Source organism: Vicia villosa, linkage group LG3 (assembly GCF_029867415.1).
Source record: "Vicia villosa cultivar HV-30 ecotype Madison, WI linkage group LG3, Vvil1.0, whole genome shotgun sequence".
NCBI classification, from domain to species: Eukaryota; Viridiplantae; Streptophyta; class Magnoliopsida; order Fabales; family Fabaceae; genus Vicia; species Vicia villosa.
In genome coordinates, this window is record NC_081182.1 from 57,971,648 (window position 1) to 58,115,826 (window position 144,179).

Here is a 144,179-nt window from a genome sequence, read left to right on the forward strand (position 1 = left end):
GAGGCCAAATTGGAAGCTTATGAGTGGTTGGAGGCAATTCCCAAGAATAAATGTGTAAGCATGCTTTCCCTTTCTTGTCAAAGTGTGATGTGTTAATGAACAATTTGAGTGAGTATTTTAATGAGACCATTTTATTGCAAAGGGACAAGCCAATTATTACAATGCTTGAGTGGATTAGGAATTATTTAATGGGGAGGTTTGCAACCCTTAGAGAAAAAGTAGATGGATACAATGGTCAAATAATGTCTAAACCATTAAAGAGATTAGATAGAGAGATTGAGAAGAGTGCAAGTTGGAAAGCAACATATACTGGTAGGTATTCATTTCAGGTTACCCATGTACTCTTTAGTGACAGATTTGTAGTTGACCTTGAGAAACACACATGTAGTTGTAACTTTTGGGAGCTAGTTGGGATACCATGTAGACATGCAGTGGCAGCCATATATAGGGAGGTGGATGACCCAGTGAGTTATGTAAACAAATGCTATCACAAGAGTACATATGAAGCATGCTAAAATGAAGTCATCACCCCTTTGAATGGCCAGAACAAATGGCCCAAAACATCTCAACCTGATATGTTTCCACCACTGTACAAACGTGGTGTAGGGAGGCCCAAAAAGCTACGTAGGAGAGAAGCTGGTGAGGTTAATCAGAACAAATGACAGAGAACTAATACTAGTCATAGGTGCAAAGTTTGTTTTTAACTAGGTCACAACAAAAGGACTTGCAAAAAAAATAAGCAAATTGTTGCCATGTGTGTGCCAACAGATGTACCAATTGAAGAAGGTCCAGCAAACACTGTGCAAAATGAAGAAGTTTCTACTAATAATGTGACTACTGAAGATGTGCGTACACAGGCCAGTCAAACAGCCCAAGCAAATGTGGGAGCAGAAAAAAAGGTATTCAAATTGACTTAACTTAATCATTTACTTAACTGAATCATTACTCGTCCTGATTTGTTTTCTTGCAGCATAAGTCTAAGGGCAAAGCTTCAAAAAATGCCATGTCTGGAACAGGTGGTACAAAACAACCATCAAACTCTTCACCTGTTGATAAGTACTATGAATGGGATGCTGAAACACTAGAGGCCTTGCTGGATTGGAATGATATATTAGACATTAGGCCTTTGAGTGTGGATGCTTCACCCATTAGGAAAAAAGCTGCTCAACCAACAAAGGATAAAGAACAACTTGCTACAACCAAGGAGTCTGGACCATCTAATGCACCCATGGCCAAGGATGGACCCAGAATTTTCTTTGGCCCAGATCCAAAAAAGCCAAAGACCAAACCATTCAAACAACCTGCAGCTGCATCATCTGTTGGACAGGTTCCTCCTAAGCCACCTACAACATCTTCAACAGAAGTGCAGCCCAAATCATAAAAAAAGTAAAAGTGATTTGGAACTGGCAAAGAGGCAAAGTGATAGACTCAGGAGCCTCAAGACAAAGGCTATTCCAGGGCCAGGGAAAAAACTAGATAACTCATTGGTGATCACTGAGGAGGATGAAGCAACAGAGGATTCAACAAGTGGTGTCCCCAAGATGAAGAAATGGGATGATATCTACAAAGGCTTAACTCAGTGAACAAAGGATGCATGCCTCATGTTGTTTTGTAGTTCTTAGAAATCTTTTTTTGTAATCAACTGCTTGTGCTTGTTTGTTATGGTTATTTACCATCTTTTGAGACCTTTATTTTGCTTAACTCAAGTCAGCTTAATATGCTGCAAATATGTGCTAATTACAATGCCTTATTATGTTATGGAATACATTTGCTTATATATTTTGTGCTGTAATCAAATTAGAGGTTACTAATTATACTAAGTCTTATTATGTTATGCCTTATTATGTTATGGAATACATTTGCTGGTGTAAGCAAATTATATAAGTCAATTTATAGGTCATTGAAGATGAATCACTGGAACCTGTCATGTTAGAGGTTACCCATATCATACACAAATTGTAACATTGCGAACATGATTATAGGTCACTATGGAACCTGTCAAGTTAGAGGTCTTATAGAACATTGCATTCAATTTCACAACATTGCATTCAATTTCAGAAACTTAAAATTGAACATTACACATTACAGAAAACTTAAAATTGAACATTACACATTACACAGGTTTAGGAAAACTTAAACTTGCACATGATCCTTAACATTTACATTTCATTAGCAAATACAAATTAACCATGAACAAAATTGCTAAGCAAATTGTCTTCATCTTTCCATAAAATCCCTCTGACTTCTGTTGGATATGCAATTCAACATTCTTCTTCATTGCTGACTCATATAACTCCTTCAAGGCTTCAACAGATTGCATCTCCCTTGTCTTAGTTGAATCATCTGTCCATTCTTCATTTAAACTCTCCATTATGTTATGCCCTGGTTCCATATCATCATCCCATTCGAAGAGGTTGCACGTTTCATCGCTTTGCCAAAAGGGACATCTCCAAAAAAGTCTTCCTCGATTACGGCCGTTCTTGCAGCGATACGATGTCATACGAACATTGCAGGCACACATTCTCCATCTACGATTGCTCACACTTGTTGAATGTACTGCTGAAACCGAATTGCCTCTATTTGAAGAAGAATATTAGTTGGAACAATGAAGAAGGAAGAAGACGATAAATGGGTGAGAGGGAGAATGAGGCAATGAGAGGGGACAATTAGGGTTTCTTGCGTAATTATAATGGGGCTCCAACGTGTCAAATGAAAACATACAGTTGGCAAGCCACGTCACCCTCCGTTAGTGAAAACTAACGGGAGGGACAATATATCCTGACGTCTAATTTTGTAGGGACCATTTTTCTAAGAAAATTTTTACAGGGACTAAAAGTGGAGGGTCGCGTTTTTGTAAGGACCCTTGGCATAATTAACGCTAAATTTAAAGCAAGTGAAGATTGAGCCAAGGACCCCGGACTCGGTGCTTCTCCATAATAACTTTCATGCTCGGCATGATTTTAGTTCAGTGCATCCTTAAACATTATCAACAAAATGTTAACGAAGAAGATTTTATACAAACTTAATGACTATTGTTGTGATCATATTCTTCCTTTTAGAAATGCTTAATGACATTTTATTTTTTTATTTGGCCACAGTACTGTTGGTCTTCAAATTCCTATTGACTCTTGCATTGACAAGTCGTATAACTATAATATTATTAAGAGATTGTATCAAAGACATTAACTATAATAAATTCAAAATTAATAACTAATGTTTTGAGTTTTATTAAATGAAATTTCGATATTACAACTTCTCAAGAAACACTACTAATCTACTAAACTTGACAGCATATATTATTTGTTTCTAGCAAGGCATGGTTTGATCATTAGTCCCACACGAAAGGAGAGTGTTTGAGTAAGAAAGAAAGCGGGGATTAGATCCACAATTGTGTGAGCCTATTTCTAAAACCATCATGAATGTTTCTTCATCCAAACCACAACTATAAATCTTTTGTTCCGTTGAAAAAACTAAAATATTGCCATTCATGACAGTGAATCCGGTAACATGAGCATCTTTCTCTTCTAACTCCAATGCATTCACTCTAACCTTCAATATCTTTTGCCATGAACATGAGTTGTAATCTTTTAAAATCCAAATGGAAAAAATAGACTTTCTTAATTTCACTAAACAAATAGAACTATTGAAACTTGTCACTTTACCCCAATTAAATATGCCCATGTCACACTCGATGTGAAAACCTTTTATAGCTTCCCTCGGCAATTCAAGAATAGTTGAAGTTCCTTTTTCAAAATTATAAGACACTATGTAAGGCTTATAAAAAGGACTCGATCTCATAAAGTAATCCGAGCAATCTGAGATGAAGTGAACGGCTCCATTGTAAAACACCGGCATGTCAAATTTCATATTCCTACCACCACTTAAAAAGTTGTTTTCCATTGATTTCCACACGCCTTCTTTACCATGATATATAGTAGAAAAGTTATGGTTTTTTCTAAGTGACTCTGGGGTAGGAATGAAAAACCAAGATTTTGTAATTGGATTGCAAATAAACAATTCAATTGGATTTTCTTTAATGGTATGACAAAGAAGCAAACCATTACTAGAAGCTAGAATACAAGCTGAGCTTGATAGGAACGTGAGAACATTGGTAGGAACACCAGAAAATTGTTGCTCCTTAGGTAAATGGTGCAACTCAATCCTTTTCTGATATCTTTGACTTATTTGATCATGTTGGAGGAAGAAACACGCATCACTCATCCCTAACAAATTACAAGATTGTTTTGTTTTAAAAGGAGATTCTTCTGAAAATTTGGAGAATGAAGTGCAAGTTAATTTAAATTTAAAAATGATTTTTGCAGGTAATTAACCAAGAAAATATCTCATAAGCGATGTCTTCTTGAGAGACTGCCATATTTTCTAGGAATGGAAAAATTGAAAGAAGAAAAATAGATAAAAATTAGAAAGAATAGCGGAAGGAGAAGAGCAATCAGAACGACAAATGAATACAAAATGTGTCTGATAATAAGAGTTATGTTAGTTTATATATATAATAACAGTGCCACTGAAAAAACAAATCTTTATCTTTTTTTAACATAAAATCCTTTCGTTGAAAATAATAATGAATATATATATAATATATAAGGTTGTTTTGATTTTTAAAATAAAGATTTTATTTTAAAAATAACTACTTTCCAAATATTTGAATTCATATAATAGGTAATAAGGTTCTTTTGAATTCATATAATAGGAATGTAATTTGTACGTGAAAGTATTTTTCTATATTTATATTCAATTAAGATAAGGTGACAAAGTGACACGTATATGTTTTTATAAGATTAGATTTGAGTTTATATATTTTATTGTTAAAAAGGAATATTTATTGAAATGATTATAAAAAGAAATATAATAAACCATCTGTAAATAGAAAATAGTTAATGGCTAACAAATTACCTTACTAATATATTAAATATCTCTTTCATTATTAACTTCTATTTGGAATATATTAAATATAATTTTTACCAGTTAGATATTATCCAGAAACTATGAAAGTATAATTCATGGTAAAATTCTCTTTCAAAATTTTAATACTTTTGAATCTATATACAAATTAAATTCAAATTCATAATTTCTAGTTAAGTTAGGAGGAGAGATGTAGATGTTTTCATGTTGGCTGCATTTGTGGTTAAACATACCTGGGTGTTTAATGTCTTGACTGATGTCATGACATGATTTATATTGTGTTATGCAGACTGCATATGTGTTAAGCTAATACAGGTTATGTTAGTGAATGTCATGACCGATGTTATGACATCCTTGTCTGACAGCAGGAGCTGTTATGTTTTATTATTGTGTTTCCTGATTTCTCTAAATCTACAATTTAGGAAACCTTTTATTGTATGCTGAATATTTCATCTAGAAGATTTCGCTGACAGCACATTCTATAACAACCAGATGACATGTAAATTAGGTTAACTTGGTTAACCCTATTTTGATTCTTGAAAAGCCTAAGGCCCAAGAGCTGCATATAAGAAGACTACAATCCTAATTTGGAATGCAGAGAGAAAGTTTGTTAATTGTGAAGAACCGTAGTTCTGTAGTTGTGTGTTTAGTCTCTTGTACTCCAAGAAAATGTCTTTTGATGATTGTATTGGAATAGGTTGTTTATGTATTTTGTCACTCTAAGCTTTTAAGCACGAGTGCGTGTCTCTTGATTGAAGCTTTTAAGCAGATCAAGATGTGTTTTTGAAGTGTGTCTTCTCTCTCATTTGTTTTATGTTTGCTTGTAATCACTGTTGTGATTGAGGGGGAGTGAGTGGAGATAATCAGGTATAGGAATAGATTGAAATTACATTGGGTAGGTCTTAAGTGAGGAGTTGTAAATGGGGGAGTTTAACTCCGAATTAATTCTGCTTATATTGGATTCCCTCCCTGGCTTGGTAGCCCCCATAGTAGGTATTGTTGTATACCGAACTGGGTGAACAATTTGTTGTGGTCTTTACTGTTTTTATGCGTTTCTGTTTTAACATTTTGTACTGAATAATTTTGGATGTCATAACATTCAGTACGGCATCGCGTGTGAGTTACTAAAATTTTCACGATCATCAGAGACCGTCTGGTTTGATGCAACCGTTATATATTCCTGAGTGGAGGTGAGATAGCATTTCAATGGATTTTTTCGGGTTTGCCAAGGACGTTGAGTAACTGTGAAGCGATTTGGGTCATTATGGATAGATTGACAAAATCTGCTCATTTATTCCGATGAGGATGGATTAATCGATGGAGACACTTGCGAAGTTGTACATTGGGAAGATTGTAAGTTTTCATGGTATTCCGTCGCGTATTGTTTCAAATAGAGATCCGAGGTTTTCTTCTGGATTTTGAGAAGGTTTGCAGAGTGCTTTGGGACTAGAAGAGAAAGTACTTGAGGGCTGAATGAAGGATTTGCACCTGGAGTTAGTTGCTAGAGGTATATTTTCAAGGACAAAAATCTTGTAAGTAGGTGAGAGTTATAACGACCCAATTTTATCTTCCATATTTAATTATTAGATGTTTTATTTATTTAATTATTACTTATGTGGTAATTAATTAGTTAGTGTGTTTTGTGAGTATTTGAATATGTGTGATATTTGAATAAGTGAATAGGTGTGTTAATACTAGTAATGTGTTAATGGGCCTAGTTAATTAGAATGAGGAGTTGGGTGGGTTAAGCCCAATATAACAAAAATATAGTTAGTAAGGGGTTATGTTAGAAAAACCTAGAATTAGAGAATAGAAAGAAAGAGGCTAGGGAGAAGAGAAGAAAGAAGAGAAATAGAAGAGGGGAGTAGATTCTTGAAGAGGAAGGACTAGAGATTCAAGGTAAGGGTGTGAATCTAAGTCATTATAGGTTTATATAATTGGTAATGGTTGTTGTGTTAGTAAATGCATGATTTAGAATTTGGGAATTTTGCTATTTTATGAGTTGTGTAGTGAAATTGAAAGGATAGTTCATATATGATGTGAAACCTAACTTGTATTTATGATTCTATGAGTGGGTATGAGAATAACATGTGAATTGGTGATTATGTGTTGATTTTGGTGAAACCCTAACTTTGTAGAATTGTGAAGTTGTGTTCTAAACATTTTTTTGATGATGATGGTTGTTAATGGATGTACAATACTGGTTATATGTGGCTTAAATTGTTGTTTGAGAATGTTTTTGGGTGGTGAAAGTATGGTTACGCAGGTCTGTTATCTCTGTTACTTTTCTGCATAATCGCGCATCTGCTAAGCGGCCCCTGATCCGCTAAGCGGAGACGCGAAAATGGTTAGCTTTTGTTTTTAGTTCTGAGAAGCGCGCTTGAGCCCGCTAAGCGAACCTTGTTGTTGAAAACTTTTTGGAAACTTCATATTGATGTATATTTTGATCCGTAACTCCTTTTTAAGTGTCGTTTGAACCTCCGTGAAGCTTTAATCAATGCCTACCTATTGAAAATGATTTTAAAACCTTTGAAAAAACTTTTTGGAAGCTTTGCTTAAAATTGTATGTTTGCCAATTGATGATATCTTTTGTGAAGTTGAATATTGTGTAAGTTGTATACCGTAAATATGTGGTTAAGATATGATGAATTACTATGAATAGTATATTCTCGTTGTTATTGTTGTTATCATTGAAATTCGACATTGAGTTGATGATGTTTAGTTGGTGTTATTTCTGTTGTTTAATTTGTGATTGTGGATGTGCATCATTGAGTCGCATCCATTGCATTGTTTAAGTTGGCCTAAATGGCAATGTTTAAGTTGGCCTAAATGGCAATGTTTAAGTTGGCCCAAACGACAAATGTTTAAGTTGGGAGTTTACTCCAAATGGTACCACATGCATATGCATAGTATTGAGTTGCTTATCGAGTTGCACATTGAGTTGCATTCGAGTCATTGTGATGATGAAATGATTGTTATACTGTGTTGATGATATCGTTGCGAAGTTGAAATTATTTGATATATATGAATGGTTGAAGTGTTATGGATGTGATATATGTGATTGAAACATATATGGTGTAGATGTGAATATATATGAATTAATGATATATGTATATATGTGGATATGTGAATCATGTTTGATTGATGATGATACATGTGGTGAGAGATATGATAACTTGTATATTTGGAATATGATTATGTTTGTATACAATTGTTACTTTGTGAATATTTTTGGAAAGGATATGTACATAGAATCTATAGGTTGGTGAAATATGATTATGTACATTGTTTAATAACCATGTTTGATCACATGGAATTGAAAGAAGCTAAATATGTGGATCTTGATATATTGTATATGAATGCATGTCTATGTGAAGAGTAATGAATTCTTGAAATGTATTCTTGTTGTGTTTTACATTTCCCATATTATGTTTATTTATAATGATTTGAATTCTCAACCTTCTGTTTGAATGTTACCCTTTGTTGGTAACATGCAAGTATTCGAGAATTAAAGGTTTAGTTGATGTTAGTCCAAGTCGGGTTATCGCTCAGATACGTAACTCTCGGGGGGATGAACGCTAGTTATTTAGTTGTTTGGTTTTATTGTTGAATAGCTATGTTGATACATGAAGAGTAATTGCTGATGTTAAAATGGTTTTAAGATGAAAGATGCTTTGTCATCAAAGTTGATTAATGTAGTTCCGCTGCTTAGTGTTAATAAAGTTGATTCATGTGGTTTTAGTTTATCAGAGTATTTGTGTTATGTATCTATGATGGCATGATATGGTTGTTAAGTTGAATTGTAACACTCTAATTGTTTGTCGAAATATAATTTTATAACTCTGATTTCCTTATTAATTATCGGGGTAGATTTGGGGTGTTACATGTGTTATAGAAGGAATTTGATGTCCCTAGGATTTCTGAGTCACACCTCCAATCTCATCCAAAAGTTTACACCTGCATTTTGGTTGGGCCATAAGGTTTGTTGAGGTCGTTAGCCATAATTACCTACTTGAAGACCCGATACGGGAAGATAGAATTTGGCCCTCTTAAGTTGGGTTGAATGGATTTGGACTCAATAGGGGAACACCTAGTGGCTTTGACTACCAAAAGCGACACGCGAGCTAGTCTTCCCAAATCACTAGCAGTTGTCACGAAGTGATTTGACCTTACTTCTGCACTCTTAGCCTCCTTTCAATGATAAATGTCCAACCTATGACTAAGTTTATTGAAAAGGGTCAAATCATGTGTTTCCTCTACGTTCCCTAATGATCTTTCTTTTATCATGTTAACACAAAGTCCTTTAGCTATTTCTACCTCCCCCATACCTAATGCACCTTCTTTCTTCTCCATGTCATCACCTTCTTCATCATGTCAATTTCTAAAATTTTCCTCTTGATCAGAATCGAAGCATGTTAACCCTTCAGAACCATTTGAATCAGTAAGCTCAAGATCATGGATTCTCAAAGGACCTTGGGAGTATTCACGGAGTTTCACAAGAAAATTAAAATCATTCACATGCGCTTCAAGGTCTTCAACAATGGGTTTCAATATCCTTGTTTTAACCAAAATCCTTGCAACATCCATTTTTACACCAAGCCTCATGTTATCATCTGCACATTCTTTAACTTTAGAATAGTAATCTTTAACTGTCTCAAACTCCTTCGTCTTCAATACTTCAAAATATCTTCTTAGAGATTGATGTTTAATGGCATGTATCTTGCCGCTTCCTTGAAACTCATTCTGCAATTTATTCCACACTTATTTAGCAGTCTTAGCTCCTACAATTCTTGGAAAATTGCATCAGTCACCGTTTGTTGAAAGGTGAACCACTCCTTTGAGTTTTTCTGTTTACAATATAAAAAAAACATGTTTACCCAGGGATTAAACCCCTCCCAAATGCAAAATACCCCTCACAAAATAGAAATTTGCAAGGGGACAAATCTCCTAACTCGCAAATTATTTGGGAGGGGCCTGTCACCTTGCTATTTTAATTTGCTTGGGGCTTAGCGCTGACACAATTCGATTCCTATTTTTCCTACTACAGACATCTAGGCGTAAGCGTTGACTAGGTGGCGCAGTGTGTTAGTATTTAGCTAGGGGTTAAGCCCCTAGCAGCGCAATCTACATCTTGAAATTTGTGAGGGGTTTAGCCCCTGGCAAATTGACATTCTTTTTTTTTTTACAGGTTAAACTTTATCTAATAAAACATATATATGTTTCTAAATAAATATACACTAATAAAATAATATACTTTCTCTAAAATATATAATTTCCCTAAATGAAATAATATACTTTCTCTAAAATATATACTTCCCTAACTAAAATAATATACTTTCTAAATAAAACTTTTTCTAAATTATATAATAAAATGATATATTTTTTCTCTAAAATATATACTTTCCCTAAATAATATTTCTCAAAATAATTTTAAAAAATATTACTAAACTGAAATTTTTTACCAAACTAATATTTCTTGCTAAACTAAAATATATTATTAAAACTATCTTTTCCTATTTATAACTTATAGAACACAATAAAAAAACATTTTTTCCTTTTTATAAACCCATAAAAAACATGTCTAACATATTAACTAAACCCATATTTATAACTCTTGAAAAATAATAAACCACAAAAAATTTATATAAAACAACACCAAATATCAATAAATTCAACATTAATAAATTTTAGAATAAATTAAAAAAATAGAGAAGAAAAGTGGTAATTGAAAATAAATATAAAATTTAAGTTAATCATAAAAATTTACCTTAAAAAATAGGGTTAAATATACAAAACACCTCTGTCATATTAGCAGTTTTGATTTTAGTCCCTGTAAACAAAAAATTAGATCCCCCTTGTAATGTTAAGATTTCATATTTTTAACCCATCAGTTGATCAAGTGGCATAAAATCTTCAATTTTACTTACGTGGCATGTCCACGTGGATTATTTTTATTTATATTTATTTTTTAAAATCCATGTGGAATTTTTCTTCTTTTTAAAAAATATTTGAGACCAATTTTTTTAAATATTTTTATTATGCGGGGGTAAACAAATTTTGCTAACATTGTAGGGGTAAAATATAATTTTTTTGTTTTGGATATAAAAATAATTATCTATTTGAAATTTTTAATTAAGTTACATTTTTGGATATAAAATACTGTCCTTGTTTTGAATTTATGTGTTTGCACTGCCTGCTGCCACTTTCTATTCTTGGTTGTCATATTAAGCCCCATAATATTTCATGAAATTATCATTTAAGGGTTCTAATTTCAAAGGGGAGGGGACGACCGAAAAAGAAGGCGGACTAATCGTGGGTGACATTCTCAACATCAATGGTGATAGACAATCAAGATACACTAGTTAAAAGCATAACGCAAATGGGAATGATTTAAAGCATGCAAGTAACACGTAGCAACAACAGTTGGGGTTTAGGGAGAAGCCAATTCCTTCTAGGACTGAAGAGGAATGGACAACCTTCAAAGGTCAAGGAGAATGGAACGAAACTACGGGTCAAACTACCACAATTGCCTCTCCATTTGTGGAGAGCTAGGAGCTTAGGAAAGAGAGCAAGCGCTATTGGTAACCCTATGTTCACAGATGAGGGCACAACGGGTAAACTAAGAGTATCCTTTACCCGAATCTTGGTGGAAATGGATGTGACATAGGTGATGTGTAAAACGATCACCATTAAGGACATTGAGGAAAGGAAAATTCAACAAAATGTGAAGAATGAATGGAGGCCTCAATATTGTGATACATGTTAAAAGGAAGGTCATATGTGCCATAAAGAGAGGAAGCAACCTATCAAAGAATGGAAGCCGAAATAGGTGAACACACAACAACCTGAAGCAGCTAAGAACAAACAAAGAATCATAGACAATGATGGTACTCAAATCCTCAAAATAAATAATGATAGGAATGAAACTCCAGATGATGCATGCAATTGGTCTTCAGTTACCAGGGGTTGAGAGACACAGGAAAACGAATTACGGAAGGAGGACCAAGTAACAGGTAACATGTTCTAATGGATTTGGCTCCTTGGGAGTTTGAGATGACCACTAAAAGAATCCCATACTGAATAAATGATAATTTCGTGGAATATTATGAGGCTTAATAAGACAGGCAAGAATAGAGAGTGGCAGCAGGCTGCGCAAACGTAGAAATTCAAAATAATGACAATATTTTATATCCAAAAATGTAATTTATTAAAAAATTTAAATAGATAATGGTTTCTATATCCAAAACAATAGAACTGTATTTTACCCCTACAATGTAAGTGAATTTTGAGAAATAATAAAATTCAAAAAAAAAATTATATAAATAAAATTTCCACGTGGATTTAAAAAAAAAATTCCAGGTGGACATGCCACGTAAGCAAAAATAAAGATTTCATGCCACTTGGTCAACTGAGGGGCTAAAAACATGGAATCTTAATATTACAAGGGGGAATCCAATTTTTTTTACGGGGGCTAAAATCAAAACTCGTTAACATTACTGGAGTGTTTTTTATATCTAACCCTACAAAATATTAGTGTTTTTGAAGTTGTTGAAGGTTTGAAGAGAAATGTTTCTAGAAGAGAAAGAGATGCTGGAAGAGAAAGGGAAAAAAAGAAGAGAAATAAAAAATGAAGAAGAGAAAGAGAAAGTGTGTACTAGTTACTAGGGGCTACCCCTCACAAATAATAAAGTAGATTTTGCAGGGGGCTACCCCTCACAAATGACAAAATAATAATGACCACAACAGATAAGCGTAATAAGGTCTCTAACTGACTTGACAAAGTAAAAATTTGTTGCCCCTGGAAAATGCTTAATTTTGAAATTCACAATTCCCTCTGTATTATTTGCTAGGGACTGTCCCTGGCAAATGGTTAATTTTGAAATTCAAAAATTCCTTCGTATTATTTGCCAGGGGCTGCTCCTAGCAAAGTAATGTCATATTTTATTTTTTGCGTTGTGAGGGAATTAACCCTGAGCAACGTATTAAATTAGTGATGGGCTTTATCCGTGGAAAATACCCTTGGCGAAACAAGATTTTTCTTGTAGTGTTAGTTTTCTTCTACTTTTTTTTGAGCTGCATTTAGAGCTAACGTATCTGCGGGAGCGAAGAAGCCTTCTTCTACTATATGTCCCAAAAATCTTAAGATAAAAAAATCTCCATTTTAACACGCCAACATTGTTGGAAAGAAATATATGATGATAGAATGGTGTCATTTATAGCTTACAAAAATTATTGGAGTGGATTAATAGTATAAGGGAATTTTTTTGAAGTAGTTAGAAAGATTTTGGAATAAAAGGTAGATAATATAACTACGCTTCATGCTTTATGTATGACCGAACGTAGCTCTGATGCCACTGTTGGTATTTCAATAGTTGATATAAGATAATTTTAGAGAATTATTTAGAAACAAGGCTATGACATTGATTTCTTGTATTATGAATTATAATATAACAATTTTCTATTTATAGGCTTAAGTCACCAGGGCCGTCTTTGAGGGCGTGCAAGGTGGGCTACCATACAGGGTCTTAAAATTTTTACGGTTAAACCGTAACTAAATAAGGCCTCATAAATCTCTGTCATTGTTAAAATCTGGTCAAACAAGGTCTCTAATTGTTTTGCCATGGTTGAATCATAACTAATATACACAGGGCCTCAAAAAACTTGAGACGTCTCTATTTTAATTCTTTATAGATATTTCATGATAGACTGTTATCGTAATAATTTTAAATTTTTCTACCATTTTCAAACATAATATAATTCTAGCTTCTTGTACTATTTTTATACATATTATATTTAAAAATTTGTAGCAATTTTCACAGCTTTAAAATATACCACACATAGGCTATGTAAAGAAAGAATGTAACATGTGTGAATGCAATTATGTAAGCATTATTTATATGTCATTGTTTGAGAATTATTGTATATTAATTGGATGAAAATCGATAGCATAACAACATGAAATATATGGGTAGCAAACAGACATATCTGTCCTGTTTAGTTACGTTCTTCAAAAAACTGCAAAAATAAAAGACGGGACGAACATAGTTAAGGGTATGGGCCTAAAACTTTGACCCGCCCCATAAGAAATAGGGCGGAGCAGAGAATGATCGCGGGCTTTGCAGCTCTTAGGCCTAAAAATGTAAAATTTATGTAAAAGTATGTGCACGCAAAGAAACGGGTCAGATGTATTAGATGTTGCGAGACTAAAATCTTGACTTATCCCACAAAAAAGTGTGGGCAAAACAGACATGTCCAACATATTGGGATCGTTTTACCAACCCTAATCAAATATATCATTAAATTATTCAATGCATTTATTACATTATATAATTCTTTCGTTTTTTTTTTACTTTTAATAGAATCTCCTCTCATGAGATAACCTTATCAGATAAATATTGATCACTAAATAGTGAAGTTTTTAGTAGTTACTCAAATTTATATATATATATATATATATATATATATATATATATATATATATATATATATATATATATGTATATATATATTTTTATTTAAAAATCTTCTGTTATATAACCTATGTCATTATATATAAATTATCTTATAATACAAGTTTAAAATATATATTTTTCAATAAAATGTATTCTAAATGATAAGAGAAGTGAATATTTTTAATCATCAAGTAATATAGTGTGGCAAAGGTAATTTTAAAGCAAGTGAAGATTGATCCAATGGAGCATCTCTGATTAATCTGTTTATTGAGGCAATCAAAGGCCTATTACTTTCATCAGATAATTAAGTCTGCATTGGCAGCTCTTTCATTATTTGTTTTCAGTTGGGACTTCAGGCAATCAGATTCAAGTCTTACTGGAAGAAAATATTGCAGATCACAGCTAAAATAAGTCATGATAGTGACAGTTTTTACTGACCGAATTTTAACTTTGGTCTCTAATTCCTTGGTCACAAATCTCAGTGACGGATATTTTTATATTCATTTAATTCTTTTAATCTTGCTTTGTAAAAATCTAATTTATTTTCATATTCTAAAAGGTGTTTTGTAATTCTTTCAATTTCAAAATCAACTCCTATTATTAAATAATAATCAGGTCTATCATATAATATTTTTATGTGACCTCTTGTTCTTTTAATTAAACTATTAAGTTCTATAATTCGTAATCTTTCATTAACTATACTCATTTTCTAGTTTTAAAATAAATTTTTGTTTTTAAAAATTAAATTAATTTTAATCTTAGTGCTCTGATACCAAAAATGATACCTCATTATTTATTGAAATAATTTTATAATTTATTTTTATTAGATTAATCAACATCAAAATAGTCCTAAATTTCATCATTTTCTATTAAAGCTAAGTCTATTATAAATTCATCATCATAAAAACTTTCAACTAATAAAATATAATTTAGATCACTTTCTAGTGAATAATCTATTTCATTTTCAAAAAGTATAGCTTGTGCACATAATTTCCCATATTCTTTACATATTTTTGTTTTTAAGTCATTTGGTAAAGTAAATTTCCAAATACATCTTAGTTTTTCATAAAAATCTTTCTCTTTATTTTCAATATTATCAAAATAAAATATATCTATTTCTTTTATTTTTATAACTATTTCTTTTTCTTTTTCTTTTATACTAAATTCAACAATACTCATTTTTGTTTATATTTATAATCTATTTTTTAAATATGTTGTTAAGTCCTTTACTTGGTTTGAAAGTTTATCAATATCACTTTCTTCAATTTTTTCAGGTTCATAAAATCTAAGTGGTTTTGGTATTTGATTTTTTCTTAACTCTAAAAACTTTGATTTATTCATAAAAGTTCCTAGCTCAGTTATTTCATTTTTTTTGGATAATAAATTTTTCCTATATCTTCAAAAAGACTTGGAATATCAATTCTATTATTATTTCTAAAGGTAATACTATGGTGAGAATTAGTTAATGCATAATTAACACAATAAGTGATTGAAAATATTTTATCTCGTGGTCTCATTAAATTTCCTCTAAGGAATTTGTGTTCAAGAGTTAAAGTTTGCTCTAATCTTTGAGTAATTAAAGGTATTCCTATATTTGGATGTATTTCAAATTTTAGTTTACCATAAGCTAAATTTCCTTCTACTACTCCAAGTATTTTATCTACTGGGTCTGTAATTCTATCATCTTTTAATATTAGTTCTACTGGAGAATTTACTCCTTCTTGAAAAGTTGCTTTGATTAATACTTGCACTGCTTCTATATGAATATATCCTATTTTATTTCTATGTTCATCTTTCTTTATATTTTTCTTGAGTTCCATGAGTTTCTTTTTATTTAATAATTGTATATAGGTATGTCCTTGAGCATCTGTTATATCAGTTGGTGTTTCATTAATTATTTTACCATAATATATAATATTATCCTTTTGGTTAAATCTTTTCATTATTCCTCCAATTCTATCTTTTCCCTTCATATTAGCATCCTTAGTTAAATCTAAAGTCTTCCTTTTGTATTTTTTGAAATAAAGTTGGATCTATTAAAATACTTCCTTCGTAATTTCCATCTTCTTCAGTAATATGTAAATGTTCTATATCATTTACTATTTCTTTTTCCATTTTTGTTATGCTAGACATGTAAGAAAATTATAACACTTAATAAAAGTAAGTAAATAAAGAAATTATACATGATCATGATTTCTTCTGAAATTTTGGTCCACCGCTGCTTCCGTAAGTTAATGTGAGATAGTAGATTAATAGATATATATGTTGTGTAATTTAATTGAATGATTCTTGAATAAGTAGAAACATGGTTTTATTGATATAAGTTTATGTTACAACAATGCACACAAAAGGTGCCAAGCTAAATCCTAAGAGGATTAGCATATGTTTCCCATCGTAGAAGCACTTATTTATAGCCCTAAACACACATTATAATATTATTTTCTATTTACAACAATGCATAGTACTATTCATCTATAGTACCACGTATTTAAAACACTTAAATACTACATGACAAATGACTTTACTTTTTATCTACTTCATGACTCTATTATTACTTCCCCTTATCCTCATCTTCATGACTCTATTATTGCTTTCCTTTATCCTCATCTTCATGACTCTATTATTGCTTCATCCTTGTCCTCATCCTTAAGACACATAGACTTTTCTAGACACTTAGTCACTTCCATGGCACCTTTTTCTTGAAAGCATCTTTCACATGCATGATTTTCACTCTTTTTTATATTTGAACATAACTCCTTAAGTACACATGGCTTATAATTCATTGTCTCCTTATCAAATGCGTAGAATGGTAGCTCAAAAGATGTCAATAAATGGATATCTCTATCCTTTAGTACCTTTCCACTTGTCTTGCTTAGTAGTAGGAGATTAGGTGCTTTGTACAATACTTTCATACATGAATTCTTTCCAATAGCTTGACATTGAAAGAATATGCTTGAAAGTTAATTGGATAAAATTATATTTAAGTGATCATCATCATACGTTTCTTCTTTTGAGTCATCTCTTAAAGGAAATTGATTATTGCTTACTCCAATGAAGACAAAATGCTTGGCTGGTTGATTCGTTGTAAAATCCGGATAGGCTAAATAAAATTTTAAATAAATATTTCTTTCCCCAGCAATATTCTTTTTAAAATTCTGGACTGATTCTTTAAAATTATATGGGAAAAGATTAATTTTTCCAGATTTTTACTTAAATAAAGGCATTCAATAAGTCCAAATTGGAACATATTAAATGTTAGTAATTGGGATGCTCCTGGTGTAATTATAGCTTTTACTCCAAAAAGCTTTCTATCCACCATATAGAAACAATTAGTATTTTCTTTCTCGGTCCAGTAAGTAAGTCTTTTTAAATTCTCCTTGAATTTTTCTTCAGAGAATTTAACCTGATTTTCATGCTCTTTTCGAGACATAATTGGCAAATTATCCAGGGAAGAAGGGATTCTTCCTAAGATTTTCATGGATGTTCTTTCTGGTGCATTATTCTTTGTTGTTTCTGAAAAAGTTCTTGGGCCAAGATAAATCTCTTTTCTTGATTTTTCTGATTCTCTATGATCATTCATTGCTTTTTCAGCTTCTTCTTTGGTGGCATACCCTTCATAAGTAACTCCTGAGATTTTTGTACAGTGAGGGGCTGCTTTATACCATTCATCATAAATTCCTGGAAATGGTCCGTTAAATACTGCATACCATTTCTTAGGTTCTTTTAATTTAATCTCTTCAAGTGGATTCTTCATTCTAAGTTGAGGTTTTATAATTTCTATTTCCTTATCGATTAATTCCACTTCCTTTCCAATCAGTTCTTGCTCTTTTATTTTGTGAATTCTTAGTGCTTCTTTTAACTCCAATTGTTGTTTCAAAATTTCTTCTGAGATTCGTTCCATTCTCTAGAAAGTATATCTGCAAGTACATTCTTTTCGCCTTTAATGTGAGTAATTGAGTAATTATATTCAGCTAGTTTCATCTGCCATCTTATAAGCCTGCATTGCTTGTAAGTTCCTTTATGATTAATATTTTTGAAATCTGCAACATAAGTAGAATCGGTTCTAACAATAAATTCTTTATCAAGAACATAAATTCGATGTTTTTCTAACATCCGAATTAATGCTAATGTTTCTTTTTCATGAGTTGGATAATTAATTTCACTGTCTGAAAATGTTCCAGACATATATCTGCATAGTAATTCTTTCTTTTGGCCAGGGGGCTTAGCCTTCATAACACCTCCCCAACATTCATTTGATGCGTTAGTTTCAATAATAATTAGATCATCATCTGATGGATGATATAATTCAGGAAGATCTCGACATAAATATTTCAATTTAGTAATAAGTATTTCGTCTTCTTCGGTCCATGACCAAATAGCATCCTTCTTAAGTTTTTGTTGAAGTAATTTTCTTTCAGCTGCAAGATTTTTAATAAAACCTTCATTTGAAATATATGGTAGTAATCCAAGAAATCTTTGTAATTCCTTTTTGTCTTTTAGTTTAGTGGGAAAATTTTGAAGTTTTTCTAATACATGTTTTTGCATTATTATTTTCCCTTTTTCAATTTCTAATCCTAAATAATTGATTTTATTTTGAGCTACTATAGCTTTTTTCTTACTTAATACTACTCCATGTTCTAAACACCTATTAAGTACTAATTCTACTTTTTTAAATTGATCATCTTGATCCTTATTTGAAAAGACTAATATATCATCAATATAAATAAGACAAAAATCTTTGAATTCTTTAAGGATAGAGTCCATCCTGCGTTGGAAAATACCTGGTGATTTTTTCATTCTCATTGGAAGAACATTCCATTCATATTGACCTTGAGGACAACTAAATGCTGTTAAAGCCTTAGATTCTTCTGATAATCTTATTTGATAAAATCCAGATTTACAATCAAAAGTACCAATTCATATTTCTAACTCTTTCAATAATTAAATCCTTTCTTGGAAGAAAATACGCATCTCCTTCCATGGCATCATTTATTTGTTTATAATTAATTACCATCCTTCTCTTTCCTCGTTTAATCTCATTATGATTTTCAACATAAAATGCTGGTGCTGAATGTTTACTCTTTGATGGTCTTATTAATCCTTTTTCACACATTTGCTTAATATCTTCAGCAAATTCATCTCTATCTTGTTTTGTGTATATCATAGGTTTACATTTGATTTCTTTTGTTGGGTCTTTTAGTTTCAATTCAACTAGTTCCATGTTTTTATTATTAATTTTAGGATCTAGTGGGTTTTCACTACACACTTTATCTAATAGTTCTTCAATATGTATTGGGATTTTTCTTCCTGGTTCTAAATTAATTAACGCATAACGCATTTTTATACAAACTAAATCTATAATTTCACTACATTTTAGTCTGGAGAGCTCTGATTGTTTTCTTGAATAAATTGTTTGTGAGGAATGAATAATAGGGATGTCTATAATTTCTTTTAGTTGTTTTCCTTTAATATATGGAGCCTTAATCGATATATACTCTAAGTATTGGCAAAAGGGTACGTATAATCGTAAGAAATTATTTTCTATTATTATATCTAGCCCTGTTTCTTGTTGATATATTGTAGGTACTATGAATAATTTATTTTCAATATTTAAAGTAATTCTTGTAGCTACCCAATTTAGTGGGTGTATTGAGCCATTTGCTATTTGAATCTTTAATGGTTTCTCTAATCTTTTCCATTTACTAAATAATGCTTTAGTTGCTATACAAATACTTACTCCTGTATCTATATAGGCTTCTGTTTCTTTGTTTTCTTTTTCAATTTTAAACTTGATATATGTACTATTCAGATTCTGTTTCTTCTGAAGATAATTCATCCTCTATATATTCATATACACTACAGTCAGAATCACTTAGCTCATCTTCTAATGGTTCTAAATTATATATTTTATATACTTTCTTTATTAATTTTGATTTTTCTTTAACATCTTTTTCTTTCTTTGTTGGACATTCATTGGCATAATGACCTTCTACATTACATATCCAACATACGCATTTCTTTTTTCCTTTTGGACAATATTTTTTAGGTGTTTGTTTCCTCTTTCTAAAATACTTTCTTCTAGTTTTTTTATAGGCCTTTTTTCTTGGATAAGTTTTTCTTAATTTATGTTTTCTTTTATAACTTTTTCTACTTCGTTGATTACAACGATAATTTCCTGGTTGCTCTATCTCTGGTATATCACAACAAAGTGAGGTTCTACCTCTATTTAATTGTTTAGCTCTTGTACTCTTTATACATTGTCGTCTTAATTCATTATATAAGATTTGAATAATTCCTCCTAAGCTATCACCTAATTCAATTGGTTGGGATTTCCATATATCTCTTATTTTTGTACTAAGTGGATATGGTAACTTGGATATGAAGACTCCTCGATATATTTCCCTAGTTTCATTATCTAATTCATAATAGTATTTTTTTATACTCACAAATGAAACTATCTATTTCACACATATTACATATCTGCATATTAATTAGATGAATTTCTGCCTTTTCTCGCAAAAGTTTATTTACTTCTGTTTTATGTTCAAGAGTGTTGTAGCCTATGAATTCTTTATATATTAATTCCATTATTAGTTTAGCAAATTGTTGATTATTATTTTCTATCATTCCTATATATTTATTCCATGTTTCATCATTAATACTTGTTAAGAATTTCAGCACATTTCCTGTTGTTCTATAAGCTATTAAATTCTTGACATCCATTAGGTTTATCTTAGAAAATTTTTCATCGGTTGCTATAAGCATAATCATATCATTAGACCACCTTTGTAGTTTATCCTCTGGATTTCTTACACAGTCTAAGTTTAATAATTTTTTAGATTTAGTTTCTTCATAGTAAGGTTTAAATTCTTCCGCAACTTTTGTCCATTTTCCACTGGCCTTTGCATAACCTTTTTTATTCATAGTTTCATTTTCATAGTCTTCCCAAGAACTATGAGGATTCCAACTCTCTTCACGTTTTCTTTTTTGTTTAGAATTACTTGTTTCTCCTTTTTCCATAAATATTTCGTCTATATCTGATTCAGATCCTAATTCAGATCCTATTTCTGAAGAATTATAATTTAATATTACTTCTTCATTCTCTTCCTTAGTTTCTATTTTTTCTATTTTTTCTACTTGTTTATTTTCTTCTTCTATTATTTTTAGTTGTTCCATCAATTGTCTAATTTCTTCAATATCATTAGATCTTCTTAATGCTTCTATGTATTTAGTTTTTATCCCCTCCATGAAGATGATGGGTTTATTAACATAAATGTAGTTATAGGTTCTTGTTTAACTACTTTTAGTTGGTTTACTTCTTTTGTTCTAACTAATATTTCTTCTAAATCTTTTATTGTTATACTTCTATTACTTTCTTCATGTTTTAACAAGGTTTCTAATTGATAAAGAATTTTTCTAATTTTTTGAATATTTATATCTTCATCAATTTCTTTATCTCTATTAATTTCATCAAGGGTTTCGTGTATATTATTTATTTCATTAAGACCATTTTTTATTTTATTAAAGGTATAATCTGCAATTTTATTGGTATTTTCTATTAATAATATAATATTTTTATTTATTTCATTCATTGTGTTATTTAAATCTTTATACATCACATCAATTTCTTCAGATAATGACATTATTTTAAATTTCCGTGGCTATTTCAACTTTTTCTAGTAGTGTAGTATTTCGGGTCGTATAGGTATCCGGATCCGAATGCTTTTAGTATTTCGGGTCGTATAGGTATCCGGATCCGTATGACTTTACAAATCTCAGTGACGGATATTTTTACAAATCTCAGTGAATAAATTAGATTTTTACTGACCGAATTTTAACTTTGGTCTCTAATTCCTTGGTCGCAAATCTCAGTGACGGATATTTTTATATTCATTTAATTCTTTTAACCTTGCTTTGTAAAAATCTAATTTATTTTCATATTCTAAAAGGTGTTTTGTAATTCTTTCAATTTCAAAATCAACTCCTATTACTAAATAATAATCTAGTCTATCATATAATATTTTTATGTGACCTCTTGTTCTTTTAACTAAACTATTAAGTTCTATAATTCGTAATCTTTCATTAACTATACTCATTTTCTAGTTTTAAAATAAATTTTTGTTTTTTTTAAAATTTAATTAATTTGAATCTTAGTGCTCTGATACCAAAAATGATACCTCATTATTTATTGAAATAACTTTATAATTTATTTTTATTAGCTTAATCATCATCAAAATAGTCCCAAATTTCATCATTTTCTATTAAAGTTAAGTCTATTATAAATTCATCATCATAAAAACTTTTCAACTAACAAAATATAATTTATATCACTTTCTAGTGCATAATCTATTTCATTTTCAAAAAGTATAGCTTTTGCACATAATTTTCCATATTCTTTACATATTTTTGTTTTTAAGTCATTTGGTAAAATAAATTTCCAAATACATCTTAGTTTTTCATAAAAATCTTTCTCTTTATTTTCAATATTATCAAAATAAGTTATATCTATTTCTTTTATTTTTATAACTATTTCTTTTTCTTTTTCTTTTATACTAAATTTAGCAATACTCATTTTGTTTAAATTTATAATCTATTTTTTAAATATGTTGTTAAGTCCTTTACTTGGTTTGAAAGTTTATCAATATCACTTTCTTCAATTTTTTCAGGTTCATAAAATCTAAGTGGTTTTGGTATTTGATTTTTTCTTAACTCTAAAAACTTTGATTTATTCATAAAAGTTCCTAGCTCAGCTATTTCATTTTTCTTTGGATAATAAATTTTTCCTATATCTTCAAAAAGACTTGGAATATCAATTCTATTATTATTTCTAAAGGTAATACTATGGTGAGAATTAGTTAATGCATAATTGACACAATAAGTGATTGGAAATATTTTATCTCCTGATCTCATTAAATTTCCTCTAAGGAATTTGTGTTCAAGAGTTAAAGTTTGCTCTAATCTTTGAGTATTTAAAGGTATTCCAATATTTGGATGTATTTCAAATTTTAGTTTACCATAAGCTAAATTTCCTTCTACTACTCCAAGTATTTTATCTAATGGGTATGTAATTCTATCATCTTTGAATATTAGTTCTACTGGAGAATTTATTCCTTCTTGAAAAGTTGTTTTGATTAATACTTACACCGCTCCTATATGAATATATCCTATTTTATTTCTATGTTCATCTTTCTTTATATTTTTCTTGAGTTCCATGAGTTTCTTTTTATTTAATAATTGTATATAGGTATGTCCTTGGGCATCTGCTATATCAGTTGGTGTTTCATTAATTATTTTACCATAATATATAATATTATCCTTTTGGTTAAATCTTTTCATTATTCCTCCAATTCTATCCTTTCCCTTCATATTTGCATCCTTAGTTAAATCTAAGTCTTCCTTTTGTATTTTTTGAAATAAGGTTGGATCTATTAAAATACTTCCTTCGTAATTTCCATTTTTGTTATTCAAGACGTATAAGTAAATTATAACACTTAATAAAAGTAAGTAAATAAAGAAATTATACCTGATCATGATTTCTTCTGAAATTTTGGTCCACCGCTGCTTCCGTAAGTTTATGTGAGATAGTTGATTAATAGATATATATGTTGTGTAATTTAATTGAATGATTCTTGAATAAGTAGAAACATGGTTTTATTGATATAAGTTTATGTTACAACAATGCACACAAAAGGTGCCATGCTAAATCCTAAAGGATTAGCATATGTTTCTAAAGAGAAACTTACACAAAGGTTGTTTTCTACAACTTGCTTCTTCCCATCGTAGAAGCACTTATTTATAGCCCTAAACACACATTATAATATTATTTTCTATTTACAACAATGCATAGTACTATTCATCTATAGTACCACTTATTTAAAACACTTAAATACTACATGACAAATGACTTTACTTTTTATCTACTTCATGACTCTATTATTACTTCCCCTTATCCTCATCTTCATGACTCTATTATTGCTTTCGTTTATCCTCATCTTCATGACTCTATTATTGCTTCATCCTTGTCCTCATCCTTAAGACACATAGACTTTTCTAGACACTTAGTCACTTCCATGGCATCTTTTTCTTGAAAGCATCTTTCACATGCATGATTTTCACTCTTTTTTATATTTGAACATAACTCCTTAAGTACACATGGCTTATAATTCATTGTCTCCTTATCAAATGCGTAGAATGGTAGCTCAAAAGATGTCAATAAATGGATATCTCTATCCTTTAGTACCTTTCCACTTGTCTTGCTTAGTAGTAGGAGATTAGGTGCTTTGTACAATACTTTCACTACAACACGGAAGGCCTTTAACAGCGCTTATTTTGGGCTTTAAAAGCGCTTTAAAGCGCTGTCAAAGCCAGCGCTGACGTAGGTAACAAAAGCGCTTTTGAAAGCGCTCTGGTAGATCCCCCTATAAGAGCGCTTTTACCAGAAAAGCGCTCTAGTAGACCCCCCTATAAGAGCGCTTTTCTGGAAAAAACGCTCTGATAGCCCTCCCTATAAGAGCGCTTTTCCAAAAGCGCTTTCGTAGGTTGCGTTTTTTTTTTATTTTTTATGTTTTTTTTAATCTTCGGCAGCGCTTTTAGTAATAAAGCACTTTCGTAAGTGGCCCTTTAAGAGCGCTTTTTAAAAGCGCTGTCGTTGCTAAATGAGGTATTTTAAAATGCACCATGTAATTTAAGCCTTCCAGTTCGACCCGTAATATTTTCGACCTGTAATATTTTCGACCTGTAATATTTTCGACCTGTAATATATTTTCAACCTGTAATATTTTCGACCTGTAATATATTTTCGACGATATATTTTCAAACAAAGCAGTAAATCAGTAACATATCCAAAATTATATATGTATATATATATATATATATATATATATATATATATATATATATATATACATCATTACAAACTAAATCAGTAACATCAACAATATTATACTTCAAATCGACACAAATCCTACATGAAATATGCTACATGTAAAAAATCCGACAAGCGCACGGTCTTGGTCCTGCAAAGTATGAACAGAACAACACGGTCAATTAAAGGCTCAAATATCTATACTTCAAATTTTCCAAGAAAACAAATTGTCATTCAGTAACATCAACAATATTATTAGCAACAATTTCATGTGATTTGCAACTCAATCCACCAATGTAATGTGTCATCAATTCATGTTTTACTTCTTTGAAAGGATTAGTAGTTTTGCGGGAAAGAAACTACCGCAAAATGCAAGTGTTTGTAAATTTATGTGGCATGTGAATGGCAGGTATTCTTAGTGATGTTTCCTCTAATACCTTTTACACATTTCAACCAGAGAGATATTTATCTTTTATAAACTATAGACGTGCCTCTGATTTTGAATTAGAAAAGATTGATTAGACAGAACAGAGTCACTAGTTTTTTAATAAATTCAAGCAAAATTATCAAGATCTATGGTTATTACACTTCCAATCTCCTTTTCAAATATTCAAAGATAACTTATTATAATAGAAGGTTTTAATATGAATTCACTTATGTTTGATTGTTTCACTTTTTTTAATAATATGTAAAGATTAGTCGGTCTTAGATTTCCAATTTCCAACAATGCCATATCAATAACATTAGCCATGCTCAAAATACATAGATTGTGTTGGGAGTTTCTAACACCCTGTAGTAAAAAAAATGTGCAATAATTCATGGCCCACTTGGAGTAAATATTAGACTTCATTTAAGATAGTTTTCACTTTTCAACTCAGTACCATACAAGTGCAACTAGAGAAAAGGTGGCTCTTTTGAGGAGTGTATAGTTATTAGTTAGTTAGAAAACATCTTATTAAACAAGTGTAAATTGAGGGACAGAGGGGCAAAACCGGGAAATAATTTATAACTGAATAACTAACCAAGGGAAGGCTGGAAAAGGGTTTATAAAAAATAGTGATATTAGAAAGTATTCAGTTTTGAGAGTTGTCGAATTCGGGAGTTTACTGGTACTCAACCCGAGGATGCCGTATCCACCAAGTACGAGTATGCTGGCCAGAGGTATGAAGTGCATTGATAACATTTCAAGAATCATTCTCTCTTGAGTCTTACTTATCTTCTATTATCTACTTTAGACGCAAGTTATATAATAATACTACCCTAAATTACAGAAGTTGACTATCTGAACCACAAGACCCATAAACTAATATACCCGGTATAAGAATGATACTACTTTAAGGTGCCATGCCACCAGCCCACCACTAATATGACATCCATTCAGCCACACAAGAAAAGCAATGAAAAGTAGCAGGGAAAGTATAATGAAACAAAAATCATAGACAAATTTATATTGACTAGTCGATGGATATTGAGTTTTGAAATGGTAGGTAAACAATACGTAAAAATAAATTCACACTAACCTGAAGTCGGGCAATTGTTTTATGGTCAGGAACTTTCTCACTCTCGCCATCTTCATCCTTTTTACCTTTAGACTCAATCTTTTTAAATTCTTTTTTCTCGAAAATATACCTAAGCATATGATAGGACACAAGATATCAAAAGCCACCAATAATTTGAAACAAACGGAAGTATAATAGATATCAATGAAAAAACGGAAGTATAATTTGAAACTTACAGGCACTACTATTTCAGTCAGACCTAGCATGGGCATATCGCGAATTGTTTGAAAATATAAGATCTAGATGCGTAGGATCTTCTTTACTCAAAAGCACCACCTACTTGGTTCCCTGCGATTGGTGTGTACAACTACAATAGATGTGAAGTCCTTTTTATTTGCATATTCTACAATCTGCAATTGAAAATATAGTCAGTATGCTTTTTACCCAAACAGTGAAGAGATAGTGAGGCACACGCACACACCACCTTTTTTAAATCATAGGTTCCTCTCTTGAAGTAATGTGCATTTGGTATAATCTGAAGCAATTCTGATATAAAAGCAGGAGCCCTCTGCACATCAAGTCATATTTCACCAGAAAAATAGAAAAATGTTAGTATATAAAAGAAAACATGATTTCCCCACTTTACTCCTAAAAGTGTGAAACGGGAAGCCAAACAAATAGGAGAGAAAATGATCTGCCAAAATCGCAATAGAAGTAGATTTGAGTCAAACGTTTTTAATGATCTGCCAATTGCAATTGATTGACCATATAAATGAATCAAATTCATTGTAACAATGAATATCTGCACAGGCCAGAAACAAAACTTGTTAAAATCAGTGAATAAAATTACAAATGAAAGATGACTGGGAGACATACTATCAGCTGCAACATCTCTTTTATACAACACCTAAAAACAAAAACAAATGCTTTTCATGACAAGGATCAATAAACAACTGTGTAGAAATTAAAATAAAATAAAACTTACTAGAATTGATTGTTTTAATGTGTCCGGCTTCACATTAGCGAGAGCCAAAGGTGATTCCAGACACCTAAAATTGGTTTTGACATTTGAGTAATTTCGATTAGAACTGATTTCAACGTGATTTCAACTTAAAATTCCTTCTATGCTTTCAAATGAAAATCAAAGTTACAAAATCAATCCATTCAAAATCATAATTTTTAACAGTATCAATGAAAAAAATAACAGATTTGATTGAAAGCATCAATTTTTAAGCTTTCAAACATCAATCAGTACATAATTAGGAGAAAGAAAATTTCTTTAAAAAAAAGAGCTTTAGCGAGTTCCGTTACCTGAGCCATACCTGCGCTGCTAAATGTAAGATTTGGCGTAGTGTTTCATACATGAATTCTTTCCAATAGCTTGACATTGAAAGAATATGCTTGAAAGTTGATTGGATAAAATTATATTTAAGTGATCATCATCATACATTTCTTCTTTTGAGTCATCTCTTAAAGGAAATTGATTATTGCTTACTCCAATGAAGACAAAGTGCTTGGCTGGTTGATTCGTTGTAAAATCCGGATAGGCTGAATAAAATTTTAAATAAAGATTTCTTTCTCCAGCAATATTCTTTTTAAAATTTTGGACTGATTCTTTAAAATTATATGGGAAAAGATTAATTTCTTCCAGATTTTTACTTAAATAAAGGCATTCAATAAGTCCAAATTGGAACATATTAAATGTTAACCTGATTTTCATGCTCTTTTCGAGACATAATTGGCAAATTATCTAGGGAAGAAGGAATATTCTTCCTAAGATTTTCATGGATGTTCTTTCTGGTGCATTATTCTTTGTTGTTTCTGAAAAAGTTTTTGGGCCAAGATAAATCTCTTTTCTTGATTTTTCTGATTCTCTATGATCATTCATTGCTTTTTCAGCTTCTTCTTTGGTGGCATACCCTTTATAAGTAACTCCTGAGATTTTTGTACAATGAGGGGCTGCTTTATACCATTCATCATAAATTCCTGGAAATGGTCCGTTAAATACTACATACCATTTCTTAGGTTCTTTTAATTTAATCTCTTCAAGTGGATTCTTCATTCTAAGTTGAGATTTTATAATTTCTATTTCCTTATCGATTAATTCCACTCCCTTTCCAATCAGTTCTTGCTCTTTTATTTTGTGAATTCTTAGTGCTTCTTTTAACTCCAATTGTTGTTTCAAAATTTCTTCTGAGATTCGTTCCATTCTCTAGAAAGTATATCTGCAAGTACGTTCTTTTTGCCTTTAATGTGAGTAATTGAGTAATTATATTCGGCTAGTTTCATCTGCCATCTTATAAGCCTGCCTTGCTTGTAAGTTCCTTTATGATTAATATTTTTGAAACCTGCAACATAAGTAGAATCGGTTCTAACAATAGATTCTTTATCAAGAACATAAATTCGATGTTTTTCTAACATCCGAATTAATGCTAATGTTTCTTTTTCATGAGTAGGATAATTAATTTCACTGTCTGAAAAAGTTCCAGACATATATCTGCATAGAAATTCTTTCTTTTGGCCAGGGGGCTTAGCCTTCATAACACCTCCCCAACATTTGTTTGATGCGTCAGTTTCAATAATAATTAGATCATCATCTGATGGATGATATAATTCAGGAAGATCTCGACATAAATATTTCAATTTAGTAATAAGTATTTCGTCTTCTTCGGTCCATGACCAAATAGCATCCTTCTTTAGTTTCTGTTGAAGTAATTTTCTTTCAGCTGCAAGATTTTTAATAAAACCTTCATTTGAAATATATGTTAGTAATCCAAGAAATCTTTATAATTCCTTTTTGTCTTTTAGTTTAGTGGGAAAATTTTGAAGTTTTTCTAATACATGTTTTTGCATTATTATTTTCCCTTTTTCAATTTCTAATCCTAAATAATTGATTTTATTTTGAGCTACTATAGCTTTTTTCTTACTTAATACTACTCCATGTTCTAAACACCTATTAAGTACTAATTCTACTTTTTTAAAGTGATCATCTAGATCCTTATTTGAAAAAACTAATATATCATCAATATAAATAAGACAAAAATCTTTGAACTCTTTAAGGATAGAGTCCATCTTGCGTTGGAAAATACCTGGTGATTGTTTCATTCCCATTGGAAGAACATTCCATTCATATTGACCTTGAGGACAACTAAATGCTGTTAAAGCCTTAGATTCTTCTGATAATCTTATTTGATAAAATCAAGATTTACAATCAAAAGTACTAAACCAATTCATATTTCTAACTCTTTCAATAATTAAATCCTTTCTTGGAAGAAAATACGCATCTCCTTCCATAGCATCATTTATTTGTTTATAATTAATTACCATCCTTCTCTTTCCTCTTTTAATTTCATTATGATTTTCAACATAAAATGCTGGTGCTGAATGTTTACTCTTTGATGGTCTTATTAATCCTTTTTCACACATTTGCTTAATATCTTCAGCAAATTCATCTCTATCTTGTTTTGTGTATATCATAGGTTTACATTTGATTTCTTTTGTTGGATCTTTTAGTTTCAATTCAACTAGTTCCATATTTTTATTATTAATTTTAGGATCTAGTGGGTTTTCACTACACACTTTATCTAATAGTTCTTCAATATGTATTGGGATTTTTCTTCCTGGTTCTAAATTAATTAATGCATAACGCATTTTTCTACAAACTAAATCTATAATTTCACCACGTTTTTGTCTGGAGAGCTCTGATTGTTTTCTTGAATAAATTGTTTGTGAAGAATGAATAATAGGGATATCTATAATTTCTTTTAGCTATTTTCCTTTAAAATATGGAGCCTTAATCGATATATACTCTAAGTATTGGCAAAAGGGTGCATATAATCGTAAGAAATTATTTCCTATTATTATATCTAACCCTGTTTCTTGTTGATATATTGTAGGTACTATGAATAATTTATTTTCAATATTTAAAGTAATTCTTGTAGCTACCCAATTTAGTGGGTGTATTGAGCCATCTTCTATTTGAATCTTTAATGGTTTCTCTAATCTTTTCCATTTACTAAATAATGCTTTGGTTGCTATACAAATACTTGCTCCTGTATCTATATAGGCTTCAGTTTCTTTGTTTTCTTTTTCAATTTTAATTTTGATATATGTACTATTCAGATTCTGTTTCTTCTAAAGATAATTCATCCTCTATATATTCATATACACTACAGTCAGAATCACTTAGCTCATCTTCTAATGGTTCTAAATTATATATTTTATATACTTTCTTTATTAATTTTGATTTTTCTTTAACATCTTTTTCTTTCTTTGTTGGACATTCATTGGCATAATGACCTTCTACATTACATATCCAACATACGCATTTCTTTTTTCCTTTTGGACAATATTTTTTAGGTGTTTGTTTCCTCTTTCTAAAATACTTTCTTCTAGTATTTTTATAGGCCTTTTTTCTCGGATAAGTTTTTCTTAATTTATGTTTTCTTTTATAACTTTTTCTACTTCGTTGATTACAACGATAATTTCCTGGTTGCTCTATCTCTGGTATATCACAACAAAGTGAGGTTCTACATCTATTTAATTGTTTAGCTCTTGTACTCTTTATACATTGCCGTCTTAACTCATTATATAAGATTTGAATAATTCCTCCTAAGCTATCACCTAATTCAATTGGTTGGGATTTCCATATATCTCTTATTTTTGCACTAAGTGAGTATGATAACTTGGATATAAAGACTCCTCTATATATTTCCCTAGTCTCATTATCTAATTCATAATAGTATTTTTTATACTCACAAATGAAACTATCTATTTCACACATATTACATATCTGCATATTAATTAGATGAATTTCTGCCTTTTCTCGCAAAAGTCTATTTACTTCTGTTTTATGTTCAAGAGTATTGTAGCCTATGAATTCTTTATATATTAATTCCATTATTAATTTAGCAAATTGTTGATTATTATTTTCTATCATTCCTATATATTGATTCCATGTTTCATCACTAATACTTGTTAAGAATTTCAACACATTTCCTGTTGTTCTATAAGCTATTAAATTCTTGTTATCCATCGGTTGCTATAAGCATAATCATATCATTAGACCACCTTTGTAGTATATCCTCTGGATTTCTTACACAGTCTAAGTTTAATAATTTTTTAGATTTAGTTTCTTCATAGTAAGGTTTAAATTCTTCCGCAACTTTTGTCCATTTTCCACTGGCCTTTGCATAACCTTTTTTATTCATAGTTTCATTTTCATAGTCTTCCCAAGAACTATGAGGATTCCAACTCTCTTCACGTTTTCTTTTTTGTTTAGAATTACTTGTTTCTCCTTTTTCCATAAATATTTCGTCTATATCTGATTCAGATCCGAATTCAGATCCTATTTCTGAAGAATTATAATTTAATATTACTTCTTCATTCTCTTCCTTAGTTTCTATTTTTTCTATTTTTTCTACTTGTTTATTTTCTTCTTCTATTATTTTTAGTTGTTCCATCAATTGTCTAATTTCTTCAATATCATTAGATCTTCTTAATGCTTCTATGTATTCAGTTTTTATCCCCTCCATGAAGATGATGGGTTTATTAACATAAATGTAGTTATAGGTTCTTGTTTAACTACTTTTAGTTGGTTTACTTCTTTTGTTCTAACTAATATTTCTTCTAAATCTTTTATTGTTATACTTCTATTACTTTCTTCATGTTTTAACAAGGTTTCTAATTGATAAAGAATTTTTCTAATTTTTTGAATATTTATATCTTCATCAATTTCTTTATCTCTATTAATTTCATCAAGGGTTTCATGTATATTATTTATTTCATTAAGACCATTTTTTATTTTATTAAAGGTATAATCTGCAATTTTATTGGTATTTTCTATTAATAATATAATATTTTTATTTATTTCATTCATTGTGTTATTTAAATCCTTATACATCACATCAATTTCTTCAGATAATGACATTATTTTAAATTTTCCGTGGCTATTTCAACTTTTTCTAGTAGTGGATTAGGATCTTTTCGTCAAGATGTGTGCCTTAAGCTACTAAATCAAAATTCAGAATGGAAAGCTATGCAACTCTATAAGTGCTCTGAAGCAGTATGACATAATATCTGTTCTGAATCTCATGGCGACTATGATTCATATATTTCCAGCTGACTATCTTTCTTTGGATTGATGGAATAGGAACAACATTCAGGACTCGGTGCTTCTCGCCAATAACTTTCATGCTCGTCTTGATTTGAGGTCATTGAGTGCATCCGAAAACACTATCAACTGATCACTGTTGAATTGAGTGCATCCTAAAACACTATCAACTTATCACGGTTGAATTGTAGTAACCATGAAGATGAGTAAATGAATTTCATAAACTAAAATGTATAACTATTATTAAGAGAGACTGTATCAAAGATAATAACTATAAAAAATTTAAAATTAATAACTAAAGCCCAGAGTTAGCTTCTCTCTTAGGTGTTTTGGGGAACAGGTACATTCCCTAAGTCGTCACACTCTCCTATACGAACTATTGCTAAAATTAATCGAGAGAGAAATATGGTAAAAGGAAGGTTACCTGGGTTATAGGCAGGAAGACATCAGGCAGAGAAAGCAAAGAGAGCGTCAAAGTCTTGGAGAGGCGGAAAAAAGAGTATGAGAAAAAAGAAAACCCTATGGATAGGCCTAGTGGTTGAGGCTTGGGTCTTGAGAGTATGCTTATCTCAAGATCCTAAAGAGTGAAAAAAAAGAGTGGAGCTCCTAGAGTATGGTGAGAAGCTAAAGTGACTATGGTGAGAAGCTAAAGTGACTAGATGAAGGGGTCATGATGGCAGAGTTTTCCCATAAAATTCGTCATTACGAGGAAAGAGTGGGAAGTTGGATGCGACGAATACTGCACGATTATAGTGATCTGAAAGCTGCCTGGAGGTTACAAAAATTAGTGAAGGGGGCGTTATGCCCTATGATTATGACTGCGTGAGTTAAAGAATCTCTCTTGATTGTTAGAGTATAAAATGGAGTACAAAATCAATATCATCGAATATACAGATCAGCTGCAATTTCGCTTGATTAACTTCAGGGAGGCTAACTAAAAGTGTTTGTTAGAAACAATAATAATTTTATATTCTTCTATTAATTTCATAGACGATATAGTTTTAATTCTTATACCATTTATATACACATTATATTCAAAAATATTTTAGAAATTTGTAGCAATTTCAGTGACTATTAAATATTAAAGAAAGAAAGTAACATGTGTAAATGCAATTATGTAAGGGTTATTAATATGTCATTGTTTGAGAATTATTATTGATGGAGATCGATAGCTTAACTGCATGAAATATATCATTTAATTATTCAATGCATTTATATTACATTATATAACTCATTTGGTTTTTTTTAATACTTTTTATAGACTCTTCTCACATCAGATAACCTTATCAGATACATAATGAACACTAAATATAAATGAAATATTTAGTTGTTACGCAAATTTTAACTCTTGCATTGGCCACAGTAACTATAATAAAATCAAAATTACAACTTCACAAGAAACTCTACTAATCTATTAAGGCAGCATACATTATTTGTTTCTAGCAAGGCATGGTTTGATCATTAGTCCCACACGAACGGAGAGTGTTTGAGTAAGAAAGAAAGCGAGGATTGGATCCACAACTGTGCGAGCCTATTTCTTCAACCATCATGAATGTTTCTTCATCTAAACCACAACTATAAATCTTGTGTTCAGTAGAAAAAATTAAAATATTTCCGTTCATGACAGTAAATCCGGTAACATGAGCATCTTTCTCTTCTAACCCCAATGCATTGACTCTCACCTTCAAAATCTTTTTCCATGAACATGAGTTGTAATCTTTTAAAATCCAAATGGAAAAAACAGATTTTCTTGATTTCACTAAACATATAGAACTATTGGAACTTGTCACTTTACCCCAATTAAATATGCCCATGTCACACTCGATGTGAAAACCTTTTATAGCTTCCCTCGGCAATTCAAGAATAGTTGAAGTTCCTTTTTCAAAATTATAAGACACTATGTAAGGCTTATAAAAAGGACTCGATCTCATAAAGTAATCCGAGCAATCTGAGATGAAGTGAACGGCTCCATTGTAAAACACCGGCATGTCAAATTTCATATTCCTACCACCACTTAAAAAGTTGTTTTCCATTGATTTCCACACGCCTTCTTTTCCATGATATATATTGCATGCATAACTAGTTGGTGACCATTCTTCTGTGTTTTCTAAAAGAAGTATGAAATAGTCATCAGAAGAAGAGCTGTTAGAACAATCTAACATGACATTTACAGTAGAAAAGTTATGGATTTTTCTAAATGACTCAGGAGAAGGAATGAAAAAGCAAGACTTTGTAATTGGATTGCAAATAAACAATTCAATTGGATCTTCATTAATGGTATGACAAAGAAGCAAACCATTACTAGAAGCTAGAATACAAGCTGAGTTTGATAGGAACGTTAAAACATTGTTAGGAACACCAGAAAGTTGTTGCTCTTTAGGTAAATGGTGCAACTCAATCCTTTTTTGATATCTCTGACTTATTTGATCATGTTGGAGGAAGAAACACGCATCACTCATCCCTAACAAATTACAAGATTGCTTTGTTTTGAAAGGAGATTCTTCTGGAAATTTAGAAAATGAACTGCAAGTTAATTTAAATTTAAAAATGATTTTTGCGGGTAACCAAGAAAATATCTCATAAGCAATGTCTTCTTGAGAGACTGCCATATTTTCTAGGAATGAAAAAATTGAAAGATGAAAAATATATGAAGACTACAAAAAATAGCTAAAGAAAAAGAGTAACAAATAAATGCAAGATGTGTGTGATAATAAAAGTTATGTTAGAGTTCATATATATAATAATAATACTGTCACTGCAAAAACAAATCTTTTGTTTTTCAACATAAAATCTTTTGGCTGAAAAATAATAATCAATTCATATAATAGGTAAGGTCGTTAAAATAAGAATTTTGTTTTAAAATTAACTACTTTCCAAATATCAAGAGACGTATCCGTTGGCAAAGATTTTGAATTCATATAATAGGCAAGGTTCCTTTGAATTCATATAATAGGAATGAAATTTGTACGTGAATCTATTTTTTCTATATTTACATTCAATTAAGATTTGTACGTGAATGTATTTTTCTATATTAACATCATTTAAGATTAAGGTGACAAAATGACACGTAGATTAGGTTATATATTTTAGAGATAATAGACGTTTATCCTCTGCTATATAGGTGAGATTCGGGTTACCCCTTGTATTTTTATGCACTACTTGAAAATTCGCTTTTAGTGACCGAATTAGAGACCGAAAATTTTTGGTCACTGTAGTGACCGAATTAGCCACCAAAATTTTATATTCATGAACAAATTTTAAGAGGTCACTAAATCGGTCACTAAAATAAATCAGCCACCGATTTATAGACCAATATTTTGTGGCCGAAATTTCAGTGACTATAGTGACTGAATTAGCCACCAAAATTTAATATTCATGAGCCAATTTTAAGTGGTCACTAAATCGGTCACAAAAAATATTTTGATATTCAATTTAATTTTTATATATAAATTAGAGACCAAAATTTCGGTCACTAATATTTTTTGTTTTCTTTTTCTTTTTTTATCCTCTTTATTAATTTGCTATTTCCTTTTCATTTTTTTTAAAGATTTTAATTCTCTTTGAAATTTAAATTTTTATTAAAGTTTTCATATTTTTATTGCTTTAACATATAATATATTTATAAAAAACTATATGTATATATGTTTAAATATAAAATATAACAATAGTTGTTAAGTGGTGTAGTGGAAAGTTGTTATTAAAATACACGAAGGTCACAAGTTTGATTCCTAGGTATTATAATATTTTATTTTATTTTATGAAAAAGAATGTGACCGATTTTTAAGCTTTTTCGGTCACTAAAAGCAAATTTTCTAGTAGTGACGGTATCCCTAAACGTGTAAAAAACAATGAAAAACAGGGGGATAAATCAAAAAAATAAGTTTACAGGGGTCCTAGGGATAAATCATAGAACTTTTCATATTTTAAGCGGGTAATTAAAAAAAAAAATAGGGGTTAACTCGAATCTCGCCTATATGGCAGGGTTCACTACAACACGGAAGGCCAACGACAGCGCTTATTTTGGGCTTTTAGAGCGCTTTAAAGCGCTGCCAAAGCCAGCGCTGGCGTAGGTAACGAAAGCGCTTTTAAAAGCGGTCTGGTAGCCCCCCCTATAAGAGCGCTTTTTCTAGAAAAACGCTCTGGTAGCTCCCCCTATAAGAGCGCTTTTTCCAGAAAAAGCGCTCTGGTAGACCCCCCTATAAGAGCGTTTTTTCTGGAAAAAGCGCTCTTGTAGCCCCCCTCTATAATAGCGCTTTTCCAAAAGCGCTTTCGTAGGTTGCGTTTATTTTATTTTATTTTCTTTTTTTTAATCTTAGGCAGCGCTTTTAGTAATAAAGCACTTTAGTAGGTGGGCCTTTAAGAGCGTTTTTTAAAAGCGTTGTCGTTGCTAAATGAGGTATTTTAAAGTGCAACCTGTAATTTCAGCCTCCCAGTTCGACCTGTAATATTTTCGACCTCTAATATATTTTCAACCTGTAATATTTTCGACCTGTAATATATTTTCGACGAGATATATTTTCAACCATAGGTAGGACTATATATATACTAATATAATACCATTATAATATCCAAAATTATATATATATACATCATTATAGTTCCAAAATTATATATATACATCATTATAGTAACCATATATCCTAGAGTACTATAATATTATACTTCAAATCGACACAAATCCTACATGAATAGCTGATGAATATAAAATTGACACAAATCCTCTTTGATTTCTTCCAACTTAAGTCTCGTGTAAGAAGCAGCACGGAATTCGTCAAAGTACTACAGAACAAAAACATAATAAGAATGATTTAGTTAAATGTAATAAATTATAAGAAGTTATCTAATTAAGTTATAAATCTATACCGTGATTGGAATCTCTAGTTGATTCATTTGAAGGATTTCTTTCATAAAACTCAAAACATAGTATCCGCAATCTGAACTGTTTCGCTGTATCGAACACTACATAGAAAACAAATAAGATTTTATAGTTGTCTTGTTTTATAAAGTAGCATAAATATTATAAGCAAAATTGTGAAAAATAATGTACCTGCACTTTAATCCAAGTAATGTTGTTTGATTTAGTCCGGGATACCCGTGCGTCTCGTTGACTTCGGAACACTTGTATTGATCTAACAAAAATATAAAAGCATATATTTAGATCAATCTCACAAATAATTAAATATATAAATATACAAGAATATTTAGAACGATCCCACTTACAAATCAATCATTTCCTTCATAGCCGAATAATTGCTCCACTCACCATCTACCCAATTCAGAAAATATACCACTTCTCTTATCGGGTTGATAGCAAGCAACAACCAGTGTGCTCTATAAATTAAAAAATAGGTTATATAAAAATTTTGCTACGCAAAAGAAACAAAGATTAGATGAACCAAGAATGAGAAACTAACCCTACTGGTCGGGTATTATACGCCCAAAGAATCAGACTTTCTGTATTGCCGGAGGACATGAATCTATCGATTAAGCGCTTTCTAACGGAATCTGTTTGACAACGCAGTCCCGCGCAACACTCTGTCATACAACAACCTTAAATAAAAACATAATAAACATTAGATTATTTTCATTGAAATGTGTAAATAAATTGTTCGACTAATTAAATAATATATCGGATGAGTGAATATTACCGGATGTATGAGTGCATATTAGCGACGCCTAGTTGTTCAACAATATGAGATTTAGGGAGTCCAATTGATTGAACATTTGACAGAAAATCAGTACAATACTCAACCGCTTCTTCAACAATGTATCGCTCGGCAATACAACCCTCCGGTCGACTTCTGTTTTTCACGTACCCTTTTAATATTTTCATATAACGTTCAGTAGGGTACATCCATCTCATATAAGCTGGTCCGCACAATTGTGTCTCTTTCACAAGATGAACGACTAGATGAACCATTATGTCAAAAAACGAGGGAGGAAAATACATTTCAAGATCACATAAAGTAACAACTATCTCTTTTTGCAATGTAGGTAAGATCGCGGGATCGATCACCTTACTGCAAATTGACCTGAAGAAAAAACACAGTTTAGTTATTGCGCTTCTTACTTTTTCTGGCAGAATAGAACGTATACCTATTGGTAAAAAATGTTCCATTATAACATGGCAATACATTTCATGCAATAGAATCAGACTATTAAATTGTAGCAATTTTATGCAATACATTTCTTATACCATTTTATACACATTATATTTAAAAATATCTTAGAAATTCGTAGCAATTTCGGTGACTATTAAATATTAAAGAAAGAATGTAACATGTGTAAATACAATTATGTAAGGGTTATTAATATTACATTGTTTGAGAATTATTATTGATGGAGATCGATAGCTTAACTGCATGAAATATATCATTTAATTATTCAATGCATTTATATTACATTATATAACTTATTTGGTTTTTTTTTATACTTTTTATAGACTCTTCTCACATCAGATAACCTTATCAGATACATATTGAACACTAAATAAAATGAAATATTAAGTTGTTACGCAAATTTTAACTTTTTTTTTTTCATAAGCAAGGATTATATATATAGGAGAACTAGGGGTTCTCAAACCCAATTACAATGGTCATCAGATAAGCCTATCAAAAGAGGAAAATTACAAACCAATTATCCTTACGAAAGGAAGCACAAAGGATCTTTATAAAAATCGTAAAAATTGCAATTGGTAGCGGTAATATTCCCGCAAAAAGACCATCTCCACACCGTAAATTTAATGTTCCAAACAATGTTGTTAACGCTCCAACCATCATTCCGGAAACACACATCATTTCTAACTAACCAAAGACACCAAGTAACCGCCAACCAAACCACACCCAATTTACACCTCTTAACTTTCTTGAGTTTAAAGAAGGAGTGTCACTCCATAAAACTCGGTAAACACTCGTCCTTCGCCCTTTCCCATACCAACCCAAGAAGCTATATCATTCCAAATCCTTTCAACTACCCCACAAATAAAAAAAGTATGCCTACACTTTTCTAAGTCAACACTACAAAAGGAACAAAAAATGTTATCTAAAGGAACAGGGATACCTCTAAGCAATAACAAATCCTTTGTAGGAAGCCGATTAAGGAAAAGTCTCCACCCGAACGCTTTGATTTTGAAAGGCACTTCCAATTTCCACAAAATACCAAAAGCTTCATCGCTTTTATTAGAAGGACCGAAAGGGATGTAGCTCTTCATAAGAAAAGAATAACAAGACGCCACCGAAAAGTCCATATCGTCGTTGTAGTACCACTCCACCTCATCCCTCCCCTCACTCCTCCCTTCCGCCCCGCCCACGAAACTTCTCAACTCCCCCACGTCAATCGAAAGGCTATTCCCCGCCAAACCAAAGTCCCCCCCAAGTCCACCCTCCATCCCTCCAACCCCCCATTGCCTCCACGGAAACGTGCTTCAAATTGGAAGCCTCAAAGTGGTCCGGAAAGAGGACTTTCAAGGATGATTCTCCTATCCACTTAGCATGCCAAAAAGGTGTATTAAAACCATTGTTGACGGAGAACCTACTACAATCAACAATTGGATCACCAAAAGAATTATAAGAAAGATTTAAGAGATCTCTCCACCAAAAGGATCCTCGAGAAAGGGCCGCCCCCTTTTCCCCACCCATCATCCTAAGAGACAAATCTCCATAACGAGCTTTCAAGATACTATACCAAAGGGCATCGGTACCTTGAAGAATCTTCCATCTCCATTTGTTAAGAAGGGCCACATTAAACAAAGCTAAATTTTTTACACCCAAACCCCCCTTCTCAAAAGGAAGATTGACATCCCTCCATTTGACCCAATGAATTTTCCTTTTGTTCTCCACTCCCCCCCATAGAAAATTGCTTTGAATGGAAGTAATCTTTTTAACCACTTTCGAAGGCATTTTGTAGAAAGACATAGTGAAAATGGATAAAGAACTAAGCACGGACTTTAGAAGAGTAATTTTACCTCCCAAATTAAGAAAGCGATTGGTCCACCCCTCCAAACGGTTCTTCAACTTCTCTACCAGAGGATTCCAAGAAGATTCCTTTCTAGGATTAAAGCCAATAGGAATACCGAGAAAGAAAAAATTGCTATCTTCCAATTTGCAAGAGAGAACATGAGACGCCGCTTCCAAGAAATGGGCATTAGAATTAATTCCGATAAGTTTGCTCTTTTGAAAATTAATACCAAGACCCGAAACAACTTCAAAAGCACGAAGAACCACCTTAATCGCCCAAATTTGCTTCCAACTACCCTCGCCAACAAGAAGGGTGTCGTCCGCAAATTGGAGAATATCAACCCCACACGATCTCTTAATCTCAAATCTTTGAAAATCTCCAACTTTGATAGATCTTTTGACTAAGCCCGTTAATCCTTCGGCAACCAAAACAAAAAGAAAAGGAGATAGAGGATCTCCTTGTCTCAAACCCCTAGAAACGGTAAACTCCTTTGTCGGGCTACCGTTCACAAGAATCGACATGTTACTATTAAACACCAATAACTCCATCCACTTCAACCACCTTTGACCAAAACCCATCCGTTTCATCATGTAACGTAAAAAGTTCCAACTAACTTTGTCATATGCTTTCTCAAAGTCAACTTTAAAAAGAATACAATTATTACCTTCTTTCCTAGCATAGTCCACCACCTCGTTAGCAACCAAGACTCCATCAAGCAATTGCCTACCAGGAACAAACGCACTTTGGCAATTAGAAATGATCGAAGTCAACACTTTTTTAAGTCTCCCCGCCAAAAGCTTTGTCACTACTTTGTACATGCAACCAAACAAACAAATGGGACGATATTCGGCCAAAGACACCGGATTAGATTTCTTCGGAATCAATGTCAAAAAAGAAGAGGTGATTGCCTTTGAAATGGCGTTTCCTTCGAAGAAATACTCGAAATACCGAACAAAATCTTCCTTAAGAAAGTGCCAACAATTCTTTATAAAGAGAAAAGAATAGCCATCCGGACCCAGACTCTTATCCCCACCACACTCCTGTAACACCCCTTTTTACCCCATAAAATAATAAGCATATAATCAGAGAATAAGCATGCATATAACTCAAAGGGCGTCACATTGACGTTTTCAAAAAAATTGAAAAGCTTTTAAAACCGACAGCATTTATCCACAAAATACAATACACCTGGTCATTTCAAATAACACCTTACATATAATCATAATTCATCCAGAATATGCATTAACAGCGGAAAGTGATACTCATGTGTTTCATATAAATGATACATGTCCCATACCATGATCATAATATTTGGCTTAAGGCCTCTCAACAACAAGTAACTAATTAAACATGTTCGCAAGTTATAACAAAATGCATAAACAAATAGAACATGAGTTCAACGTCTAAGCTACCCAGTGTTACATGACTAGAGCATTGACTCGCTACTTAATTACCAAGCAACTCGGAAGAAACTCCGACTAGATCACACGCCAGCTACTAATCGTCAAACCTGCATGTCGCCAAACGAGGGCAACATTAAAACAGAAGGGTGAGAATACGAACCATTATGAAGAAAGTATAATGAGATACAATGGTTAAATCAACAATTATAGGAATGCATTACACTTGCCTAATCATGAAATTAATACTAATTATAATTCACATATATTAAGCATACACCAAGTATAAGAGTATAATATCTCAATACTATATTCTCAATTATACACATAGCCATAATTATCACATATCCTCGCATTTAACCAATTACGTATTCAAACATCACCCCTTCTCAATTATCAACTAATACAATTATCACTACAACACCAAGTGTACATAATCAATTACCAAACTCATACACATAGCATCACAACATCAATGCACATAATCAATTGTTCACTCGTACACTTATCACAACAACATAATGCACATAATCAATTATCACATTCATGCACACATCATAACAACATAATGCACATAAGCAACTATCACATAACTCTAATGTGACTCAATGAAACATGTGACACTATGCATGTGGTACCAATGTGAAATTCTGAGTTTCACCGGCCTCCGATTCATAACTCGAGAATCTAAGCAACACTTCCGTTCCGGACAAGACCAAAGTCCACCAATTGTAAACATATAGTTTACGGCTTCCGATTCGCTCTAGAATCCAAGCCCGCTTGTGTTTCAAAGCAAATCCACCTGTGTTTCAAGGCACACTATGATATGAATGTATGTACAATGTTACAAATATATGCAATTAAGATCATCTCTACCATCTTAACTTTCCGCATATCACAATAACTCAACCCTATGAATTATCCACCAATTGTACACAACACACACATCATTCACATACAAGAGGCCAATTAATCAATTACGATTCACACAATCAAATTAACACTAGTAACCACACTATCTCATTTTAATTCTCATTTTGCCAATTATACATGAACACACACTTTCAACATCAAGCAATTAATCATTAGAATTAATATTAACCAACTACTCACAGAGAATCAATATTAGCACAACATCATTGGCATGGAAATATATATTTCTCAACATACATATTCAAGACAAAACACAATTACGGACAAATCCTCAAAATACCGTAATTACTGACAAACCGAATAATCAATTCAATTCCAATTATACGCTAATCAATTGAACACATTGAAATTAATTCAACTATTAATTTAATCAACCAATTAATAATCACACTATATTAATTTCAATTCAATTCTATTTCTATTACATTTCCACTTTCTAGTATTCTATTGCTCAAGACCATTTTTATTGAAAAGAATATCGTGCTAGCTTTCTAACGCCTTGAACGGAAACTCAAACGGAGTTACGGTTTAAAATATATGAATTGTTAAAGTTCCAATGAAAAGAAAACACCGACATTATACACTGACAACTCTAAACATGTCAGAATTACTCGAAACAACAAAAGTATGACTCTTAATAATTCAAAACAACTCTAACAACTTTATTGTCAACTCTAACAACTCTATTGACAACTTTAATAACTCTACTGACAACTCTATTAAATTGTTAAAATTTATTTATAAAGAATATTTAAATAAAACACAATTTCGGTCGATTCGTAAAAATCACAATTTCAACAAAATAACATCACCATGTTAATCTACTAATTAAACTTAGCTACCACGTAAATTTTCATCAAATTCCGGATAAGTAATTATACCGCTTAATTCCGCTATTCGATCTAATGGGATTATTTGAATTATATTATACTTTTCTTTTGTTTTCTCGCTACAGTAGAACATGACAGTACTTATTCTTATTGGTGCGCTACAGTAATATAAGTTAATATTATACTTGTTTCTTGCGCTACGGAACAAGAACAGGAGAAAAATATATATATTTCATTTTCTATCTTATTGCTACAATATAATAAACAAAACATAGTATCAATACAAACACTACTTTTCCACCACAAGTATATATATCCGCAACAGTAGATGTAAGACAGCATAAAAAAAACATATAGAACCATGAGAATTTAGGGGTTTCACTCTAAACATGTCAAAACCTAAAAATAAATGAATAACAAAATTCCTAAATCATGTTAATCTACCCATTGACCCAATTATACTAACCCATAATAATAAGGATTCTCCCCCTTACCTCTTTAATTTCTCCTCCAAACCCTAGTTCCTCTTCCTCGTTCTTCCCCTTTCTTCCTCTTTTTCCTCTTTTCTTTCCTCTTCTTGTCTAGCCGTGAGAAATGAGGAGAAATGAATATGAACTTATGTCATTCCCTCATTCTCACATTTATAACTATTCTATATGGGCCTAAATATAACACCCCCCCTATTTACTTCCAACATCAATAATTAAGCCCCAATAAATTATATACTATTTATTATTTCTATTTTAGTTACTAAATCAAATAACACCAATAATTAAATAGACACAAATATACGCACCAAATTAATTAATATAATTCACTTATCTCAATTAACCAATTAAACACAATTACAAACAAGGTTAGTTAATTAAATTAATCATTATATCACATAATAATTAAATAAATAATTAACACAACAAATAATTAAATAAATAATTAACACACCAATTAATTAAATAAATAATAGTAAAATAAATACTAATAAAAATTGGGTTGTTACAACTCTCCCCCACTTAAAAGATTTTCGTCTGTTGCACCCCAAAATTTGCCCTCTTTATTTGAGCTATAAGTTAATAATGACGTTTATTTCGTCATTTCAAAATTGAAGAAAAATAATAAAGAGTTTTCATGGGTTTAAGAAGAAAGGCGTGAAAAATGGTTTAAACAGTGGAAATACGAGAAAAAATTCGCAAGTCATATTTGGAAGGTGATATGAGCTTAGTTCCCGCGTTATCTTGACTGTTTCGACGATGTCTACAACTTTCGTGTTCGGCTCGGAAGCTAATTCTTTGAAGAAGGTTGTCAAATTTGCAAATTACTTGAGGTTTCGCAGTGAAAAACGGTGCTGAATGTAGGGTTTTCGGACAATAAAAAATTCATATCTCACAATCCGCTCGTCGGATTCGCTTGAAAATTTAACTGGAGCTCCGTACTATCATTACCAAGATTTTATATGTTCGGACCGAAGACCAATTATGCACCAAAAATTCCCAGCATTTTGAAGAACGCCTTGATTTTTCAGTGAAAAGTGTGTTTTCGAGTATGTCGCACCTAGTTTGAAAATTCATAACTTCTTCGATTTTTATTGTATGAAGTCCATTCCGGCGGCATTTTCTCAGAAATTTCGGTAGCTTCGTTTCTTCGTCACACATGCTTGTTCAGATTTTGAGCCGAAGATAGAGTTTTATCGAGTTTTTTGAGCGGTACTCACAAAATTCTGCGCAGTCGCACCAGATGAATTGACGTTTCTCGTCATTCAAACGGGCGTGTTTTCTTCATCGCTTATCGAATTGAGGTGATTCTCGCGGCGACGGGTCACAAATTTGGTCATCTTCATAATGGCATCGGTTTAGTTCCGAAATTTAGAGCCGAACCGAGTTTCCTTAAAAACGAGCCAAAATAAGACGCACCGAGGGCAATTTGGACGTTTCGCGTTGACAATATATAAACATTTTGCTCTTCACAAATCAAGAGAAGAACTCTCATAATTTCAACTCACCAATTTTCACAAACATATTCTCTCAATTCTCTCTCAATTCTCTTGAATCAAAACCACAAATTACATAAAACTTTCATCAATATTCATCAAAGTTCATCAAGATCAAGAACATGGATTGAAGAATCAAGGATCAAAGTTGAAATCTCCTCCTCTCTCCCTTAGATCTCGCGCGATCTCTCTCTCTCCCACTCCGGATTCGCTTTCGTGATTGAGTCGCGTTCGTGTCGTGTTCGCGTTCATATCGTGTTCGTGTTCGTGCTTCGGTTGGATCTTCATTCGGTAAGCCTTGAACCATTGAATTAAGTGCTTAATTGTTGATTATATGTGAATTCAAATCTAGATCTACTCCTTGTTCTTGATTTATGGATGATTGATAATGATTGATCGGTGAATTTGCGTATTTTTGTCCGAATTGATCGTGTTCATGTAAATTGTGATTGGATTTGATGTTGATTGAATATGATTGATATCCGTTGATGATGAATTGTGTTGTTCGTGTTCGGATCCGTAATTTGTTGTTGACTTTGTGTGCATAATTGTTGTTGATAGTTTGTGTTGCTTGTGATGTACTCCACGTGTTTGTATAAATGCATGTGATGCAATGTTGCTTGATATTTGCTCTATTTGACGAGTCGCACTTAGCATAATTGTTAACACGTGGATTATTTGATGTGTGGATGCATGTAAATTGTGTTGTTGATGTTTGCTTGTGCTTAATTGGTACGTTTTGGATTGAGTGCGAATGGCTCCAAGGCCTTTAAAATGCTTAAAAATCTGTTTTTACACGCCAGGAACCGGGTTGTCCCAGGCGGGAACCGGTTCCCACTCTATCCAAAAATGCTGATTCTCTGGTTTTTAGTACCAGGAACCGGGTTGTCCCTAGGTGGGAACCGGTTCCTGGCTTGCTAATTTTTGTGTTCTCTGGTTTTTTGTATGGGGAACCGGGTTGTCCCTAGGTGGGAACCGGTTCCCAGCTTGCTTATTTTCTCATTCTCTGTGTTTTTGTACCAGGAACCGGGTTGTCCCTAGGTGGGAACCGGTTCCCAGTTTTCTGAAATGTTCATTCTCTGGTTTTTTGTATGGGGAACCGGGTTGTCCTATGCAGGAACCGGTTCCTGAGTGTTTTTTCCATATTTTATTTTCTAACTTCAAACTTTCGTATCTTTTCACTCGTAACTCCGATTTGTGCGTTCTTTATATCGTTGGAAAGCTTGTGAAACGTGCTATCTCATGAGATGATTGATATTGATTGTTTGTTAAGTTCTCCATGTTTGTTTTTCCTTTTCATGTTGATCGTTTATCTTACATTTACATAACTTGTCCGTTTCTTTTCGCTTTATGGTAATAACGCAATTCCGATTGCGATATTTGTTATCTCTGACCTGTGTGCTAGTGTGCAAGGCGTTTGGACGGTCGCCGATTGATACTCATTGCTTGAGTGTTCCGCTTCACTTGCGGAATACAATTCTATCTCATTTACTCGTGTCGTGCTCTCATCCTGGAGACACGCCTGTATTACTTTATATCTGCTTGTTTGGTTTGCTTGTTCCTCTTGCAGGTGTATTGTGATTGTGCTCGACATACGAGTCGACATTTGTGTGCTTTGTGGCTAATCGGTGTGCTGAATCGGTGTGCTGACTATTCGCTTTTGCTTTGCTAGCTCGCTTGCGGGATTCTACTTTCTTCGCTTTGCTTCGCTATAGTTTACGGATCATCATCCATTTGGTATTGATCCCGTTTCATTTTATTTTCTCGCATTTTATCGCTTTACCGCATCATCCAATAACATGAGAAGTAGGACCTAGACATGCATCTGGCCAAGTCCTCGAAAGAGGCTCTGTTTTTGTTGGTGTGTTTATATTTGTGCTTTGCGGCAGGGAGTCACGGTGTAATAAGTCCTATATGGCACTCCGTTAAGTCCTCATGGAAGGCATGCGGTCAAGGGTTCGTAATCAACCCCCGCCTAGTCTCATCGAGTCTGTTTGGTAGGCGCACGCCTCGCGTTGCTTGCTTCCAAACGTGCAAAAGATCTTGTTATTGAGTATGTCAGGTAAAGGGTTCATGTAGCCGGACCCCCGCCTTTCCTATAGCTCGCGTCGCTCGACGTTGATGCTCGGTGTACGCACGCACCGTTTTCCTTTATGATCCGTGACGGCTTGGTTGCTGAGAGGGGTCCGCCCTCTTGTCTATGGCCCGATCATTGTCGCGAGGTCTAATGCTTGGTTGACTTGGGTTGAGCTGCTCCCCTTGGCTATGGCGGGACCGCTTTTCTACCACTCGGTCAGTACCGTTGGTTTGTTTGCTTTACGAGCGGATGCTCGTTTGTGTGATATTATTGTTTGCTTCCCTTTTCCCTCGTAGGTTGATAGCTTAGTTTAGACTTGTACCCTTTGTATGATAACATTAGGTAGCAAGCTTTCCCCCTTAGCTTAGGTCTTCCTCATGCATTCTTTAAAACACAAACCACACTCTTTGATTTTCTTTTCTTAAGAGCTTGTTATTTCCGCTCCATTCCCAGCATAAGTCTCCAAAGGTCGAGCAGCGGAGTGTGAATGTAACTCGTTCACCTAAAAAACACAAAACAAACAGAAATTAGTTAGCCGAGCTACGGTAGCTCTGATTCTGCAAAACAGATACGTAGGCAGCGGGGTAGGGCCCGTGCGAGCACAATCCTTTCTTTTCCCTACATTCTGCATTCATTTTAGTCCAGATTAGCGTAGATTTGTTACACACCCATAGTTTTAGACACAGGCGTGGATACCATCGAGTACGATGGGCGCGTGGGGTGCTAATACCTTCCCCTCGCGTAACCGACTCCCTTACCCTTTTCTCTGGTCGTGAGACCGTTGTTTTGTTTTGTGGTTTGCTGGCATTCCCTTCCTTTTCAGGATAAATATGTTAGTGGCGACTCTGTTAATTTTCGCGGGTAGCGACAGCTGGCGACTCTGCTGGGGACGTCTCGACCTGTTGCTGGTCCGGACTCACCGAGTCGATCCTAGCGCTTGTGTGTTTATCTTTGGGTGTTTTTACTGCTTTGCATATTTACCTGTTTGCATTGCATTCTATGTGCGCTTTTACTTTTCTGCATCATATTCTGGACTGTCTGGATTTCTATATGTGGGTGGGTGTTTCAAGAGGTAAAAGGCCCAATACCCAGGCTATGAGTGATACCATAGGAACTAGGAATAGAGTGGCCGTGACGGACAGAAGGCGTATGCCTGATTGATCTGATCACGTATCCACGGGCAGAGCTTGGTGGAATGAGGCAATATCGTATGATAGCGCCTACATTCGATCCTCTGTTGGCTTTTTTGACCTACCTTGGCCTAGATTTACCCGTGAGTGGGGCGGGAATCAATCATTGCTTAACAGGTACATTGATGGTGACTTCGGATCTTGTTCGTGGGTTACCGCTGTTCTTGTTCGTGGGTTACCGCTGTTCTTGTTCGTGGGTTACCGCTGTTCTTGTTCGAGGGTTACCGCTGTTCTTGTTCGAGTGGTAGTCTGTGTTCTGTTCCAGTGTGTTGTTGACTACGGGCTTTGGTTCTGTAGATTGACATTCCGTGTTCCGTATGGTATACCATTTGGGGGCCGAACCTTTGGCTCTGTATTATGTGTGTTACCGGCAGTCCAGAATGCCTGGTGGGCGGCAACAAGTCCCACCACTTTGCATCATAGCATATTTATTTCCAAAAGAAACGCAAAAAAAAAGTATAATAATAAGCATTTGCATGTCATATTTTCAGGGATATTCAGGAGTTCACCCAAGTTGAAGATGGACATTCCCACTGATACTGTCAAGGAGCGTACAAGGCACACCAGAGCTTATAAGATTCCGGATATTGATGTTTCGGGGTTGATTGGTTTGAGTTCTCGGTTGGAAGGGGAGGTTCTTCGTGACTTCAATCATGATTATGGCAATTTGCTCTCCATCCTCAAGACATCTTTCGATCCAATGGCTTTGATCACCCTGTTTCAGTTCTATGATTCACAGTTGAGGTGTTTTACATTTCAGGATTATCAACTGGTGCCAACACTCGAGGAGTTTTCTTACATACTCAACATCCGAATCACTGATGATGTACCTTTCATTCGAGTTCCCGAGGTTGTGAGATTTGAAAAAATAGCTGAAGCTCTTCACATGGGTATAAAGGAGGTGGAAAGAAATTGGAAGTCATCGGGCGGTGTTTCTGGTTTCTATCTTTGCTTTTTGATCAGTAGGGCTGAGGATGCGGCGAAGAAGGAGCAGTGGGTTGATTTTAGTCGCTTGCTTGCTATCATGATTTATGGTATTGTTTTATTCCCTTCAAGAGAAAACTTTGTGAGTTTGGCGGCAATTTGTGTTTTTATGAACAAAAACCCCGTACCAACGTTGCTTGCAGACGCTTATTTTTCGATCCATTCGAGAAGTAAGAAGGGAGGATATGCTGTTGGTTCTTGTCTTCCGTTGTTGTATCAGTGGTTCATGTTGCATTTGCCGGTGAGAGGACCTTTTGTGCTCAAGAAGAGTTCTCTTAAGTGGTCAGATAGGATTGTTAACCTCACATCTTATGACATCAGGTGGAACTATTGTGTGGGGAAGATTTGGAACATCATCACTAGTTGCGGTCCATATCCCAACGTTCCTCTCATGGGAACCAGAGGTTGCATTAGTTACAATCCCACACTCGCCTATCGTCAATTGGGATATGCAATGGAAAGGGCTCAGAATGATGTAGAAGCATTTGAATCAGTGTACTTTGCTGATGGTAAAGATCCTCTGGAGCTAGAAAAGATAGCGTATGCTTGGACCAAAGTTCACAAGAGAGATCAGAATACTTTGAGCAAGAAAGTTCCTATTGCTATGGGTCCTTACCGCAAGTGGGTTGAAGCAAGAGTGGCAAGTCTGTTGTTGCCATTTGCTAGGTCATGTCCATTGTATGAGCAACCTCCCGTGGTTTTATCTGATACCGTTGCGGCTGAACTCTATATTCAAACTGAAGCGGACAACATCAAACTAAGAGCAAAGGACAATGAGGTTGGCTTGGAGAGGTATTTTCAAGATCGCGAAAAGGCGGAATTGGCTCGTAAGCTCAAGCATGCGCAAGGTGAAGGTTCAAGCATGACACGTGCCCAAAGGCGATCTCATGACTTGATGGAAGAAAGCTTGTACCGAAAACAGCAGGAATGTGCGAAGTTGCGAAGGTCCGAAAGCAATAGCAAGAGAAGGATGCAGGATTCAGAACAACAGTTGATGGAAGAGAAAGCCAAGTCAGCTAGACTTGAAGAAGAGCTTGCAAGCTTCCGGTCCCAGCGGAGAGGAGATGGAGGAGCTCATTCTGTTGTCAGACGATCCTAGTGCTGCTGTGGTTTGGATTTGTTTGGTCTAGGGGTTTGATTTGATGTGTATTCTTGATGTTTGTCGCCCATGTCCAGGATTGTTGGATGGGGTCGCATTTTGATGTTCTGGATTTCTTTTGTATGCCTTATAAGCACTTTGTGACACGGTTATGTGTTTTGTTGGTATGAACTCAAATTCTCGGTTATGTTTGAATGAAATATGCTCAGTTTGTTGAATTATTCTCGTGCGTGGATTATTGTTCGAATATATTCTGTATCAGGGTTTCTATGTCCTATCTGAGAGTGGGATGAACTCTTGGATACCTGAAAATTGACAAACATTTCATGCATATCATTCATATATCATACATGTCATATATTTGCAGGTTTTGCAGGTCTTATATCTCATGTCTTGCTGTTTTGTTACCAGAAGGAGTTCTAAGACGGCTAATCACCCGTATCCGACTAGGAGCAATCAGAGAAGGCAGATGGAACAGATTCAAGAACAGATGGCAGAGATGAGAGCTCAGCTGACAGAGCAGATGAATGCACAAATGGCGCAGTTTATGGAAGCATTGACTAATGTGACCAAGGGGCAGGATGACTTGCGAGTTCTCGTCGAGAATTCTAGAAGGAATGAGAATGAAGGACGCCAACGGCTGTTTGATGATGTATCTGGTAGGATTGATGATCACCATGATCCGAATGAGTTTTCTCGTATGGGAGGACACTATAATCCTTTCAATCAGCATCAGGGGTTTCCACCTCCACCTCCGTCTCGTCTGTTGGGAAGGAGAGATACTCAGAACCGTGGTAATCTGGATTTCGATGTTGAGAACTTTGATCAGCTATCAAGGCACAGTGCTGAGGGTGCGCATGATGAAGTTGAAAGGTATCGTCTGATTGAAGAACGTCTCAGAGCTGTTGAAGGCAAAGGGGTGTTAGGCATGGATATCAATAACTTGGGGTTGGTTCCTGGTGTGAGGATCCCGCCAAAATTCAAAGTTCCATCTTTTGACAAGTACAATGGGGCGACTTGTCCTATGACTCATGTTAAGGCGTATTATCGAAAGATGTCGGTATACTCCGAGGATGAAGGTTTCCTGATGCACTTCTTCCAGGATAGTCTTGCTGGGGCTTCTTTGGAGTGGTATGTTCAGCTGGAGCGTACTCATATCCATTCCTGGAGAGATCTTGTGGAGGCTTTCATTAAGCATTATCAGTATAATGTTGACATGGCGCCGAATTGAACTCAACTTCAGAGTTTGGTTCAAGGTCCTAAAGATTCCTTCAAGGAGTATGCTCAGAAATGGCGTGAGTTAGCTGCGAGGGTTCAGCCACCAATGACTGAACGTGAGATGATTGACATGTTTACCAGTACTTTGTCTGGACACTACTACTTGGCTTGTAGTGCTTCAGCAAACTTTTCTGAAATGGTGAGATATGGCGAGCGTGTCGAGATGGGTCTAAAGATGGGGAAAATTCAGTTGGGAGCTTCTTCTAATTCTGCGGGTGGTAAGAAGCAAACTGAAGGTTATGCTAGAAGGAAAGAAGGCAATGCAGATGCCATATATGGAAGAAGAGGTTCAGGGAGAAATAATTCACATGTCAATGCTGTCATGATCCCAGTACCACAACAACAACATCAGCAGGGACAGCGTTCCAGTAATGATCGCTATCCTCCCAGGACTAGGCCTCACAGAAAGATTGATCCGATTCCTATGACCTATGCTCAGGTGCTGCAACATTTGCTTAAGATTGAAAAGATTACTTTGAGAGATGCTCCGAATGCTCCGGACACACAATCTCCGAATTACAATGCGAATGCACGATGTGCTTTTCATTCAGGTGCTGCTGGGCATGATACCGAGAGGTCTATTGCGTTAAAGAACAAAGTCCAAGATTTGTTGGACCAAAAGATTATTCAGTTCACTCCTACACCCAATATTGTCAATAATCCGATGCCTACTCACGGAGGTTCGGGTGTGAATGCCATTGAGAGTGAAGAGATAAGGGTTGTATCTGAAGTGAGCTGTTTGAATTTTCCTCTTGTATCTGTGAAGCAACATCTGATTAATAGCGGTATCTTCCCGGGCTGTGGTGTTGATTGTGAGAATTGCAAAAGTCAACCTGAAGGTTGTGCTGATTTGAAAGGTATGGTACAAAAGCTGATTGATGAGGGTCTTCTTCAGTTCTATCGAAGGTTGAGAGGTGCGAAGAGTAAGGATGGTGAAGTGTCTGTGATCTCAATTCCTTATGATCCAGTTGTTCCAATATGTATCCAGGTGCCTATTCAGATACCTGTCAGTATCCCGTATGGGGAACAACCAACGGCTTTGATGATTACTGTGCCAGGGCCTATTCCATATGAGAGTGAGAAGGCCATCCCTTGGCATTATGGTTCAGACGTATATTACTATGGCACGAAGGAAGAAGGCGAGCCATCTAAAGAGAAGTTTGTTGAGGCCTCAGTTGCAAACACTGATAACTTCGCCGGTACTGGTAGGATCACTCGCAGTGGTAGGGTGTTCTCCCCTCAGCTTGTTCAAAACAATGCAGATGCTTTGGCTAAGGCCAAAGGAAAACAAGTAGTGCCCGATGTCCAGAACTCTCCGATTCAGAGTGGGGCACCTGATAGTGCCGTGTCTTCCAAGGATGTGGAGGAATTATTGAGAATCATCAGGAAGTCTGATTACAAAGTTGTTGAGCAGTTGGGTCAGACCCAGTCAAAGATTTCCATCTTGCAACTGCTGATGTGTTCAGAAGGTCATAGAGATGCTCTCTTGCGAATTCTGAATGGTGCTTACGTCCCGCATGAAATATCTGTGAATCAGCTAGAGGCGGTAGCCAATAATATCTCCGCTGGGAACGGTTTGGGATTTACGGATTATGATCTTCCTCCAGAAGGGAGAAACCATAACAAGGCTTTGCATATTTCGATTGAGTGTAAGGGGACGACTTTGTCCCGTGTTTTGGTTGATACTGGGTCTTCTTTGAACGTGCTTCCCAAATCAGCTCTAATGAGAATTGACTATGCCGGTGTGGAGTTAAGGCCTAGTGAGTTGGTAGTGCGCGCCTTTGATGGTTCAAGGAGGTCTGTTTTCGGAGAGGTAGATCTACCAATCCAGATTGGTCCTCAGATCTTTACTACAACCTTTTATGTGATGGATATTCAACCTGCTTACTGTTGTCTGTTGGGACGACCGTGGATTCACAAGGCTGGTGCTGTGACATCCACTCTTCATCAGAAGTTGAAGTATCCGGTTGACGGTAAAGTGGTGATGGTTTGTGGTGAAGAAGATTATATCGTGAGTCACTTGTCTTCTTTCCGGTATGTGGAGATCGAAGGTGAAATACATGAGACGCCATTCCAAGCGTTTGAAGCTGTAAATGCTGTGAGAACTCCTCCTTATGAGATAACGAAGCCAGAAACGATTATGTCTTCTCTGAAAGACGCTCAGGTTGTTGTTGAGACTGGAAGAGTGGAAGGTTGGGGGCAAGTAATTGACGTGCGTCCCAAATTTGACAAGAATGGTCTCGGTTTCAATCCGGGGAAGCAGAATGCATCGCCCAAGCCTGATATCCTTAGCCCGATCAAGTTTGTGAGTGGGGGTGTCATTCGAGATGGTCAGGTTAATGCCATTGTCAATGGTGAAGAGGTGGATAGTGACTGTGATTTTGATAGCTGGATTCGTCCAAGTATTCCTGGGGAGATGCCTCGCAACTGGACAATTGAAGATGTCATTCAAGTCACACAAGCTCAGGAGTAAATTTCTTGTTTTTACTTTTCTTATCATGACATAATTCCTATGCTCTGCCCAAGGCGTAGTGAATCATTTGTAGGGCCATGCAGTTCGCATTTTCAAAGTTAATCATGAAATAAAAGGACGTTTTTGCATTCAAATGTTTTGCTCTTTGTCTTTCTTTTTAACTTTTTCCTTTAAATGGCAATGTTTTTTTTGCACACACTTGCACATAGCTTAATAAAAATAAAACTAAAATAAAAGCATCAATCATGCAGATGTTCCACTACCACGGATTTCATTGGTAACAGTTCCGCTATTGCTTATTATGATTTTGACAATCCGATCTACCAAGCCGAGGAGGAAGCTTATGAAGATTGTGATCTTCCCGACGAGTTGGCTAGATTGTTGAAACAGGAAAAGAAAGCGATTCAGCCGCATCAAGAGGTAATCGAGATGGTAAATGTTGGTACTAAAGAGCAGGTCCGAGAAGTCAAGATAGGGGCTGCGCTTGAGAATAGTGTGAAGCAGAGGCTTATTGTTATGTTGAAAGAGTATGCGGACATCTTTGCTTGGTCCTATGAGGATATGCCTGGTCTCGATACAGATATTGTAGTACATCTTCTACCTCTCAAGGAAGATAGTCCTCCTGTCAAACAGAAGCTTCGAAGGACTCGCCCAGATATGTCTGAGAAGATTAAGAAAGAGGTTGAGAAACAATTTGATGCTGGCTTTCTGCAAGTTGTGAATTACCCGCCATGGGTTGCGAATATTGTTCCTGTGCCTAAGAAGGACGGAAAGGTCAGGATGTGTGTGGACTACAGAGATCTTAATAGGGCGAGTCCAAAGGATGATTTTCCTCTTCCTCACATTGATGTGTTGGTGGATAATACTGCTCCTTTCAAAGTGTTTTCCTTCATGGATGGTTTCTCTGGGTACAATCAGATCAAGATGGCACCAGAAGACATGGAGAAAACAACGTTTATCACACCGTGGGGAACTTTCTGCTATAAAGTCATGCCTTTTGGGTTGAAAAACGCAGGGGCAACGTATCAGCGCGCCATGGTGACTCTTTTTCACGACATGATTCACAAAGAGATTGAAGTGTATGTTGACGACATGATTGCAAAGTCTCACACTGAAGAAGAGCACTTGGTTCACTTGCAGAAGTTGTTTGAAAGGCTTCGGGAATTCAGACTGAGGTTGAATCCGAACAAATGCACTTTCGGAGTGCGATCCGGAAAGTTGTTGGGCTTTGTTGTTAGTGGGAAAGGTATTGAGGTCGATCCTGCGAAAATAAAAGCTATACAAGAGATGCCTGAGCCGAGGACAGAAAAAGAGGTTCGTGGTTTCTTAGGGAGATTGAACTACATTGCTAGATTCATCTCTCATCTTACGGCCACTTGTGAACCAATATTCAAATTACTAAGAAAAGATCAGACGGCCAGGTGGAATAACGATTGTCAAAAAGCATTCGAAAAAGTGAAAGAGTATCTGCAGGAACCTCCGATACTAATGCCTCCAGTTCCAGGAAGGCCTTTGATTATGTACCTCACAGTTCTTGAAAATTCAATGGGATGTGTGCTGGGTCAACATGACGAGTCTGGCGGAAAAGAGCATGCAATATACTACCTTAGCAAAAAGTTTACCGACTGTGAATCCCGATACTCACTGCTCGAGAAAACTTGCTGTGCTTTGGTGTGGGCTGCTCGCCGGCTGAGGCAGTATATGTTGGTTCACACCACCTTACTAATTTCCAAGATGGATCCTATTAAGTATGTCTTTGAGAAGCCCGCTCTTTCCGGAAGAGTGGCCAGGTGGCAAATGATTTTGACTGAATATGATATCCAGTATACTGCCCAGAAAGCTATCAAAGGTAGTGTGTTGGCGGATTATCTTGCGCATCAGCCGGTCGAAGATTATGAACCGATGAAGTTTGAGTTCCCCGATGAGGATGTTCTGTATATCAGAGATTGTAACATTTCCGGACCAGAGGAAGGACCCGAACCAGGATCGCGATGGACGCTCGTGTTCGATGGTGCCTCTAATGCACTCGGGAATGGTGTTGGAGCTGTAATTACTTCTCCTTCAGGTTTTCATATTCCATTTACAGCCAGAATCTGTTTTGATTGCACTAATAACATGGCTGAATATGAAGCCTGCATTTATGGTATCGAAGCTGCGATTGATTTGCGAATCAAGTACTTGAAAGTTTATGGGGATTCCAATCTTGTCATTAGCCAGATCAATGGAGATTGGGAAACTCGCCATCAGAATCTGATTCCGTACAAGGAGCATGTGATGAGACTCATTCCGTATTTTGATGAGATCACATTCGAGCATATTTCTAGAGAAGAGAACAATCTTGCTGATGCTCTCGCTACCTTGGTTTCCATGTTCAAAGTGAAATGGGCCAATGAAGCGCCTAACATCACCATCAATAGGTTGGATGAGCCGGCATTCTGCTTTGAGGCTGATGTTGAACTGGATGGAAATCCCTGGTATCATGATATAAAAAAGTTCCTCGAAACTCAAGAGTATCCTCCCGAAGCGTCGGTGACTGATAAGAAGTTTCTGAGAAGGTTTGCAGCTAAGTTTTACCTCAACGGTGGTGTATTGTACAAGAGGCATCATGACGGTGTGTTGCTCCGATGTGTTGTGAAGGAAGAAGCTTCGAAAATCATAGAGGAAATGCACGAAGGCGAGTTTGGTACCCATTCAAGTGGGCATACAATGGCTAAGAAGATCTTGAGGGCTGGTTATTATTGGTCCACTATGGAAACTGATTGTCATAACCATGTCAGAATTTGTCACAAGTGCCAGATTTATGCTGACAAAGTGCACGTGCCGCCTGTGCCGTTGAATGTCTTGACTTCTCCGTGGCCTTTTGCAATGTGGGGCATTGATATGATTGGAGAGATTAAGCCTACTGCTTCTAATGGGCATCGCTTCATTTTGGTTGCCATCGATTACTTCACCAAGTGGGTTGAAGCCGCATCTTATGCGAATGTCACCAAGCAAGTGATTACTCGCTTTATCAAGCATAATATAATCTGTCGTTATGGGATTCCTGAGAAGATCATTACTGATAATGGATCGAATCTCAATAACAAGATGATGAAGGAGCTTTGTGAGTCCTTCAAGATTAAGCATCACAATTCTTCTCCGTATCGTCCAAAGATGAATGGCGTTGTTGAAGCGGCCAACAAAAACATTAAGAAGATTGTGCAGAAGATGGTAGTGACGTACCGAGATTGGCACGAGATGTTACCTTTCGCTTTGCATGGTTATCGTACCTCTGTGCGTACATCGACTGGGGCAACTCCTTTCTCACTTGTTTATGGCATGGAAGCGGTATTGCCTGTTGAAGTTGAGATTCCTTCCCTGAGGGTTATGAAAGACGTCGAGCTTGACGAGTCAGAATGGGTACAAAATCGGATGGATCAGTTGAACCTCATTGATGAAAAACGCTTAGCGGCCGTCGGACATGGTCAGGTGTACCAAAAGAAGATGAGGAAAGCTTTTGACAAGCGGGTGCGACCCCAAAGCTACAAGCCAGGTGATCTGGTACTCAAAAGAATCATTCTCCCTCAAGGCGATCCTCGAGGCAAGTGGACTCCGACGTATGAAGGCCCCTTTGTTGTGCAGAAAGTATTCTCTGGCGGCGCCATGATGCTTGCAACAATGGATGGCGAGAACTTTCCGCACCCTGTGAACGCAGATGTAGTCAAAAAATACTTCGCATAGACCTGATAAAAAAAAGAAGAAAAAAAGAAAGAGAAAAAAGAAGAAAAGAAAAAAAAGAGAAAAGAAAATGAATCAGGCAAAAGAATGAAAAATAAACAAATATACCCGCTAAGTTGAAAACCCGAAAGGGCGGCTTAGGCAAAAAAGGGACAAAAGCGAACGACTACATCTCGCATGCCACCATGGCAATCACTCTTCATACATGCTTAGGGCTCCCGACCGAGGGATAAGCAAGACTCCGTGTTCTTGAGTTTGCACCTGGCAACTCAAATCCCTAAAGCATTCTCCAATTCCAATCGTCGTGTTTAGGGCTCCCGACCGAGGGATAAGCAAGACTCCGTGTTCTTGAGTTTGCACCTGGCAACTCAAATCCCTAAAGCATTCTCCAATTCCAATCGTCGTGTTTAGGGCTCCCGACCGAGGGATAAGCAAGACTCCGTGTTCTTGAGTTTGCACCTGGCAACTCAAATCCCTAAAGCATTCTCCAATTCCAATCGTCGTGTTTAGGGCTCCCGACCGAGGGATAAGCAAGACTCCGTGTTCTTGAGTTTGCACCTGGCAACTCAAATCCCTAAAGCACCCACCAAACCCCGTCGGGTCCACAAGTTCGGTGACATTATCAGATCGGGCAGTGATCAATCCTAATGAGTACGGTCTTCCAAAGCAAGGAGATGAGAACGTCGAGATTATAAAAGTGATAGCGGGATCGAAACTAATGGATATCCGTTTCACATTGCCATTTCTCTTGTATTCAAAAATTGTGTGGTTACCTCTTACTAGGAACTACTTCTGAAAATTGTATGCCTTTCTTACGAGCGCTTTCGTTCTCAATTAATAAAGATCTTTCTATCTTAAACAACTGTTTTCTTTTACTGTTTTGTTTGCATAAAACGTCCTGAGTTTGTGTTAAACTTTGCATATGAAAACTGCATTGCTTTTACAATACATGATTAGAAATGATAAAAAACCTTGAATTTGCTTCGAAGTCTTGTGTAACCAAGATGCCATGCTATATCTTGGGGTGTCTTCATGTGTTTACCTCGCAGGTACCATCCTTTCAAGTATGCTATGTCTGCGCGTTGGTGGATCTATCCAAACAGGAGGTTCTCACTCCCCAGCTAAGCGCATCTTAATGAAATTTTCTCATTCTCTCCAGCTGAGTGCGCACGAAGGAGGTTTCTTCATTTCATATCCTCAGCAAAGCACATCTCAATGCAAACTCCGTGTTTCAGAAGCCTTATTCCCCGGTGGAATATCTTCTCCCCAAGTTGAATCATGATTGAATGGTATCTGATTCCCTAGTAAGCTCTTAATGAGGTTCCTTGCCCGAGTTCCTCATTCTCCCCAGTAGAGCGTTTCTCTCCCCAACAGATTAACCTGTTTTCCCCAGGAGAGTCATCTTATTCCCCAGCGGACTGCTTCTCTCCCTAACAGGGTGACCTATTTTCCCCACAAGAGTCATCTTATGCCCCAGTGGAGTTGTCTTAACAAAAGGTTCTTATGCTAAGTTCCTTATCCCCAGCGGATTTCTCGTATCCCTAGCGGATCGATATGCGGAAGTATTCATCTTCCCCACTGAGTTCTCTCCTCAGCAGAGGTTCGCATGCATCCTCAGCAGAATCTGCATCCTTCGAGGATTTCCCCAGCGGAATACTTTATCCCCTAGCAAGTCTGTCACTCCTCACCAGAGTTATCTTCATGACTTGCTCTTATCTCCACATCCCCAGTGTGTCGAAGATTGGCTTCCCCAGCAAGGTTCGCCAGGATATTCCCCGAGTTCAGTGGAATGCTCTTATCCTCAAGCAGGATTCATTCCCCAAGCAGAGCTCGCATCCAGATTTGATCGTCTCCAGCAGATTTCTGATCCATCTTTGCCAGCTCGCAATTTGTGACTTCTGGTCACTCATCTTGTCCTCCCCGCAGAGTTCCATGCTCTCTCCAGGACTTCTTCAGCAAATCAGTGCTCCTCCGCTGTTTCCCCAAGCAGCGTCCGAATCATGCATCATTTGCATAGCATTCTCAAAAGCGTATAACGTCTTCTTTCTCGGGAACGTTATTCTATAAACATTCATACATGCATCATGCATAAATCATATCATATCTGTTTCTTTCTGCAGGAAAGTTATGAAGATTCAAATGCTCCCTAGAGAGCAACATTCGCCTAGTCATTACAGGCGCTTATCCTGATGTTTTGAATCAGAAGAGGATTGTTCTACTGATTTTCTGGCACAGCTCAGATCAGTTCAAAGACATTCCTATTCCCGATGCCCCCAGATCGGTGGAAGATATTTGTTCCTATTCCTGATAAATCAGACTTTCAGTTGAAGGAACCGCCTCCGGATCTCCCAAGATCTTCCGAAGGAGCAAGCCCTCTGATACATCAGATCAGTTGGAAATATCTACTCCCTGACGATTTAGTTCGTTCAGAAGAAGAAATTCGTTTGCCCAGTCCTGATGCTTAACCATCAGTTGAGGATGTTTTCTTTACCCGGCGTACACAGTTCGGAAGAAACATCTGTTCCTATCCTAATATTCAGATTCAGATTAGTTGAAGGAACCGCCTCCGGATCCCCGTGGTCTTACGAAGGAGCAAGCCACTGATATCATCAGATCAGATGGAGATGTTTGCCTGATCGACTTTGTCCTTCAGATGAAGATTGTCCTACTTATTTTCTAGCATCATGTCTAGATCAGTTTAAAGGCATTCTTTCCCCGGCGTACACAGTTCGGAAGAGATATTGTTCCTATCCTGATTTCCAGTTCAGTTGAAGGAATCGCCTCCGGATCCCCGTGGTCTTACGAAGGAGCTAGCCACTAATTCCCAGATTAGTAGGAATATCTACCTGATGATTTAATTGCATCAGAAGAGATGTCTGCCCAGATTCCCATATCAGAGATACTTATTACCCGTTGATATTCAGATCAACCGATGTATCTCCTTCGATTCCCAGATCGACCTAAGACATCTATCCCGATGCATGTTCGGAGACATTTGCTACGTCTGATACTCAGATCATTCGAGATGTTCCTTCTCTTGATGCCCAGGTCATTTGAAGTGTTTTCCCCTTCCTGTGGGTGCCTGTTCCTCCTTTTTCACAAGTTGGAGCATATTTATTATCCAGATCAATTGAAGTTTTTTCTCCTCGCTTGCGGGGTGGTACATTTCTTTCTTGTTACAAGATGGAATCTTCTATTGATCAAGAGCGCAAATTTTCGAGTTCATTCTGGTATTCAATCTCCTTCCACCTCAACGATTCGAAACTTTCGTTTCTCGCTCGTCAGGTTCAAGAAGTTTGAATAGGGGCAGCTGTTGCACCCCAAAATTTGCCCTCTTTATTTGAGCTATAAGTTAATAATGACGTTTATTTCGTCATTTCAAAATTGAAGAAAAATAATAAAGAGTTTTCATGGGTTTAAGAAGAAAGGCGTGAAAAATGGTTTAAACAGTGGAAATACGAGAAAAAATTCGCAAGTCATATTTGGAAGGTGATATGAGCTTAGTTCCCGCGCTATCTTGACTATTTCGACGATGTCTACAACTTTCGTGTTCGGCTCGGAAGCTAATTCTTTGAAGAAGGTTGTCAAATTTGCAAATTACTTGAGGTTTCGCAGTGAAAAACGGTGCTGAATGTAGGGTTTTCGGACAATAAAAAATTCATATCTCACAATCCGCTCGTCGGATTCGCTTGAAAATTTAACTGGAGCTCCGTACTATCATTACCAAGATTTTATATGTTCGGACCGAAGACCAATTATGCACCAAAAATTCCCAGCATTTTGAAGAACGCCTTGATTTTTCAGTGAAAAGTGTGTTTTCGAGTATGTCGCACCTAGTTTGAAAATTCATAACTTCTTCGATTTTTATCGTATGAAGTCCATTCCAGCGGCATTTTCTCAGAAATTTCGGTAGCTTCGTTTCTTCGTCACACATGCTTGTTCAGATTTTGAGCCGAAGATAGAGTTTTATCGAGTTTTTTGAGCGGTACTCACAAAATTCTGCGTAGTCGCACCAGATGAATTGACGTTTCTCGTCATTCAAACGGGCGTGTTTTCTTCATCGCTTATCGTGTTTTCTTCATGCTTGTTCTTGATTTATGGATGATTGATAATGATTGATCGGTGAATTTGCGTATTTTTGTCCGAATTGATCGTGTTCATGTAAATTGTGATTGGATTTGATGTTGATTGAATATGATTGATATCCGTTGATGATGAATTGTGTTGTTCGTGTTCGGATCCGTAATTTGTTGTTGACTTTGTGTGCATAATTGTTGTTGATAGTTTGTGTTGCTTGTGATGTACTCCACGTGTTTGTATAAATGCATGTGATGCAATGTTGCTTGATATTTGCTCTATTTGACGAGTCGCACTTAGCATAATTGTTAACACGTGGATTATTTGATGTGTGGATGCATGTAAATTGTGTTGTTGATGTTTGCTTGTGCTTAATTGGTACGTTTTGGATTGAGTGCGAATGGCTCCAAGGCCTTTAAAATGCTTAAAAATCTGTTTTTACACGCCAGGAACCGGGTTGTCCCAGGCGGGAACCGGTTCCCACTCTATCCAAAAATGCTGATTCTCTGGTTTTTAGTACCAGGAACCGGGTTGTCCCTAGGTGGGAACCGGTTCCTGGCTTGCTAATTTTTGTGTTCTCTGGTTTTTTGTATGGGGAACCGGGTTGTCCCTAGGTGGGAACCGGTTCCCAGCTTGCTTATTTTCTCATTCTCTGTGTTTTTGTACCAGGAACCGGGTTGTCCCTAGGTGGGAACCGGTTCCCAGTTTTCTGAAATGTTCATTCTCTGGTTTTTTGTATGGGGAACCGGGTTGTCCTATGCAGGAACCGGTTCCTGAGTGTTTTTTCCATATTTTATTTTCTAACTTCAAACTTTCGTATCTTTTCACTCGTAACTCCGATTTGTGCGTTCTTTATATCGTTGGAAAGCTTGTGAAACGTGATATCTCATGAGATGATTGATATTGATTGTTTGTTAAGTTCTCCATGTTTGTTTTTCCTTTTCATGTTGATCGTTTATCTTACATTTACATAACTTGTCCGTTTCTTTTCGCTTTATGGTAATAACGCAATTCCGATTGCGATATTTGTTATCTCTGACCTGTGTGCTAGTGTGCAAGGCGTTTGGACGGTCGCCGATTGATACTCATTGCTTGAGTGTTCCGCTTCACTTGCGGAATACAATTCTATCTCATTTACTCGTGTCGTGCTCTCATCCTGGAGACACGCCTGTATTACTTTATATCTGCTTGTTTGGTTTGCTTGTTCCTCTTGCAGGTGTATTGTGATTGTGCTCGACATACGAGTCGACATTTGTGTGCTTTGTGGCTAATCGGTGTGCTGAATCGGTGTGCTGACTATTCGCTTTTGCTTTGCTAGCTCGCTTGCGGGATTCTACTTTCTTCGCTTTGCTTCGCTATAGTTTACGGATCATCATCCATTTGGTATTGATCCCGTTTCATTTTATTTTCTCGCATTTTATCGCTTTACCGCATCATCCAATAACATGAGAAGTAGGACCTAGACATGCATCTGGCCAAGTCCTCGAAAGAGGCTCTGTTTTTGTTGGTGTGTTTATATTTGTGCTTTGCGGCAGGGAGTCACGGTGTAATAAGTCCTATATGGCACTCCGTTAAGTCCTCATGGAAGGCATGCGGTCAAGGGTTCGTAATCAACCCCCGCCTAGTCTCATCGAGTCTGTTTGGTAGGCGCACGCCTCGCACTGCTTGCTTCCAAACGTGCAAAAGATCTTGTTATCTAGTATGTCAGGTAAAGGGTTCATGTAGCCGGACCCCCGCCTTTCCTATAGCTCGCGTCGCTCGACGTTGATGCTCGGTGTACGCACGCACCGTTTTCCTTTATGATCCGTGACGGCTTGGTTGCTGAGAGGGGTCCGCCCTCTTGTCTATGGCTCGATCATTGTCGCGAGGTCTAATGCTTGGTTGACTTGGGTTGAGCTGCTCCCCTTGGCTATGGCGGGACCGCTTTTCTACCACTCGGTCAGTACCGTTGGTTTGTTTGCTTTACGAGCGGATGCTCGTTTGTGTGATATTATTGTTTGCTTCCCTTTTCCCTCGTAGGTTGATAGCTTAGTTTAGACTTGTACCCTTTGTATGATAACATTAGGTAGCAAGCTTTCCCCCTTAGCTTAGGTCTTCCTCATGCATTCTTTAAAACACAAACCACACTCTTTGATTTTCTTTTCTTAAGAGCTTGTTATTTCCGCTCCATTCCCAGCATAAGTCTCCAAAGGTCGAGCAGCGGAGTGTGAATGTAACTCGTTCACCTAAAAAACACAAAACAAACAGAAATTAGTTAGCCGAGCTACGGTAGCTCTGATTCTGCAAAACAGATACGTAGGCAGCGGGGTAGGGCCCGTGCGAGCACAATCCTTTCTTTTCCCTACATTCTGCATTCATTTTAGTCCAGATTAGCGTAGATTTGTTACACACCCATAGTTTTAGACACAGGCGTGGATACCATCGAGTACGATGGGCGCGTGGGGTGCTAATACCTTCCCCTCGCGTAACCGACTCCCTTACCCTTTTCTCTGGTCGTGAGACCGTTGTTTTGTTTTGTGGTTTGCTGGCATTCCCTTCCTTTTCAGGATAAATATGTTAGTGGCGACTCTGTTAATTTTCGCGGTAGCGACATCGTCCTCGAAAATTCATTCGACACAGCCATCTCAACACCGAAACAAATAGCGTTTCACGCCTTCGATCATACAAAGCTCCAAAAGATGTCATTCCAATACCCGAATGGAATACCATGCAATACACAATTCTCTCGATATAAAACTTAGCAATTCTCTCCTTCCAATAATTCATCCTCACTGGAATAAAATAAGCACGTTTCGTCAACCTATCCACAATGACCCAAATGATTTCACAACTACTCGATGTTCTCGGCAATCTCGAATCCAAAATCCTTAGAGATACAATCTCACTTTCACTCGAATTGGATAACTGTTGCACCGAACAAAACGGTTTTGACAAGTCCAACTCAAATACACAATTCCTCTATATTCCCCTTCATACTTTACCACTAAACATTTCCTCAAATTTTGATACATTTATTAACACCATGATGAATACTCAAACCATTACGACGTCCTTCATCCAAAATTCTCCTTTTCCAAATTCAAGACATCCGGAATACAAACTCGATCCCGACATCTCATGACCCTAATCTCGTCAATCCGAAAGTTATTACCTTTTTCTTGATTAATCAATACCCTCTTGTCAACCAATCGCAAATCCAATTTCCGACTCTCTCTAATCTCGTTAAGAATATCACAAATGAGCTTCAACATACTAAGCTTAACACAAGAAGACGTCTCTTCACAAACTAAACTCAAATCTCTAAATTGTTCCAACAATTTCCAATTCTTGAATCCCCAACATAAACTTATGTAATGATTTCCTACTCAATGCATCGGTTACAACATTCACTTTTCCAGGATGGTAGTCCAAACCAAAATCATAATTTTTTAAAAATTCTAACCATCTTCTTTGCCTCATATCTACTGATAATTCAAATGCTTGTGGTCACTATACATATCAAATCTCAGGCCCAACTAATAATGCCTCTTAGGTTTCAAAACAAACACAACGGCGGATAAATCCCATTCATACGTCGAATAATTCCTCTCGCGAATTCTCAGTTACCTTGAAGCATAAACTACCACTTATCAATATTTGCATCAACACACCTCAGCTCGAAATCACATATCCAAGGAAACTCACTTCCTTCAACCAAAACTCACATATAGAAATCTTCGCATATAACTTCTTCTCTTTCAATACTGATAACACAATCCTTAAATTCTCAGCGTGATCATCTCACTCATAGGATCAAATGTCTCCAAGAAACATTACCTCATAGAACCTTCTTTCTTCTTAATTGACAAAACAGGCGCGACTCTATGACTGTACACTCAGTCAATTGAACCTCTTCTCAAACAACTCCTCAAATCGACTCTTCAAATTCTCCTTAGTCGCTTTACACGCTACCAAGTTAGTAAGACAAGTCTATCTTGTCCAATACGATCTCGTCTTCTATCAACAATAGATTAAGGGTGATTAGGTCCTCAATTTGTCAATAGACAGTCGACAATCATAATGAAACATAAACCATCGTTACTAAACTATAATAGTGTTCCTTCAGAACTTACACTCGAAGTCACTTACAACATCGAGATCCACAATCCCCCCTTAAAGTTACAATCACTTGATTCAACTCCAAACAATTCATACCAAAATTCATCAACTTGGTCTAACGGAAAACAACCTAAATGAATTCTCAAAATATCTACCAAAGATGCTCAACGATAATTCAAACACGTAAAGAAATAGAAACAAAGCCACAACAGTTGTATCAATAACTACACTTCCATGCATAACAGATAAAACATGATCCAATCTTATAGCACAATCCAAGAATAAAATAACGCGTTGCACCATTATCAATAATAAAGCACGTACCTCAGATTAACTTATCTTTAGAAGTAGTCTCAGCACCAGACAACGCAAACACTTTTCCTTTCGCTTGATCCTTCTTTGGCTTATCGCACATGGCACAATTGTGTCCTTGCTCACTACAACTGTAGCAAATCCTACTCGAACCAACTCCACAATCAACAGTTTTGTGACCCGTCTCGCCACACCTGTAGCACTTAATCAGAGTAGAAGCTCCTCCCCCACTTGGCTTCTTGCCAAGACCAGATTGTTCCCTCATGTCATCATACGATTTCTCACGGAACTGTTCTCCTTCTCGTTTCAACTGTAGAAACCTCACTTCTTTCTTTCCACGTACATCTTCTGGAAAATAGTTTCCCAAAAATGCCTCACGGAAAAGAGTCCAAGTAACTTCAATACCTTCTATTTCAAATCTCCGTATAGTATTACTCCACCAAACGTCAGCTTCTTTTGTCAGCATGTGAGTACCAAACTGTACCTTCTGTACATCAGTACAACTCACGACTTGAAAGATCTTCTCAATTTCTCTCATCCATGCGTGCGCTTCGTCCGGTCCATACCCTCCTTCAAAGATCGGCGGGTTGCACCTTCGGAAATCTCCAAAAGCACGAAACTCATCCTTTCCTCCATAACCGGCACTCTCTTGTGGCGCTTGTCCAATCGCACCAGTCCACCTCATCATTGCCTCAACATTAATGTTAACAGTCCTTCCTGCAGCCATTGTCCTAAGACATCCAACGACCAAACAGACAAAACAATATCGATCGTGTCAGATACACAAATCTAATACAACGGGATAAAATACATTAATAACCTTGACCAACTGGTCGACCAGGCTCTGATACCACTAATGTAACACCCCTTTTTACCCCATAAAATAATAAGCATATAATCAGAGAATAAGCATGCATATAACTCAAAGGGCGTCACATTGACGTTTTCAAAAAAATTGAAAAGCTTTTAAAACCGACAGCATTTATCCACAAAATACAATACACCTAGTCATTTCAAATAACACCTTACATATAATCATAATTCATCCAGAATATGCATTAACAGCGGAAAGTGATACTCATGTGTTTCATATAAATGATACATGTCCCATACCATGATCATAATATTTGGCTTAAGGCCTCTCAACAACAAGTAACTAATTAAACATGTTCGCAAGTTATAACAAAATGCATAAACAAATAGAACATGAGTTCAACGTCTAAGCTACCCAGTGTTACATGACCAGAGCATTGACTCGCTACTTAATTACCAAGCAACTCGGAAGAAACTCCGACTAGATCACACGCCAGCTACTAATCGTCAAACCTGCATGTCGCCAAACGAGGGCAACATTAAAACAGAAGGGTGAGAATACGAACCATTATGAAGAAAGTATAATGAGATACAATGGTTAAATCAACAATTATAGGAATGCATTACACTTGCCTAATCATGAAATTAATACTAATCATAATTCACATATATTAAGCATACACCAAGTATAAGAGTATAATATCTCAATACTATATTCTCAATTATACACATAGCCATAATTATCACATATTCTCGCATTTAACCAATTACGTATTCAAACATCACCCCTTCTCAATTATCAACTAATACAATTATCACTACAACACCAAGTGTACATAATCAATTACCAAACTCATACACATAGCATCATAACATCAATGCACATAATCAATTGTTCACTCGTACACTTATCACAACAACATAATGCACATAATCAATTATCACATTCATGCACACATCATAACAACATAATGCACATAAGCAACTATCACATAACTCTAATGTGACTCAATGAAACATGTGACACTATGCATGTGGTACCAATGTGAAATTCTGAGTTTCACCGGCCTCCGATTCATAACTCGAGAATCTAAGCCACACTTCCGATCCGGACAAGACCAAAGTCCACCAATTGTAAACATATAGTTTACGGCTTCCGATTCGCTCTAGAATCCAAGCCCGCTTGTGTTTCAAAGCAAATTCACCTGTGTTTCAAGGCACACTATGATATGAATGTATGTACAATGTTACAAATATATGCAATTAAGATCATCTCTACCATCTTAAATTTCCGCATATCACAATAACTCAACCCTATGAATTATCCACCAATTGTACACAACATTCACAACACACACATCATTCACATACAAGAGGCCAATTAATCAATTACGATTCACACAATCAAATTAACACTAGTAACCACACTATCTCATTTTAATTCTCATTTTGCCAATTATACATGAACACACACTTTCAACATCAAGCAATTAATCATTAGAATTAATATTAACCAACTACTCACAGAGAATCAATATTAGCACAACATCATTGGCATGGAAATATATATTTCTCAACATACATATTCAAGACAAAACACAATTACGGACAAATCCTCAAAATACCGTAATTACTGACAAACCGCATAATCAATTCAATTCCAATTATACGCTAATCAATTGAACACATTGAAATTAATTCAACTATTAATTTAATCAACCAATTAATAATCACACTATATTAATTTCAATTCAATTCTATTTCTATTACATTTCCACTTTCTAGTATTCTATTGCTTAAGACCATTTTCATTGAAAAGAATATCGTGCTAGCTTTCTAACGCCTTGAACGGAAACTCAAACGGAGTTACGGTTTAAAATATATGAATTGTTAAAGTTCCAATGAAAAGCAAACACCGACATTATACACTGACAACTCTAAACATGTCAGAATTACTGGAAACAACAAAAGTATGACTCTTAATAATTCAAAACAACTCTAACAACTTTATTGTCAACTCTAACAACTCTATTGACAACTTTAATAACTCTATTGACAACTCTATTAAATTGTTAAAATTTATTTATAAAGAATATTTAAATAAAACACAATTTCGGTCGATTCGTAAAAATCACAATTTCAACAAAATAACATCACCATGTTAATCTACTAATTAAACTTAGCTACCACGTAAATTTTCATCAAATTCCGGATAAGTAATTATACCGCTTAATTCCGCTATTCGATCTAATTGGATTATTTGAATTATATTATACTTTTCTTTTGTTTTCTCGCTACAGTAGAACATGACAGTACTTATTCTTATTGGTGCGCTACAGTAATATAAGTTAATATTATACTTGTTTCTTGCGCTACGGAACAGGAACAGGAGAAAAATATATATATATATATATTTCATTTTCTATCTTATTGCTACAATATAATAAACAAAACATAGTATCAATACAAACACTACTTTTCCACCACAAGTATATATATCCGCAACAGTAGATGTAAGACAGCATAAAAAAAAACATATAGAACCATGGGAATTTAGGGGTTTCACTCTAAACATGTCAAAACCTAAAAATAAATGAATAACAAAATTCCTAAATCATGTTAATCTACCCATTGACCCAATTATACTAACCCATAATAATAAGGATTCTCCCCCTTACCTCTTTAATTTCTCCTCCAAACCCTAGTTCCTCTTCCTTGTTCTTCCCCTTTCTTCCTCTTTTTCCTCTTTTCTTTCCTCTTCTTGTCTAGCCGTGAGAAATGAGGAGAAATGAATATGAACTTATGTCATTCCCTCATTCTCACATTTATAACTATTCTATATGGGCCTAAATATAACACCCCCCCTATTTACTTCCAACATCAATAATTAAGCCCCAATAAATTATATACTATTTATTATTTCTATTTTAGTTACTAAATCAAATAACACCAATAATTAAATAGACACAAATATACGCACCAAATTAATTAATATAATTCACTTATCTCAATTAACCAATTAAACACAATTACAAACAAGGTTAGTTAATTAAATTAATCATTATATCACATAATAATTAAATAAATAATTAACACAGCAAATAATTAAATAAATAATTAACACACCAATTAATTAAATAAATAATAGTAAAATAAATACTAATAAAAATTGGGTTGTTACAACTCTCCCCCACTTAAAAGATTTTCGTCCTCGAAAATTCATTCGACACAGCCATCTCAACACCGAAACAAATAGCGTTTCACGCCTTCGATCATACAAAGCTCCAAAAGATGTCATTCCAATACCCGAATGGAATACCATGCAATACACAATTCTCTCGATATAAAACTTAGCAATTCTCTCCTTCCAATAATTCATCCTCACTGGAATAAAATAAGCACGTTTCGTCAACCTATCCACAATGACCCAAATGATTTCACAACTACTCGATGTTCTCGGCAATCTCGAATCCAAAATCCTTAGAGATACAATCTCACTTTCACTCGAATTGGATAACTGTTGCACCGAACAAAACGGTTTTGACAAGTCCAACTCAAATACACAATTCCTCTATATTCCCCTTCATACTTTACCACTAAACATTTCCTCAAATTTTGATACATTTATTAACACCATGATGAATACTCAAACCATTACGACGTCCTTCATCCAAAATTCTCCTTTTCCAAATTCAAGACATCCGGAATACAAACTCGATCCCGACATCTCATGACCCTAATCTCGTCAATCCGAAAGTTATTACCTTTTTCTTGATTAATCAATACCCTCTTGTCAACCAATCGCAAATCCAATTTCCGACTCTCTCTAATCTCGTTAAGAATATCACAAATGAGCTTCAACATACTAAGCTTAACACAAGAAGACGTCGCTTCACAAACTAAACTCAAATCTCTAAATTGTTCCAACAATTTCCAATTCTTGAATCCCCAACATAAACTTATGTAATGATTTCCTACTCAATGCATCGATTACAACATTCACTTTTCCAGGATGGTAGTCCAAACCAAAATCATAATTTTTTAAAAATTCTAACCATCTTCTTTGCCTCATATCTACTGATAATTCAAATGCTTGTGGTCACTATACATATCAAATCTCAGGCCCAACTAATAATGCCTCTTAGGTTTCAAAACAAACACAACGGCGGATAAATCCCATTCATACGTCGAATAATTCCTCTCGCGAATTCTCAGTTACCTTGAAGCATAAACTACCACTTATCAATATTTGCATCAACACACCTCAGCTCGAAATCACATATCCAAGGAAACTCACTTCCTTCAACCAAAACTCACATATAGAAATCTTCGCATATAACTTCTTCTCTTTCAATACTGATAACACAATCCTTAAATTCTCAGCGTGATCATCTCACTCATAGGATCAAATGTCTCCAAGAAACATTACCTCATAGAACCTTCTTTCTTCTTAATTGACAAAACAGGCGCGACTCTATGACTGTACACTCAGTCAATTGAACCTCTTCTCAAACAACTCCTCAAATCGACTCTTCAAATTCTCCTTAGTCGCTTTACACGCTACCAAGTTAGTAAGACAAGTCTATCTTGTCCAATACGATCTCGTCTTCTATCAACAATAGATTAAGGGTGATTAGGTCCTCAATTTGTCAATAGACAGTCGACAATCATAATGAAACATAAACCATCGTTACTAAACTATAATAGTGTTCCTTCAGAACTTACACTCGAAGTCACTTACAACACCGAGATCCACAATCCCCCCTTAAAGTTACAATCACTTGATTCAACTCCAAACAATTCATACCAAAATTCATCAACTTGGTCTAACGGAAAACAACCTAAATGAATTCTCAAAATATCTACCAAAGATGCTCAACGGATAATTCAAACACGTAAAGAAATAGAAACAAAGCCACAACAGTTGTATCAATAACTACACTTCCATGCATAACAGATAAAACATGATCCAATCTTATAGCACAATCCAAGAATAAAATAACGCGTTGCACCATTATCAATAATAAAGCACGTACCTCAGATTAACTTATCTTTAGAAGTAGTCTCAGCACCAGACAACGCAAACACTTTTCCTTTCGCTTGATCCTTCTTTGGCTTATCGCACATGGCACAATTGTGTCCTTGCTCACTACAACTGTAGCAAATCCTACTCGAACCAACTCCACAATCAACAGTTTTGTGACCCGTCTCGCCACACCTGTAGCACTTAATCAGAGTAGAAGCTCCTCCCCCACTTGGCTTCTTGCCAAGACCAGATTGTTCCCTCATGTCATCATACGATTTCTCACGGAACTGTTCTCCTTCTCGTTTCAACTGTAGAAACCTCACTTCTTTCTTTCCACGTACATCTTCTGGAAAATAGTTTCCCAAAAATGCCTCACGGAAAAGAGTCCAAGTAACTTCAATACCTTCTATTTCAAATCTCCGTATAGTATTACTCCACCAAACGTCAGCTTCTTTTGTCAGCATGTGAGTACCAAACTGTACCTTCTGTACATCAGTACAACTCACGACTTGAAAGATCTTCTCAATTTCTCTCATCCATGCGTGCGCTTCGTCCGGTCCATACCCTCCTTCAAAGATCGGCGGGTTGCACCTTCGGAAATCTCCAAAAGCACGAAACTCATCCTTTCCTCCATAACCGGCACTCTCTTGTGGCGCTTGTCCAATCGCACCAGTCCACCTCATCATTGCCTCAACATTAATGTTAACAGTCCTTCCTGCAGCCATTGTCCTAAGACATCCAACGACCAAACAGACAAAACAATATCGATCGTGTCAGATACACAAATCTAATACAACGGGATAAAATACATTAATAACCTTGACCAACTGGTCGACCAGGCTCTGATACCACTAATGTAACACCCCTTTTTACCCCATAAAATAATAAGCATATAATCAGAGAATAAGCATGCATATAACTCAAAGGGCGTCACATTGACGTTTTCAAAAAAATTGAAAAGCTTTTAAAACCGACAGCATTTATCCACAAAATACAATACACCTAGTCATTTCAAATAACACCTTACATATAATCATAATTCATCCAGAATATGCATTAACAGCGGAAAGTGATACTCATGTGTTTCATATAAATGATACATGTCCCATACCATGATCATAATATTTGGCTTAAGGCCTCTCAACAACAAGTAACTAATTAAACATGTTCGCAAGTTATAACAAAATGCATAAACAAAGAGAACATGAGTTCAACGTCTAAGCTACCCAGTGTTACATGACCAGAGCATTGACTCGCTACTTAATTACCAAGCAACTCGGAAGAAACTCCGACTAGATCACACGCCAGCTACTAATCGTCAAACCTGCATGTCGCCAAACGAGGGCAACATTAAAACAGAAGGGTGAGAATACGAACCATTATGAAGAAAGTATAATGAGATACAATGGTTAAATCAACAATTATAGGAATGCATTACACTTGCCTAATCATGAAATTAATACTAATCATAATTCACATATATTAAGCATACACCAAGTATAAGAGTATAATATCTCAATACTATATTCTCAATTATACACATAGCCATAATTATCACATATTCTCGCATTTAACCAATTACGTATTCAAACATCACCCCTTCTCAATTATCAACTAATACAATTATCACTACAACACCAAGTGTACATAATCAATTACCAAACTCATACACATAGCATCATAACATCAATGCACATAATCAATTGTTCACTCGTACACTTATCACAACAACATAATGCACATAATCAATTATCACATTCATGCACACATCATAACAACATAATGCACATAAGCAACTATCACATAACTCTAATGTGACTCAATGAAACATGTGACACTATGCATGTGGTACCAATGTGAAATTCTGAGTTTCACCGGCCTCCGATTCATAACTCGAGAATCTAAGCCACACTTCCGATCCGGACAAGACCAAAGTCCACCAATTGTAAACATATAGTTTACGGCTTCCGATTCGCTCTAGAATCCAAGCCCGCTTGTGTTTCAAAGCAAATCCACGTGTGTTTCAAGGCACACTATGATATGAATGTATGTACAATGTTACAAATATATGCAATTAAGATCATCTCTACCATCTTAACTTTCTGCATATCACAATAACTCAACCCTATGAATTATCCACCAATTGTACACAACATTCACAACACACACATCATTCACATACAAGAGGCCAATTAATCAATTACGATTCACACAATCTAATTAACACTAGTAACCACACTATCTCATTTTAATTCTCATTTTGCCAATTATACATGAACACACACTTTCAACATCAAGCAATTAATCATTAGAATTAATATTAACCAACTACTCACAGAGAATCAATATTAGCACAACATCATTGGCATGGAAATATATATTTCTCAACATACATATTCAAGACAAAACACAATTACGGACAAATCCTCAAAATACCGTAATTACTGACAAACCGAATAATCAATTCAATTCCAATTATACGCTAATCAATTGAACACATTGAAATTAATTCAACTATTAATTTAATCAACCAATTAATAATCACACTATATTAATTTCAATTCAATTCTATTTCTATTACATTTCCACTTTCTAGTATTCTATTGCTCAAGACCATTTTTATTGAAAAGAATATCGTGCTAGCTTTCTAACGCCTTGAACGGAAACTCAAACGGAGTTACGGTTTAAAATATATGAATTGTTAAAGTTCCAATGAAAAGCACACACCGACATTATACACTGACAACTCTAAACATGTCAGAATTACTCGAAACAACAAAAGTATGACTCTTAACAATTCAAAACAACTCTAACAACTTTATTGTCAACTCTAACAACTCTATTGACAACTTTAATAACTATATTGACAACTCTATTAAATTGTTAAAATTTATTTATAAAGAATATTTAAATAAAACACAATTTCGGTCGATTCGTAAAAATCACAATTTCAACAAAATAACATCACCATGTTAATCTACTAATTAAACTTAGCTACCACGTAAATTTTCATCAAATTCCGGATAAGTAATTATACCGCTTAATTCCGCTATTCGATCTAATGGGATTGTTTGAATTATATTATACTTTTCTTTTGTTTTCTCGCTACAGTAGAACATGACACTACTTATTCTTATTGGTGCGCTACAGTAATATAAGTTAATATTATACTTGTTTCTTGCGCTACGGAACAGGAACAGGAGAAAAATATATATATATTTCATTTTCTATCTTATTGCTACAATATAATAAACAAAACATAGTATCAATACAAACACTACTTTTCCACCACAAGTATATATATATCCGCAACAGTAGATGTAAGACAGCATAAAGAAAACATATAGAACCATGGGAATTTAGGGGTTTCACTCTAAACATGTCAAAACCTAAAAATAAATGAATAACAAAATTCCTAAATCATGTTAATCTACCCATTGACCCAATTATACTAACCCATAATAATAAGGATTCTCCCCCTTACCTCTTTAATTTCTCCTCCAAACCCTAGTTCTTCTTCCTTCTTCTTCCCCTTTCTTCCTCTTTTTCCTCTTTTCTTTCCTCTTCTTGTCTAGCCATGAGAAATGAGGAGAAATGAATATGAACTTATGTCATTCCCTCATTCTCACCTTTATAACTATTCTATATGGGCCTAAATATAACACCTCCCTATTTACTTCCAACATCAATAATTAAGCCCCAATAAATTATATACTATTTATTATTTTTATTTTAGTCACTACAAAAAAACTCTAATCCAGCGACATAATTAGCGACGTGTGAACCACGTGGCTAATAAATGTTAGTTGCGACGTGAAACCAACATCGCCACCTGTATTTTATTATTAAATAACTTTGCTGTATTAAAGTTGTTGGGAGTCAGACATGGGGGGCTGTGAACAACAGTTGCGACGTTGGTAGCACGTCGCTACATTAATGACATAAATTAATTCATCACACCCCATAACGTTCAAATGGGGGGAATATTCAAATTTTTGTAAAATTTGGTGGTGACGTTATTGTCACGTCGCTACATTTATAATTCAAAATGGGGGGAAATTTGATCTGACCTATTGGCAGCTTTGCAGGTGTGTAAGTGACCGTTGAAGGGTGCGACGTGGATATCACGTGGCAAGTAGAGATGTGCCTTCCACGTCGCTACATTATGTATTAATCAACCCATTTCACTTCCCCCCTCCACCATTCACGAACAGAACTGCAACCAAACCCATTTCTCTTCTCTTCTCTGCAACCAAACCCATTTCTCTCCCAAAATCATCTACTCCTAAAATCCAACCTTTCTCTCCCAAGTTAATTCAATCCCAATTCAATTTCAAAGGTAGTTAATATTATTTTGATATTTTGTTTATTTTCTTATAATTTTATTATATATGTTGTTGTTAATTTTTTATTTTTGTTTTGTATAGGTTAATTAGTAGATTGAAGAAGGTTGTAGATTGAAGAAGGAGGAGTAGATTGAAGAAGAGGTAAGTTATTTTTGTGTATTATAGTATATATTAAATAGATTTAATAGGTATATATGTTAATTTGTTTAAAATTTGTTTAATAGGTATTGTATTTGTTGAAAATATATTGTGTTTGTTATAAAATTCTAGTATATATTGTGTTTGTATATATTGTATTTGTTATATTGTGTTTGTTATATTGTGTTTGTATTTGTTGTAGTATATATATATATATATATATATATATATATATATATATATATATATATATATATATATATATATATATATATATATATATATGTATATATATATATAGTATGTTTATTTATTAGGTATATTATAAAGTTTTCATTTTTAATTTTTAGTAAGGCAATTGGCGAGACACGAAAGTGAAGCCCAGATCGAGATGATGCAGAAGAAGCAGTCTGATATGGAGGAGCAGCATGCGCGACAGATGGAGGACATTATGAAGAAGCAAGCTGAGATGGAGGAGCAGATGAGACGGTTTATGCAAGGAGGTGGAAATTACAGTAATGCTCCTCCTCAAGAGCCGGAGGATGACGGGGTGGCTGATGATTTTAATCCGGATAATTATTTTCCGGATGATGCCTCTTAAAAACATTTTGTATTTTATTTGTTTTAAATTTATTTTTATGTAAAATATTCTACATTTTAATTCATTAAAATATTAATTTTAAATTTTTAGTTTTAATTAATTGAATTTATTATATAATGTTTATTATATGAATTTATTTTATACAAATTTATTATATAAATTAGTTTTTATAGATTTTATTATATAAATTTTATTTTATAGGTTTTATTATATAAATTTTATTTTATAAATTTTATTATATAAATTTTATTATATAAATTTTATTATATATATTTTATTATATATTAATTAATTATATAAAATATATAAAACAAAACAAATCTAGCGTAATAAAAAAGCATTTAATGTAGCGATGTGGTAAACACGTCCCTACATTGGTCAACAAACACACTATCCCACACCTGCCACACCTGCTGTGTGTGCAGATAGATGTTCCCCATGCAACCCTGTTGCGACGTGGGACGCACGTCGCTACTTTCTGACGTGGTCTCCACGTCGCTACAAGTTGCCACTTTGGCTCCTGCGACGTATTCACTCACGTCGCTACTTTTTTGTTGCCACGTGATATTCCATGTTGCGATGTGGTGACCACGTCGCTGCAGAGCATATTTTTTGTAGTGAGTTACTAAATCAAATAACACCAATAATTAAATAGACACAAATATACACACCAAATTAATTAATATAATTCACTTATCTCAATTAACCAATTAAACACAATTACACACAAGGTTAGTTAATTAAATTAATCATTATATCACATAATAATTAAATAAATAATTAACACAGCAAATAATTAAATAAATAATTAACACACCAATTAATTAAATAAATAATAGTAAAATAAATACTAATAAAAATTGGGCTGTTACAACTCCCACACCGCTTCCTTAATTTCGGGCTCTAGAAAAAGCTTCTCAAGATCCGCCACTTCCATACCGTTGATAGAATTAAAAAAGATACCATCCAGGACCGGCCTAGTCTCCTCCGTTTCTAAAAATTTATGCTCAAAGTAGCTAAACACCGTACCTTTGACATCTTCAACCGACTCCGCCACACCATCCGGGGTGAAAATGGGACCTAAATGATTTATCCTTCTCCTTTGTTTCATCATCTTATGAAAGAAACCGCTATTAGAATCTCCCTCCTTAATCCATTTCACTCTAGATTTTTGAAGAAGCATATTCTCTTTTAGCCGCAAATTCCTCCAAAAAGTAGCACTAGATTCCTTCCTCAAAGCTAGATTGTCATCAAAAAAAGCATCATTAAAGGAAGCTAACCTTTCGTCGGCTATGTTCAAGTCCCGAACTCCATCTTCCATATCCAATTCTATCTTCCCAAAAACCTCTTTGTTCCACCTTCTTAATTTATCTTTTAGTAAGCGGAGTTTTTCCTTGAGAATGAAATCGCCTCTTCCTCCCACCTTCATGCTTTTCCATTCTTTCTCCACAAAAGGAAGGAAGGAATCAAGAGAGAACCACTCATTGTTGAATCTAAAAGGCTTCGGTCCCCAATCCGCATTATCTTTCAAAATCCAAACCGGGCAATGATCCGAAATGTCTCTATCACCAATTAATTGACCAACCACCCCCCACTTAGAAACAATACTACTAGAAACAAGAAAGCGATCAAGACGACTCATGGATTTTCCATCCCCACTAAACCAAGAGAACTTTTTGCCTTTGCAAGGGATGTCCTCTAAAAGACTTTCATCAATGAATTCCGAAAAAAGATCCATTTCAACATGATTCACCGCCACCGTCCTCTCTCTCCTTTCACTAGAATTTTTAATGACATTAAAGTCCCCTCCCAAAATCCACTCACCATCTTTGAAGGCATCTTGTAACTCCAAAAGCTTCTTCCACAACTCCTTCTTTTTGCTCAAAAGACAAGAAGAATAAATATTAACAATGTAATAGAAACTATTCTTCCATTCCACCTTAGTGCCCAAGTATCCATCACCTTTAAAACTACTCACAACCTCCACTTTATTTCTATCCCATAATGTGATTAAGCCTCCCGACCTACCCAAAGAGTTTGAAAAGGAAAACCCAATCTCCGAAGAGTTCCAAAAACTTTTAGCCCAACCATCCTCCATACTAGTAATCTTAGTCTCTTGAATCAAGAACATGTCCGCCTTAGATTTCTTAATGATAACACTAATTCTCTTCCTCTTAAGAGAATTCATCCCCCTCTAATGTTTAAAGAGCCAATGATCATGAGACTCTATTAGAATGCTCCTTCCGTCCTTCCCCATTCTCGCTATCGCCTTCTATATTATCACGCTTGGAACATATTTTATTTCCACACCCCTCCACGTCTACCACGCCCAACGCCGCAATAGCATCCCACAAGTTCCCACCAAAGTCATTTTTCAAGTATTTCCATTGACGCCCATTGATTCTCACTATGTCGGATTCTTCGATGTGATCCCCATAAAAAACAGAACACTGAGACCCTTCCAAACTCCCCGAACCAGATTTGAAATTCACCAGTAAAGAACCTATTTTGATACCCTTCCCGCTACTGTTTTTTGACTTTCCATGCTTCTTGCTGTAGCGGGGAAAATCTGAGATCTAAGCCATAAATTGACTCGACTCAATATTTCAGTGAAAGTCGCCACCGCGCTTTATTGTTTCCAAAGGAAATGGGAAAAGAACGAAAAAACCCAAACTTTGTTTTTAAAACAGAAAGAGATCTTAGGTACGGGTGTTGATTATACGAGGGGAAGGTTTTAAGCACCCCTCATATCTGTGGTACTCCACAGGAACCTTTTTGAAAATCTGTGTTAATTAAAAGATATTGTGTGCAAAAAGAAACGGTTTGTTTGATTTTTAAAATAAGCTCGGCAAGATATTACGTCTTGTTCCTACATACCTCCTCGGTGCAATGGAGAAGTCAGAGCTAATGTAGTTCCGCTTTTAAAAGGGAAAAACGTTTTAAAAGGAATTAGCACGTTTACCATCGTCGGGGCGAATACTCAGCCATTGATTTTAAACATGAGAACGAACGAATTCTTTGCGTCACTAATGAGAGAAGGGCGCCAACTCGGATAAAATCGACAAGTATGCCACTAGCTCTCTCGCGTGGAAAAGATTTCGTCGTGTCAATCAATATTAAAATCGTGGGGTTTCGCAATCAATGACAATGATTAATCGGGCTTACTTTTGAAAGAAAATACCAACAAGGGCTAAATATAGTTTTAAAGAAGATTTTAAAAGGGATTTCAAACATAAGAAGTTTTTTAGAAAAAGAGAGGAGACTTTGAAAATTTAAGAAGTGGGAGGAGATGAAGAGGCTAACCTAATGCATAAAATAAAAGCTAAGGAAAGAAACGGTCTAACCAAATAAGAAGCCAACACTTGACATTAAGAGTCAAGGTAGTTTTCCCATCCTTTGGAATATCAATACCAACACATTAACACTTCGGGATCCAGATGAACTTATTATCTTAGCACCACTTTGCATTAAGCACATTAAAATTCTGACGAAAATCGGGCAGAGTAACAGCTGTTTTCGGGTAAAATCCTTATCTCAATGCCTTGGAATTAACCATCAAGGGCTTTCAAGGAAATACCTGCATACACAAACAGACAACAATCCAATGCCAGACAGACAGAATAATCACAGAGTAATAACAGAATAAGGGTCCAGAGGCACTAAGTCCATAAATCTGAATCTCCAAAATGCTAGGGATAGTAACCGATAGTCCAAAAGAGAGCCTTAAGCGTTTTTTAAATTTTTGTTGTTTATTAGTGTTTTAGCATAAAAGTAAAGTATGGTCCCAGTGGACAAAGAGAAAATAGCGGAAACATAAACATATGTCCAAGTGGACAAAGAGAAAATAGCGGAATATAAACGTCCAAATGGACAAAGGGAAAATAGCGGAATGTAAATATGATGAAATGATAAAATAAATCAATAAAGCGAGAAATATAAAGAGCAATATAATAAAAGTGCGGAAATTAAAGTCAATTGTTAGATGTTAAAGATAACCATCTTGAAACTTGTCAAGTATGTTATCAAAGTTAGTAATGAAGATCGATGGTGAGTGAAGGATGTACTCGGATTTAAATTCAATGGAAACTTATCAGAAGCTTGATAAAATCATAGCGACTACACGATAAATTTCCATAAGTCATAAATCAACCGCATACAATTCTCTTCCATGTTTGATCTTTTTTATTCGGGACACGAAATGTTGCGCTATGTTAAGCAGATCGCCAAGTGACTTATGTAGAAGTCACCCTACAACGAGGCCGGTCAACAATCTTTGTGCTAATGCATGCTAGAAAACGATATGTAGATCGTTCTCCAAAAGCAATACCGCACGAAAAGAAAATAGGTAGCGGTCTCATCTTCATCTAGAATCCAAAAGAATTCTCATGATGTTAAAGATTTTCATCGACCAAAATAAGAAGAAATAAAAGATGGAACCACATTAAAAGTTCCTTCCATCTTTAAGTTCAATCACTTAATATTGCGGATTAGGATTTTCATCCCATCAACGCCCTAAGTCCATTGAATTTAAAGAGGAATTAGACCTCTAAATTTGTGATTCAAAGAAAAATAAGAATGGAGTAGGAGAAGAGAGATATGTTGAAAAATTAAATCACAAACTCTCACCAAATGGATCATCAAGTATCAAGCCAAAAAGAAATTTAAAACTATTTTTTTTGATATATAATAATAAAAACAAAATTAATACTAATATATCTTTTTGGTATTTTTGATATTCAAAGTAATAATATATGTATATAAAGAAAAAATTAAATAAAACAAATAAAATGGATTGTAAAATTAAAAGGATAGGGGTGCCTCAAGAGAGATTCGATGGGCTTTAATGGCAGGCCCAAAGGCAAAATGAAGTCAGTCCAGGAAGGGGTATGCTCGCTGAAAACGGAGGTGCACAGGGTATATCGGATCGGGCCTCAGTAATACACTTGAACTTTAAGCCCAAAAACAAAATAAACCCTAACAAACGATAGGAATCCACTCCAATACCATCAGTTCAAACCTCTGTTTCTATTTCCACGATTTTTCTACCTCTCTCGAACAAACCTCTCTGCGCCCCCTTCATCTAATTCGCTCTGCTTCTTTGTTTCATGTTGTCTCTCCTCAAAATGGCTCTGTTCGTGTTCAAATTTAGATGATTCAAAGGTGGCTGAGTTCGGTTTGTTGATAGAGTTTCAGTGAGGTTTATGGGATTGAATGGGTTTCTGTTTAGATGAAGTTGTTGGAGAGGTGTAGTTTGAAGATTATGAAGGTTTGTTGCGATTTAGAGATTGTGATTGTTGAATCTTCTGAATCGGACGCGTGAAGGTTGCATATGGTGAGTAAATCGGTTTCGATTTGGATTTTAGTATGGTTTGTGATGAGTATGAGAAGCTGTTCAGTGTGATGTTGCGGTGCTTTTGCAGGTTTATTGATGGATTGAAGGTTTTGATTGGATTATGAGGTGAAGTAGATGATGAAGCAGAGTTATGGTTTTGGGTTTCCGCGGCTAGAAATTGCATTTAGCTTCAACAAATACTCAGAGAGAGTTCATGAATTGAACCTCTCATGAGTTTTGAGTGTATGGTTCTGTTAAGGTTCAGTGAAGCAGAGAGGTTGAGGAGGTTTTGGAGGAGAGTTTTGAATTTGAATTTGGCAGAGTAACTCTGCATTTTTCTCCTCCCCCTTTTCTGCTACTGAGCTTGTTTATTTATAGGTGAAATTTGTATCTGAAATACGTGTGAATTCTGGGCTAAATCGTGTGAAGGGTGGTGAGCTGGCAAGGTGGTGAAGAAAAAGCGTGACTTGAAGCTTGTAAATATCTGTTTATTTTTGTTTGATATGAGTTTCTAGAAGATGATATGATCTGTATTTTGATGAACAATTGTGATCTTTTGCTGAGAAAAGCGTGATAGCTATTTGCTTGTGTGGACCCAGCTCAATTTTCATGGCTCTCAAACTTGAACGAAAATGGCTTATTGGCTTCATAGAAATGCAAACTTTGGACCAAACATGAAATTGATAATGGGCTTTGAACCACTCTTGAATCACATGGGCCTTGATTTGAATTGCACCTTTCTTTTAATATTGCACCTATTAAAACAAAAAGAAAAAATACAAACCAATAACAAAAATAATATAAAAAAATGATTTATTAATTTTAATTCAAAATTCAAATTAAATCTAAAATGAATTAAGAATTAAAATTATAAATCTAAAAGTGTTAATAAAAATCAATGGAAATGCTATTAAATCAAAAACTCTAATAAAAGACGCAAAATGAACGCATACATATTTTTTTATTTTTCATATGAAATGAGAATGGATACATAAAATGCGGGTCAAAAATTGGGGTATGACAGATGCCCCTATTTAAGTTTCTTCTATCCGGAGATATGAAGATTGAAATCTTCGTCTCGACGTGATTGAAGAGACTTAAATACAAAATACGCAATTTTTGGCCCAACGATGCCATGCAATGATTATGATTATGAATGCATATGATTTCCACGAGAGGGAAACAAGACACCACCGGGGAGAAGAAAAGATAGACTCCACTGGGGGAACGAGATTTTGCAGGGAAAAGAAACTTCATTGGGGAAAATATTCCGCACCAAAAAGGTTAAAGCATCATCTTTCGCTGGAGATGAAAGAATACACAAACTTTTACTGAAGGTGAACTACCAGCTTTTACTGAAGGTAGACAAAGGATACACCGACTCAATAGTTGATGATAAACTACTAACTCAATAGTTGAAGGTAGAAGCAACCCAAATTATCGACTCAAAGGTTGAAGGTAAGCTACCAACTCAATAGTTGAAGGTAGAGAACAATCGAATTACCGCCTCAATAGTTGACGATAAGCTACCAACTCAATAGTTGAAGGTAGAAGAAGATTGAATTACCGCCTCAATAGTTGACGATATGCTACCAACTCAATAGTTGAAGGTAGAAGAAAATTGAATTACCGCCTCAATAGTTGACGATATGCTACCAACTCAATAGTTGAAGGTAGAAGAAAATTGAATTACCGCCTCAATAGTTGACGATATGCTACCAACTCAATAGTTGAAGGTAGAAGAAAATTGAATTACCGCCTCAATAGTTGACGATATGCTACCAACTCAATAGTTGAAGGTAGAAGAAAATTGAATTACCGCCTCAATAGTTGACGATAAGCTACCTACTCAATAGTTGAAGGTAGAAGAAAATTGAATTACCGCCTCAATAGTTGACGATATGCTACCAACTCAATAGTTGAAGGTAGAAGAAGATTGAATTACCGCCTCAATAGTTGACGATAAGCTGCTGAGAATAATAAGCTGCCGCTAAGAATAGGGATCAACTTCTTCTTTAATCAAGGACGTGTGTAACGCCCCGAATTTAATTAATTAGTTAATTAAATTATTTAAGAATTTAATCATTGGATTTAATCGAAGTTCGAGGATCAATCGGAATTGTCGGTATTATTTTGGGAAGCGTATTTGGATTATTAAGTTAAAGTTGGATTTTATTCGGTTAGTCGGAGAATTAATAAAGTTGATTTCGTTGAAGAAATAATATTATTATTAATATTGGACTATTTGTATTTAATTCGAATTTTATCGACGAAGTCGGAATTATTTTATTAAGTTGGCATGATAATTAATCGGATTAATTTGGTGAAATAAAGTTGAAGTGTTATTTTATTAATGAGCTTAAAAATAACTTTGGATTTAATTTGAGTTGTTGTGAAGTAAGGAGGGGGTATGTAACTTAGGCCCAATTATGTTGGATTTAGAATTGGAAGAAGGAAGAACTATCATAACACAAAGAGGAATAGGGTTTGGAGGAGAGGTGAAGAAGAGAGCCATGGCGGAAGAGAAAAGCTAGAGGAAGTCCAATTTTTGCAGCAAGTTTCTGCAGTGAGACACCTTAGTAAAACGGAAGTTTCTCCCAATCCAACCGTTGGATCGTCGCGGTTCTTGGACACAACGTTCCAGACTCGTAGAGGTAACTTCTGACCGGAGCGATTTTCGTTTTGATGATTTTAAGTCCGTCTGACAAAGCGATTTCCGAACAGGTTTTTGTTGCGTCTCTGCACGTTGTTAGAAAAGATTTTCGGAGAAAAGATGGAAGCGGCGGCATAAGCTATGGCAACCGGGAGAGTAGAGAAATCTCATATCCAAGGTAAGGGTGGGGTTCTAGCTCTATAAACAGGATTATGATGAATGATATGTGGGGGTTATGGTTGTATGATTGCCTCTGTTTCGTGTGTTGTGATTGTATTGTTGAATGTTGAAATTGATTGACGTCAGTGAATAAGGTTATAAAAGTTCAATCAATGGTGGTGGAAAATTAACCTAGGGTTTATAATTATTATTATTGAGGAATTAGTTGCAGAAAATTGCTAGATGTTGTCAGTAGAGTATTTTTTTTGGCACTTTAGAGTTGTAGAGATTATTATAGAATTATTTAGAGTTCTTGGAAACTCTGTCGAGTTATAATTATTAATTATTAAAAATGTTCGCGAGTTAAGAGTATAGAATAAGTTAATAAAAATATTTTGTTAGAGTGTTGAATGAGTATGAAATTATTATGACGTTGTTGTATATTAGTTGTTTCGTGCATTATGTTGAATACGATGGGCTGCTATTTTCTTTGGGATTTATCAGTGATGTGTATGTTGCTATATTTTGTTGTTTTATGCGAAGTTGCAGGATGTTTTAGTGACGATATTTACCACTAATTATTGGTAAATGAATTGTTGATATAGGCTTATGCCTGGCGACGAGGATTTGTTGTTTTTGTTGTATGTTGTGTGATGTGCATTATCGAGTTGCATACATTGCATATTTTGGCGAAGGCCTGGATTGGCAAATTAGCGACGAAGGCTTATGCCTTGATGCCTCTGTTTAACTGGCAATTGGCGATGGGGGCTGAAGCCCTGGGTACCACATGCATATGCACAGTTGTGTCTCATTTGAAGTGACATGAGTTGATTTTTGCGATGTGAAGTGATTTATAGTTTTATGACTGTGAAGTGATAACTTTGTATGATTTAATCCTAATATATTATTTATCATACACTTGTTTATATTGTTGGATATCTCACCCCTTCTGAATGATGTTTCCCTTACCGTGGGAAACGGACAGGTACTCAAGATAGCGGTGGAAGTTTTGAAGTGATTTTATGAAGTCTTTAGTTGCTGTTAGTTCGAGTTGGGTCTTGCTCTGATACGTAGCACTCGGGGGGATGAACGATTGTCTTTTAATTGTTGTTATAACTATAAGTTGTTAACTTTTAAGTGGAATTTATGAAGTAATATGATGTTGGTGAAGTTGTTTTAGTTTAATAAAAATATTATGCAAAGTGAAGTTGAATAATTGATATTATTATTATTAATAAAAGTTGTTTTTATTTTTTAAAAGAGTAAACAGGTTTTATCGGTTCATCCGAGTTATGTGCTATGTATCTATGATATATGTGATTAAGTTGTTTGTTGTTTTACGTTGAATGTGACATCCCAATTGTATGTTGAATTTCCGCACTCTGATTTTATTAAATATTCGTTGGGTAGATTTGGGGTGTTACAACGTGGCTTGAGAAAAGGAACTGGATGCAAACTGTCACTTCTGATGAAGGGACTTACCATTTGCTGAGCTTCTTCCATTTGGATACAAACTGTCACTTATAATGAAGCGACTTACCATTTGTTGAGCTTCTTCCACTTGAATGCAAACTGTCACTTATAATGAAGCGACTTACCATTTGCTGAGCTTCTTCCATTTTGAATCAAGAAGTTCATAAAGCCTGAGAGATTATCACTTGCTTTGAAGATAAGATTGGTACGTGAAGACATACAAACTTTCTCAAATAAAGAGGTTTCCATTTGTTGTCAACCAAAACATGATGGGGATAACATAAGTTGCTCAAAGTCAAAACCTGCCCCTTGCTTTCAAGCACAAATTCCAACACTGATGAAAAAATAAGTATTTCAATATCTGATATCAATCATAAACAGATTCTCCATTGTTAAGGAAAACAAAATCCTCAAGAGGTGCAAAATAAATGCCTTCTCGATCTAGGTTTCTTATCCTAGAGAGGTTCCAACATAGTACTTCAAGAGATCAAAGTTCAACTCCACGAATAAACCGGATAGAAACGGCCAAACAAGACTCTGGCAAATGAGGAATGAACTCAAATGGGGATTAGTTCCATCCTGACAAATGAGCTGAGGAGGAACACTGAAGCAAAATTCTTCCACGAGGAACAAACTCTGTGGGGAATTAGAAAGGATAAACACTTTCTGCTTAAGGTAGACACTCTAATGGAAAGAGATCATGTATTTTGAGGAATCAAAGATAATGAATCAAAACATTAAGAAATGCAAAATGGATATGAATATATTTTTCTTTTTAATTTTTTTATGCATGTTGTATGTATGAATGAATGAATGAATGTCATGTATATGCTGACAAAACAAATACAAAAATACTAGGAAGTGACAAGACATCACAATACAACAGACACTTGGTGAATCTCAAAAAGTTGGAGATATCAAAAGACATTCTTCTGAAGACCCATGCTAGGAACACGGCTGAGGATTCAATTGTAGATAAACCGAGGTCGTTGGAGGAACAAAATCCTGCTATAAGGCTCAAGAGAAAGCTACTGACTAAGGGGAAAATTCAAATTCAAACTTCAAATATCCATAAATCCACTGAAAGGATAACAACGCGAACTCCGCACTGAGGGAAAACTTATTGGAGATGCACACCAAGCAAACTCTTTGGGAACTATCAACCTCTAAGAGGGATACCATATCATCAATTTCTACCAAAAGGGATAGAACAACACATCCTTGCAAACTCTAATATGGGGGATCAGAGAAAGTTTCCTTGGAGAAAATCACCATTATGAACTTGCAGGAGAAATAAGAAGTTATCATCATAGTAAAAGAAATTAACTCTGGATTGATCATCACAACGACCTTTGTACTTCAAGCTAATGAGGTGATCTTGGTAATTTTTAATTCACAACGAGCCCCATACTACATAGTCTATGAGAGGAACTTGCTTGAAGAGGATTCATAGATATCCTTGGAATCATAAAGACTTGGAATAATCTGCCCCAGATCAACAGATTCTTGGAGAGATTTGTCGAATCTCGACGTAACTGCCCCAGATTGACTGTACTTGTCACATTTGATTGGTCAACAGAGTCTTCAATCTTTGCCCCATATGAGTAATCAGACTTGTAAAAGCATTATATTGGGAAAACAACATGCCCCTGGCAATGTTTTAGTTTTCTACTGATGATCAGATGTAAGCTTCCTGATTGTCAAACAAGTATTTACAAGCATAAAAATGTTTATTTTGAGAATGATAATCAAAATGCAACAATTATGTAAGTCTTGAAGTTTTATTTAAAAGATATCGTAAAACCTTGTGAATGAATCACTGGTTAAGGAATGACATTGATTTTTGTATGCCTATGATACCAACACAAGTTTTCAGCATAACCTATAGGAGTCAGGAACGCTTTCTTGTTTTAAGTATGCTTTCAAAATAAACCCTGCTTCAATTAGGACTTTTGAGGGTTGTATCGTGGTCTGGTTCGCGGTTTTCAGAAAAAAAGATTTTTAGGCTCAAAGTTTATTTAGCCCACCCCAACTTCGTGATGTTCTCCAGTCCTATATTCAGTTAACTCAACATGAGTGTTCATCTCTCAAAAGGATTTTGTGCTATTAAGGATCCAATGAAGCTTTCTTGGAATAGCAGTCACCCTTCTTGTCTTCGTATTTGCATTCACACAGATTTGTTCTTTGCTGAGGACTTCTGTTTTGTAGTCCTTTCTTTTCATTTTCACTTTCCTTTTATTTTCCCTAACTTTTGCCTGGACTGATTCTTTTGAATTGGTCGTCCAGCGGGATGCTCTAACTTTTGCCTAAGTCATTTATTTTCAAGTTTTTGACTTAGCGAGCTTTCTTCTTTTTTCTTTTTTCTTTTTTTTATTCTCTTTTTTTTTTCCTTTTTATTCTTTTGATTTGAACAAATCGTGTGACATTGACTTTGTCTTAACTTCTTGAGAGGGTTGTGACTGCCTCGTTCCTTGGCGGATGAAGGATAACCATTGTGGTTTCACATTTTCACGCCTTTTGATACGCGAAGGATAACCATTGTGGTTTCACATAATCCAACCTTTGATGTGGATATGACGTATTCGACCCTTGGATGCACAAATCCTTTTTGAAATATGAACACTTGGTCAAATTAACTGAAGACTACCCTGCCCCAGGTTGAAAAATTAGGGTTTTTTCGTTTAGAAAAGAAACTCCTACTCCAAGGCTCAAAGGGGTTATCAAGGGATTATCTTCCTTATATCTCCGGTGTTTGGGAATTTGAAACAATGCCTGTACATCATCAGCAGGGTTTTATTCAAAAGCATACAACCAAAAAATTTGTGTTTTCAGATCATCATCCTCCCTCCAATCTCTGCCTAAGCGAGAGTTTGGCAAAAGCAATTGGTATCATAATGCATAAAAACAAATAAACATGAGTGAAACGAATGGATTACTTCAAGACAAACATATTCATTGTATTAACATTAGCATTCAAAAACAAACAAGTTCCTACATGCAAACAGTGCATTGAAAAACAAGAAATATTACAAATGAAAATCAGTAAGAATACTAATAACTGAGAAGATTCTCTCCATCTGGACTTGTGCTGAAGGAAACATCTTTCAAACTTCAGGGCTACCATCAATAGAGATTCATTCATGCTTTGGCGAGAGATTGGCTTGAACATTAAGACCAACGTCTTCAAATGACAAGATACTGTTTATGACCAACTTCTGAACTTCAACTTTCAAAGCAAAGCAACCTTCCAAATCATGTCCAAGAGCACCCTTTGGCATCCTTTCTTCCTTCATAGGAGGATTGACTTGAAGAACTAAAGCCTCAACCAGAGCAATCAGATGCTCGATACCAGCCTTTGAAATAATCACCTCTTTGCGGAGTTCATAGATCTCTTGCTTAATATTTTCTGTCTCTTCTTAGCACGAGTGTCATACTGATGATACCAGGATAAAGGAAAAAAGACTCTGGAAAAATCTCAGAAAACAAGACCCAATGCAGAATGATGCATGATATGCAATGCAAATGATTTGTTTTTTTTTTGTTTTTTTATTTATTTTGAGTTTCAAGGAACTTAAGATATTAAATTGTAAACACTCAAGCATTGGATCAAAGTATCGATCAAGTTATCATCAAAAATCAATCATCCATTTTGGTGGATTAGAGTTTTCACCCCATCAACACCCGAGATCCATTGAGTTTGATGAAACTTATAATTTTTACAAGGAAATACCTCTAAGTTCCTTGAAAACCAAAAGAAAAAGAATTTTCATGGATGCATGAATGCATGGTTTATGCATCAACCACAATCAAGGTCACACACAAGATCACACAAAGATCACACAAGCAAGGTTCAAAAGTTCGACGTCACGAGCATGGAGCCATGGATTACCCCAACCACAAGGTGTGTACTAAGGTGTTTTGTACCTGTAGAACGGGTTCTAAAAGTTCCCGAGGTCTGCATTCCATCTCGAGAATATTATCGGCTTAAGTGACTTACTCACCAACCAACAATATTCTAAAGAGAAACTCGCCCGAGTGTAGTATCGCGTGACAACCAATTGGGACTTCACCCAACTAGTCTCCGCACTACGTCCTAAAAGGCTAAGATGGGTTAAGGGGTTCTAAGGTCCTCAGCTTTACAGACCCAACCAAACGTAACAATGCTTTCACGACTGACTCGTTCAACACTATCACCTTTAGCCAAGCCATCCTCCACTGAGTGGTGGATCTCAAGTCAACTCACGAAGGAATAACTCCACATAAGCCAAAATGACTATACCAACCGCCTATCTTAATGTACACTCAAGTCCGGGTATAGGACTTATCTCACACAGAGAAACCACCAGGCACCAAAATAAAAAGAACAAACAAAACAGGCAAGGCACACAATAATATATACAGATAATAATATACACAGATAAACAGAAATAGGCTTAACACACAAAGATACACCAATAATTTGATCAGTATCCCCAGTGAAGTCGCCATTTTTCTGTAGCGGGGAAAATCTGAGATCTAAGCCATAAATTGACTCGACTCAATATTTTAGTGAAAGTCGCCACCGCGCTTTATTGTTTCCAAAGGAAATGGGAAAAGAACGAAAAAACCCAAACTTTGTTTTTAAAAAAGAAAGAGATCTTAGGTATGGGTGTTGATTATACGAGGGGAAGGTTTTAAACACCCCTCATATCTGTGGTACTCCACAAGAACCTTTTTGAAAATCTGTGTTAATTAAAAGATATTGTGTGCAAAAAGAAACGGTTTGTTTGATTTTTAAAATAAGCTCGGCAAGACATTACGTCTTGTGCCTACATACCTCCTCGGTGCAATGGAGAAGTCAGAGCTAATGTAGTTCCGCTTTTAAAAGGGAAAAACGTTTTAAAAGGAATTAGCACGTTTACCATCGTCGGGGCGAATACTCAGCCATTGATTTTAAACATGAGAACGAACGAATTCTTTGCGTCACTAATGAGAGAAGGGCGCCAACTCGGATAAAATCGACAAGTATGCCACTAGCTCTCTCGCGTGGAAAAGATTTTGTCGTGTCAATCAATATTAAAATCATGGGGTATCGCAATCAATGACAATGATTAATCGGGCTTACTTTTGAAAGAAAATACCAACAAGGGCTAAATATAGTTTTAAAGAAGATTTTAAAAGGGATTTCAAACATAAGAAGTTTTTTAGAAAAAGAGAGGAGACTTTGAAAATTTAAGAAGTGGGAGGAGATGAAGAGGCTAACCTAATGCATAAAATAAAAGCTAAGGAAAGAAACGGTCTAACCAAATAAGAAGCCAACACTTGACATTAAGAGTCAAGGTAGTTTTCCCATCCTTTGGAATATCAATACCAACACATTAACACTTCGGGATCCAGATGAACTTATTATCTTAGCACCACTTTGCATTAAGCACATTAAAATTCAGACGAAAATCGGGCAGAGTAACGGCTGTTTTCGGGTAAAATCCTTATCTCAATGCCTTGGAATTAACCATCAAGGGCTTTCAAGGAAATACCTGCATACACAAACAGACAACAATCCAATGCCAGACAGACAGAACAATCACAGAGTAATAACAGAATAAGGGTCCAGAGGCACTAAGTCCATAAATCCGAATCTCCAAAATGCTAGGAATAGTAACCGATAGTCCAAAAGAGAGCCTTAAGCGTTTTTTAAATTTTTGTTGTTTATTAGTGTTTTAGCATAAAAGTAAAGTATGGTCCCAGTGGACAAAGAGAAAATAGCGGAAACATAAACATATGTCCAAGTGGACAAAGAGAAAATAGCGGAATATAAACGTCCAAATGGACAAAGGGAAAATAGCGGAATGTAAATATGATGAAATGATAAAATAAAGCAATAAAGCGAGAAATATAAAGAGCAATATAATAAAAGTGCGGAAATTAAAGTCAATTGTTAGATGTTAAAGATAACCATCTTGAAACTTGTCAAGTATGTTATCAAAGTTAGTAATGAAGATCGATGGTGAGTGAAGGATGTACTCGGATTTAAATTCAATGGAAACTTATCAGAAGCTTGATAAAATCATAGCGACTACACGATAAATTTCCATAAGTCATAAATCAACCGCATACAATTCTCTTCCATGTTTGATCTTTTTTATTCGGGACACGAAATGTTGCGCTATGTTAAGCAGATCGCCAAGTGACTTATGTAGAAGTCACCCTACAACGAGGCCCGTCAACAATCTTTGTGCTAATGCATGCTAGAAAACGATATGTAGATCGTTCTCCAAAAGCAATACCGCACGAAAAGAAAATAGGTAGCGGTCTCATCTTCATCTAGAATCCAAAAGAATTCTCATGATGTTAAAGATTTTCATCGACCAAAATAAGAAGAAATAAAAGATGGAACCACATTAAAAGTTCCTTCCATCTTTAAGTTCAATCACTTAATATTGCGGATTAGGATTTTCATCCCATCAACGTCCTAAGTCCATTGAATTTAAAGAGGAATTAGACCTCTAAATTTGTGATTCAAAGAAAAACAAGAATGGAGTAGGAGAAGAGAGATATATTGAAAAATTAAATCACAAACTCTCACCAAATGGATCATCAAGTATCAAACCAAAAAGAAATTTAAAACTATTTTTTTTGATATATAATAATAAAAACAAAATTAATACTAATATATCTTTTTGGTATTTTTGATATTCAAAGTAATAATATATGTATATAAAGAAAAAATTAAAGAAAACAAATAAAATGGATTGTAAAATTAAAAGGATAGGGGTGCCTCAAGAGAGATTCGATGGGCTTTAATGGCAGGCCCAAAGGCAAAATGAAGTCAGTCCAGGAAGGGGTATGCTCGCTGAAAACGGAGGTGCACAGGGTATATCGGATCGGGCCTTAGTAATACACTTGAACTTTAAGCCCAAAAACAAAATAAACCCTAACAAACGATAGGAATCCACTCCAATACCATCAGTTCAAACCTCTGTTTCTATTTCCACGATTTTTCTACCTCTCTCGAACAAACCTCTCTACGCCTCCTTCATCTAATTCGCTCTGCTTCTTTGTTTCATGTTGTCTCTCCTCAAAATGGCTTTGTTCGTGTTCAAATTTAGATGATTCAAACGTGGCTGAGTTCGGTTTGTTGATAGAGTTTCAGTGAGGTTTATGGGATTGAATGGGTTTCGGTTTAGATGAAGTTGTTGGAGAGGTGTGGTTTGAAGATTATGAAGGTTTGTTGCGATTTAGAGATTGTGATTGTTGAAGCTTCTGAATCGGACGCGTGAAGGTTGCATATGGTGAGTAAATCGGTTTCGATTTGGATTTTAGTATGGTTTGTGATGAGTATGAGAAGCTGTTCAGTGTGATGTTGCGGTGCTTTTGCAGGTTTATTGATGGATTGAAGGTTTTGATTGGATTATGAGGTGAATTAGATGATGAAGCAGAGTTATGGTTTTGGGTTTCCGCGGCTAGAAATTGCATTTAGCTTCAATAAATACTCAGAGAGAGTTCATGAATTGAACCTCTCATTAGTTTTGAGTGTATGGTTCTGTTAAGGTTCAGTGAAGCAGAGAGGTTGAGGAGGTTTTGGAGGAGAGTTTTGAATTTGAATTTGGCAGAGTAACTCTGCATTTTTCTCCTCCCCCTTTTCTGCTACTGAGCTTGTTTATTTATAGGTGAAATTTGTATCTGAAATACGTGTGAATTCTGGGCTAAATCGTGTGAAGGGTGGTGAGCTGGCAAGGTGGTGAAGAAAAAGCGTGACTTGAAGCTTGTAAATATCTGTTTATTTTTGTTTGATATGAGTTTCTAGAAGATGATATGATCTGTATTTTGATGAACAATTGTGATCTTTTGCTGAGAAAAGCGTGATAGCTATTTGCTTGTGTGGACCCAGCTCAATTTTCATGGCTCTCAAACTTGAACGAAAATGGCTTATTGGCTTCATAGAAATGCAAACTTTGGACCAAACATGAAATTGATAATGGGCTTTGAACCACTCTTGAATCACATGGGCCTTGATTTGAATTGCACCTTCCTTTTAATATTGCACCTATTAAAACAAAAAGAAAAAATACAAACCAATAACAAAAATAATATAAAAAAATGATTTATTAATTTTAATTCAAAATTCAAATTAAATCTAAAATGAATTAAGAATTAAAATTATAAATCTAAAAGTGTTAATAAAAATCAATGGAAATGCTATTAAATCAAAAACTCTAATAAAAGACGCAAAATGAACGCATACATATTTTTTTTTTTCATATGAAATGAGAATGGATACATAAAATGCGGGTCAAAAATTGGGGTATGACACTTGCCACCACTACAACATAACATTTTTCCTCCAGCCTTTCCAACACTACCACCTCGGTTAACAGACCTCATTTTGACCTTCCTTGGGCGCAGCTTTTTAATCAAAGCAGAATCATCCGCCGCAAGAGAACAGTTCACCGCAGCCTGAAGCGAGACCTGACCCTCAGCTTCCACCCACCCAGAAAATGACTGTGCTACTGCCTGCAAAGAAGAGTCAGAGCGGAATTGAGAAATGGCCTCGTCGAAACTACCCACTCCTGTAAAATTCCCAGCCGCGAGACTACAATGTTCACTATCCACCAAATCTGGAACTGAAGCAACATTCTGAATGTTTTCCGCCTCACCAACTCCGCCTGAAGCAGACACTCGCGAAACCGTGTCAAACTGTCCCCTTGACAGAACCTGGTTCAACTTCTCAGACGAGGAAAATTGCCGTATAGAATCGGATGATTCCCCAGTCCCAAACTCCTCTTCATCAACGCCGTTAGCATCCTGCCAATTCCCGTCAGAGGAGGCGGAAGAAGACTCATGATCACTGTTGCGCGGCTTCTCAGCGTTATTTGTGTACACAACCACAGCATCCTCTCTCACCACAAGATTGAAATTTTTGTTATCAATAATAACTGAAACAGAGTCAGAAATTTTGGTACTCAGCTTGACCTTCACAATAATTCTAGCAACATCCAAGGCCTCTCCTTTCGATGTCCTGTCATCCACGCAAATGAAAGTCCCCCACACCTCCGCTAGAGAGACGGAAAATTCCGAATTCCACACATGTGCAGGAATGCCAAAAATTCTAAGCCATACCTCTCTACTCCCTCCCACCATATCTTCCTCCCACTTCTTAATCTCAGAGAACCAAGATTGCCACCAAGTTTCACCATCCGCAATCAATGCTTCAATGAAACCCGGCTCCCTGTCCTCCAACAAACAAGCATCTCCTCCCAACGGAATAACTCGAACAGCGGAGACACCCTCCATCTCTAAATAAGTTTGAATATCGAAGGCAGAACCTGGAATAAGAACTCTTCCAACATACGCTTTTAGAAGCCTCTCTTTATCTTCGACTTTAGATTTGAAGCAGAGAATAGGGTTCACCTCAACGGCAACATCACAACCGCTCGTACCTCCCTTGACCACCGTCGCGAACGACCTAGATCCCCTACTAGCACCCAATCCAACTCTGCCACTCCCCTCCGCCACCTCCTTGCCTCCTTTTAGCCCCCCACCTCCATCTCCACGGTTCTGAACCACAGCCCCAGAACTCCCTGCGACTCCTCCCACCTTGCCCCTGATGAAACGAGGAAGGTTGGCGTGGATCTTCCTCCCTGCTATCAGAATATTATCGAGCCTGACCGCGAATAGTCTCCCATCCTGTACGCCTGCGAAACGCGCGAAACCAAAACGTTTACCCCTATTGTTCTTCCTCGGAGATATTGATACTTCCACCGCATCCCCTACACACCCGAACAGCTCAAAGAGATCCTTCGCACAGTAAGAATCTGGGAATTCCGAAACGTAGAAAGAAGTAATCTCTCCCACCGGCGAAGAAAGATTTCTGTTTATGTTATATTCAACCTATGTGAGTATATATAGATTATCTTATAATAGAAGCTTCAAATATGAAAAATTACGACAAATTGTATTTGAAATGATAAGAGAAGTGAATCTTTTTAATCATGCAGTATTTGTGCTCATATGACTAGGGAACGACAAAATCCATTCTTATTACCTTCAGCATTCTCCAAACAATCAACTGATGACTGAGTTGCAATAACCATGAAGCTGAGTAAATGAATTTCGTAAACTAAAATGTTAACTTAGAAGATTTTATATAAACTTAATGAACAATGTGTTGTGATCATATTCTTCCTTTTAGAAATGCTTAATGACATTTTATTTTTTTATTTGGCCACAGTACTGTTGGTCTTCAAATTCCTATTTACTCTTGCATTGACAAGTCGTATAACTATATTATTAAGAGATTGTATCAAAGACAGTAACTATAATAATTTCAAAATTAATAACTAATGCCTTGAATTTTATTAAATGAAATTCAGATATTACAACTTCTCAAGAAACACTGCTAATCTACTAAACTTTGCAGCATACATTATTTGTTTCTAGCAAGGCATGGTTTCATCATTAGTCCCACATGAACGGAGAGTGTTTGAGTAAGAAAGAAAACGAGGATTGGATCTACAATGGTGTGAGCCTATTTCTTCAACAATCATGAATGTTTCTTCATCCAAACCACAACTATAAATCTTGTGTTCAGTAGAAAAAATTAAAATATTGCCGTTCATGACAGTAAATCCGGTAACATGAGCATCTTTCTCTTCTAACCCCAATGCATTCGCTCTCACCTTCAAAATCTTTTTCCATGAACATGAGTTGTAATCTTTTAAAATCCAAATGGAAAAAACAGACTTTTTTAATTTCACTAAACAAATAGAACTATTGAAACTTGTCACTTTACCCCAATTAAATATGCCCATGTCACACTCGATGTGAAAACCTTTTATAGCTTCCCTCGGCAATTCAAGAATAGTTGAAGTTCCTTTTTCAAAATTATAAGACACTATGTAAGGCTTATAAAAAGGACTCGATCTCATAAAGTAATCCGAGCAATGTGAGATGAAGTGAACGGCTCCATTGTAAAACACCGGCATGTCAAATTTCATATTCCTACCACCACTTAAAAAGTTGTTTTCCATTGATTTCCACACGCCTTCTTTTCCATGATATATATTGCATGCATAACTAGTTGGTGACCATTCTTCTGTGTTTTCTAAAAGAAGTATGAAATAGTCATCAGAAGAAGAGCTGTTAGAACAATCTAACATGACATTTACAGTAGAAAAGTTATGGATTTTTCTAAATGACTCAGGAGAAGGAATGAAAAAGCAAGACTTTGTAATTGGATTGCAAATAAACAATTCAATTGGATCTTCATTAATGGTATGACAAAGAAGCAAACCATTACTAGAAGCTAGAATACAAGCTGAGTTTGATAGGAACGTTAAAACATTGTTAGGAACACCAGAAAGTTGTTGCTCTTTAGGTAAATGGTGCAACTCAATCCTTTTTTGATATCTCTGACTTATTTGATCATGTTGGAGGAAGAAACACGCATCACTCATCCCTAACAAATTACAAGATTGCTTTGTTTTGAAAGGAGATTCTTCTGGAAATTTAGAAAATGAACTGCAAGTTAATTTAAATTTAAAAATGATTTTTGCGGGTAACCAAGAAAATATCTCATAAGCAATGTCTTCTTGAGAGACTGCCATATTTTCTAGGAATGAAAAAATTGAAAGATGAAAAATATATGAAGACTACAAAAAATAGCTAAAGAAAAAGAGTAACAAATAAATGCAAGATGTGTGTGATAATAAAAGTTATGTTAGAGTTCATATATATATAATAATAATACTGTCACTGCAAAAACAAATCTTTTGTTTTTCAACATAAAATCTTTTGGCTGAAAAATAATAATCAATTCATATAATAGGTAAGGTCGTTAAAATAAGAATTTTGTTTTAAAATTAACTACTTTCCAAATATTTGAATTCATATAATAGGTAAGGTTCTTTTGAATTCATATAATAGGAATGAAATTTGTATGTGAATGTATTTTTTCTATATTTACATTCAATTAAGATTTGTATGTGAATGTATTTTTCTATATTAACATTCATTTAAGATTAAGGTGACAAAGTGACACGTATCTGTTTTTATAAAATTAGGTTTGAATTTATATATTTTATTGTTAAAAGAGAATATTTATTGAAATGATCATAAAGAAATATGGTAAACAATCTGTAAATAGAAAACAGTTAATAAAATATTATTAGAGTAGAACATAACATTAATTACTGGCTAACAACTTACCTTACTGATAGATTAAATATTTTTTTCATTATTAACTTCTATTTGGAATAGATTAAATATATCTTTTTACCAGTTAGATATTATCTAGAAGCTATTAAAGTATAATTGATGGTAAAATTCTGTTTGAAATTTTTTAATACTTTTGAATCTATATAAAAACTAGATTCAAATTCATAATTTCTAGTTAAGTTAGGAGAAGAGATGTGAACCATCTTTATGAAAACAAAAACAAAACCAAATGCATTAATCTAAAACAAAAATCTGACAAATCAAATAATTAAAATTATAAAACCAAATAAAATCGCTTACAATTTTGTTAAATTTTTGTTATTTATAATCTATATTTTTTATATATATTTTTATTTTGTTTTGTCTACTGTATAATATACAATTAATCTAAAAGTTTGTTACTTTTGAAATTATCATCCACTCCTTAATTTTATATATGAAAACACAATTTATTTAGTGTTGAAGCGTTTGTTCACACAGCGCACACACATACATATATAGTGGTGATGCTACGCGTCCATGTTTATCAACTCAAAGTTTGGTAATCATCTATGAGTGGAGCGATGTTAGGATGTTGTTGTTGAAGGTAGTCTAGTAGGTAAGAAATTTGGTTGATTTAATTTTTAATCCAGCAGAAAAACCAGTCCTAACAATGTTGGGAAGCACAGTTTTCAAATTTAGTCTATTCAATTATTGATGCTTGTGGGAGCTCTGATACTTCTGTGAACTAGTTATCAAACTAGAATCTTCGGCTTAAACTCCTAACCTTAGGGTTAGGGGCCTTGGTTCCGGTGACGATCTCTGGTTTGTAGTGAAGGTATCTAGATATCATAGTGCTAAACGACAATGGTTAAGAATCTTAGAGGCGGGTGGACGGAAGTCGGAGGAAGGAGGAAGAACGGGGTGAAGCCTGGAAGCTGGAAGAAGAACGGGGGTAGCTGGAAGAAGACTGGAGAGGCGAGAGGAGACGAAGGTGACCGGAAAACATCAACTTTCTTCGTGACAGAGTTTGCGGATTGTTGGGAAGCAAGGGATCTGTATCACGAGTTTAAGGATTTAGGAGACATCGACGAGGTATATATTCCGAATAAGCGAACATTAAGGGGAAAGAGGTATGGCTTCGTGAGGTTTTTCAATGTTGCGGACGAGAAAATGTTGGAAACGAAGTTGGATAACCTGTTCCTTGATGGGAAGAAGATATTTGCAAACATTCCCAAGTTTGGGAGAGGGTCTTTAGCTCGAAGGGGGGGTGTGAGTAGGCGTCAAGGGGATGCTGAAGGAGGTCTCCCCGTAATACTTTGTGACAGAAGTAAATTTAATGGGAAGGCAGGCAGTGAGAGGTTCAATGCAGGAGCAACATACGCAGAGGTAACTAAGGGTGAAGCGTCTACTAAATGTTTGGATTTCAAGGTGGACCGGAATCAAGTTCAGAGGCTGGAGAGATGTTATGTGGGTGTTGTCAGAACCCCAGGGTCGACATATACCATGCAAGATCCGTTCTATAATGAAGGATATTTCACCATCAAAGTGATACCCTTAGGAGCTAATATGTGTATATTGGAGGATGTGGAGGAAGGTGCCTTAGAGGCTATGGTGGTAGAAGAATCAGCGTGGTTGGATGTGTGGTTCAAGGAGGTTAGGAAGTGGAAACCAGATGACATTGATGGAGAAAGAATAACGTGGCTTAAAGTGTTTGGAGTTCCAAGTGTAGCATGGAATAAAGAGTTCTTTGGGTTTATCTCTGATCAGGTGGGCTATCTCATACATGAGGACGTTTCAACAGCATCTGCATTGCGGATGGACGTAGCAAGATTGAAGACAAGGACTGACCGTCCTACGTTGATTCAAGAAGAGTTAAAGGTTCAGATTAAGGGAAAAGTTTTTCTGTTACTTCTGGTGGAGGAAACCTTTAGTGTTGGAGACCACACTTCCAGGAAATCTATTTCAGAGTTTGAAATCCCTGATGAATCCTCAGTAGAAGGATCTGAAGGTGGAATAGAGGATAAAGAAGACGAGGGCTGCGATGAATATGTGCCTGAAACGAACGAAGGGGCGGAAACCAACGGTTTTCCGGCAAAAGGACTGGAGACGGAGGAGCAGATACGCGGTGAGTGTCTCGAGGAAGTGAACAGTCAAGAAAAGCCTGAGACTGCCGTCGATAAGGCAAAAGGTGTGATGGTGACCTCTCAAAGGATATCCTTGGACTCTGGTGGAGTAGGGAAAGGAAAGGAGGTAAAGGTGGCAGCGTTAATGAAGGGTGTCAGTACTAGGTACGAAAACGAAAAGGTGATTCAAACTTTGGTGAGAAGTCAAAACAGAATGGATCTGCTTAATGGGCCACAAAACAAGGGCCCAAGAGGTGGTTTCCTTTCTTTTGACGAGGAATGCCTACGGTCCAAGAAGGCAAAGCCCAAACAAAGAAAGAGAAAAGAGTTAGAGGATCTGGGGAAACAGGTGGAGGTAAGTCAACCTTACTTTGCTTGTCTGAACCCTAAATTCCGGCCCAAACTCCTAGCAAGAAGACTAGAAGACCCAAAGGAAGCAGATGACGAAGAAAATTACTCTGGGGGTTCGGTGTTATGCTGCGAGTCGATGACGGATTCAGACATTCTTCTATGTAATGCCAGGTATCATGAAGAATCAAACGTGGGAAAATTTCTGAAGGATTCCTTAGTGAACATGGGTCTGGTGTGTGTGGGTGAAGAAGGAGTTATGCAGAATCATATAGAAGACATGGAGGCTAGAGATAAACAAGGGTTTGAGAAGACGAAGGCGCAATTGAGTAGTTTGTGATGATTGTAGTTTCTCTGAATATCCGAGGAGGGGGAAGTATCATCAAGAGAAAAAGGATTGGCTATTTAAACCAATCTGGGAAAGTGGACGTCTGTTTCATACAGGAAACGAAGCTTCAGGAGATTAATGCTCTAATGGCAGAAGAAATGTGGGGCGCAAAAGAGGTGGGGTGGACGAATACCGATTCTCAAGGTGCTTCTGGAGGACTGGTAATTCTGTGGAGGCCTGAAGCCCTTGTTCCGGTTCTGAGTTTCAGGGGTCCGGGATTCGTGGGTGTCAAAGCAACGGTTCAGGGGGTGAGTACAAATTTCGTTAATGTCTATGCATCTTGTAATGCAAGAAGTAGAAGAGAGACGTGGAGATGTTTAGAGAGGAGGAAAGAGTTGGATATAGGGGAGGAATGGTGTATAGGTGGAGACTTCAACACAGTCGCAGATGTGGACGAGAGAATTGGGAAAACTGCAGAGATAAATAGAAGGGACATGGCTGATTTTAATAATTTTGTGGGAAAGATGAATCTGGTTGATCTTCCTTGTGTGGGAAACAGATTCACTTGGTTTAGTGGCAACGGGAAAGCGATGAGCAGACTAGACAGATTTTTGATATCCGACAAACTGGTGAATGATTGGCGTTTGGTTAACCAGATGGTGGGGAAGAGAGATCTGTCCGATCATTGTCCAGTGTGGCTGAAAGGGGGAGTTAAAGACTGGGGGCCAAAGCCGTTTAGGTTCAATAACAGTTGGCTTAAACACGGTGAGTTCGAGAGCTTTGTCATAAGGGAGTGGGGTTTAATGACAGTCAGGGGTAGAGGCGATTATTGCTTGAATGAGAAATTAAGGAATCTAAAAGCGAGGCTCGAGGAGTGGAACAGAGAGGTCTTCGGTTGGATAGACCTGAAAGTTGACGAAAACATTGATATCCAATTCGATCTGGACCAGTCCCTTATCTCAAACGCAGGAGGTGAAGTGGAAGAGAAAGTTGAAGAGAGAAGAGTTATTACAGACAACATATGGAGGCTGTTGGAAACAAAGGAGAGTATGCTTAGAGTTAAATCCGGGCAGCTGTGGTTAAAAGAAGGAGATCAAAATACGCGTTTCTTCCATAGCTCCCTTAAGAGAAAAGCGAGAAGACGAAGTCTATCCTCTGTCCAAACTGAGGAGGGTCTGGTGGAAAGCGTGGAGGGTGTGAAGCAACATATCAAAAGTCACTTCTTGAACTTGTTTAAGGAACCGTGCGACCAAAGACCGATACCGGGTGGTATAGATTTCAAGAGGCTAGAGGCAAATATGGCGGACCAGCTGGAGAGACCGTTTTTAGAAGACGAAGTTAAGCAAGCTGTGTGGGACTGTGATGGGAATAAGACTCCTGGGCCAGACGGATACACGTTGGAGTTCTTCAAGTTTTTCTGGGAAACTGTTAAGGAAGACTTGATGAAATCTCTCTCTGATTTTCACTTCAATCCGGTTCTGACAAAGGGAAGTACCTCTTCCTTCTTAACGCTGGTTCCTAAGGTTAGTAGTCCTCAATCCCTCTCTGAATACAGGCCTATCTGCCTTGTTGGGAGTCTGCAAAAAATATTGTCGAAGGTTCTTGCGAAACGGCTGAAAGTGGTGGTTGATAGTTTGATATCTAGCAAACAAACAGCGTTTATTAGCGGCAGAAATATTCTCGATGGAGTGCTAGTCGTCAATGAGATCATAGATTTGGCAAAAAGGGAAGGGCAGAGTTGTTTGATTCTGAAGGTTGACTACGAGAAAGCGTATGATTGCGTGTGCTGGAAGTATTTGAGATATGTTATGGTGAAAATGGGGTTCGGAAACAGATGGATGAGATGGATGGAGCAGTGTGTCTTTACAAGCTCGATGGCTGTTCTGGTAAACGGGAGCAGCACTTCTGACTTTAAGGCTCAGCGTGGTTTGAGGCAAGGAGACCCGTTGTCGCCTTTGCTCTTTGTTGTTGCAATGGAGGGATTAACCCGTCTTATGGACAAGGCAGTTGAAGTAGGGAGCTACAGAGGCTTCTAATATGGAGTTAATAACAGTGTGGATATTTTACATTACGCAGATGACACGATCATTCTAGGAGATGGTAATCTTCAAAACCTGTGGAGTTTGAAGGCGGTACTTCGAGGCTTCGAGTTAATGTCAGGCCTCAAGATCAATTTCTTTAAGAGTAATGTGTATGGTATTAATCTGGAGGAGGAGGTCATGCAAGCAACGGCGTCGTTTCTCACTTGTAGTGTAGGCTCGCTCCCGTTTAAGTTCTTGGGGATAAAGGTAGGAGACAGCCCAAGGAAGATTAATATGTGGAAGGACGTGGTGCGGAGTGTGAAAAACAGATTGGATGTGTGGAGAGGGAGATATCTTTCGATAGGAGGCAGGATTGTTTTTCAACATAAAATCTTTTGGCTGAAAAATAATAATCAATTCATATAATAGGTAAGGTCGTTAAAATAAGAATTTTGTTTTAAAATTAACTACTTTCCAAATATCAAGAGACGTATCCGTTGGCAAAGATTTTGAATTCATATAATAGGCAAGGTTCCTTTGAATTCATATAATAGGAATGAAATTTGTACGTGAATCTATTTTTTCTATAATTTACATTCAATTAAGATTTGTACGTGAATGTATTTTTCTATATTAACATCATTTAAGATTAAGGTGACAAAATGACACGTAGATTAGGTTATATATTTTAGGGATAATAGACGTTTATCCTCTGCTATATAGGTGAGATTCGGGTTACCCCTTGTATTTTTACGCACTACTTGAAAATTCGCTTTTAGTGACCGAATTAGAGACCGAAAAATTTTGGTCACTGTAGTGACCGAATTAGCCACCAAAATTTTATATTCATGAACAAATTTTAAGAGGTCACTAAATCGGTCACTAAAATAAATCAGCCACCGATTTATAGACCAATATTTTGTGGCCGAAATTTCAGTGACTATAGTGACTGAATTAGCCACCAAAATTTAATATTCATGAGCCAATTTTAAGTGGTCACTAAATCGGTCACAAAAAATATTTTGATATTCAATTTAATTTTTATATATAAATTAGAGACCAAAATTTCGGTCACTAATATTTTTTGTTTTCTTTTTCTTTTTTTATCCTCTTTATTAATTTGCTATTTCCTTTTCATTTTTTTTTTAAAGATTTTAATTCTCTTTGAAATTTAAATTTTTATTAAAGTTTTCATATTTTTATTGCTTTAACTTATAATATATTTATAAAAAACTATATGTATATATGTTTAAATATAAAATATAACAATAGTTGTTAAGTGGTGTAGTGGAAAGTTGTTATTAAAATACACGAAGGTCACAAGTTTGATTCCTAGGTATTACAATATTTTATTTTATTTTATGAAAAAGAATGTGACCGATTTTTAAGCTTTTTCGGTCACTAAAAGCAAATTTTCTAGTAGTGACGGTATCCCTAAACGTGTAAAAAACAATGAAAAATCAGGGGGATAAATCAAAAAAATAAGTTTACAGGGGTCTTAGGGATAAATCATAGAACTTTTCATATTTTAAGCGGGTAATTCAAAAAAAAATAGGGGTTAACTCGAATCTCGCCTATATGACAGGGTTCACTACAACACGGAAGGCCAACGACAGCGCTTATTTTGGGCTTTTAGAGCGCTTTAAAGCGCTGCCAAAGCCAGCGCTGGCGTAGGTAACGAAAGCGCTTTTAAAAGCGGTCTGGTAGCCCCCCCCCCCTATAAGAGCGCTTTTTCTAGAAAAACGCTCTGGTAGCTCCCCCTATAAGAGCGCTTTTTCCAGAAAAAGCGCTCTGGTAGACCCCCCTATAAGAGCGTTTTTTCTAGAAAAAGCGCTCTTGTAGCCCCCTCTATAATAGCGCTTTTCCAAAAGCGCTTTCGTAGGTTGCGTTTATTTTATTTTATTTTCTTTTTTTTAATCTTAGGCAGCGCTTTTAGTAATAAAGCACTTTAGTAGGTGGGCCTTTAAGAGCGTTTTTTAAAAGCGTTGTCGTTGCTAAATGAGGTATTTTAAAGTGCAACCTGTAATTTCAGCCTCCCAGTTCGACCTGTAATATTTTCGACCTCTAATATATTTTCAACCTGTAATATTTTCGACCTGTAATATATTTTCGACGAGATATATTTTCAACCATAGGTAGGACTATATATATACTAATATAATACCATTATAATATCCAAAATTATATATATATATATATATATATATATACATATATATATACATCATTATAGTTCCAAAATTATATATATACATCATTATAGTAACCATATATCCTAGAGTACTATAATATTATACTTCAAATCGACACAAATCCTACATGAATACCTGATGAATATAAAATTGACACAAATCCTCTTTGATTTCTTCCAACTTAAGTCTCGTGTAAGAAGCAGCACGGAATTCGTCAAAGTACTACAGAACAAAAACATAATAAGAATGATTTAGTTAAATGTAATAAATTATAAGAAGTTATCTAATTAAGTTATAAATCTATACCGTGATTGGAATCTCTAATTGATTCATTTGAAGGATTTCTTTCATAAAACTCAAAACATAGTATCCGCAATCTGAACTGTTTCGCTGTATCGAACACTACATAGAAAACAAATAAGATTTTATAGTTGTCTTGTTTTATAAAGTAGCATAAATATTATAAGCAAAATTGTGAAAAATAATGTACCTGCACTTTAATCCAAGTAATGTTGTTTGATTTAGTCCGGGATACCTGTGCGTCTCGTTGACTTCGGAACACTTGTATTGATCTAACAAAAATATAAAAGCATATATTTAGATCAATCTCACAAATAATTAAATATATAAATATACAAGAATATTTAGAACGATCCCACTTACAAATCAATCATTTCCTTCATAGCCGAATAATTGCTCCACTCACCATCTACCCAATTCAGAAAATATACCACTTCTCTTATCGGGTTGATAGCAAGCAACAACCAGTGTGCTCTATAAATTAAAAAAATAGGTTATATGAAAATTTTGCTACGCAAAAGAAACAAAGATTAGATGAACCAAGAATGAGAAACTAACCCTACTGGTCGGGTATTATACGCCCAAAGAATCAGACTTTCTGTATTGCCGGAGGACATGAATCTATCGATTAAGCGCTGTCTAACTGATTCCAGTTCCGAAGCAATTGTCATTCCGCTGCAATGGGCGGAAGACACGAAACGGAATCTGTTTGACAACGCAGTCCCGCGCAACACTCTGTCATACAACAACCTTAAATAAAAACATAATAAACATTAGATTATTTTCATTGAAATGTGTAAATAAATTGTTCGACTAATTAAATAATATATCGGATGAGTGAATATTACCGGATGTATGAGTGCATATTAGCGACGCCTAGTTGTTCAACAATATGAGATTTATGGAGTCCAATTGATTGAACATTTGACAGAAAATCAGTACAATACTCAACCGCTTCTTCAACAATGTATCGCTCGGCAATACAACCCTCCGGTCGACTTCTGTTTTTCACGTACCCTTTTAATATTTTCATATAACGTTCAGCAGGGTACATCCATCTCATATAAGTTGGTCCGCACAATTGTGTCTCTTTCACAAGATGAACGACTAGATGAACCATTATGTCAAAAACGAGGGAGGAAAATACATTTCAAGATCACATAAAGTAACAACTATCTCTTTTTGCAATGTAGGTAAGATCGCGGGATCGATCACCTTACTGCAAATTGACCTGAAGAAAAAACACAGTTTAGTTATTGCGCTTCTTACTTTTTCTGGCAGAATAGAACGTATACCTATTGGTAAAAAATGTTCCATTATAACATGGCAATACATTTCATGCAATAGAATCAGACTATTAAATTGTAGCAATTTCATGCAATACATTTCTTATACCATTTTATACACATTATATTTAAAAATATCTTAGAAATTCGTAGCAATTTCGGTGACTATTAAATATTAAAGAAATAATGTAACATGTGTAAATACAATTATGTAAGGGTTATTAATATTACATTGTTTGAGAATTATTATTGATGGAGATCGATAGCTTAACTGCATGAAATATATCATTTAATTATTCAATGCATTTATATTACATTATATAACTTATTTGGTTTTTTTTATACTTTTTATAGACTCTTCTCACATCAGATAACCTTATCAGATACATATTGAACACTAAATAAAATGAAATATTTAGTTGTTACGCAAATTTTAACTTTTTTTTTTTCATAAGCAAGGATTATATATATAGGAGAACTAGGGGTTCTCAAACCCAATTACAATGGTCATCAGATAAGCCTATCAAAAGAGGAAAATTACAAACCAATTATCCTTACGAAAGGAAGCACAAAGGATCCTTATAAAAATCGTAAAAATTGCAATTGGTAGCGGTAATATTCCGGCAAAAAGACCATCTCCACACCGTAAATTTAATGTTCCAAACAATGTTGTTAACGCTCCAACCATCATTCCGGAAACACACATCATTTCTAACTAACCAAAGACACCAAGTAACCGCCAACCAAACCACACCCAATTTACACCTCTTAACTTTCTTGAGTTTAAAGAAGGAGTGTCACTCCATAAAACTCGGTAAACACTCGTCCTCCGCCCTATTTCCCATACCAACCCAAGAAGCTATATCATTCCAAATCCTTTCAACTACCCCACAAATAAAAAAAGTATGCCTACACTTTTCTAAGTCAACACTACAAAAGGAACAAAAAATGTTATCTAAAGGAAGAGGGATACCTCTAAGCAATAACAAATCCTTTGTAGGAAGCCGATTACGGAAAAGTCTCCACCCGAACGCTTTGATTTTGAAAGGCACTTCCAATTTCCACAAAATACCAAAAGCTTCATCGCTTTTATTAGAAGGACCGAAAGGGATGTAGCTCTTCATAAGAAAAGAATAACAAGACGCCACCGAAAAGTCCATATCGTCGTTGTAGTACCACTCCACCTCATCCCTCCCCTCACTCCTCCCTTCCGCCCCGCCCACGAAGCTTCTCAACTCCCCCACGTCAATCGAAAGGCTATTCCCCGCCAAACCAAAGTCCCCCCAAGTCCACCCTCCATCCCTCCAACCCCCCATTGCCTCCACGGAAACGTGCTTCAAATTGGAAGCCTCAAAGTGGTCCGGAAAGAGGACTTTCAAGGATGATTCTCCTATCCACTTAGCATGCCAAAAAGGTGTATTAAAACCGTTGTTGACGGAGAACCTACTACAATCAACAATTGGATCACCAAAAGAATTATAAGAAAGATTTAAGAGATCTCTCCACCAAAAGGATCCTCGAGAAAGGGCCGCCCCCTTTTCCCCACCCATCATCCTAAGAGACAAATCTCCATAACGAGCTTTCAAGATACTATACCAAAGGGCATCGGTACCTTGAAGAATCTTCCATCTCCATTTGTTAAGAAGGGCCACATTAAACAAAGCTAAATTTTTTACACCCAAACCCCCCTTCTCAAAAGGAAGATTGACATCCCTCCATTTGACCCAATGAATTTTCCTTTTGTTCTCCACTCCCCCCCATAGAAAATTGCTTTGAATGGAAGTAATCTTTTTAACCACTTTCGAAGGCATTTTGTAGAAAGACATAGTGAAAATGGATAAAGAACTAAGCACGGATTTTAGAAGAGTAATTTTACCTCCCAAATTAAGAAAGCGATTGGTCCACCCCTCCAAACGGTTCTTCAACTTCTCTACCAGAGGATTCCAAGAAGATTCCTTTCTAGGATTAAAGCCAATAGGAATACCGAGAAAGAAAAAATTGCTATCTTCCAATTTGCAAGAGAGAACATGAGATGCCGCTTCCAAGAAATGGGCATTAGAATTAATTCCGATAAGTTTGCTCTTTTGAAAATTAATACCAAGACCCGAAACAACTTCAAAAGCACGAAGAACCACCTTAATCGCCCAAATTTGCTTCCAACTACCCTCGCCAGCAAGAAGGGTGTCGTCCGCAAATTGGAGAATATCAACCCCACACGATCTCTTAATCTCAAATCTTTGAAAATCTCCAACTTCGATAGATCTTTTGACTAAGCCCGTTAATCCTTCGGCAACCAAAACAAAAAGAAAAGGAGATAGAGGATCTCCTTGTCTCAAACCCCTAGAAACGGTAAACTCCTTTGTCGGGCTACCGTTCACAAGAATCGACATGTTACTATTAAACACCAATAACTCCATCTACTTCAACCACCTTTGACCAAAACCCATCCGTTTCATCATGTAACGTAAAAAGTTCCAACTAACTTTGTCATATGCTTTCTCAAAGTCAACTTTAAAAAGAATACAATTATTACCTTCTTTCCTAGCATAGTCCACCACCTCGTTAGCAACCAAGATTCCATCAAGCAATTGCCTACCAGGAACAAACGCACTTTGGCAATTAGAAATGATCGAAGTCAACACTTTTTTAAGTCTCCCCGCCAAAAGCTTTGTCACTACTTTGTACATGCAACCAACCAAACAAATGGGACGATATTCGGCCAAAGACACCGGATTAGATTTCTTCGGAATCAATGTCAAAAAAGAAGAGGTGATTGCCTTTGAAATGGCGTTTCCTTCGAAGAAATACTCGAAATACCGAACAAAATCTTCCTTAAGAAAGTGCCAACAATTCTTTATAAAGAGAAAAGAATAGCCATCCGGACCCAGACTCTTATCCCCACCACACTCCTGTAACACCCCTTTTTACCCCATAAAATAATAAGCATATAATCAGAGAATAAGCATGCATATAACTCAAAGGGCGTCACATTTACGTTTTCAAAAAAATTGAAAAGCTTTTAAAACCGACAGCATTTATCCACAAAATACAATACACCTGGTCATTTCAAATAACACCTTACATATAATCATAATTCATCCAGAATATGCATTAACAGCGGAAAGTGATACTCATGTGTTTCATATAAATGATACATGTCCCATACCATGATCATAATATTTGGCTTAAGGCCTCTCAACAACAAGTAACTAATTAAACATGTTCGCAAGTTATAACAAAATGCATAAACAAATAGAACATGAGTTCAACGTCTAAGCTACCCAGTGTTACATGACTAGAGCATTGACTCGCTACTTAATTACCAAGCAACTCGGAAGAAACTCCGACTAGATCACACGCCAGCTACTAATCGTCAAACCTGCATGTCGCCAAACGAGGGCAACATTAAAATAGAAGGGTGAGAATACGAACCATTATGAAGAAAGTATAATGAGATACAATGGTTAAATCAACAATTATAGGAATGCATTACACTTGCCTAATCATGAAATTAATACTAATTATAATTCACATATATTAAGCATACACCAAGTATAAGAGTATAATATCTCAATACTATATTCTCAATTATACACATAGCCATAATTATCACATATTCTCGCATTTAACCAATTACGTATTCAAACATCACCCCTTCTCAATTATCAACTAATACAATTATCACTACAACACCAAGTGTACATAATCAATTACCAAACTCATACACATAGCATCACAACATCAATGCACATAATCAATTGTTCACTCGTACACTTATCACAACAACATAATGCACATAATCAATTATCACATTCATGCACACATCATAACAACATAATGCACATAAGCAACTATCACATAACTCTAATGTGACTCAATGAAACATGTGACACTATGCATGTGGTACCAATGTGAAATTCTGAGTTTCACCGGCCTCCGATTCATAACTCGAGAATCTAAGCCACACTTCCGATCCGGACAAGACCAAAGTCCACCAATTGTAAACATATAGTTTACGGCTTCCGATTCGCTCTAGAATCCAAGCCCGCTTGTGTTTCAAAGCAAATCCACCTGTGTTTCAAGGCACACTATGATATGAATGTATGTACAATGTTACAAATATATGCAATTAAGATCATCTCGACCATCTTAAATTTCCGCATATCACAATAACTCAACCCTATGAATTATCCACCAATTGTACACAACATTCACAACACACACATCATTCACATACAAGAGGCCAATTAATCAATTACGATTCACACAATCAAATTAACACTAGTAACCACACTATCTCATTTTAATTCTCATTTTGCCAATTATACATGAACACACACTTTCAACATCAAGCAATTAATCATTAGAATTAATATTAACCAACTACTCACAGAGAATCAATATTAGCACAACATCATTGGCATGGAAATATATATTTCTCAACATACATATTCAAGACAAAACACAATTACGGACAAATCCTCAAAATACCGTAATTACTGACAAACCGAATAATCAATTCAATTCCAATTATACGCTAATCAATTGAACACATTGAAATTAATTCAACTATTAATTTAATCAACCAATTAATAATCACACTATATTAATTTCAATTCAATTCTATTTCTATTACATTTCCACTTTCTAGTATTCTATTGCTCAAGACCATTTTTATTGAAAAGAATATCGTGCTAGCTTTCTAACGCCTTGAACGGAAACTCAAACGGAGTTACGGTTTAAAATATATGAATTGTTAAAGTTCCAATGAAAAGCAAACACCGACATTATACACTGACAACTCTAAACATGTCAGAATTACTCGAAACAACAAAAGTATGACTCTTAATAATTCAAAACAACTCTAACAACTTTATTGTCAACTCTAACAACTCTATTGACAACTTTAATAACTCTATTGACAACTCTATTAAATTGTTAAAATTTATTTATAAAGAATATTTAAATAAAACGCAATTTCGGTCGATTCGTAAAAATCACAATTTCAACAAAATAACATCACCATGTTAATCTACTAATTAAACTTAGCTACCACGTAAATTTTCATCAAATTCCGGATAAGTAATTATACCGCTTAATTCCGCTATTCGATCTAATTGGATTATTTGAATTATATTATACTTTTCTTTTGTTTTCTCGCTACAGTAGAACATGACAGTACTTATTCTTATTGGTGCGCTACAGTAATATAAGTTAATATTATACTTGTTTCTTGCGCTACGGAACAGGAACAGGAGAAAAATATATATATATTTCATTTTCTATCTTATTGCTACAATATAATAAACAAAACATAGTATCAATACAAACACTACTTTTCCACCACAAGTATATATATATATATATATATATATATATATATATATATATATATATATATATATATATATATATATATATATATATATATATATATATATATATATATATATATATATATATATATATATATATATCCGCAACAGTAGATGTAAGACAGCATAAAGAAAACATATAGAACCATGGGAATTTAGGGGTTTCACTCTAAACATGTCAAAACCTAAAAATAAATGAATAACAAAATTCCTAAATCATGTTAATCTACCCATTGACCCAATTATACTAACCCATAATAATAAGGATTCTCCCCCTTACCTCTTTAATTTCTCCTCCAAACCCTAGTTCCTCTTCCTTGTTCTTCCCCTTTCTTCCTCTTTTTCCTCTTTTCTTTCCTCTTCTTGTCTAGCCGTGAGAAATGAGGAGAAATGAATATGAACTTATGTCATTCCCTCATTCTCACATTTATAACTATTCTATATGGGCCTAAATATAACACCCCCCCTATTTACTTCCAACATCAATAATTAAGCCCCAATAAATTATATACTATTTATTATTTCTATTTTAGTTACTAAATCAAATAACACCAATAATTAAATAGACACAAATATACGCACCAAATTAATTAATATAATTCACTTATCTCAATTAACCAATTAAACACAATTACAAACAAGGTTAGTTAATTAAATTAATCATTATATCACATAATAATTAAATAAATAATTAACACAGCAAATAATTAAATAAATAATTAACACACCAATTAATTAAATAAATAATAGTAAAATAAATACTAATAAAAATTGGGTTGTTACAACTCTCCCCCACTTAAAAGATTTTCGTCCTCGAAAATTCATTCGACACAGCCATCTCAACACCGAAACAAATAGCGTTTCACGCCTTCGATCATACAAAGCTCCAAAAGATGTCATTCCAATACCCGAATGGAATACCATGCAATACACAATTCTCTCGATATAAAACTTAGCAATTCTCTCCTTCCAATAATTCATCCTCACTGGAATAAAATAAGCACGTTTCGTCAACCTATCCACAATGACCCAAATGATTTCACAACTACTCGATGTTCTCGGCAATCTCGAATCCAAAATCCTTAGAGATACAATCTCACTTTCACTCGAATTGGATAACTGTTGCACCGAACAAAACGGTTTTGACAAGTCCAACTCAAATACACAATTCCTCTATATTCCCCTTCATACTTTACCACTAAACATTTCCTCAAATTTTGATACATTTATTAACACCATGATGAATACTCAAACCATTACGACGTCCTTCATCCAAAATTCTCCTTTTCCAAATTCAAGACATCCGGAATACAAACTCGATCCCGACATCTCATGACCCTAATCTCGTCAATCCGAAAGTTATTACCTTTTTCTTGATTAATCAATACCCTCTTGTCAACCAATCGCAAATCCAATTTCCGACTCTCTCTAATCTCGTTAAGAATATCACAAATGAGCTTCAACATACTAAGCTTAACACAAGAAGACGTTGCTTCACAAACTAAACTCAAATCTCTAAATTGTTCCAACAATTTCCAATTCTTGAATCCCCAACATAAACTTATGTAATGATTTCCTACTCAATGCATCGGTTACAACATTCACTTTTCCAGGATGGTAGTCCAAACCAAAATCATAATTTTTTAAAAATTCTAACCATCTTCTTTGCCTCATATCTACTGATAATTCAAATGCTTGTGGTCACTATACATATCAAATCTCAGGCCCAACTAATAATGCCTCTTAGGTTTCAAAACAAACACAACGGCGGATAAATCCCATTCATACGTCGAATAATTCCTCTCGCGAATTCTCAGTTACCTTGAAGCATAAACTACCACTTATCAATATTTGCATCAACACACCTCAGCTCGAAATCACATATCCAAGGAAACTCACTTCCTTCAACCAAAACTCACATATAGAAATCTTCGCATATAACTTCTTCTCTTTCAATACTGATAACACAATCCTTAAATTCTCAGCGTGATCATCTCACTCATAGGATCAAATGTCTCCAAGAAACATTACCTCATAGAACCTTCTTTCTTCTTAATTGACAAAACAGGCGCGACTCTATGACTGTACACTCAGTCAATTGAACCTCTTCTCAAACAACTCCTCAAATCGACTCTTCAAATTCTCCTTAGTCGCTTTACACGCTACCAAGTTAGTAAGACAAGTCTATCTTGTCCAATACGATCTCGTCTTCTATCAACAATAGATTAAGGGTGATTAGGTCCTCAATTTGTCAATAGACAGTCGACAATCATAATGAAACATAAACCATCGTTACTAAACTATAATAGTGTTCCTTCAGAACTTACACTCGAAGTCACTTACAACATCGAGATCCACAATCCCCCCTTAAAGTTACAATCACTTGATTAAACTCCAAACAATTCATACCAAAATTCATCAACTTGGTCTAACGGAAAACAACCTAAATGAATTCTCAAAATATCTACCAAAGATGCTCAACGATAATTCAAACACGTAAAGAAATAGAAACAAAGCCACAACAGTTGTATCAATAACTACACTTCCATGCATAACAGATAAAACATGATCCAATCTTATAGCACAATCCAAGAATAAAATAACGCGTTGCACCATTATCAATAATAAAGCACGTACCTCAGATTAACTTATCTTTAGAAGTAGTCTCAGCACCAGACAACGCAAACACTTTTCCTTTCGCTTGATCCTTCTTTGGCTTATCGCACATGGCACAATTGTGTCCTTGCTCACTACAACTGTAGCAAATCCTACTCGAACCAACTCCACAATCAACAGTTTTGTGACCCGTCTCGCCACACCTGTAGCACTTAATCAGAGTAGAAGCTCCTCCCCCACTTGGCTTCTTGCCAAGACCAGATTGTTCCCTCATGTCATCATACGATTTCTCACGGAACTGTTCTCCTTCTCGTTTCAACTGTAGAAACCTCACTTCTTTCTTTCCACGTACATCTTCTGGAAAATAGTTTCCCAAAAATGCCTCACGGAAAAGAGTCCAAGTAACTTCAATACCTTCTATTTCAAATCTCCGTATAGTATTACTCCACCAAACGTCAGCTTCTTTTGTCAGCATGTGAGTACCAAACTGTACCTTCTGTACATCAGTACAACTCACGACTTGAAAGATCTTCTCAATTTCTCTCATCCATGCGTGCGCTTCGTCCGGTCCATACCCTCCTTCAAAGATCGGCGGGTTGCACCTTCGGAAATCTCCAAAAGCACGAAACTCATCCTTTCCTCCATAACCGGCACTCTCTTGTGGCGCTTGTCCAATCGCACCAGTCCACCTCATCATTGCCTCAACATTAATGTTAACAGTCCTTCCTGCAGCCATTGTCCTAAGACATCCAACGGCCAAACAGACAAAACAATATCGATCGTGTCAGATACACAAATCTAATACAACGGGATAAAATACATTAATAACCTTGACCAACTGGTCGACCAGGCTCTGATACCACTAATGTAACACCCCTTTTTACCCCATAAAATAATAAGCATATAATCAGAGAATAAGCATGCATATAACTCAAAGGGCGTCACATTGACGTTTTCAAAAAAATTGAAAAGCTTTTAAAACCGACAGCATTTATCCACAAAATACAATACACCTAGTCATTTCAAATAACACCTTACATATAATCATAATTCATCCAGAATATGCATTAACAGCGGAAAGTGATACTCATGTGTTTCATATAAATGATACATGTCCCATACCATGATCATAATATTTGGCTTAAGGCCTCTCAACAACAAGTAACTAATTAAACATGTTCGCAAGTTATAACAAAATGCATAAACAAATAGAACATGAGTTCAACGTCTAAGCTACCCAGTGTTACATGACCAGAGCATTGACTCGCTACTTAATTACCAAGCAACTCGGAAGAAACTCCGACTAGATCACACGCCAGCTACTAATCGTCAAACCTGCATGTCGCCAAACGAGGGCAACATTAAAACAGAAGGGTGAGAATACGAACCATTATGAAGAAAGTATAATGAGATACAATGGTTAAATCAACAATTATAGGAATGCATTACACTTGCCTAATCATGAAATTAATACTAATCATAATTCACATATATTAAGCATACACCAAGTATAAGAGTATAATATCTCAATACTATATTCTCAATTATACACATAGCCATAATTATCACATATTCTCGCATTTAACCAATTACGTATTCAAACATCACCCCTTCTCAATTATCAACTAATACAATTATCACTACAACACCAAGTGTACATAATCAATTACCAAACTCATACACATAGCATCATAACATCAATGCACATAATCAATTGTTCACTCGTACACTTATCACAACAACATAATGCACATAATCAATTATCACATTCATGCACACATCATAACAACATAATGCACATAAGCAACTATCACATAACTCTAATGTGACTCAATGAAACATGTGACACTATGCATGTGGTACCAATGTGAAATTCTGAGTTTCACCGGCCTCCGATTCATAACTCGAGAATCTAAGCCACACTTCCGATCCGGACAAGACCAAAGTCCACCAATTGTAAACATATAGTTTACGGCTTCCGATTCGCTCTAGAATCCAAGCCCGCTTGTGTTTCAAAGCAAATTCACCTGTGTTTCAAGGCACACTATGATATGAATGTATGTACAATGTTACAAATATATGCAATTAAGATCATCTCTACCATCTTAAATTTCCGCATATCACAATAACTCAACCCTATGAATTATCCACCAATTGTACACAACATTCACAACACACACATCATTCACATAAAAGAGGCCAATTAATCAATTACGATTCACACAATCAAATTAACACTAGTAACCACACTATCTCATTTTAATTCTCATTTTGCCAATTATACATGAACACACACTTTCAACATCAAGCAATTAATCATTAGAATTAATATTAACCAACTACTCACAGAGAATCAATATTAGCACAACATCATTGGCATGGAAATATATATTTCTCAACATACATATTCAAGACAAAACACAATTACGGACAAATCCTCAAAATACCGTAATTACTGACAAACCGCATAATCAATTCAATTCCAATTATACGCTAATCAATTGAACACATTGAAATTAATTCAACTATTAATTTAATCAACCAATTAATAATCACACTATATTAATTTCAATTCAATTCTATTTCTATTACATTTCCACTTTCTAGTATTCTATTGCTTAAGACCATTTTCATTGAAAAGAATATCGTGCTAGCTTTCTAACGCCTTGAACGGAAACTCAAACGGAGTTACGGTTTAAAATATATGAATTGTTAAAGTTCCAATGAAAAGCAAACACCGACATTATACACTGACAACTCTAAACATGTCAGAATTACTGGAAACAACAAAAGTATGACTCTTAATAATTCAAAACAACTCTAACAACTTTATTGTCAACTCTAACAACTCTATTGACAACTTTAATAACTCTATTGACAACTCTATTAAATTGTTAAAATTTATTTATAAAGAATATTTAAATAAAACACAATTTCGGTCGATTCGTAAAAATCACAATTTCAACAAAATAACATCACCATGTTAATCTACTAATTAAACTTAGCTACCACGTAAATTTTCATCAAATTCCGGATAAGTAATTATACCGCTTAATTCCGCTATTCGATCTAATTGGATTATTTGAATTATATTATACTTTTCTTTTGTTTTCTCGCTACAGTAGAACATGACAGTACTTATTCTTATTGGTGCGCTACAGTAATATAAGTTAATATTATACTTGTTTCTTGCGCTACGGAACAGGAACAGGAGAAAAATATATATATATATATATATATATATTTCATTTTCTATCTTATTGCTACAATATAATAAACAAAACATAGTATCAATACAAACACTACTTTTCCACCACAAGTATATATATCCGCAACAGTAGATGTAAGACAGCATAAAAAAAAAACATATAGAACCATGGGAATTTAGGGGTTTCACTCTAAACATGTCAAAACCTAAAAATAAATGAATAACAAAATTCCTAAATCATGTTAATCTACCCATTGACCCAATTATACTAACCCATAATAATAAGGATTCTCCCCCTTACCTCTTTAATTTCTCCTCCAAACCCTAGTTCCTCTTCCTTGTTCTTCCCCTTTCTTCCTCTTTTTCCTCTTTTCTTTCCTCTTCTTGTCTAGCCGTGAGAAATGAGGAGAAATGAATATGAACTTATGTCATTCCCTCATTCTCACATTTATAACTATTCTATATGGGCCTAAATATAACACCCCCCCTATTTACTTCCAACATCAATAATTAAGCCCCAATAAATTATATACTATTTATTATTTCTATTTTAGTTACTAAATCAAATAACACCAATAATTAAATAGACACAAATATACGCACCAAATTAATTAATATAATTCACTTATCTCAATTAACCAATTAAACACAATTACAAACAAGGTTAGTTAATTAAATTAATCATTATATCACATAATAATTAAATAAATAATTAACACAGCAAATAATTAAATAAATAATTAACACACCAATTAATTAAATAAATAATAGTAAAATAAATACTAATAAAAATTGGGTTGTTACAACTCTCCCCCACTTAAAAGATTTTCGTCCTCGAAAATTCATTCGACACAGCCATCTCAACACCGAAACAAATAGCGTTTCACGCCTTCGATCATACAAAGCTCCAAAAGATGTCATTCCAATACCCGAATGGAATACCATGCAATACACAATTCTCTCGATATAAAACTTAGCAATTCTCTCCTTCCAATAATTCATCCTCACTGGAATAAAATAAGCACGTTTCGTCAACCTATCCACAATGACCCAAATGATTTCACAACTACTCGATGTTCTCGGCAATCTCGAATCCAAAATCCTTAGAGATACAATCTCACTTTCACTCGAATTGGATAACTGTTGCACCGAACAAAACGGTTTTGACAAGTCCAACTCAAATACACAATTCCTCTATATTCCCCTTCATACTTTACCACTAAACATTTCCTCAAATTTTGATACATTTATTAACACCATGATGAATACTCAAACCATTACGACGTCCTTCATCCAAAATTCTCCTTTTCCAAATTCAAGACATCCGGAATACAAACTCGATCCCGACATCTCATGACCCTAATCTCGTCAATCCGAAAGTTATTACCTTTTTCTTGATTAATCAATACCCTCTTGTCAACCAATCGCAAATCCAATTTCCGACTCTCTCTAATCTCGTTAAGAATATCACAAATGAGCTTCAACATACTAAGCTTAACACAAGAAGACGTCGCTTCACAAACTAAACTCAAATCTCTAAATTGTTCCAACAATTTCCAATTCTTGAATCCCCAACATAAACTTATGTAATGATTTCCTACTCAATGCATCGGTTACAACATTCACTTTTCCAGGATGGTAGTCCAAACCAAAATCATAATTTTTTAAAAATTCTAACCATCTTCTTTGCCTCATATCTACTGATAATTCAAATGCTTGTGGTCACTATACATATCAAATCTCAGGCCCAACTAATAATGCCTCTTAGGTTTCAAAACAAACACAACGGCGGATAAATCCCATTCATACGTCGAATAATTCCTCTCGCGAATTCTCAGTTACCTTGAAGCATAAACTACCACTTATCAATATTTGCATCAACACACCTCAGCTCGAAATCACATATCCAAGGAAACTCACTTCCTTCAACCAAAACTCACATATAGAAATCTTCGCATATAACTTCTTCTCTTTCAATACTGATAACACAATCCTTAAATTCTCAGCGTGATCATCTCACTCATAGGATCAAATGTCTCCAAGAAACATTACCTCATAGAACCTTCTTTCTTCTTAATTGACAAAACAGGCGCGACTCTATGACTGTACACTCAGTCAATTGAACCTCTTCTCAAACAACTCCTCAAATCGACTCTTCAAATTCTCCTTAGTCGCTTTACACGCTACCAAGTTAGTAAGACAAGTCTATCTTGTCCAATACGATCTCGTCTTCTATCAACAATAGATTAAGGGTGATTAGGTCCTCAATTTGTCAATAGACAGTCGACAATCATAATGAAACATAAACCATCGTTACTAAACTATAATAGTGTTCCTTCAGAACTTACACTCGAAGTCACTTACAACACCGAGATCCACAATCCCCCCTTAAAGTTACAATCACTTGATTCAACTCCAAACAATTCATACCAAAATTCATCAACTTGGTCTAACGGAAAACAACCTAAATGAATTCTCAAAATATCTACCAAAGATGCTCAACGGATAATTCAAACACGTAAAGAAATAGAAACAAAGCCACAACAGTTGTATCAATAACTACACTTCCATGCATAACAGATAAAACATGATCCAATCTTATAGCACAATCCAAGAATAAAATAACGCGTTGCACCATTATCAATAATAAAGCACGTACCTCAGATTAACTTATCTTTAGAAGTAGTCTCAGCACCAGACAACGCAAACACTTTTCCTTTCGCTTGATCCTTCTTTGGCTTATCGCACATGGCACAATTGTGTCCTTGCTCACTACAACTGTAGCAAATCCTACTCGAACCAACTCCACAATCAACAGTTTTGTGACCCGTCTCGCCACACCTGTAGCACTTAATCAGAGTAGAAGCTCCTCCCCCACTTGGCTTCTTGCCAAGACCAGATTGTTCCCTCATGTCATCATACGATTTCTCACGGAACTGTTCTCCTTCTCGTTTCAACTGTAGAAACCTCACTTCTTTCTTTCCACGCACATCTTCTGGAAAATAGTTTCCCAAAAATGCCTCACGGAAAAGAGTCCAAGTAACTTCAATACCTTCTATTTCAAATCTCCGTATAGTATTACTCCACCAAACGTCAGCTTCTTTTGTCAGCATGTGAGTACCAAACTGTACCTTCTGTACATCAGTACAACTCACGACTTGAAAGATCTTCTCAATTTCTCTCATCCATGCGTGCGCTTCGTCCGGTCCATACCCTCCTTCAAAGATCGGCGGGTTGCACCTTCGGAAATCTCCAAAAGCACGAAACTCATCCTTTCCTCCATAACCGGCACTCTCTTGTGGCGCTTGTCCAATCGCACCAGTCCACCTCATCATTGCCTCAACATTAATGTTAACAGTCCTTCCTGCAGCCATTGTCCTAAGACATCCAACGGCCAAACAGACAAAACAATATCGATCGTGTCAGATACACAAATCTAATACAACGGGATAAAATACATTAATAACCTTGACCAACTGGTCGACCAGGCTCTGATACCACTAATGTAACACCCCTTTTTACCCCATAAAATAATAAGCATATAATCAGAGAATAAGCATGCATATAACTCAAAGGGCGTCACATTGACGTTTTCAAAAAAATTGAAAAGCTTTTAAAACCGACAGCATTTATCCACAAAATACAATACACCTAGTCATTTCAAATAACACCTTACATATAATCATAATTCATCCAGAATATGCATTAACAGCGGAAAGTGATACTCATGTGTTTCATATAAATGATACATGTCCCATACCATGATCATAATATTTGGCTTAAGGCCTCTCAACAACAAGTAACTAATTAAACATGTTCGCAAGTTATAACAAAATGCATAAACAAATAGAACATGAGTTCAACGTCTAAGCTACCCAGTGTTACATGACCAGAGCATTGACTCGCTACTTAATTACCAAGCAACTCGGAAGAAACTCCGACTAGATCACACGCCAGCTACTAATCGTCAAACCTGCATGTCGCCAAACGAGGGCAACATTAAAACAGAAGGGTGAGAATACGAACCATTATGAAGAAAGTATAATGAGATACAATGGTTAAATCAACAATTATAGGAATGCATTACACTTGCCTAATCATGAAATTAATACTAATCATAATTCACATATATTAAGCATACACCAAGTATAAGAGTATAATATCTCAATACTATATTCTCAATTATACACATAGCCATAATTATCACATATTCTCGCATTTAACCAATTACGTATTCAAACATCACCCCTTCTCAATTATCAACTAATACAATTATCACTACAACACCAAGTGTACATAATCAATTACCAAACTCATACACATAGCATCATAACATCAATGCACATAATCAATTGTTCACTCGTACACTTATCACAACAACATAATGCACATAATCAATTATCACATTCATGCACACATCATAACAACATAATGCACATAAGCAACTATCACATAACTCTAATGTGACTCAATGAAACATGTGATACTATGCATGTGGTACCAATGTGAAATTCTGAGTTTCACCGGCCTCCGATTCATAACTCGAGAATCTAAGCCACACTTCCGATCCGGACAAGACCAAAGTCCACCAATTGTAAACATATAGTTTACGGCTTCCGATTCGCTCTAGAATCCAAGCCCGCTTGTGTTTCAAAGCAAATCCACCTGTGTTTCGAGGCACACTATGATATGAATGTATGTACAATGTTACAAATATATGCAATTAAGATCATCTCTACCATCTTAAATTTCCGCATATCACAATAACTCAACCCTATGAATTATCCACCAATTGTACACAACATTCACAACACACACATCATTCACATACAAGAGGCCAATTAATCAATTACGATTCACACAATCAAATTAACACTAGTAACCACACTATCTCATTTTAATTCTCATTTTGCCAATTATACATGAACACACACTTTCAACATCAAGCAATTAATCATTAGAATTAATATTAACCAACTACTCACAGAGAATCAATATTAGCACAACATCATTGGCATGGAAATATATATTTCTCAACATACATATTCAAGACAAAACACAATTACGGACAAATCCTCAAAATACCGTAATTACTGACAAACCGAATAATCAATTCAATTCCAATTATACGCTAATCAATTGAACACATTGAAATTAATTCAACTATTAATTTAATCAACCAATTAATAATCACACTATATTAATTTCAATTCAATTCTATTTCTATTACATTTCCACTTTCTAGTATTCTATTGCTCAAGACCATTTTTATTGAAAAGAATATCGTGCTAGCTTTCTAACGCCTTGAACGGAAACTCAAACGGAGTTACGGTTTAAAATATATGAATTGTTAAAGTTCCAATGAAAAGCAAACACCGACATTATACACTGACAACTCTAAACATGTCAGAATTACTCGAAACAACAAAAGTATGACTCTTAATAATTCAAAACAACTCTAACAACTTTATTGTCAACTCTAACAACTCTATTGACAACTTTAATAACTATATTGACAACTCTATTAAATTGTTAAAATTTATTTATAAAGATTATTTAAATAAAACACAATTTCGGTCGATTCGTAAAAATCACAATTTCAACAAAATAACATCACCATGTTAATCTACTAATTAAACTTAGCTACCACGTAAATTTTCATCAAATTCCGGATAAGTAATTATACCGCTTAATTCCGCTATTCGATCTAATGGGATTGTTTGAATTATATTATACTTTTCTTTTGTTTTCTCGCTACAGTAGAACATGACACTACTTATTCTTATTGGTGCGCTACAGTAATATAAGTTAATATTATACTTGTTTCTTGCGCTACGGAACAGGAACAGGAGAAAAATATATATATATATATATATATATATATATATATATATATATATATATATATATATATATATATATATATATATATATATATATATATATATATTTCATTTTCTATCTTATTGCTACAATATAATAAACAAAACATAGTATCAATACAAACACTACTTTTCCACCACAAGTATATATATATATATATATATATATATATATATATATATATATATATATATATATATATATATATATATATATATATATATATATATATATATATATATATCCGCAACAGTAGATGTAAGACAGCATAAAGAAAACATATAGAACCATGGGAATTTAGGGGTTTCACTCTAAACATGTCAAAACCTAAAAATAAATGAATAACAAAATTCCTAAATCATGTTAATCTACCCATTGACCCAATTATACTAACCCATAATAATAAGGATTCTCCCCCTTACCTCTTTAATTTCTCCTCCAAACCCTAGTTCTTCTTCCTTCTTCTTCCCCTTTCTTCCTCTTTTTCCTCTTTTCTTTCCTCTTCTTGTCTAGCCGTGAGAAATGAGGAGAAATGAATATGAACTTATGTCATTCCCTCATTCTCACCTTTATAACTATTCTATATGGGCCTAAATATAACACCCCCCTATTTACTTCCAACATCAATAATTAAGCCCCAATAAATTATATACTATTTATTATTTTTATTTTAGTCACTACAAAAAAACTCTAATCCAGCGACATAATTAGCGACGTGTGAACCACGTGGCTAATAAATGTTAGTTGCGACGTGAAACCAACATCGCCACCTGTATTCGCTACATTAATGACATAAATTAATTCATCACACCCCATAACGTTCAAATGGGGGGAATATTCAAATTTTTGTAAAATTTGGTGGTGACGTTATTGTCACGTCGCTACATTTATAATTCAAAATGGGGGGAAATTTGATCTGACCTATTGGCAGCTTTGCAGGTGTGTAAGTGACCGTTGAAGGTTGCGACGTGGATATCACGTGGCAAGTAGCGATGTGCCTTCCACGTCGCTACATTATGTATTAATCAACCCATTTCACTTCCCCCCTCCACCATTCACGAACAGAACTGCAACCAAACCCATTTCTCTTCTCTTCTCTGCAACCAAACCCATTTCTCTCCCAAAATCATCTACTCCTAAAATCCAACCTTTCTCTCCCAAGTTAATTCAATCCCAATTCAATTTCAAAGGTAGTTAATATTATTTTGATATTTTGTTTATTTTCTTATAATTTTATTATATATGTTGTTGTTAATTTTTTATTTTTGTTTTGTATAGGTTAATTAGTAGATTGAAGAAGGTTGTAGATTGAAGAAGGAGGAGTAGATTGAAGAAGAGGTAAGTTATTTTTGTGTATTATAGTATATATTAAATAGATTTAATAGGTATATATGTTAATTTGTTTAAAATTTGTTTAATAGGTATTGTATTTGTTGAAAATATATTGTGTTTGTTATAAAATTCTAGTATATATTGTGTTTGTATATATTGTATTTGTTATATTGTGTTTGTTATATTGTGTTTGTATTTGTTGTAGTATATATATATATATATACCTATATATATATATATATATATATATATACCTATATATATATATATATATATATATATATATATATATATAGGTATATATATATATACTACAACAAATATATATATATAGTTTGTATTTGTTGTAGTATATATATATATATACCTATATATATATATATATATATATATATATAGGTATGTTTATTTATTAGGTATATTATAAAGTTTTCATTTTTAATTTTTAGTAAGGCAATTGGCGAGACACGAAAGTGAAGCCCAGATCGAGATGATGCGGAAGAAGCAGTCTGATATGGAGGAGCAGCATGCGCGACAAATGGAGGACATTATGAAGAAGCAAGCTGAGATGGAGGAGCAGATGAGACGGTTTATGCAAGGAGGTGGAAATTACAGTAATGCTCCTCCTCAAGAGCCGGAGGATGACGGGGTGGCTGATGATTTTAATCCGGATAATTATTTTCCGGATGATGCCTCTTAAAAACATTTTGTATTTTATTTGTTTTAAATTTATTTTTATGTAAAATATTCTACATTTTAATTCATTAAAATATTAATTTTAAATTTTTAGTTTTAATTAATTGAATTTATTATATAATGTTTATTATATGAATTTATTTTATACAAATTTATTATATAAATTAGTTTTTATAGATTTTATTATATAAATTTTATTTTATAGGTTTTATTATATAAATTTTATTTTATAAATTTTATTATATAAATTTTATTATATATATTTTATTATATATATTTTATTATATATATTTTATTATATATTAATTAATTATATAAAATATATAAAACAAAACAAATCTAGCGTAAAAAAAAGCATTTAATGTAGCGATGTGGTAAACACGTCGCTACATTGGTCAACAAACACACTATCCCACTCCTGCCACACCTGCTGTGTGTGCAGATAGATGTTCCCCATGCAACCCTGTTGCGACGTGGGACGCACGTCGCTACTTTCTGACGTGGTCTCCACGTCGCTACAAGTTGCCACTTTGGCTCCTGCGACGTATTCACTCACGTCGCTACTTTTTTGTTGCCACGTGATATTCCATGTTGCGATGTGGTGACCACGTCGCTGCAGAGCATATTTTTTGTAGTGAGTTACTAAATCAAATAACACCAATAATTAAATAGACACAAATATACACACCAAATTAATTAATATAATTCACTTATCTCAATTAACCAATTAAACACAATTACACACAAGGTTAGTTAATTAAATTAATCATTATATCACATAATAATTAAATAAATAATTAACACAGCAAATAATTAAATAAATAATTAACACACCAATTAATTAAATAAATAATAGTAAAATAAATACTAATAAAAATTGGGCTGTTACAACTCCCACACCGCTTCCTTAATTTCGGGCTCTAGAAAAAGCTTCTCAAGATCCGCCACTTCCATACCGTTGATAGAATTAAAAAAGATACCATCCACGACCGGCCTAGTCTCCTCCGTTTCTAAAAATTTATGCTCAAAGTAACTAAACACCGTACCTTTGACATCTTCAACCGACTCCGCCACACCATCCGGGGTGAAAATGGGACCTAAATGATTTATCCTTCTCCTTTGTTTCATCATCTTATGAAAGAAACCGCTATTAGAATCTCCCTCCTTAATCCATTTCACTCTAGATTTTTGAAGAAGCATATTCTCTTTTAGCCGCAAATTCCTCCAAAAATTAGCACTAGATTCCTTCCTCAAAGCTAGATTGTCATAAAAAAAAGCATCATTAAAGGAAGCTAACCTTTCGTCGGCTATGTTCAAGTCCCGAACTCCATCTTCCATATCCAATTCTATCTTCCCAAAAACCTCTTTGTTCCACCTTCTTAATTTATCTTTTAGTAAGCGGAGTTTTTCCTTGAGAATGAAATCGCCTCTTCCTCCCACCTTCATGCTTTTCCATTCTTTCTCCACAAAAGGAAGGAAGGAATCAAGAGAGAACCACTCATTGTTGAATCTAAAAGGCTTCGGTCCCCAATCCGCATTATCTTTCAAAATCCAAACCGGGCAATGATCCGAAATGTCTCTATCACCAATTAATTGACCAACCACCCCCCACTTAGAAACAATACTACTAGAAACAAGAAAGCGATCAAGACGACTCATGGATTTTCCATCCCCACTAAACCAAGAGAACTTTTTGCCTTTGCAAGGGATGTCCTCTAAAAGACTTTCATCAATGAATTCCGAAAAAAGATCCATTTCAACATGATTCACCGCCACCGTCCTCTCTCTCCTTTCACTAGAATTTTTAATGACATTAAAGTCCCCTCCCAAAATCCACTCACCATCTTTGAAGGCATCTTGTAACTCCAAAAGCTTCTTCCACAACTCCTTCTTTTTGCTCAAAAGACAAGAAGAATAAATATTAACAATGTAATAGAAACTATTCTTCCATTCCACCTTAGTGCCCAAGTACCCATCACCTTTAAAACTACTCACAACCTCCACTTTATTTCTATCCCATAATGTGATTAAGCCTCCCGACCTACCCAAAGAGTTTGAAAAGGAAAACCCAATCTCCGAAGAGTTCCAAAAACTTTTAGCCCAACCATCCTCCATACTAGTAATCTTAGTCTCTTGAATCAAGAACATGTCCGCCTTAGATTTCTTAATGATAGCACTAATTCTCTTCCTCTTAAGAGAATTCATCCCCCTCTAATGTTTAAAGAGCCAATGATCATGAGACTCTATTAGAATGCTCCTTTCGTCCTTCCCCATTCTCGCTATCGCCTTTTATATTATCACGCTTGGAACATATTTTATTTCCACACCCCTCCACGTCTACCACGCCCAACGCCGCAATAGCATCCCACAAGTTCCCACCAAAGTCATTTTTCAAGTATTTCCATTGACGCCCATTGATTCTCACTATGTCGGATTCTTCGATGTGATCCCCATAAAAAACAGAACACTGAGACCCTTCCAAACTCCCCGAACCAGATTTGAAATTCACCAGTAAAGAACCTATTTTGATACCCTTCCCGCTACTGTTTTTTGACTTTCCATGCTTCTTGCTGTAGCGGGGAAAATCTGAGATCTAAGCCATAAATTGACTCGACTCAATATTTCAGTGAAAGTCGCCACCGCGCTTTATTGTTTCCAAAGGAAATGGGAAAAGAACGAAAAAACCCAAACTTTGTTTTTAAAACAGAAAGAGATCTTAGGTACGGGTGTTGATTATACGAGGGGAAGGTTTTAAGCACCCCTCATATCTGTGGTACTCCACAGGAACCTTTTTGAAAATCTGTGTTAATTAAAAGATATTGTGTGCAAAAAGAAACGGTTTGTTTGATTTTTAAAATAAGCTCGGCAAGACATTACGTCTTGTTCCTACATACCTCCTCGGTGCAATGGAGAAGTCAGAGCTAATGTAGTTCCGCTTTTAAAAGGGAAAAACGTTTTAAAAGGAATTAGCACGTTTACCATCGTCGGGGCGAATACTCAGCCATTGATTTTAAACATGAGAACGAACGAATTCTTTGCGTCACTAATGAGAGAAGGGCGCCAACTCGGATAAAATCGACAAGTATGCCACTAGCTCTCTCGCGTGGAAAAGATTTTGTCGTGTCAATCAATATTAAAATCGTGGGGTATCGCAATCAATGACAATGATTAATCGGGCTTACTTTTGAAAGAAAATACCAACAAGGGCTAAATATAGTTTTAAAGAAGATTTTAAAAGGGATTTCAAACATAAGAAGTTTTTTAGAAAAAGAGAGGAGACTTTGAAAATTTAAGAAGTGGGAGGAGATGAAGAGGCTAACCTAATGCATAAAATAAAAGCTAAGGAAAGAAACGGTCTAACCAAATAAGAAGCCAACACTTGACATTAAGAGTCAAGGTAGTTTTCCCATCCTTTGGAATATCAATACCAACACATTAACACTTCGGGATCCAGATGAACTTATTATCTTAGCACCACTTTGCATTAAGCACATTAAAATTTTGACGAAAATCGGGCAGAGTAACGGCTGTTTTCGGGTAAAATCCTTATCTCAATGCCTTGGAATTAACCATCAAGGGCTTTCAAGGAAATACCTGCATACACAAACAGACAACAATCCAATGCCAGACAGACAGAACAATCACAGAGTAATAACAGAATAAGGGTCCAGAGGCACTAAGTCCATAAATCTGAATCTCCAAAATGCTAGGGATAGTAACCGATAGTCCAAAAGAGAGCCTTAAGCGTTTTTTAAATTTTTGTTGTTTATTAGTGTTTTAGCATAAAAGTAAAGTATGGTCCTAGTGGACAAAGAGAAAATAGCGGAAACATAAACATATGTCCAAGTGGACAAAGAGAAAATAGCGGAATATAAACGTCCAAATGGACAAAGGGAAAATAGCGGAATGTAAATATGATGAAATGATAAAATAAAGCAATAAAGCGAGAAATATAAAGAGCAATATAATAAAAGTGCGGAAATTAAAGTCAATTGTTAGATGTTAAAGATAACCATCTTGAAACTTGTCAAGTATGTTATCAAAGTTAGTAATGAAGATCGATGGTGAGTGAAGGATGTACTCGGATTTAAATTCAATGGAAACTTATCAGAAGCTTGATAAAATCATAGCGACTACACGATAAATTTCCATAAGTCATAAATCAACCGCATACAATTCTCTTCCATGTTTGATCTTTTTTATTCGGGACACGAAATGTTGCGCTATGTTAAGCAGATCGCCAAGTGACTTATGTAGAAGTCACCCTACAACGAGGCCGGTCAACAATGTTTGTGCTAATGCATGCTAGAATACGATATGTAGATCGTTCTCCAAAAGCAATACCGCACGAAAAGAAAATAGGTAGCGGTCTCATCTTCATCTAGAATCCAAAAGAATTCTCATGATGTTAAAGATTTTCATCGACCAAAATAAGAAGAAATAAAAGATGGAACCACATTAAAAGTTCCTTCCATCTTTAAGTTCAATCACTTAATATTGCGGATTAGGATTTTCATCCCATCAACGCCCTAAGTCCATTGAATTTAAAGAGGAATTAGACCTCTAAATTTGTGATTCAAAGAAAAATAAGAATGGAGTAGGAGAAGAGAGATATATTGAAAATTTAAATCACAAACTCTCACCAAATGGATCATCAAGTATCAAGCCAAAAAGAAATTTAAAACTATTTTTTTTGATATATAATAATAAAAACAAAATTAATACTAATATATCTTTTTGGTATTTTTGATATTCAAAGTAATAATATATGTATATAAAGAAAAAATTAAATAAAACAAATAAAATGGATTGTAAAATTAAAAGGATAGGGGTGCCTCAAGAGAGATTCGATGGGCTTTAATGGCAGGCCCAAAGGCAAAATGAAGTCAGTCCAGGAAGGGGTATGCTCGCTGAAAACGGAGGTGCACAGGGTATATCGGATCGGGCCTCAGTAATACACTTGAACTTTAAGCCCAAAAAAAAAATAAACCCTAACAAACGATAGGAATCCACTCCAATACCATTAGTTCAAACCTCTGTTTCTATTTCCACGATTTTTCTACCTCTCTCGAACAAACCTCTCTGTGCCTCCTTCATCTAATTCGCTCTGCTTCTTTGTTTCATGTTGTCTCTCCTCAAAATGGCTCTGTTCGTGTTCAAATTTAGATGATTCAAACGTGGCTGAGTTTGGTTTGTTGATAGAGTTTCAGTGAGGTTTATGGGATTGAATGGGTTTCGGTTTAGATGAAGTTGTTGGAGAGGTGTGGTTTGAAGATTATGAAGGTTTGTTGCGATTTAGAGATTGTGATTGTTGAAGCTTCTGAATCGGACGCGTGAAGGTTGCATATGGTGAGTAAATCGGTTTCGATTTGGATTTTAGTATGGTTTGTGATGAGTATGAGAAGCTGTTCAGTGTGATGTTGCGGTGCTTTTGCAGGTTTATTGATGGATTGAAGGTTTTGATTGGATTATGAGGTGAAGTAGATGATGAAGCAGAGTTATGGTTTTAGGTTTCCGCGGCTAGAAATTGCATTTAGCTTCAACAAATACTCAGAGAGAGTTCATGAATTGAACCTTTCATGAGTTTTGAGTGTATGGTTCTGTTAAGGTTCAGTGAAGCAGAGAGGTTGAGGAGGTTTTGGAGGAGAGTTTTGAATTTGAATTTGGCAGAGTAACTCTGCATTTTTCTCCTCCCCCTTTTCTACTATTGAGCTTGTTTATTTATAGGTGAAATTTGTATCTGAAATACGTGTGAGTTCTGGGCTAAATCGTGTGAAGGGTGGTGAGCTGGCAAGGTGGTGAAGAAAAAGCGTGACTTGAAGCTTGTAAATATCTGTTTATTTTTGTTTGATATGAGTTTCTAGAAGATGATATGATCTGTATTTTGATGAACAATTGTGATCTTTTGCTGAGAAAAGCGTGATAGCTATTTGCTTGTGTGGACCCAGCTCAATTTTCATGGCTCTCAAACTTGAACGAAAATGGCTTATTGGCTTCATAGAAATGCAAACTTTGGACCAAACATGAAATTGATAATGGGCTTTGAACCACTCTTGAATCACATGGGCCTTGATTTGAATTGCACCTTCCTTTTAATATTGCACCTATTAAAACAAAAAGAAAAAATACAAACCAATAACAAAAATAATATAAAAAAATGATTTATTAATTTTAATTCAAAATTCAAATTAAATCTAAAATGAATTAAGAATTAAAATTATAAATCTAAAAGTGTTAATAAAAATCAATGGAAATGCTATTAAATCAAAAACTCTAATAAAAGACGCAAAATGAACGCATACATATTTTTTTATTTTTCATATGAACTGAGAATGGATACATAAAATGCGGGTCAAAAATTGGGGTATGACAGATGCCCCTATTTAAGTTTCTTCTATCCGGAGATATGAAGATTGAAATCTTCGTCTCGACGTGATTGAAGAGACTTAAATACAAAATACGCAATTTTTGGCCCAACGATGCCATGCAATGATTATGATTATGAATGCATATGATTTCCACGAGAGGGAAACAAGACACCACCGGGGAGAAGAAAAGATAGACTCCACTGGGGGAACGAGATTTTGCTGGGAAAAGAAACTTCATTGGGGAAAATATTCCGCACCAAAAAGGTTAAAGCATCATCTTTCGCTGGAGATGAAAGAATACACAAACTTTTACTGAAGGTGAACTACCAGCTTTTACTGAAGGTAGACAAAGGATACACCGACTCAATAGTTGATGATAAACTACTAACTCAATAGTTGAAGGTAGAAGCAACCCAAATTACCGACTCAAAGGTTGAAGGTAAGCTACCAACTCAATAGTTGAAGGTAGAGAACAATCAAATTACCGCCTCAATAGTTGACGATAAGCTACCAACTCAATAGTTGAAGGTAGAAGAAGATTGAATTACCGCCTCAATATTTGACGATATGCTACCAACTCAATAGTTGAAGGTAGAAGAAAATTGAATTACCGCCTCAATAGTTGACGATATGCTACCAACTCAATAGTTGAAGGTAGAAGAAAATTGAATTACCGCCTCAATAGTTGACGATATGCTACCAACTCAATAGTTGAAGGTAGAAGAAAATTGAATTACCGCCTCAATAGTTGACGATATGCTACCAACTCAATAGTTGAAGATAGAAGAAAATTGAATTACCGCCTCAATAGTTGACGATAAGCTACCAACTCAATAGTTGAAGGTAGAAGAAAATTGAATTACCGCCTCAATAGTTGATGATATGCTACCAACTCAATAGTTGAAGGTAGAAGAATATTGAATTACCGCCTCAATAGTTGACGATAAGCTGCTGAGAATAATAAGCTGCCGCTAAGAATAGGGATCAACTTCTTCTTTAATCAAGGACGTGGCTTGAGAAAAGGAACTGGATGCAAACTGTCACTTCTAATGAAGGGACTTACCATTTGCTGAGCTTCTTCCATTTGGATACAAACTGTCACTTATAATGAAGCGACTTACCATTTGTTGAGCTTCTTCCACTTGGATGCAAACTGTCACTTATAATGAAGCGACTTACCATTTGCTGAGCTTCTTCCATTTTGAATCAAGAAGTTCATAAAGCCTGAGAGATTATCACTTGCTTTGAAGATAAGATTGGTACGTGAAGACATACAAACTTTCTCAAATAAAGAGGTTTCCATTTGTTGTCAACCAAAACATGATGGGGATAACATAAGTTGCTCAAAGTCAAAACCTGCCCCTTGCTTTCAAGCACAAATTCCAACACTGATGAAAAAATAAGTATTTCAATATCTGATATCAATCATAAACAGATTTTCCATTGTTAAGGAAAACAAAATCCTCAAGAGGTGCAAAATAAATGCCTTCTCGATCTAGGTTTCTTATCCTAGAGAGGTTCCAACATAGTACTTCAAGAGATCAAAGTTCAACTCCACGAATAAACCGGATAGAAACGACCAAACAAGACTCTGGCAAATGAGGAATGAACTCAAATGGGGATTAGTTCCATCCTGACAAATGAGCTGAGGAGGAACACTGAAGCAAAATTCTTCCACGAGGAACAAACTCTGTGGGGAATTAGAAAGGATAAACACTTTCTGCTTAAGGTAGACACTCTAATGGAAAGAGATCATGTATTTTGAGGAATCAAAGAGAATGAATCAAAACATTAAGAAATGCAAAATGGATATGAATATATTTTTCTTTTTAATTTTTTTATGCATGTTGTATGTATGAATGAATGAATGAATGTCATGTATATGCTGACAAAACAAATACAAAAATACTAGGAAGTGACAAGACATCACAATACAACAGACACTTGGTGAATCTCAAAAAGTTGGAGATATCAAAAGACATTCTTCTGAAGACCCATGCTAGGAACACGGCTGAGGATTCAATTGTAGATAAACCGAGGTCGTTGGAGGAACAAAATCCTGCTACAAGGCTCAAGAGAAAGCTACTGACTAAGGGGAAAATTCAAATTCAAACTTCAAATATCCATAAATCCACTGAAAGGATAACAACGCGAACTCCGCACTGAGGGAAAACTTATTGGAGATGCACCCCAATTTTTGACCTAAGATACCACCTCATATCATTTGCATATGCATCATTTGCATCTCTAACAAATTGCATAGCTTGTGTTTGCTACTTGTGGCTCAGCAGGATTTAATCAGGAAATCACTCATCAGTACAAGTAACAACCAATTAGGGTTTTGTCCTCTCTTCATTTCAAATGAATCATCTTCATCAACAATCAACATTTGGTCCTCAGAGATTCATTTCAACAAGCTTAAAGGCTCTGAACCAACCAGATTAGGGTTTTGACTGAAGACATCATACTCTTGACTTTTGCTCAGGATTTGACCTAATGACTTGGGACATGACCTCAAAACCCCAAGTACATCATTTTGACCTAATCCATTGGCTCAGAACATCTCCTATACAAAGATTGATCAGACAAATCCTCAGATCAGGGTTTTTGAACTATCAGGGACTGAAATCAGGGATCACATTTGGGAAACCCTAAAAATCCCCAGGAAGTCAATCAAAGGTTTCAATCATCTTCAAATAATCCCTATGACAATATACAATGGAAATTGTATCTCAATTCAAGACCTACAGTCATCAATTTCATCTGGTCGACAATTAGGGTTTTTTGACCTAATTCACTGAACAACTGCCTTTTTAATCAGGACATGGTGTCACAACTCAAACTATGATTCAATATCCTCTAATACCTCAATATGATCCATTCATACCATTCATTTGATGAGGATATCCTGTTTCATTTGAAATCTCCAGAAACGCGATTCATCTGAAAAAGTCCACTGTACAAGATCACCATTGACTTTTGGGGAATTTTGGTCAACCATGACTTTTGAAGTTTTTAATCATCAATATATGATATGAGAAGTCATTTGATCAAGAAAAATCAAGAAAATCAATCAAGAATCAAAAGTCAGAAGTTTGACTTTTCATACTTAGAAAAATTTCTAAGTGTTTTTCAATGGTTTTTTCCAAACTTTGGAAGGGAATTTCTCAAAATTTCACCTACAAACTGAAAAAAACTTCCAACATGAAAGTTGTAGATTTTGATCCAATAAACAACTTTGACACATATAAATTTTTTCCATAAGATCAACCATTTAAGAGATATGGTGCTTCAAAGTTGGTATCTTTGGAAAATTTCACTTGAAACTTCATTTTTCTCAAAGTTCATGGATCTTTTTCACCCATTTCCTCAAATGTCTTGAAGAAACTTTCAACTAGGGTTTTGAAGTGTGTAATATGAGCTTTCCAAAATGTCCAAGAGCATGAAAAAATATGGAGTGTAGCCATGGTTTTGAATTTTGACATTAGTGATCATTTTCACTTGAATTTTCACCATTTTTCACTAAGTTTCAAGACTACATGACCTATAATCCAAGTGATGACACACCAATGCAATAATTGAATGATATTTTCTGATTTGAAGATCAGAATGGAAGAGATAAGAAGCTTAGAGAAATAACCATGGTTAAGTCACTTTTAACCATTTGCATTTAATGTGAAAGATTCCATTTTATCTCTTAAGCCAAATCATCATTCTTGAATCAACTTGCAAGAGCTTTGAGTTCAGAATCCTTGGCCTATAAATAGAGGTGCAAATCACTCTTCAATTCACACCAAAACCTCACAATTATAGGTTTTCTCCCTTCTTTCTTAAGTTGCAAGTTTCAAGTTTCAAAGTGAGGTAGAAATCCCAACCTCCAAACCTTTGAATTTCTGGCCAAAGTGATGGTTCTAACATCTCATAAACATCATTTGGGATGTGTTTGAATCATTCACACACCCCAAAAACACATAAAACTCAGAATCACTCTTCAACCTCCATGTTTGCATATAATGAACCTTATCATGCCAATTTTCATTCCAGATCATTTCTGTCCAAACTACCACTTCTAACACCTTCCATATACTTCATATGAATGATCCAAACACTCACATACGACCTGTAACATCTCCATCATCAGATTCGATTCTCACTCCAAGCAACTGCAGATCGGGTCCCATGGCTATGCTCAGATGAATTCAGTTCACTCCAAGCATCCAGACACCTTCCATAATCATCATAGAAGCTATTCAGATTGATACAAAGCATCTGTAACACCTCCTTTGCAAAATTCAATCTCCAGCTTGTTCGTTTTTGAGGTAAGTGCACATGAACTTCAAACTCTATCATACATGCATCATAAATGAAAAACTGAGTTACCATCTTGTTTCTGCACCATCACTGAATAATAACCCTCAATCAATTGCATCATATCATGATCATACACGATTTCACAAAGATTTGTCATATTAGGGTTCTTCGTGTTCATCAGAGAATTAATCATCTTAGAGCAAAAATAAATGAAATTAAAGGTCATCATCATGTTCCTCGTCCAAAACCAAGTGAGATAGACCCTTTGATCGATCAAAACAATACAGATTTGAGGAAATTCAAAAATCAGTTAGGGTTGTGTTCTTGGCGCCAGATTTGGTTTGGGAAATTCAAATTCTTGATTTAAAATATATTTTACAAAACGCGTATGTTTAACAAGCCACAAGCGTGGCTCAGTTGGTCCATGTTTTGGTCTGCAAGCATAGGTGCGTGGGTTCAAACCCTGGTAGGACCAAAACCAATTTTTTGACACTATTTTTCTTTCATTTTTTAACAAACTTCATCAATTAATTTAACCAATCAAATCAACTTATTTTTTCTTCATTTTTTAAACACTTCTTATTTAATATACATATTTTGACAATATAAAAAAAATATCACAAAAAAAGATTTATTTAATGTGTTTTTAATTAGGTTTAAAATGATACATTTTTAAGTGTTTTTAAATACTTTAAATATTTGTTTTTCATTTAATTTTCAAACCTAATCACTTGTGAATATTTTTTTATCAAACCCTAATCACTTAGGTCTTAATTGAGCATTAAAATTTGATTTTAACTTAATTAAGTTGATTTTTGTCAAATTCAAATCATTTTAAAAACAAGCGATCGCGATTCTTTTCAAAAACGATAAACCATTTCTTTTTGAAACTATTAATTAAATCTTTTAATTGATCAATTGATTTTCAAAATGAAGTGGGGCCTCTCGAATATTAGAGAGTATAAGACCCACTCCTTTTTTCCTTTTATACAATTTTTCTTCAAACAGAAAACTCTTTCAAAACAACTTTCAAACAGTTTTACAAAAGCGAAACCTCGCGTCCTGTAAATAAAACAGTCAACCATGTTTTGTAAATAAAACACGGGCCTCCACGTAGGTATAAGTCCCAAGCCCCTTTTGTACATACCCATTCCTGTACATGAAATTAGGTATTTCATTGTACACACACCGTTTTGTACATATCTCGATCAATTTGATTTTTAACTTTGAATAACAAACCAAAAATGAAGGTTTCTTTAAATCTTCCCAAAAAATACCATGGGCCTCCATGTAGGTATAAGTCCCAAGCCCCTTTGTAAATACCTGTTTACATAGCTTTGAATAAATTCAAGTGGACCTCTCCCCGAGTGTGAGTCCCGAGCCCTGTGTATACAAATGGATCATGCTTACAGGTATATTTCCTTCATAAACTCCATTATATACACACACTTTGTCATATATATAATTATTCATAACTTGTTCATGTTTGTTCATGTTTGTTCATACTTGTTCATGTTTGTTCATATGTGTGATATGTGTGCTTGTTCAACTTAGTACAACACTAGGTTCCCCTTAGCCTCCTATTGGGCTTCGTGCAAAGAATCTCCACTAGTTTAGGTTAGGACATAGAGTATGGTTTCCCGGTGAAATCGCTCTAAGAGCTCAGACCAACTATACCATGCCTCCCCTTGGGCTTTGTACAAACGAGTGACCCTCCCATAGCCTCCTCTTGGGCTTACAATGCAAGGACCCTGGATTGTCCCTCCCATAGCCTCCTCTTGGGCTTACAATGCAAGGACCCTCGGATAGCCTCCTCTTGGGCTTCGTACAAGGACCCACGGGCTTCTTATAAGCATCCCCAATATCCAAAACAAATACCCTAGGAGATTAGACATTTATCATCTCTATGATAGGAGTATCTCTTCTATATCATCACAAACAATCAATCAATCAAACTTTTTTGCCACAAGGCTGGCTAATCAATCAAACCGTTTTGCCACCATACTGGTTGATTAATCAAAGTTTTTGTCACAAGGCTGACTTCATTGAAACTTTTGCCACAAGGCTGGCTGATTAATCAAAACTTTTTGTCACAAGGCTGACTGCTTCATTGAAAGTTTTTGCCACAAGGCTGGTTAAACAACAAAAACATCTTTATCATTCTAAGCACCCTAAGTGGCATGGCCCCGGGCTTATAATGAAAATATTTTCAAACAAAAACAAAAAGATGTATGTGATGATATAGATTAGATACATCGAACATTTAGATGACATTTATCTCTTATCCGTTGCTTCCACTAGCATAAGTGGGAACTACGATTGCTCTGACTTTCTCAACATCCCTTTGAGAATACGTAGGCACAAGGTCGATCCTTGGCGAGCAAAATAAAACAAAAAAAAACCATTCAAACCTTAGCACCCGTAGACCCCGAGCTACAGATGCTCTGATTCCCTCTAAGGGATATGTATGCAGAGGATCGCGATGATCTTTGCGAGCATAATCAAACAAACACCTTAGGTCCCACCTATTTCACAAGAACCTCTCAATAATATGGAGTGAAAAACAAAGCAAAGAAACCTATAGAGTACTATAGATATGTTGGGTGCTAATACCTTCCCTTCGTATAACCAACCCTCTTACCCAAGATCTCTCCCCCCACTTTTAGGTTATTGCAGCTTTTTTCCTTTTCCTCCTTTGGAAATAATAAAAAGTTTGGTCGGTACAAAAGAAAAATCATTTTTTGAGCACTCGAGCCCAAAGAAGGCATCAGGTGTTTCATCCCGAAAAAAGACAACGATTTTTCCCCGCGACAGAAAAATGGCGACTTCACTGGGGACCATCTTTTTATTGTTTCCAAAGGAAGGGTTAATTCTATTTGCTTTATTTTTCATTTCATTTTTTTGTTATATGTGTGGTTCTGGTTCTATTGCTTGCGTGGTTCTGTTACAAGTGATACATTATGGACAAATCCTAACCCGGATTAAGTACACATAAGAAATTAGGTGGAGGGTATAGTCATGTGCAGGCGCACTTGAGAATCCTTCCGCTCAGTGGAGGTTCCTTGTTGGTAATATATGTTTAGCATGTTTCGTAGCGAAGACATTATTACTTTCATTGAACTGTAGAAGCTGAGTTGGCCGTAGAACCCCAACCCATCCTGGCCTTATTAGGTTGTGGTGCAGAAACTATTCAGGTGAAGACTTGGATTAGTTGTCATGCGGAGAACCACACTCAGACGAGTTTTTCTTGAGAATATTACTGGCTCATGAGTTTAATTGTGGAAGGCCGATAATATCCGAAAGAAAAATGTAGACTCTGACGTATCAGTAGAACATGTTGTGCAGGTGATTAACTAGAACTATCCCATTTTTGGTTCTCTGACCTCATGCTCGTGACTTTGGACCTGTGAACTTATGCGTTACCATGTTTGCGTTACCATGCTTGTGTTACCATGTTTGTGTACCATGTTTGTAGTACCATGTTACCATGTTTGAACTACCATGTTTGCTTTACCATGTTTGAATATGTGGCATCCATGCATCCATGCATTCATACATTCATTAAAAAAAATCATCTTTTTCCATAAAAAACATGATTTTTCCAAAAAATTTAGAGAATTTTCTTTGCAAACATTATAGGATTAAGTTATGGAAAAAAGGTATACCAAAAAGTACGGTTTCAAAGCGCCTGATGTAGAAAGACTGATAGAGTTAGCATCTTCTGTACAAGATCCTTGTAATTTTAGGAAAAGTTATGGAAAGCTTTTGCCTATCTTGAACACTCATGTTGATGAAGGACTTCTCAAAACTCTGGTTCAGTTCTATGATCCCGTCTACCGGTGTTTTACCTTTCCAGATTACCAGTTGGTACCGACCTTGGAAGAATATGCCAATCTTTTAGGTATTCCTGTGTCTGACAAGATACCCTTCAATGGTTTGGAAGCCATTCCTAAATCACACGTCATTGCAACAAGTATCCACATGAAAAAGTCTGAAGTAGAAAGTAATTGGACCACCAAAGGAAACCTCCCGGGTTTAACTTCACACTTCCTGGTAAAGAAAGCCTTTGATTTCATCGAGACTGGTAGCATGATAGCTTTTGAAGCTACACTAGCCTTGCTCATCTATGGGTTGGTTCTGTTTCCCAATGTCGACAACTTTGTTGATATCAATGCCATAAAGATCTTTCTGATTGGAAATCCTGTTCCGACTTTGCTTGGTGACATGTATTTCTCTGTCCATCATAGGAATCGCCAAGGCGGTGGAATCATTGTATGTTGTGCACCTCTGTTGTTCAAATGGATTGTTTCACACTTACCTGAGTCTCCTATTTTCACAGAAAACCGAGAAGGCTTGCGTTGGCCTCGAAGACTTATGTCTCTTACTAATAATGATATTCATTGGTATACCTTGGCTCGCTGCGGTACAGAAACCATTGAAAGTTGTGGAGAATTCGCCAACGTACCCCTCATTGGTACACAAGGAGGAATTAACTACAATCCGGTCCTAGCCCGACGACAACTCGGGTATGCAAATTCAACTAAACCCATTGGCCCTACAGTGGAAAGTTACTTTTATCAGGAAGGAAATGATCCTCAAGGGTTGAAAACAAAAATGGTGAAAGCCTGGTACGACATCCGATGGAATGAAAAAGGTGAGATAAGGAACTGTATCGCTACGAACGCCTACATCTGTTGGGTGAAGAAAAGGGCAAAGGAGTTCCAAATGCCTTATGATTATGAGAAACCCATGTTCCCTGTGGTGCCTCAACGACCCAACATTCCCGCTATGGAGGAATACCAAGACACTTTGACCAAGATGAGGATAGAAAAAGATGCTTGGGAAGAAAAGTTTCGTAGCACTGAGGTGGAAAATAGAAAGTTGAAGAAAAGAGTGAAAGATCACGAAGAAACTCTCTATTATCAGGATGGATGGCTCATGAACAAAGATGAGAAGATCCGTCGGAAAGATGCCGCAATCAGAAGATACATCAAAGAAAGCAAGAAAAAGCTTGAAGGCTCAACAAGCAACGCTCCAATACCTGACAATTGGAAGAATGTGGTTGACAAGCTGAGGACTGAAAAGGCCGAATTGAAAGCTCACTATGGGAAAGAAATCATGAAGCTCAAGCTGCACAATGCATTTGGTTCTTCGTCCGATGAAGATGTTTAGGATTTGTTTAAATTTTCATGTATCATTTGCTTCTGTAAGGAGCTACGCTCCAATGTTGTAACATTTCCCATTATTTCAATAAAAGAATAGTTTGTGTTCAAATGTTTGCAAAGGAAATAATCTTTAAAATGTTTGGAAAAATCATAAACTTATTTTTTTGCATACATCATTCTGCATATCGAGTCTGTTGTCTAGAGTCTTATCTTTTGGATCTTTCTCCAATAGATCATCAAGCTGTCGCGTCTCAAAGTTTCTCGACCGCGCTCGCAATCAGATCACAGATACAATACTCGTTCAAATAGAAGAAGAGTAATGGAACACTCTGAACAAGAGAATATTGAGCTCCGTGGTACGGTGACCACCCTTCAGGAAAAGTTGGAAAGTCTCACTACTCTGGTTGACTCCTTAATGGCCGCACAGAATCAACCGCCGCCATCCAACAGTCAAGCAACAGTAACATCTGAAGTCACTACTCCAGTTTCTACAGTTGCGTTCGGTATTCCATCTTTCTCCATGCCAGAAGGTTGGGGCACGCCTTTCAGCTTTGGTACAGGATTTCGCCATAATTTCTCTGGGGTTCAAACATCCACAACTGAAGCGCCTGCTACGCAAGGTTCAGCATTTATTCCACATTCAGGGGTAAC

The 144,179-nt window shown here is 35.4% G+C and overlaps 8 protein-coding genes, 1 long non-coding RNA gene and 1 pseudogene across 9 annotated transcripts; 2 read left to right on the forward strand and 8 right to left on the reverse strand.

Moving 5' to 3' along the window:
- Nucleotides 1-3,306: 3,306 nt before the first annotated feature.
- LOC131658134 (uncharacterized) lies at nucleotides 3,307-4,375 on the reverse strand (annotated as a pseudogene).
- A 16,393-nt stretch (nucleotides 4,376-20,768) lies between these two features.
- Nucleotides 20,769-22,283, reverse strand: LOC131655842 (uncharacterized). The gene has a single exon (XM_058925651.1). It carries the CDS (start codon nucleotides 21,621-21,623, stop codon nucleotides 20,796-20,798), a length of 828 nt encoding a protein of 275 aa, XP_058781634.1. The 5' UTR covers nucleotides 21,624-22,283; the 3' UTR covers nucleotides 20,769-20,795.
- Nucleotides 22,284-26,153: 3,870 nt separating this feature from the next.
- Nucleotides 26,154-27,654, reverse strand: LOC131655843 (uncharacterized). Its single transcript, XR_009299899.1, has 3 exons — nucleotides 27,223-27,654; nucleotides 26,975-27,148; nucleotides 26,154-26,868 (listed from the first exon to the last, which is right to left on the reverse strand). It is a non-coding gene; the product is annotated as an uncharacterized LOC131655843 (long non-coding RNA).
- Nucleotides 27,655-34,289: 6,635 nt separating this feature from the next.
- Nucleotides 34,290-35,459, reverse strand: LOC131658135 (uncharacterized). Its single transcript, XM_058927465.1, has one exon. It carries the CDS (start codon nucleotides 35,457-35,459, stop codon nucleotides 34,290-34,292), a length of 1,170 nt encoding a protein of 389 aa, XP_058783448.1.
- A 14,281-nt stretch (nucleotides 35,460-49,740) lies between these two features.
- LOC131658136 (uncharacterized) lies at nucleotides 49,741-51,303 on the forward strand. The gene has a single exon (XM_058927466.1). It carries the CDS (start codon nucleotides 49,741-49,743, stop codon nucleotides 51,301-51,303), a length of 1,563 nt encoding a protein of 520 aa, XP_058783449.1.
- A 490-nt stretch (nucleotides 51,304-51,793) lies between these two features.
- LOC131658137 (uncharacterized) lies at nucleotides 51,794-64,119 on the forward strand. The gene is made up of 3 exons (XM_058927467.1): nucleotides 51,794-52,001; nucleotides 52,569-53,928; nucleotides 64,065-64,119. The coding sequence occupies exons 1-3, from the start codon at nucleotides 51,794-51,796 to the stop codon at nucleotides 64,117-64,119; spliced, it is 1,623 nt and encodes a 540-aa protein (XP_058783450.1).
- Nucleotides 64,120-79,050: 14,931 nt separating this feature from the next.
- LOC131658138 (uncharacterized) lies at nucleotides 79,051-80,280 on the reverse strand. The gene has a single exon (XM_058927468.1). The coding sequence runs from the start codon at nucleotides 80,278-80,280 to the stop codon at nucleotides 79,051-79,053; it is 1,230 nt and encodes a 409-aa protein (XP_058783451.1).
- Nucleotides 80,281-80,398: 118 nt separating this feature from the next.
- LOC131658139 (uncharacterized) lies at nucleotides 80,399-98,205 on the reverse strand. The gene is made up of 4 exons (XM_058927469.1): nucleotides 98,159-98,205; nucleotides 97,795-97,876; nucleotides 96,159-97,669; nucleotides 80,399-80,735 (listed from the first exon to the last, which is right to left on the reverse strand). The coding sequence occupies exons 1-4, from the start codon at nucleotides 98,203-98,205 to the stop codon at nucleotides 80,399-80,401; spliced, it is 1,977 nt and encodes a 658-aa protein (XP_058783452.1).
- A 9-nt stretch (nucleotides 98,206-98,214) lies between these two features.
- Nucleotides 98,215-99,384, reverse strand: LOC131658140 (F-box protein At5g07610-like). Its single transcript, XM_058927470.1, has one exon. The coding sequence runs from the start codon at nucleotides 99,382-99,384 to the stop codon at nucleotides 98,215-98,217; it is 1,170 nt and encodes a 389-aa protein (XP_058783453.1).
- A 29,185-nt stretch (nucleotides 99,385-128,569) lies between these two features.
- On the reverse strand, nucleotides 128,570-129,889 carry LOC131658142 (uncharacterized). The gene has a single exon (XM_058927471.1). It carries the CDS (start codon nucleotides 129,887-129,889, stop codon nucleotides 128,570-128,572), a length of 1,320 nt encoding a protein of 439 aa, XP_058783454.1.
- Nucleotides 129,890-144,179: the final 14,290 nt, after the last annotated feature.

Coding starts and splice junctions, on each gene's coding strand:
- LOC131655842 (XM_058925651.1), bottom strand. CDS start 21,623: ATGGAGGGGATAAAAACTAAATACATAGAAGCATTAAGAAGATCTAAT.
- LOC131658135 (XM_058927465.1), bottom strand. CDS start 35,459: ATGGCAGTCTCTCAAGAAGACATTGCTTATGAGATATTTTCTTGGTTA.
- LOC131658136 (XM_058927466.1), top strand. CDS start 49,741: ATGGACATTCCCACTGATACTGTCAAGGAGCGTACAAGGCACACCAGA.
- LOC131658137 (XM_058927467.1), top strand. CDS start 51,794: ATGGCAGAGATGAGAGCTCAGCTGACAGAGCAGATGAATGCACAAATG. Junction 52,002..52,568: donor TGATCCGAATGAGTTTTCTC/GTATGGGAGGAC, acceptor AAGGTCCTAAAG/ATTCCTTCAAGGAGTATGCT. Junction 53,929..64,064: donor GGGGCACCTGATAGTGCCGT/GTCTTCCAAGGA, acceptor TTCCTCTTGCAG/GTGTATTGTGATTGTGCTCG.
- LOC131658138 (XM_058927468.1), bottom strand. CDS start 80,280: ATGGAGGATGGTTGGGCTAAAAGTTTTTGGAACTCTTCGGAGATTGGG.
- LOC131658139 (XM_058927469.1), bottom strand. CDS start 98,205: ATGTATGCTGCAAAGTTTAGTAGATTAGCAGTGTTTCTTGAGAAGTT. Junction 97,670..97,794: donor ATGGATTTTGTCGTTCCCTA/GTCATATGAGCA, acceptor ATACTCACATAG/GTTGAATATAACATAAACAG. Junction 80,736..96,158: donor CCAAGGAAGGTCAAAATGAG/GTCTGTTAACCG, acceptor TCCCCGCTACAG/CAAGAAGCATGGAAAGTCAA.
- LOC131658140 (XM_058927470.1), bottom strand. CDS start 99,384: ATGGCAGTCTCTCAAGAAGACATTGCTTATGAGATATTTTCTTGGTTA.
- LOC131658142 (XM_058927471.1), bottom strand. CDS start 129,889: ATGAATTCTCTTAAGAGGAAGAGAATTAGTGCTATCATTAAGAAATCT.